This window comes from Salvia hispanica, chromosome 4 (genome assembly GCF_029641045.1).
Source record: "Salvia hispanica isolate PSC_SH4W2 chromosome 4, Shi_PSC_v1, whole genome shotgun sequence".
Lineage (NCBI taxonomy): Eukaryota > Viridiplantae > Streptophyta > Magnoliopsida > Lamiales > Lamiaceae > Salvia > Salvia hispanica.
The window spans coordinates 4,525,336-4,647,231 of NC_142695.1; the positions used below are offsets into that span (position 1 = coordinate 4,525,336).

General features: G+C 36.2%; 19 protein-coding genes across 31 annotated transcripts; 10 read left to right on the forward strand and 9 right to left on the reverse strand.

Moving 5' to 3' along the window:
• Positions 1-1,419: 1,419 nt before the first annotated feature.
• On the reverse strand, positions 1,420-2,296 carry LOC125196380 (uncharacterized). The gene has a single exon (XM_048094871.2). The coding sequence runs from the start codon at positions 2,164-2,166 to the stop codon at positions 1,597-1,599; it is 570 nt and encodes a 189-aa protein (XP_047950828.1). The 5' UTR covers positions 2,167-2,296; the 3' UTR covers positions 1,420-1,596.
• Positions 2,297-6,089: 3,793 nt separating this feature from the next.
• Positions 6,090-9,478, reverse strand: LOC125192443 (ubiquitin carboxyl-terminal hydrolase 20-like). Of its 2 annotated transcripts, none has more exons than XM_048090013.2 (8): positions 9,051-9,478; positions 8,785-8,911; positions 8,591-8,698; positions 8,206-8,345; positions 7,746-8,084; positions 7,375-7,497; positions 6,680-7,262; positions 6,090-6,582 (listed from the first exon to the last, which is right to left on the reverse strand). In XM_048090013.2, exons 1-8 carry the CDS (start codon positions 9,273-9,275, stop codon positions 6,365-6,367), a joined length of 1,863 nt encoding a protein of 620 aa, XP_047945970.1. In that variant the 5' UTR covers positions 9,276-9,478; the 3' UTR covers positions 6,090-6,364. The 2 variants fall into 2 exon arrangements, with proteins under 2 accessions (XP_047945970.1, XP_047945969.1); XM_048090012.2 differs by having other exon boundaries at positions 6,090-6,588; positions 9,051-9,476.
• A 2,789-nt stretch (positions 9,479-12,267) lies between these two features.
• LOC125195638 (putative ADP-ribosylation factor GTPase-activating protein AGD8) lies at positions 12,268-16,541 on the reverse strand. The gene is made up of 7 exons (XM_048093769.2): positions 16,317-16,541; positions 16,063-16,181; positions 14,110-14,572; positions 13,751-14,020; positions 13,164-13,289; positions 12,707-12,805; positions 12,268-12,586 (listed from the first exon to the last, which is right to left on the reverse strand). Exons 1-7 carry the CDS (start codon positions 16,383-16,385, stop codon positions 12,479-12,481), a joined length of 1,254 nt encoding a protein of 417 aa, XP_047949726.2. The 5' UTR covers positions 16,386-16,541; the 3' UTR covers positions 12,268-12,478.
• Positions 16,542-22,041: 5,500 nt separating this feature from the next.
• Positions 22,042-24,193, forward strand: LOC125194312 (transcription factor MYC2-like). The gene has a single exon (XM_048092457.2). The coding sequence runs from the start codon at positions 22,172-22,174 to the stop codon at positions 24,002-24,004; it is 1,833 nt and encodes a 610-aa protein (XP_047948414.2). The 5' UTR covers positions 22,042-22,171; the 3' UTR covers positions 24,005-24,193.
• A 7,387-nt stretch (positions 24,194-31,580) lies between these two features.
• LOC125193100 (beta-casein (DUF760)) lies at positions 31,581-35,129 on the forward strand. Its single transcript, XM_048090836.2, has 3 exons — positions 31,581-31,837; positions 32,648-32,925; positions 34,227-35,129. Exons 1-3 carry the CDS (start codon positions 31,700-31,702, stop codon positions 35,038-35,040), a joined length of 1,230 nt encoding a protein of 409 aa, XP_047946793.1. The 5' UTR covers positions 31,581-31,699; the 3' UTR covers positions 35,041-35,129.
• Positions 35,130-35,169: 40 nt separating this feature from the next.
• Positions 35,170-36,874, reverse strand: LOC125193102 (soluble inorganic pyrophosphatase-like). The gene is made up of 9 exons (XM_048090840.2): positions 36,852-36,874; positions 36,428-36,558; positions 36,313-36,341; positions 36,166-36,231; positions 35,985-36,092; positions 35,851-35,916; positions 35,661-35,781; positions 35,503-35,584; positions 35,170-35,401 (listed from the first exon to the last, which is right to left on the reverse strand). The coding sequence occupies exons 2-9, from the start codon at positions 36,546-36,548 to the stop codon at positions 35,359-35,361; spliced, it is 636 nt and encodes a 211-aa protein (XP_047946797.1). The 5' UTR covers positions 36,549-36,558; positions 36,852-36,874; the 3' UTR covers positions 35,170-35,358.
• Positions 36,875-37,482: 608 nt separating this feature from the next.
• LOC125193099 (protein NLP6-like) lies at positions 37,483-41,217 on the reverse strand. Of its 3 annotated transcripts, none has more exons than XM_048090835.2 (5): positions 40,467-41,217; positions 39,963-40,037; positions 38,955-39,864; positions 37,879-38,865; positions 37,483-37,646 (listed from the first exon to the last, which is right to left on the reverse strand). In XM_048090835.2, exons 1-4 carry the CDS (start codon positions 41,091-41,093, stop codon positions 37,895-37,897), a joined length of 2,583 nt encoding a protein of 860 aa, XP_047946792.2. In that variant the 5' UTR covers positions 41,094-41,217; the 3' UTR covers positions 37,483-37,646; positions 37,879-37,894. The 3 variants fall into 3 exon arrangements, with proteins under 3 accessions (XP_047946792.2, XP_047946791.2, XP_047946790.2); XM_048090834.2 differs by having other exon boundaries at positions 37,483-37,640; positions 38,955-39,867; XM_048090833.2 differs by having other exon boundaries at positions 38,955-39,867.
• A 20-nt stretch (positions 41,218-41,237) lies between these two features.
• Positions 41,238-44,305, forward strand: LOC125193101 (beta-1,6-galactosyltransferase GALT31A-like). Of its 3 annotated transcripts, XM_048090839.2 has the most exons (12): positions 41,393-41,520; positions 41,642-41,810; positions 41,998-42,082; positions 42,179-42,240; positions 42,335-42,540; positions 42,607-42,670; positions 42,771-42,846; positions 43,049-43,169; positions 43,254-43,341; positions 43,461-43,586; positions 43,668-43,777; positions 43,862-44,305. In XM_048090839.2, the coding sequence occupies exons 2-12, from the start codon at positions 41,785-41,787 to the stop codon at positions 43,999-44,001; spliced, it is 1,104 nt and encodes a 367-aa protein (XP_047946796.2). In that variant the 5' UTR covers positions 41,393-41,520; positions 41,642-41,784; the 3' UTR covers positions 44,002-44,305. The 3 variants fall into 3 exon arrangements, with proteins under 3 accessions (XP_047946794.2, XP_047946795.2, XP_047946796.2); XM_048090837.2 differs by lacking the exon at positions 41,642-41,810 and having other exon boundaries at positions 41,238-41,520; XM_048090838.2 differs by lacking the exon at positions 41,642-41,810 and having other exon boundaries at positions 41,238-41,520; positions 43,865-44,305.
• Positions 44,306-47,450: 3,145 nt separating this feature from the next.
• Positions 47,451-50,299, reverse strand: LOC125196840 (putative lysophospholipase BODYGUARD 1). The gene is made up of 4 exons (XM_089069897.1): positions 49,376-50,299; positions 48,970-49,298; positions 48,594-48,793; positions 47,451-48,058 (listed from the first exon to the last, which is right to left on the reverse strand). Exons 1-4 carry the CDS (start codon positions 49,902-49,904, stop codon positions 47,728-47,730), a joined length of 1,389 nt encoding a protein of 462 aa, XP_088926023.1. The 5' UTR covers positions 49,905-50,299; the 3' UTR covers positions 47,451-47,727.
• A 5,480-nt stretch (positions 50,300-55,779) lies between these two features.
• LOC125197248 (uncharacterized protein At5g39865-like) lies at positions 55,780-56,687 on the forward strand. The gene has a single exon (XM_048095971.2). The coding sequence runs from the start codon at positions 55,856-55,858 to the stop codon at positions 56,597-56,599; it is 744 nt and encodes a 247-aa protein (XP_047951928.1). The 5' UTR covers positions 55,780-55,855; the 3' UTR covers positions 56,600-56,687.
• A 1,771-nt stretch (positions 56,688-58,458) lies between these two features.
• Positions 58,459-63,746, forward strand: LOC125196534 (Plastid-lipid associated protein PAP / fibrillin family protein). Of its 5 annotated transcripts, none has more exons than XM_089057561.1 (8): positions 58,459-58,625; positions 58,703-58,835; positions 58,941-59,075; positions 59,144-59,239; positions 60,567-60,647; positions 60,982-61,068; positions 61,424-61,482; positions 63,443-63,746. In XM_089057561.1, exons 1-8 carry the CDS (start codon positions 58,495-58,497, stop codon positions 63,516-63,518), a joined length of 798 nt encoding a protein of 265 aa, XP_088913687.1. In that variant the 5' UTR covers positions 58,459-58,494; the 3' UTR covers positions 63,519-63,746. The 5 variants fall into 5 exon arrangements, with proteins under 5 accessions (XP_088913687.1, XP_088913688.1, XP_047951050.2 ...); XM_089057562.1 differs by having other exon boundaries at positions 58,460-58,625; positions 63,438-63,746; XM_048095093.2 differs by lacking the exon at positions 63,443-63,746 and adding an exon at positions 61,555-61,796 and having other exon boundaries at positions 58,461-58,625.
• Positions 61,890-62,997, reverse strand: LOC125196535 (uncharacterized). The gene has a single exon (XM_048095097.2). It carries the CDS (start codon positions 62,617-62,619, stop codon positions 62,014-62,016), a length of 606 nt encoding a protein of 201 aa, XP_047951054.2. The 5' UTR covers positions 62,620-62,997; the 3' UTR covers positions 61,890-62,013.
• Positions 63,747-68,611: 4,865 nt separating the features above from the next.
• On the reverse strand, positions 68,612-69,573 carry LOC125197027 (transcription factor MYB1-like). Its single transcript, XM_048095719.2, has 2 exons — positions 69,381-69,573; positions 68,612-69,303 (listed from the first exon to the last, which is right to left on the reverse strand). The coding sequence occupies exons 1-2, from the start codon at positions 69,511-69,513 to the stop codon at positions 68,768-68,770; spliced, it is 669 nt and encodes a 222-aa protein (XP_047951676.2). The 5' UTR covers positions 69,514-69,573; the 3' UTR covers positions 68,612-68,767.
• Positions 69,574-77,630: 8,057 nt separating this feature from the next.
• On the forward strand, positions 77,631-83,388 carry MTA (mRNAadenosine methylase). The gene is made up of 7 exons (XM_048094315.2): positions 77,631-78,788; positions 79,502-79,600; positions 79,893-79,976; positions 80,064-80,419; positions 80,778-80,994; positions 81,998-82,077; positions 83,021-83,388. The coding sequence occupies exons 1-7, from the start codon at positions 77,742-77,744 to the stop codon at positions 83,250-83,252; spliced, it is 2,115 nt and encodes a 704-aa protein (XP_047950272.1). The 5' UTR covers positions 77,631-77,741; the 3' UTR covers positions 83,253-83,388.
• Positions 83,389-85,661: 2,273 nt separating this feature from the next.
• Positions 85,662-89,091, forward strand: LOC125196261 (metal-nicotianamine transporter YSL3-like). Of its 4 annotated transcripts, none has more exons than XM_048094709.2 (8): positions 85,662-85,824; positions 86,269-86,356; positions 86,432-86,796; positions 86,878-87,053; positions 87,299-87,393; positions 87,486-87,620; positions 87,698-87,887; positions 87,979-89,091. In XM_048094709.2, exons 3-8 carry the CDS (start codon positions 86,442-86,444, stop codon positions 89,008-89,010), a joined length of 1,983 nt encoding a protein of 660 aa, XP_047950666.1. In that variant the 5' UTR covers positions 85,662-85,824; positions 86,269-86,356; positions 86,432-86,441; the 3' UTR covers positions 89,011-89,091. The 4 variants fall into 4 exon arrangements, with proteins under 4 accessions (XP_047950666.1, XP_047950665.1, XP_047950662.1 ...); XM_048094708.2 differs by having other exon boundaries at positions 85,663-85,824; positions 86,440-86,796; XM_048094705.2 differs by lacking the exon at positions 85,662-85,824 and adding an exon at positions 86,056-86,130.
• Positions 89,092-90,449: 1,358 nt separating this feature from the next.
• Positions 90,450-93,951, forward strand: GBSS1 (UDP-Glycosyltransferase superfamily protein). Its single transcript, XM_048090566.2, has 12 exons — positions 90,450-90,609; positions 91,199-91,602; positions 91,670-91,768; positions 91,846-91,935; positions 92,018-92,081; positions 92,149-92,249; positions 92,333-92,692; positions 92,774-92,950; positions 93,029-93,220; positions 93,305-93,391; positions 93,456-93,584; positions 93,665-93,951. Exons 2-12 carry the CDS (start codon positions 91,213-91,215, stop codon positions 93,779-93,781), a joined length of 1,806 nt encoding a protein of 601 aa, XP_047946523.1. The 5' UTR covers positions 90,450-90,609; positions 91,199-91,212; the 3' UTR covers positions 93,782-93,951.
• A 302-nt stretch (positions 93,952-94,253) lies between these two features.
• LOC125192892 (glucan endo-1,3-beta-glucosidase 11-like) lies at positions 94,254-96,716 on the forward strand. Its single transcript, XM_048090567.2, has 3 exons — positions 94,254-94,551; positions 94,626-95,767; positions 96,377-96,716. Exons 1-3 carry the CDS (start codon positions 94,512-94,514, stop codon positions 96,437-96,439), a joined length of 1,245 nt encoding a protein of 414 aa, XP_047946524.2. The 5' UTR covers positions 94,254-94,511; the 3' UTR covers positions 96,440-96,716.
• A 487-nt stretch (positions 96,717-97,203) lies between these two features.
• Positions 97,204-105,233, reverse strand: LOC125194322 (ubiquitin carboxyl-terminal hydrolase 10-like). The gene is made up of 14 exons (XM_048092485.2): positions 105,066-105,233; positions 104,737-104,955; positions 103,456-103,713; positions 102,995-103,139; positions 102,306-102,365; positions 102,126-102,221; positions 100,941-101,321; positions 100,712-100,852; positions 100,162-100,332; positions 99,361-99,618; positions 99,120-99,268; positions 98,092-98,625; positions 97,720-97,996; positions 97,204-97,642 (listed from the first exon to the last, which is right to left on the reverse strand). Exons 2-14 carry the CDS (start codon positions 104,889-104,891, stop codon positions 97,523-97,525), a joined length of 2,745 nt encoding a protein of 914 aa, XP_047948442.1. The 5' UTR covers positions 104,892-104,955; positions 105,066-105,233; the 3' UTR covers positions 97,204-97,522.
• Positions 105,234-109,028: 3,795 nt separating this feature from the next.
• Positions 109,029-110,892, forward strand: LOC125196849 (coatomer subunit zeta-1-like). Its single transcript, XM_048095509.2, has 6 exons — positions 109,029-109,149; positions 109,694-109,853; positions 109,933-110,080; positions 110,169-110,246; positions 110,434-110,518; positions 110,634-110,892. Exons 1-6 carry the CDS (start codon positions 109,129-109,131, stop codon positions 110,691-110,693), a joined length of 552 nt encoding a protein of 183 aa, XP_047951466.1. The 5' UTR covers positions 109,029-109,128; the 3' UTR covers positions 110,694-110,892.
• Positions 110,893-121,896: the final 11,004 nt, after the last annotated feature.

Genomic DNA, 121,896 nt, shown 5'->3' on the forward strand with positions numbered 1-121,896 from the left:
AAGTAAAATGGAGACAAAATGGAGTGATTTGCATTGCTTCTAAATGTGCATATTGTATCTTTTTATTTCCAAATCTAAATGAGATCTAAATTGATCTCATCTCGTGATCTAAAATCCCATAATTATACAGGTTGAATTCCAACTTAAGATTATTAATCATATCATCCTCCCTGGGCCTTCCTAACTCATTTCTGATTTATATTATTTTTAAAGCCCAGTAATATTTTGTGTAGCTCAAAGAAGATTGATTTCGATTTACTCGATCCATATTATGCACGACAAATAGTAACATAGGCCCAATCACAAAATCATGCCCTTATAGGCTTATACTTGAATATTGGGGAGTATTTTTTATGAGCTAATTTATAATGAATTTCGAAAAGACATTGTTGTATTTGTTTAAATAACAAAGTAAACCAATAAATTAATTGCACTGAATCTAGATAATAAATTTTGATGGTATATATTATAGTTAATTGCTAACTCATCATTTAATTGTTAACTATAACTAATTTAAGTCCATATGATTTTAGAAAACGTGTGGTCTACAATTTGCCACGTGTAATTTTCGTTTTTATTAATTAAATCGAAAAAGATAAAAACAAACTCAAAATTAGGTTTTGGATGAAAATATCAATATAGTGTTCCGAAAATATCAAATCAATGCTTTGAGAATGTCAACACAATGTTTTAAGAATGTTAACTCATTCCTTATATTGACATATTTTATATAGTATGTTGACATTTCTGCTTGTACGAAAAAATTTAAAAAAAATAATTTTTTTTTTCAAATTTTGACGTTGGAACGTATGCATGTATGATATCGTTGGAATCCTTATGAAATTATCTTTAATTTGATACATGTTTTATGAATTTCAAGTTTTGGGATATCTTTTAAAAGTTAGTTATAACTAAATACGTAGTTAATTGACATTAATATCCCTATTGATATTTTTTGGAATTAATCATATGACCTTATTGACGTTTTTTGTTGATCGTATTAACATTTAGGGATTAATGATCTAAGCCCTTAATTTAGATATCTAATGGCTATTATTTAATTATAGCTATCAAGTAAATTATGAGTTAGCAATATAACACTCCACAAATAGACTATATCAATATAGACTATATCTTGATTCTTGGAGGTAAGTATTAGTTCAAATTAATCTCTCTCCATCCGATTATAAATTATCTGTATTTTTTATTAGATGTCCATTATAGGTAACCTAATCTAATCTAGACAATAAATTTTTGTGGGAGTTTAAATTTAAGTGGTACATAGACTATATCTTGATTTTAGGCTATAAGTACAAATTAAGTACACTATTTCCCTCCGGTTATAAATTATCTGTATATTTTACTTTATACCATTATAACTATTCGTGCGCTAAAAAATAAAATTTAATAGAAGTAAAATACACCTTAACTAATTAAATAGTGCCAGCAAACAAATTAACATCGACTCATATTTACATTCACATAAAATAAAACAAAACAAAAACAAAAACAAAAAATTCAGCATAGTAAATTCGTATGCCACACAAATAAAAAATGAAGTTAGGAAAAATAAAAATAATAAAAAAAAGATAATAATCACCCTTTGTTTAACGCGGAAATATCAGCGGCCTTGTGATTCTTCGAAGAGCTCCGAAACGCCTTCACATTCCAGAATTTCCCCTTTCCCGACGAGGGGCTGCCGTCGCCAATTGCCGCCGACGAGCCCACCCCGACCGACCTCGACCGCGAAATCATCCTCGCGAAATCCTCAATTTTATCGTGGCTCTCCGAATCGGCGTCTCCGGCGCTGCTTTTGGCGTCGCCGGGCTTCTTCCCCTTTCGCCTGAAAACGGAGAGGAAGGAGGCGGAATGGAGGCGGCTAGGGTTGGAGCGGAGGAAGAAGGGGATGGCGAGGGAGCGGGAGCGGGTGAAGGAGGGCTCGGCGGCGAAGGAGGAGGAGGAGGAGGAGGAGGAGGAGGCGGAGAAGGAGGAGGAGGGGGCGGCGGAGCAGGGGCAGGGGCGGACGTTGCCGCAATTGGGGCAGAGGGTGATGAGGCGGTCGCGGAGGCAGGTGGGGCAGACGCCGTGGCGCCGCCGCTTGGTGGGGTGCTTGGGGCATTTCCAGACCTGCTCCTCCTCCACGCGATACGCAGCCGCCGCCGCCATTGATTGTATCTGTCAAGGAAATGATGAATCAATCAATGGATTTCTTTTTTTTGTTGTTGTTAATTTTTTTTTGAAAAAAAAAAAGAGGTTGTATGTATATGTTTGTTTCCCTTTGTTTAACTGTTGTGAAAGTATTTGTGTGGTATATATATATAGGAGGATTTTTTGTCCACTCTAAATTCTGGTAGTGCATTAAACGACGCGTTACCGTTTTATTCTTTTTTAATTTTATAATTCCATACAGAAAAATTGTTTCCACGTCATTAAGTTTACAACAATATAAAAATAATGCAGAATCATGTAGTAGTATTATTCATGGTTACTCGAGATTGTATCCAAGAATAAACATGTAGTGTGTTTAGTTCACGAGATAATTTAGGGTATCTCCACCGGCGCCCCTTCCGGTCGCTCGTCGGCGACGTCCGACCAGACGTCCGCCGTAGGGAGCGGGAAGGGCGCCCACGCCCATCCCGAGTGCTCATCGGATGGCCTCGCCCCTCAACCCAACATCCTATCTGACGTCCACCACTGTGGCGTGGGTAGGATGTCCCACTCGGACGTCCCACCGAAAAATAATTTTTTTTTGAAAAAAAAAATCTATAAATACGGCTCATGTCGAAATTTTAATTCCGTAAATTTTAATTTTAATTGTGAATTTATTAATTTTATTGCAGGAAGTCCTAGTGGGAAGTCCTAGTGAAATGGGAAAGGCTAATGCTGACATGGCAGACAGTTTTTGTGGGAATGGCTAGTGGAGGTCCTAGTGGGAGGGGCACCACCGGAGACACCCTTAATTGTAGATAAATAATTATGTGTAGTCATAGCTAACCTTTTATGATTAAAATAATCTCATAATTTAATCCTAGATTATATCTTGATATTATTTTTATCTAGGAAATTAAACACCACCTTAATAGACAAAATGGATAAATAAATCATTTTTTATGTACTAATAAAATCAATTTTTATGAATAAAATGAATTCATTTTTGAGATATATTTACGTTGAACTAGATTTGAATTATGGCACTTACCACATGTAACTTGCTTGATTAACAACGGGGATTCTACGAAGAACGTGACCAAAGAGGATGAATGAATGACTCTGCAAATGATATGAATGAACCGTCTAATAAGTCATGGATGGAATGATTGACGTCACAAACAAAGTGTGAAAATTCGTTTGATAAGTCGGACAACTCACGAGATAAATTTCATAAATATAATTCAATAAAGGTGTGAATTTCATCCATAAGCCTCTATATAGGTATTAATTCTAAGACATAATGAATAAACTAAAGAATAGGAGTACTATGGAAGAAAAAAAATATCAAAGTCAATTTATATTGGTAAATAACTCTTTATCTGATTATTTTAATTAATTAATTAGAGAATAAATATATGCTAAAATAACTCATGTGATACAGGAAATCTTAATTTGTAGATGGAAAAAAAATTAAAGTTCAATCATGTATCACCACTCATTGTTATTTTGCCTTTTGTGTGAGAGCTATTATTATCATATTTGGTCCCACGTTTTCAAAATGATTTGCTCAATTAAACATGTCGTTATTCATCCAATGCCGTTAGAGATAAGCGGAAAGTCTTTATTTGTTTCTACGAAAGAAAATAAAATTAAGATATCAATAAAATGGATTATCATGGCACAAATGGGTAGAGGTAAAGAGATTAAATACAAGCTCCTCATTTTATTTGAATGTAGAGATCAATTTTCAATTTGAGCTTATCAATATTAAATTCCAAGATTCGTTTTGAAAGGGATATAACAAATTATATTGGGGCATAATTGAATTTACGAGACTTCAATTAATTAAGTCGGTTCCAAGGAGAGAATCAAGATTCGGGAATCATTAAACTCAGATTCAGTAATTTATATATCAACATCTGGGAATTAAAAAAAAAGCTAGAAAAATAAAATAAATGAAAATTCATTTTAGTAAGATATTATTAGGTTGGTCACCATAGCTCCGCACTACCAACTGCGCTGCGAACCGGTTGCTGTTTGTAATGAGTTTTTAGTGTAACTATATCACCTATAATATAGCAAAGTAATAGTAGATGTGATGATATAATTAGTCGAATCCGTCCAATTTTTTCTATGTCACTAGATTTAATTTGTATCCTTTTTGTGGTAACCCCCTTAAACAAAGGGTGTGAGTTTTCTTCACAAAAAAGGGATTTTGATTTTATTTAGTAATATTAAAGTTTAAAGCAATATATATATAATTTTCAATACATTCACTTTTTCCATAAATTTTTTATCTTATGCGGGATATAAAGGGTAATCACATAAATATTATTGTCGGCAACTCTAGATTCTTCAATTGGGAAATTAATTCATCTAGCACATGCCATTCAAAAACGAAATTTATGCAATCCATAAGAAAGTGTAATGCGCCGTTAGACTTAGGGCCATGAAAAATTAGAGTATTTGGGTGGGCTGTATGATTCGAGAATCGAATAATTAGATAATTAAATAGTGTGAGAATCATCAAGTAAGAAGTGGGGCAACTTCAGATAGATATGTGGTACTAATATTTAGATTAAAAACCATATGCAATAATTGAAGTTGGTTACCTATCCATGTTCTTATATTAATGTCAATGAATTCAAATTAAAGATCTCACACCTCATCTAATCTAAGTGTGCTACTATTTGACTGTATTGGAATGTATTTAATTATTTTTATTTTATATTTTATGATACAATAGTTCGATTACAATTTTCAAATTTTCAATGAAATTTGTTTGTATATAGCAGTGGTTTGCTTAAGCTCTGCTGTCATAAAATTGTGCTTCTTTTATTTGTGTAAGAAATTTATTGAGTACTAGTTGTCATTACATTATTTATTCAACGACGTTTTTATTGAAAATGTTGATGGAAAATAATTTATATACATGCATACAATTTTATTCTTTTTTAGGCTGCAGATTATGTCGTCCATTAGTTTGGCACATGCATGGTTTCCCATTCTTTAAATTCAAAACAATGAATGAAACAAAAAATTGGTAGCAAATCTTGTCTACCAGTCTAATTATATTTATTCCAATTTGCTTTTCAATTTTATCGAACTTTTTTAATGTATGAATAAGTAGTGCAATATATAACCGTAATACCCCTTTCTTTTTTCTCAATGACAGTAATAATTATAGGTTTAGAATATGAGTATTAGTTTGTAGGAAATATTTAAAATGATAAATGAAAAAATTTAAGAAATGCATAATTAGTTTAGAGAAAATATTTAACAATTCCAAATAATGGACTATATGAAAAATATTTAGGAGTCTTGTCCATATAACCGTGATTTTTTGCAATTGATTTTAATATATTTTTGGAGGTATGTGAAAAGATAAAATAATAAAGTGTGTGAAAAAAGATTATGAAGATTTGTCTACTGAACTGTGATAACTGTATATTTTTTGTTAGAATACGAGTACTAGTTTGTAGGAATTATTTAAAAAGATAGTTTAACAACATTTTGCAAATTTGATTAAAATTATAGCGGGAATTTCATAATTTATTTAGGAGTTGATTTGGTGATATTTGTTTCATATAAATATTTATTTAATCTTAATCAAATCTCTTAAGTTGAATTTAATGAAATACAAATTCACAAGTTTGATTTAACGTTTTACAAAACAACCCATCTAGCAAAAATCACAAATATGTTCACAAAAATAGCCTCTCGATTAGGTGTCATACCAATTTTGGTATGATCAGTTTTTATTGAGATCCATGTTTATATTAAATCTGCCAAATTTTCATACAAATTGTTATTCAACCACCCGACAACATCAAATGTGATAAGATTTTTGTTTACTTTGGTCTCTTTCTTTTCTTTAGTTTTTGTTTTGCGTTAATGGGTCAAATTCTTCAGTAGGAGTGCAATTTAAAGAAAAATAATTCATGAAGCATAATACATTCTCGATTTTAATATCATCAGCCTTTATGTAACCTCATAGGAGTAGATAACACAGCAAACAAAACGATGAAAAAAATAACCTAATACTGATTTACCACAAAAAATGGATAACTGGACATACACCAAACATCCTTACTCCATCGATAGCAACGATTCACACACATCATCTGAGGAATCGAATGCTGAAAACCAAAGTTGCGCTTTACATGTTAGCCTGAGCCAGCGAAACTAAAGATCTGGACGTTGATGAATGGATTCACTGGACAGGCAGTCGCCTCGCCTTCTTCCTATTGACAGAAGGTTCGCTCTTGGAACCCCTCAGCGCATTCATTAGTTGCTGACTTCTTGAGTTTGGCATGTGCTTCATTACAAACATGCGCGCGTGCTTCCTCTCATCGTCCATATCCTCCTCCAGTCGTCTCTTGCAAGAGATACGGTCTGCACTTCTCAGATGGCTGCGGCAAATGGTGAAACCTGCATCTAAGACCCAAAATCAGCATCAATAATCAATTGTTACACTTGTAAAGCAGTACTAAAATTCTTATTAGGCATCAAGAATTGATGAATATACCAGGTGGTGAGTCTTTTCTGTATATCTCAGGACTTGGAGATCTGAAAACTGCTTCAGTATCAATTGGACTCTTTTGGGGCACACTAACCTCCTGATTATGGTTAACCTTTTCGAATAAAATTGGAGAAACTTTTTTGTCTTTGGGGATAGACATATTTGAAGGTTTCACAGACAATGGTTCCACTGAATCCTCTAGATCATTTATGCTTACTTTCCTCTTAATTTCATTCCTCCTAGACAATGGGGTCACTGAATCTTCCAGATAATGATCATTTACTTTCCTCGTACCTTCATTCGTCACTGCTCCACTATCCTTGATCTCATTATCATCACCTCCCGTGTGCACTATTCCAGTATCACAACTTACTGTATTGGTATCACAGCCAAATTTGTTCACCAAATAGGGAGATACTGAGGTGTCTATGTTGTCCAACACAGATTTTGGAGATGTGTTCCGCATAGTTGAATACAATAATTCTTTCTGTGATTCAATGAAACTTGAAAACCATGGAGTACCATGTTTTGCATAGAACAGAACATAGGCCTCTTGCGATAGCACATAAGCTTCATTGACCAGCTCAACCTACAGAATGGGAAAATGTCAATCAGAGAGTAGATAGATAAGCAGGTCTTTCTCTCTGAGGGCATTCTGCAAGCAAAGTTCGGATAAGGTGTGTCATAGGTTAACGCATTACCTTCGAATCATCAAAACAGCACCATATGTCAGCTGATAAGCGTATGAAACAGTAGTAGTGGCCAGATGTAGGCGTTAACCCAAAGTGCACCACAACGGCATAGAGCACATATTGAAGATCTTCCTGCAGAACACCCATAAGATCAAAAAAAGGAAAGCTTCAGAAAGACATAAACTAAGAGAATAAGCAACGCAAAGAATATATAGGTAGCCATGTTTAAAATCCAGACATCAAGAACAAGACTAAGTGTAGAAAAAGACAACTCCTTCAAGAACCATCAGAGAACATTTTTTCCCAACTACATGTATTATGGATGCATTTAAGGGATCTTATACATAATACATAGAAGGTAAGCAGCAAGGAACACTCACATGATTATGATTGCCATTGCCAGTGAAAGGGTGCATGTCCAAATCTAATGGAAATGCCACATGTTTATCAATCTTTTCAACAAAGCTGCCATAATTTTTGAACCGCTTCAAATGAAGTACTGCTACGTCAGGAGCCTGATCAAAGGAAAGTTTCTTCTCAACATACACTCGCTCTTTACACTTTTCACATGTAAACTTAGTCTCCGGGTCTTCAATCTTTTCAACCTTTGTGAAAGATTGGAGAGCAGTAAACAGATTGTCCGCATCATCAATCTCCAAACTAAGGTCAATTGATGGTTCATAAGTGTCAGAGCAGTGACCACAGTTGCAGCACATCAACTGCAATTACAAAACTCACAAAATTATGGTGATTTATAGCACAATGAAAATAAAAGGTAACTCAATTATGGATGATAACGGAAAAAAGGTAATATTCAGAATCTAATAGTAAATCACATACATTGCTGACAAGACGACCACCAAATACTTGCTGCACTATGTTTTTCTTCGGTTCATAACATCCCTCAAGTCTATCCAAAAAACACTGGAGGAATTCGTGAGCATCTTCCTGCTGGAATCTCTGAAAGTTTGATGATATATCTAGTAGTTGTACAGAGTCAAAGGATCACAACAACAAAAAACTAAACATTATATAAAAACAACAAATTCAGGCCAGATTGTCTTTTCTTACCCATCATAAGAGAGGTCATATACTAATTATGCATCAGCTATCAATAGACTAATATTGTTATGAAATGCTATAGATAATAAGAACTGCTAAAGACTATTAACAAATTTTACATAGAAGGAATGCTATAGATGGTAAGAAATGCTAGAGAGGATACGAGTCAAGTTGTTGACAAGATCAAAAGGTGAGACGGCGGTGTTTGAAACAAGCGATTGGAAAATCAGATCCCGCATTGCATTCAGCACAGAAAATTGCTCCTTGTTATCTGAGGCCATTATTGAAAATTACACAATCAAATACAGTTATCCATGAAAAGACAAAACAAAGTAAATTTAGCATCAATTCACTTACAATTATTGGTCGACTGCATTAAATACCCATTCGAAAGAATTGGCTGAAGAAGCGGAACAGTGTGAATAAAGCACTGCAACACTGAGTTCAGAAAGCAGGTGTTGCCCAAATTTTCCAACCCGGCTCCCTGCGAAATTTCAACACCGAAAATGCCAAATCAGTTAAATTAACACAGAAAACATACAAAACACCTTCTAAAACAGAAGAAACAAGCATAATTTGCTTTTTTATTTAGAATAAAAGAGGGAGTGAGATGAAATTCTTACTATAATAGCACGATTGGGCAGCGAACTCGAAGGCGGAAACTCGACTGCTACTTGTGCCGATTTCTGAGGTGGCTCGTCGAATTCAGCGGGTCTGGACCACGAGCTCGACCAGTGAGAAAGAGAAGCGGAGGGAGCAGGCGACGAATTGAGGCGTTGGGCATCACTAACAAGTGCATCTTCAGCGGCTTTCTCGGCATCCAGCAACACAGATTCGTGGTCGGCCATCGGCGCTAGGGTTTTCTCCGACCAGATTTAGGGTTCCTCAATTAGCATGTGATTTCGGAAAAATTGAAGGATTGGTTTCGATTTAGAAGATTTTTTCAGTGATATTGGATGGAATTCGAAAAAAGAGGAGGGAAAATTTTGGGGTTTTCGTTTTGGGGGTTTCGTAAAAAATTTAGAGCCATTTTCCCTCTTTATGTTTGGAGGGAAACTGAAAATCATTTTGACTTTGATATTACTGTTCATTGTTTTGAGTCGAGTTTCACATTAGCAGATTTATGCATTACTAAAATATTTAAGTTTACTCAATTAGCTCATTTCTTTGTCTTAGAGCATCCGCAATGGTACTTAGGCCAGCCATAGGTCAGCCATAGGCCAGCCATTCTCTCCCCTGCCACGTCAGCAACACTAAAAAATCCACCTGCCACATCAGATTTAGGTCAGCCATAGGCCAGCCGCAATAAAAATAATTCAAAATATACTACATTTACGGAATTAAAATACGGAATTAAATTTACGACACATATACGGGAAAATTCATTAATTGCATTTAAAAAAGTTACATAGATAAAAAAAAATTACATGCATAATAAAGGAAAAAACTATCGTCGTGCAATCCTCCGTGCCCACAACTCTTCAATTATATCCTTTTGGAGTTGAATATGAGCATCCACTTGGCGCATGTTGGCAAATTCCTGAAGGCGGCCGGCTTCATCGAGAGGTACCCCACGTCGTACACTAGGGGTGGCCGTTCCGTGGCTTGGACCGGCTTCATCGTCACTGACCCAACTAGTCAGTTGTACGCCTTCGTCTTCGACGATCATGTTGTGAAGGATAATGCAGGCGTACATTATCTGGGAAACGCATCCGACATCCCACAAACGCGTTGGACCCTTAATTGCCGCCCATCGAGACTGGAGCACACCAAATGCGCGCTCCACGTCCTTGCGCGCCGACTCCTGTCGTTGCGCAAAGTAGGCCTTCTTTTCATCACTTGTTTGTCGGATCGTCTTCACAAAGACCGGCCACCGAGGGTATATCCCATCCGCCAAGTAGTAGCCCATATCATGCCGGTTGCCGTTGGCTACAAATGAGACGGCTAGACCGACGCCCTAGCACTTCTCGTTGAAGAGGGGAGACGAATTCAGGACGTTGAGGTCGTTGTTCGACCCGGCTACCCCAAAATACGCATGCCAGATCCACAGCCGGTAATCAGCTACGGCCTCGAGGATTATCGTGGGGTTCTTTGACTTGTAGCCGGTCGTGTAGGCCCCCTTCCAGGCAGTCGGACAGTTCTTCCACTCCCAATGCATACAATCTATGCTGCCTAACATCCCGGGGAACCCATGCTTCTCCCCGTGCATCTGTATCAAATTCTGACAATCTTCGGGAGTAGGTCTTCGAAGGTACTGCTCACCGAAAATGCTGATCACGCCCCCACAGAAATCCTTCAGATATCTCAGGGCTGACGACTCCCCGATGTGGAGGTATGAGTCCCACATGTCTGCCGTGCCTCCGTAGGCCAACTGCCTGATTGCCGCCGTGCACTTTTGAATAGGGGTGTGGCCGGGTCTGCCAGCCGCATCGTGCCTGAAGCGGAAACACAGATATCGACGCTCTAATGCGCCAACGATGCGCATAAACAACTCCCTGCGCATTCTAAAACGCCGCCGGAACATGTTGGCGGGAAACCGCGGGTTCTCTGAAAAGTAGTCGTCGTACAGCCACTGATGTGCAGCTACGTGATCCCGATCAATCACTGCTCGGTGGTGGACAACTCGTGGAGGGCGAGGTATCGCCTGCTGTTCCACCATACGCATGTACCGCTTCATCCCGCGGTTCATGTAGGCATCCATAGCCTTGTTCATCCTCTGATCGTACTCCTCAGCATCCCCACCACTACCACCACTACCACCACCGCTACCACCCGCGTTACTCATCGCTCGATGATGCTCTTGTACAGAAAGTTAGAGAGAGAGAAAACTCGTTAAAACAAGTGGTGCAAATGAAAATGAAACGAAAATCGCGTTTATATAGGGTTTTTTTAAAAAAAAAAAATAAATCAAAAATCGGCGCTGGCCGATCGGGCCGCCACAATGGGCGCTAGCCGATCGGCCAGCGCTTCGGCCAGCGACGAGCGATCGGCCAGCCCACGCCGAAGCGCTAGCCGATTTCGCTCTGGCCGATTGCAATGGTTCGGCTAGCCGATCGGCTAGCGCGACGAATCGGCTAGCCGATCGCTAGCCGACCATTGCGGATGCTCTAAATCAGATAAAATGATAATTGTTGACTTATTAGTACAATTTAAAGTACTATTGTTTTTCATTATTCGTTCATTAAATATTCTTTTAAAATAGTAGTATGAAATATTTATCCTCAAACGTTAACTATCGACTGCATCATTTGGCTAGCAACACACATTCTCAAATCAATTTTTGTTATGCATTAATGCTATTGTTAATTTGTTATGATTTCTGATTTATGTTCTAAATTGCAAATTTAACTTTTATGCCCATGCTCTTGAATTTAAAATACTGTTATCATTATTTCCGATAATAAACATCTTATTTGAATGTCTTCTCTTTTTAGAAAACTAAAACAATCATACTTGCCTCAAATTACTAAAACCATCAATATAAACAATGCTTTTGGATATTCAATAACCAACTATTTAAACATTCACCACTAAATTTGTAGCCTTAAAATCCCCCATAGAAAGTGATGTTTATAGATCTCAAATTTCTTGTGTTTAAACTATAGCCTTTCGTATGAAACCATTGTCACCTGTAGGCATCTGGCCACAGTTAAAATTTCTAACAAATTTTATGTTTAATGTCGTTCAGACTACTTGAAGAAATTTTAACATTCATACAAGAAAAATCGACGTAGTAAACTAAAGCAAATGAAATTTTCTTGTGATAGTCTGAAGCAACCAACTCATTTTTAACACCAAGTGAGCAAATAAAAGGTCAAAAATAAAAATGATCCAATCACATAAACCCAAAAATAGCATTTAGCATTTAGCATTGTCGAAGCATTTTCTGTAACTAAACAGCACACATATCTCAAGCCCATGAGGGCTGCTACAGCTCATGACCCAGCTTTTCAAAGTAATGCTCTTTTTTACATTTATAACTACATAAAATATGGGGCAGGTAATGGAACAAACTCGTTTTTCATGTAAAATACATTGCAAGGAGTACTCTTCAGAGGATTCTGTCCTGCAGATCTGTTAGCAACGAAGACGCAAGGGAGCTTATCTTTTTCCCAGTTTCTCCAGCCATATTCTTTAGAGAGGAGATATCTTGTTGTGCCTGGTGAAAACAAAAACAAACAATCGTATCGTTCAAGGTTACAAGACGTGATAAGACAGACCTGCGCTCCCAACAGATTTAGATCAGTATAGTAAGAAAATGCATGTTGCTAGCTCTTACCTGGAAGGACAGCTTATTAATGAGCTCACCGGCGGAAATGTCAACAGGAGAACCAGACTCATGACCAAACAGATCGGCACTAGATATTGATGATGACCCCTGGTATACAATTGAATCATTCAGAGCATGTTTAGACCAATTGCATGTGTATAATGAGGTGAATTGAAGATAGGAATTATTGATTATGCATCGAAGTACTAATGTCATCATTAACTAGAGCAATCAATGCTTCCTCCGAAAAATTAAGTTTTCCGGAGAAAACATATAGAGGCTTTATCACCTTACTTGACTTACCTCCTTGCAACTGCTACACCAATGGTCAGAAATATTATCTACAGTTGACTACGAGGAAAGTAGAATGAAGCAAAATTTGGAACGAGAGTCCCATCCCTCTGTTTTACACATCGGACAAAATAAATAAAGCAGAATAATACGAGACATAGGGTATATGACATACTGAGAATTTCGACAATGTAGCTGATGCCTCCATATCTTTAGCATTGGTTTGATTACCAAAGAACTGGGCAGATGATATTGATTTTGCATTAGTAAATTTCTTCCTTGCTTCGTCAGTCTCCTCAACCTGAAGATGCCAGATACCAGATGGATTATGCTCATAGCCACAGGCCCACAACATCTCTTAGTAGCAAAACTAACCTTAATATGATACAATGGCACCAAAAACAAAACAAGAAAGAGCAAGACAAAACAAAGTAAAGGAATAAGCCAACAGATAATGAGATGCAAAGTTAAATGAAAGGCAAAAAGTTTTCCAATCAAAACCATTTCGAAAAAAGAAATGTTGTAAAAGTTGAAGATCAGACCAAGAACATTGAAAAGATACAAAAGATGGTAATCGTATTCAGTTCGAAACCACCAGTGAGAAGTCAAATATGCACTAGACCACAAAGGAATTTGCCAACAAACGAAAGAGAAACAATCATGTGTAGGAATCAGGAAACAACTAACAAGTTTCCCCAGCATCCTCTCAAAGTTAACAAATTTACATCCTACTTTTAAGTTGATGAATAAGATTGATCTTACTTGGACTTTTAACGAATTTGAACCACTTTTCTTAGGGAAGCCACTGTCCATGCCATATTCAGCAAAGAAATTGGACGACTTTGGAGCTGATACATGGTTAATAACACGAGTGCCTCCGGAACTCATCTCAGTAGGTTCGCCATTTTCAGTATACTCAAATCGAGATGTAAATGATGCACCAACTGCAGGAGTGCTGCTGGTTGAAGATTTGGCAGAAGAAACTTGTACAGGTGGTTCTTCAGGCTTCTGTTCATAAAGGCTTTCACTAGGCTGCATTGTGAAAACATTTGAATTACCTATTATAAGAAGCGCTTCAATGGTACACTGCAAGAAGTTCAGTAAAGAAGACAATTACATACCTTGCTTGTGAGTTTCTTAGCACCCAGTCCACCAGACTTTCCAGTTTTCTTTGCACCAAGAGTCTTCTTGACAAAAATTGTTGAAGCTGCTTGGGAGGCCCTAGGTGAGGAAGAAGAAGACTCAGCTGTTCCGTTTTTCAGAGATTGGCTTTCTTTCAGTGTGTCATTTGAAGAACCTCCTTTGGGCTCTTCAGCAACTTTTACATCAGAAAATCCATTGGAAGGTTGGGATGACTGGGAAGCAACGGGCGAGGAAGGTAAGCCTGCCTCTTCTGCATTACTCTTCGCAACTTCTTTAGCAAGTAATTGTCTGTACAACTCAGCAGCTCTTGAGGTATATTTGGCCTCAATCTTTCCTCCATCACTCCATCCATGCTGTTTGAAAAACACTTGAGCACGGTTATTTCCGCCAAAATACATCAACTTTAACTGCTCGGGTGTCCAAGAATCCATATTTGTTGACCTGTGATCAAGGATCAAAATGAAACTACAATATGTAAAGAAAATCAAGATCAAGCAGAAATCAGTTGCCTTAGCTACTTGACATGACCCTAGACAATAAATGGGGCTATTCTTTTCGATTTTGCTGGACCAGTTTCACTCAGAAACAAATGTGATAAAATAGATGTACCCTCAATACAGAAAACTCTTCATGCTGCGAACCAACCGAATTTCCAAGTTCTGTATTGCCTTATATATTTTGCATTGGTTATTTACTCAAGCCAAGTGTATCAAGATCAGTGTTTTGGAAGGAGTTCAAGAAGCTGTTTTGGCTGGGCGCTTAAACTTGCCGCACAGAAGGGTAACAGTGCAGCAGCTTGTATGACATGGGCTGAAGAGCTCATTGAACTGCTGTTGTTTCTAAGAATTTACAGTTATAATCCAACCATTTACTGATTAACCAAATCCTATGCACAATATAATGACCATGCAACGAATCAGTCTGCTACACTAAATCTTTTTCTTTAACCAACTACCAGAGTAGAGAGAGCTGACCCATGAACTTTAAAATTTCTCATTAAGTCATTATAATATTAATCATCAGAAATCACAGTTCAAATTAGTCAGTCCATTAACTTCCATAGTTGTTAAGAACTGAGACTAAAACACATAAACAATTAGGTAACAGGCTATAGATAGTGGAGGCATCAAACTAATTTAACTTTACCAAGAAGGTGCAGGTAATACTGCTTTCTTTAGCATTTAAAAATATCAATGAGAATGATCTCATGCTCAAATCTTATTTGTTAGTGTTTGCAGACATGATTCACAATGACTATTGAATATGGAATTTAGTTGGCAGCCAACTTAGATTCTCTGTCAGAGTTGGTGTTTCATTTCCATTTTCCGGTGCCCGCTGAGTATTCTATTGGTCATATTCTAAAAATTGAACACATTTACATGATATTGAACTGCATATTGCTGTAATGCGTGCAAAAAAGGCAATTAGTAAATAAAGTATACAAAGTTACAAACTCAATTTCTCCATTCCTTTCCCAATAAATCAACTTAAACAGTTTTAAGATTGTTACGATATAATCCAATTTATTGCATCTCCAAATAACTTTCCCATCCCGAGCGAGTACAGAGAAGTTAGTCTGGAATCTAAACAAGTGGAGTATGTTACTGAGAAAAGAAATCAAGTTCAATCAGGAAGTTCTACACGGAAAAGCAAACTGATGAATTAGAAATTGATAATTTTGATGTGACTACAAATAAAAACTTATCAAAATGCTAGCAATGAATTTCCGGTCTGATGTTTATTCTGTAGAGCTCGTAGCAAAACCGTACATCTACGAAAAAAAAAAATCCTCAGATACAGACGGTCATTTGCAAAATTACTTTTAAGATGATTTAGAATCCAAATACTCCTACCATTCAATCAAACATCTAAAAGCTGATCTCAGGGAGAGAAACAAAAATAAGATAAGTTAAGCCGGAGACAGGAATTACCTCACGAAGCTGATATGCACGCCAAGGCTCCGATGAACCCCCGAACAATCAATGCACAGGAAGATCCCATACGGAACGGACGCCCAAGTCGGATTCTTTGCGTTGCAATCGAAACACATCTGAAATTGAAATGCAGATATCCAAATCAGCCAGGGTTCAATAACAAAAAAAATGTAAAAAAAACAAATAAAAAGAGCTGGATCAGATCTGCATCAGATCTCAACCTATTCCATCAAAATTAAACGAAAATAAACCTTATTATCGGACTTGGCCCTGAGCTTGCGGAAAATGGCGTTTCTGTCGGTGAAGGAGTCGGAAGCCATGGCTCTATAGCTTTCACGGATCCTGTATCAACAAAGGTACAGAGGCGATGGTGTTTGTACTTTATTTTATTTTTGAGAGAGAAAGGCGATTCACTATCTCTCTCTGGTTTCCTTTCTCTCCCACCTCTCGCCCTTTTTGAAAACGAAAATGCAATTCAAGAGCAGAGAGAAATGCAATCTGAGCCCCAGATATGGAACCTGATATGACGAAACTGCCCTTAATCGATAGGGGTATAACAGGTATTTCCTCTTACGTAAATTAGTTGTTGCTGCATTCATATGGTTAGGTGTTGGGAAATCAGATGTTCTAACCGCTCAATGCTAGGTTTCAGTTTCACTCAATAGTGGGCCCTATTTTAGATTTTCCAATGCACAAATTTTTATTCTTGTTTATTTTCTAAATTAAAAATGATCTCACGAATTTTAAATGATCAAAATAGCACTTTGATTTTAAAAGATAATAGTAACAAATTAATCATAAAATTATTTCCAAATCAGATTTCCATCGCCTTTATTCTATCCTTCCTTTTCCAGATGGTGAGGGAATTTAAACAATGAAATGCCCATGATTAATTATCCAATGTATATGGAAGGTGAACTCAAAATTGGGCTTTCCAAATAAATAATATTAGGCCTATGCTCATGGCCCAGAGAATCGTTGAATTTAAGTTTATAGAGAGGCCCATTTATCTTATATGGCCCAACTCAAAATTAATTTGGTATAGTATCTTGTAAGATATGGAATGTAATATCTAATGAATGCAATGACTAACGAAGGTAGGAACGGAATGAAGTTACGAATTTTCTTTGAAATGATAATTTAATGGTATTTTTTTTGTATTTTTATTTTATTTTCTTCTTTATTCCATCGTACCAAACAAATGAATATAATAGATATATAAATTCTATGCTATCATTGCATTCCATAATACCAAGAAAGGCCTAGAGCTCATTCCTTTAAATCTCGTCTAAAATAGAACTTAAGTGTAGAATTTTTATTTCCTTTGAATGCCTACAATTCTATCACAACCCATATGATGAGCACTTACGACCACGAGTTATTCTCAATCAGTCATTTAACAATAAATTCATCAGACCTTCTGATGGTCCGTCCAACACCACCAACTCATGCTACATATCTACACCCAAATTTACAACAAAGTTAGCAACATGATTATTTTCCCTACACATATGAGCAATCTTAACATTCACTCTCTCTACAAGATAATTTGAATACTTCTACCAAGTGATAAATCATTAAAAATAGTTTTTTTTGTCATTATACACGTGAATAACTTTAGTATTATCACTTTCCGCGAGGATATTGCTAAGTCTTTGTTGTCACGTCAATTTTAATCCGTCATATATGCCTACAATTCGGTCAACATCACCGAGTAACTTTCTAGGTGTGTGTTGCGTAACGCAACATCCACTCACCAGTTAAGTCACGCATTATTGACGTTTAGAAATAAAACTAGGTATATGCGCATAATCTAATATTGTATGCAGTATAAAAATCTTGTAAACCAAATTTTAAAAAATTTGTTGGAATTTAACAATAAAATCCTATTGTTGAATATAATGAGGTTTTATCTTAATGATAATTTAATAGGAAAAATAAATAATAAAAATATACATCTAAGATAGATGAGTCATCTACCTACTAAATTTTCCCACAATCAATTCTTTTAGGAAATTGTAAATTCTAGTGATTTTGTAGGTTTGAATGTTTGACTATTGGAAATGTTGAGTTTTGCTTAGTTATATAGGTAGATGTGAATTCGATTTGAGGTTAATTTAGTGACTATGAATAGGTTAAAATTGAGATGAATGTATGAAAATTATTGGTGAAATACTTGACCACTACTAATTCAGATCCAAAACTAAATACAGTAATCAACTCATTCTACCCATAAAAAACATAATCATTTAAAAAAATTAATTAGTGATTTAATTAATAATCAAGATTAATGGAAAATCGAAGCTTCCATGTGTCTACCTGAGAGAAGTAGAGTAAAACTAATTTGGAGTGTGCTAAGTTTAGTGCTCAACTTCTTTGTTCTTTCCTTCATTTTAAGTATGAGAAAATAGTTATTTTCATTCTTCGAGGATTATTAATATGTCTAAAATGCCAGTCGTTCTCAATGAGTAAAACGTGGCTAAATAGTTGTAGCATGCTACGTGGAAATATCCTTTTTCTCTGCCTTTTTCTTTATTGTTTGGATTGCATTGCAGATCCAAAATTCTAATCATCACAAACGTGATCAATGGTCACTATTGGTCGATCGAGACACCAGTCACTACGCGTTACCGATATTGTAATTATATAATAATTACAGATTCCTTATCTTTGCCTCCACCTCATTTATTTTAATCGTATGAGTATTTAATTTAGTCTTCAAATCTACTGTTTAACTTCCTTTACGTAAACAGCTTACAGACGTAAAATTATGTAATAATTTTCCAATATAAAATATTCAAACACAAATTAATTATATAATTAGTCTAAATCAAAATGTTGCCTTTGCTCCATAATTAAGCTTACAATGAAATAAAATAATCTAATGCTAACTAAATTTAAGTTTAGTGTTTATTGAAATTTTTGCATCTTATGCAAGTTAAGTTAGTTACCTTAACTCATTTGTCAGTTAAATATTTGTAAATTTAACTCTTAAGCAAGACGGCGATTAAAGGCTTACTTTTCAATTATATATGAACAAAAATATGAATTCAAAGGTCGGAATTTTTTTTACCTTTGGGATTGGAATCCATGGCCACAATTCCACAAATTTAACAAGCGTGAATTCTTATCATAAATATTTATAATCTAGGATCGAAATGGTTCTCAATTTATATTCATCATTAGTCTTGAAATATAACTTTGTTTTGGATATCTCAAATGGACTAGAAGATAACAAAGAATATAGAATAAACTTATAAGCCAACATTTATTTATCAATTCTTCTAAAAGAAATACCAAGCCAAGACATGAGGCAAGCCTTCAGTTGTGTGGGTAGTAGACATATGATACTACAAATTTTCGAGTTGGAGATTATGTTTGCTGCTATGGGAGATTCACATCTAACTGCCCATTCCAAGGGAAGAGAGTCAACTATTTAACTGAAAAAGTCCATCTCAAACTCCTTCAATGTCTGCCGCTTTTACACTAAATCATTTATATGAGTGGACAGTATAAAATATAATAGCTTCAATAATAATTATTAAGGCTCTCCTTACTTGTTTTGTGGTCTATCAAAAATCTTCACCACTATTTATACAACAATGAATATTCTTACAAGATATCTCTGACCCTAATCCCTCTTGATCTGCAACTAATAACGTCTAAGTGCATCTCCAACTATTTATATTAAATTCAAATCCATTTTAATATAAATGTCACATTAAATATAATTTTACTTCAACTATTTATACTAAATTCAAATTTAATATAATATTCTCAAGATAAGTATTTTTTACTCAAAAACTAAAAATGAAATTAGTTTTGGAGTACTATTAGAATTTAGAACTAATTAACATCTCATTTTAGATTTTAGTTTGCATTGGAGATTATCTAAAACACTAATTCAACAGTTGAAGGCAATAAAACCTTTTACTAACATTTTACTAAACTACTCTAAGAGGTGTTTTCTTTTAGTGACATGATAAATTAATAAAATATATACTAATTAAGGAGTATTTATATTTTAAATGTTAAGATAGTTGAAAATGGGTAAACTTAATCAATTAATAAAAATAAATAGTGAATTAATCTTAATTATATTATCGATTTAACGTATCATGACATAAAATAAATACCTTAAATATGGATTTTTTAATTCAACGCCACTCAATGGAGTGAAATATAAGAATATTGAAAAAATGAGATGAAAATAAACTAGGTAAGAGATTTAATGAAATTCATATTGAATGAATCTTGTGTTGATCACGGTTATAAAGTTTCATTCCTAAGAGATTAATAGAAATCCACATTAAAGGAAACTTGTGTTGATTACAGTTAGAAAGTTTAATTAATAAGAGATTAATAGAAATCCACATTAAAGGAAAATTGTGTTGATAACAGTTAGAAAGTGTACTTAATAAGAGATTAATAGAAATCCATATTAAAGGAAACTTGTGTTCATCAGAGTCAGAATAAGTTATATAACTATGGAATTAGTGTTTACTAACTTTTATGATATTATTGGGTTATCATATCTTTTTTAGGGCAGTTCAATAAAATTACTCACCTTTTACCTTTGGTAAATTTATGGAGTATTAATCATAATTTTTTCTTCATTAATAATACTTTAATTAATTTCTTTTATCTTCCTTTTATTAAACTAATTATGTAGTATACTATTTAATTTTGTCATTTCAAAGCACTTGTTATTACATATGCCATTTTTAAATTTTAAATTTGATAAATGAGATTAATGTTCCAACAACTCATCCATTCATATTTATTCCTATTATTATAAATTTGAAAAATAAAATTAAGACTCATATTCCATTAATTTTTTTCACTATCAATTTCTTCAAATATGTGAAGATCTTATTTGGATGAATTAATGATAGACAAGGTGTATTAAAACAACATGAAAACGTTTCATTGCTATATTTACTTATGAGTTATGACTAAAGACTATGTTTAATAGTAGTATTCTTGATCTTTTATTTTATTGTCTTTTTCTCAATAACCCACTCTTTGACTCGTCTACACAAAGATTATATTATACTTCCTCCGTTTGCAAATAGGAATTCAATTTGAATACCATACGAGTTTTAAGAAATACAAAGAAAATTGAATAAAAGAAAAAGTGAAATGTATGCCCAAATTTTATAGTAGTAGTACTAGTTCTGTAATAAAAGGTGAGTGAAAATTATTAGTGAAATGTGATACCACTTAACATTTTTACAGTAAAAGTGAACTAAGACTCTTATCGGTGAAAAACCAAAATGGAAAAATGACTCCTAATCGGAGACGGAAAGAGTATGACTATTTTAACTTATCTTGTCCTGTCGGTGGCCGATCTAGGGGGCAGGAGGGGCGACCGTCCCTTCCGTGCGACTAATTTCCCTTAACCGGACGTGTAATTCTCATTTCCGCCACCTCGGTTTACCTCCGACGTCGCCCTGAAGATCGAAAAAATAGGCATGTCCAACCTAAACCAAGCCAGTAATATATTTCGCCTCCTCCATTTCCGAATCCTAGATCCTGGATCCGCCACTTTGAATCAAATAAAAAAATGATTCACTTAGAGTCAAACAAGGAAAGAGTATTTGTACTGTACTCCTCTGTCTCAAAGTAGTCGAGTCGTATTTGAATTATCTCAAATTAATTGAATCATTTTCTTTTTTTCCTTTATTCTATCTTCATTCCTTTTATTTTATTCCGTATCTTAATTTACTTTTTTTATTTAAATATTTAACAAATCAATTTCTTAAATCAGACAGTAAAAAGATGCCAGAATTTACCTCGGGAGTTAGGACGGAGAAGGGAGTATCTTGTTATTATAGACACCGTATGATTGGTAACCGTATGATTTAAAAAAAAATCGGCAGCATATTTCGTGGAAGGTGACCTTTCCGTGAGAGCTGACCCACATCTTCAACATTTTACTCTGCTCAATTCACCCCAAATAAAACCCCCAAACACCACTCAAATTCCTCACCTAATCTCTCTCTCTCTCGCCGGCTCAGCCGCCCAACATTCCTCCATATCCATTATCCCCTCTCTCTCTCTAACTCCTCCATCTCGATTATCCAATCTCCCAATAGTCTATGGAATGATCAATTACCGCACACCCTCCTCCGACCCAATCCACATGAATCTATGGTCCTCTTCTAGCGCCGCCTCCACCGTGGCCGACGCCGACGCCTCCATGGTGGACACCTTCATGTCCTCCTCCTCCGACCTCACCTCCTTCTGGCCCTCCTCCTCCTCCTACGCCCCCCCTCCCCCCGCCGAACCCCACTTCCTCAACCAGGAGACCCTCCAGCAGCGCCTCCTCGCCCTCATCGAAGGCGCCCGCGAGTCCTGGACCTACGCCATTTTCTGGCAGTCCTCCGCCCCCGACTTCGCCTCCCCCTCCCTCCTCGGCTGGGGCGACGGCTACTACAAGGGCGACGACAACAAACTCCCCCGCCAAACCGCCTCCTCCCCCGCCGAGCAGGACCACCGCAAGAAAGTCCTCCGCGAGCTCAATTCCCTCATCTCCGGCCCCCCCGCCGCCCCCGTCGACGACGCCGTCGATGAAGAGGTCACCGACACCGAGTGGTTTTTTCTCATCTCCATGACGCAGTCCTTCGTCAGCGGCTCCGGCCTCCCGGGCCAGGCCCTGTACAGCTCCGCCCCGGTCTGGGTCACCGGCAACGACAGGCTTTTAGCCTCCCACTGCGAGCGGGCCCGCCAGGCCCAGGGCTTCGGCCTTCAGACCCTCGTCTGCATCCCCTCCGCAAACGGCGTCGTGGAGCTCGGCTCCACTGAGCTCATCTTCCAAAGCTCGGATCTGATGAATAAGGTCAGAGTTCTCTTCAATTTCAACGGAACGGAAATCGCCTCCTCCGCCGCCGCCTCTGCCTCCGCCTCGTGGGCCTTAAACGACAACGATCCCTCCGCCATCTGGCTCACCGACCCCTCCTCCTCCGCCGTCGATGTCACCACCACCACCACAATCGCTCCCTCCAATCTCAATCTCCCCACCAAACAAAACCCTAGCTCCAGCGGCCTAACAGAAACCCCCTTTGTGCAGCATCAAACGCAGGGTTTCTTCAATAGAGAGCTCAATTTCTCCGAATTCGGATTGAATTCTACCTGTAAGCGTGAGTCTGGAGAGATGCTGAATTTTGGGGAGAGTGTGAAGAGAGGGGTTGGGGTTAAGGACGACAAGACGAAGCGGAGATCTCCGATGGCCGAGGACGGGATGATGTCCTGCACCTCCGGCGTGCTTTTGAAATCCGATAACCATTTCGAATCCGATCAATCCGATCTCGAAGCCTCCGTGCTGAAGGACGTCGACAGCAGCAGAGTCGTGAACCCGGAGAAACGGCCTAGGAAGCGCGGGAGGAAGCCGGCCAACGGAAGGGAGGAGCCGCTCAATCACGTAGAAGCGGAGAGGCAGAGGAGGGAGAAGCTAAATCAGCGATTCTACGCTCTCCGAGCTGTCGTCCCCAACGTGTCGAAAATGGACAAGGCCTCGCTTCTAGGCGACGCCATTTCCTACATCAACGAGCTCAAGTCCAAGGTGCAGAGCGTGGAATCCGATAAAGAGGAATTGAAACTGGAGCTGGAGTCGACCAAGAGGTCGACTCCAGCCCCCGCTCCCGCCCCAGCCCCTACGAGGCCGGGGCAGAGCAGCAATGCCAAGATCGATATGGAGGTAGACGTGAAGATCATCGGGTGGGACGCGATGATACGAGTGCAGTGCAACAAGAAGAATCATCCCGCGGCAAAGCTGATGGTGGCGCTGAGGGAGCTAGAGCTCGATGTTCATCACGCTAGTGTCTCTGTTGTGAATGATTTGATGATACAGCAAGCCACGGTGAAGATGGAAACACGACTTTACACACAAGAACAGCTTAGGGTAGCTTTGATATCCAAAGTCGCTGAGATTAGATAAATTAAATTTTATTAGTCTTATAAGTATTATGTCTGTTGTCACACCTCTACTTCTTTGTTAGTACATAGCTACAAATTTCAGTATATGTGCTTAGTTTCTACATATCCATAATCCATTCTTGTGGCTCTGTTCATGTATTCCCAGAATTATTGGGATTTAATTTATACACATGTGGTTAGTCATTATTCATGTCTATAATTTCAATTTTATTTTCAGTTTTCAGACATAAATGTTGAGGCTCCATGTTGGATGGTGAAGAGATGTTGTCCTGTTTATGCAATAACCATGTATTGTGGGAGCACGTGCTTATAAAAATGTCTGAGAAAATGAATAATTGTGGGGCAAATCTAGGTAATTTTATAAGCCACATTATCATCGTGGCTGATATGACTTTCCATAAAAAAATCTACAAGTTTCTCAATTATTGTGAATGTATGGGGACCATTGATATGATAGATTAATAAATTATACCCACTCATTCAAAACATTAGAGTATAATTGTATATTTTTTCCAGCTAAAATGAGCACACATATGTACATATATTAATAAGGTAGGTTTCAAATGAAAATACGTTTCATGTGTAAGCATTCAATAGAACGATTTGGACGACTAGATAATAAATAGGATGGGTTGTATTTTCATTGTAAATATCTACAACTTAAGGAAACATTATACTAAGCATTACTACAATTTTTAAATTTCTCAAAGAATATCTAATGCTTCCAAAAAAGAAAAAGGCAGATTGTCTGTGTTCGATAACTTCATAATCAATGTTGTGATAAAATAATACTATCATCATAATCTAAACTAAAATACCATAGTAAAATCTGAATATTAGTACAATTTATACAGTGTGACATATTATCAGTAATATCTGAACTAAACGATAATATTCTTGATTTTTTTTTTCTTCGGCTAACACAGTGGTGACCGAATATTCATCTCCCTTTTAGTCGCAACTTTAATTTTCAATTATCACAATTAATCATATGATTATTTCAACTGTAACCCAAGTTTACTATTTCATCATTTTTCCAATTCTCCAATTTCATCGAATTGATCTGACGCTTCAGCATACGCTAGTTGCCGAGTTACCACCATGCACGTCTGCAGTTTCGAGCGAGCGTAGATCCAACACAGCCGGGGCACTGCTGCAAAACACCATTCCTTCAATGTGTTAGCATTATGTAGGAACAATGAATTGTGCATACAAAACTATCGATGAAACACGTTTGGACCCAATCGTTGCTCATTAGTGAAGTAACCAGTGATAAACCATTCAACATAAACTGCATGCTCTCAGTACATGAACGACCTATGTAATTTAGTAAAGTACCACATTTGGATATGCACCGGTAACTCAACAACTCTTCTTCATGATCTCTTATCGATTTTTGTAATGTTTCCGTACTGCCTCAACGATGGTAATCTCTCACTCGGACGAATCGAAACTAGAACAACTGTTCAGATCCAGAAACAATACAAATAATTGAGGGATTTGGAGTGCATGGGTAATATAAATAAAAGTGTGTATATATAGATTAAATTTAGTGTAACAAATAAAATAAAATTGAAAATTACTTGTTAACACTTAACCTATCAACAAAAATTACAATCATTAAAATGTAAAACTCAAATTAAAATGAGGCAACCACTACAACACCATGTAGTGGTGCCACATCTGCACCACATTTCAATCGCTTGCCCAATCTGACTTGCATAAAATAGGTAATGTCTTTTGGCATGTGCTTAAATTATTTCAAAATACTAATAATCTTATCTATACAACATATATGATGCTAGAATCAAATGAAACAAACTGGGAGTGCTATTTTGGTATAGAAGTTCAGTAGAAAGTAGGGAATTCATTTAAAGAGGAATTAGCTGCGGATTCATTTCACTTGCAAAAAGAAGAGAATCTAAAGGGAAAGTTCAGGGGGGACTCATCATAATTCTATCACTTTCACTCTCAATTTTCATGAAAAACCATAGTCTTTGAATCACTACTTTTGTCAATACATTGAATCTACACGTCCTAATCGCCCTCGCCTTTAACCGTCTTTCCTTCTTTAATTTTGTTTTAAGATACACAGATTTACACCAATTTATGACCTCACTAGAACTTGAAAATATTACTAAAAAGGTTTGTATTTATCTTCGTTGTTTACTCAATAGACTAAGTCAAAATTTTCAGCCACCTTAAATTGACGTGCCATTGAAAAATAAGCATCAAAATTAACAATAAGCCAACTTGTAATTCTTTTTAAATGCTGTAAAATGAAAGAAAAGTCTCTTAAGTTGTACTTCAAGTTCAATCGTGACTCGGGCTATTGAGTATACAATAGTGATAACTATGTTTATATGATACTACTATATTGTAGCATTTTTAGTTTGAACTAAATTGACATAATAATAATATGGTAAAAGTTGAAACTATAACTTAAGAATAAACCTTTAAGCATGAGTTGGATATTGCATTTTGTATACTAGTACTCCCTCCGTCCCTGATTAAGAGTCACACTTTTCCATTTTTGTCCGTCCCCAATTAAGAGTCACACTTCATTTTTACCATAAATAGTAAGTAGGTCTCACATTCCACTAACTCAATTCACTCGCATTTTATTATAAAACCAATATAAAAAAATGTGTCTCGCATTCCACTAACTTTTTCAACCAACTTTTTTTTTCATTTCTTAAAACTCGTGCCCGGTCAAAGTGTGACTCTTAGTCGGGGACGGAGGGAGTAGTATATTTGAACATGATTGGGCCTTAAACTGTTTTTTTTCTAAAAATATTGTAATTTAATTTTCTTTAATCTTGCTGAGCTTGAGATCAGATCTAGCTAGAGCTGTAATTTTTTTCTAAATTGATCATGTGAATTAATAATAACAGAAGATTAAAAAAGATAACTTGGGTATGATTGGAAGTACTTATCAAGCTATTATTAATGTAGGGAAAAAACAGATTAGGTGGGGGAAGAGCAGGTGAAGATGCCTTTAATTTTATAAAACAAAGTAATATATATCATGTGTTACATGTGATAATTTATTAGTTTAATGATGCATCTAGTCATATATCACATGACCCACACTTTTTTGGAAGCTTTTAATTATATTATTATAATATCCTAATAGTTTCTTGGCTTTGTTTTTCTTCAAAGCAATCTTTTTGTTCGTAAATTGCTAATGATGCGACAGAAATTTGAAAACAAGTCAAGAGTTCGTTGTATATATATCATGTATGGGTTACTTAGTCTCTCATAAATGCAATATAATTATTCTGCTGTCGTAAAAGATATTGATATCCTTTTGGATTTGTTGGTGCGTCAATATTTAATAAAATAAATTAATAAATTTTTATATACGGAGAAAATATCTTTCACGAGACTCACAACCAAAATAATGAAGAGGAGTGAGCCTGTTGACTTTTGAGGCTCTTCATTCATGCATGATTCATTAGAATTAAAAGTAGTTTGGTTGGCCATTCTCATTTGCATTGTTATACATTCAAAAATACGTCAGATTACAGGGGAGTAATCAATTGTTAACTCATCATTTAATTGCTAACTACAACTAATTTAAGGCCACATGATTTTTAAAAATGTGTGGTCTACAATTTGCCACGTGTAATTTTCGTTTTTATTAATTAAATCGAATTTCTTTTAAAAAAAAACGCCAAATTAGGGTTTTGGATGAAAATGTCAATATAGTGTTTCGAAAATATCAACATAATGCTTTGAGAATGTCAACACAAATTTAGGATTGACATTATATATGCTTTATATTGACATATTATCTTAGCTGTATTGACATTAGTCTGTGTACGAAAAATATGAAAATTCTAGATTTTTTTTTCAAATTTTGACGTCGGAACATATGCATGTAGTATATCGTTGGAATCCTTATAAAATTATCTTTAATTTGATATATGTTATATGAATTTAAAGTTTTGAGATTTCTTTTAAAAGTTAGTTATAACTAACTTAACATTAATACCCCTATTATTTTTATTGGAATTAATCCTATAGCCTTATTGACGTTTTTTGTTGATCGTATTGATATTTTGTGGTTAATGATCTAGGCCTTTAATTTGAATATCTAATGGCTATTATTGAGTTGTAGTTAGTAATTAAGCATTGAGTTGACAATATAACACTCCCCGTAGATTATATATATTGAATTATTTCATTATACTGTATTTGTTATACAGAAGTTATTATTTGCAAATCAGTTATTTTCATGACAAATGTCATTTGTACTATTACAAATTCAAAAACACACTTCGTTAAAGAATCATATGAACTTCATCCGTCCTAAAAAAATAGAAAAATTTATAAATGATACAAATTTTAATGTGTAATTAGTAAAGTAGGAAGAAGAGATGGAAAATTAAAAGAGAGAGGGAAACTATCAAAATATAGTAAAAGTAATATTAGTAGAATGTGAAGTCTATATTGTTAGTTGTATGTAATTGATTTTGAATTTTTCATATTTAGATTTAGTCTAATTTTAGGGGAAGAAAAAAATGATAAAACTAGTCAATTTTTTTTATAAGATGGATGAAGTATAATGCAAGTTAACAAAGATAGTTATTACATTTTTCGTGCAAATTTATGTATGTGAACAAATATAATTATATTAGGACTGTGATAGTTTTTTTATATAAAACTATTGTTAATTTGATATATAGTCCGTGAAAAATAATTTGGACCAAAACATATTCCACTAACTCATTCCTACTTATATTTTATTATAAAGCTAATACATTAAAAGTAGGACTCACGTCTTACCAACTTTTTCAACTCACTTTCCATTACATTTCTTAAACTCCGTGTCGGGTCAAAGTGTGTTAATATTTGAGGGACGAAGGTAGTATTTCTTTCGTGATACTTTTGGATTGTCAACCGTCAATATAAAATAACATGTGTAATTACAGATAAAAAATTCACATTATTAAATAACATGTGTAATTACAGATAAAAAATTCACATTATTATAACTTTGAATCGACTTCATTACAAATTTTGGATCGACGTTACATCATTATAATTTATAAGTCAAACTGCAGATTTACCATGACAACTCATGAGCAAAAGATGATAAGTACTAATCTTAAGGCCATGTTTAGTAGGGGTGATAATTCATCTAGGGATGGAAATTCATAAACAAAAATCACATAATGGCATGTTTGGTAGGGGTGATAACTTATTTAAGGATGGAAATTCATGAACAAAAATGACTATGTAATACTAATATGTTAATTTTGTATTACAATTATATAAAGAGATATTACATAAACTACATAAACCTATATTACAAAATAGTATAATTGTTGGATTTAGGCTTTATCAACTTTGTTATTTTTGTAAGAGTTTCGCATCTTGGCTATTAAACACCATGTTCATAGGATTATTAGAATTTTTACAAATAAATATCTTAATTCGCCTCTTTCTTTCACTATTTATGAACCCATATCATTTTAAATTTTTAATCATATCCTCATTTAAGAAATAACATTCACGACCCACCAACAAATTTCATAACTATCTAAGCTTTCATTTTTTCATTTCTTATTTTATGTTATTTATTATATATATATATATTAATTAAATTTAATTGCTAATAAAAATCTAAATATAGGAGTAATAATTAAAAACCAAAAAATTGAAAAATACTAACAAGATAATAGACAAAAAAATCCTATAGCAAAATTTTTGTTAAAAATGTTTTGTTGGGCCCTCACCAAAGGTTACACTGGATACACAAAAAGTATGCATTACATTAACCTATACGAAAATTTTAATTTTTCACAATCCAATACAGTCCACCTCAGCCCATTCACTAAATGGGTATAGGATGTGTTGGATCTAGAAAGAAACCTTCTTGTTTCGTTGGTGGACATGGGCCAGGCCCCAAAAATATTGCAAATATATAAATTTAAATACAATATGCCTTTTAGAGTGAGAAATTAGATTGTGTATGCATAATGTATTCATTTTCTTTGTAAGGTTTGAATCATAGAATGATAATCTACAAATTAAGGCCCGTTTGGTTGTAAGGATTATATCTGGAAAAGTAATATGATTTCTTAAATTTTAAATTCCTATGCTTGTTTCAGTTTTTAATCAAATTGGGAAAGTAATTAGAATCCGGGAACAAGGAAAGTTAATATAACTTTCCAGGATTCTGAATCCTAACTTTTCTTAGGTATTCTTTTTCTCAGTTTTAGGATTCTTACGTATTTAAGCAATATAGTATAGTTTTAATAATAATAAAAATAATAATAACAATTACTACAATGTTTAAAATATAATTTAAAATTATAAATCATACTTAATTTCACTATAATAAATACTATAATTAAAATTATCATAATTATATTTATATTTTATAATAATTCATAATAGTAATAATAATTTATTAAATAATTAAAATATAATTATATAATATAAATCTTATAATAAATAATACTACCTCCGTCCCCAAAAATTTGCTACACTTTGACCCGACACGGGTTTTAAGAAATGTAATGGAAAGTGAGTTGAAAAAGTTGGTGGGATGTGAGTCCTACTTTTAAAGTATTAGTTTTATAATAAAATGTGAGTAGGAATGAGTTAGTGAAATATGGGGTCCACTACCAAAAATGGTAAAAGTGAAGTGTATCAAATTTTCAGGGACGGACCGAAATGGTAATATGTATCAATTTTTCAGGGACAGAGGTAGTAACTATTAGTATATTTTATAAATTAATAATTAATCAATAAAGTCATAGTGCAATTTTAATTTATAAAATTTATTTAATTATAATATTCATAAATATTATAATTATAATATAATAATAATTATATTTATTATTATAATAAATGAGTATTATAATACTCCACGTAACTATAATTATAATTATATTATTATATATTACGATGGATAATCCATATTTAAACTATCCATCGTAATAATAAATATAATTATATAATTATTATTATATGTAATTAATAATTTATTTAAAATTTTACCATATTATTCTTTTTTATAAATAAAAAAATAATAAGTAATTTTTTAGTTTGGTGTTTAAATTAAGTATAAATTTAAAATTTTAATATTTTCCAAACAAAGAAAAGTAAAGTTAATAGGAATCATATTCTTGGGATTCATTTTCTCAGGAATTATTATCTTTGCCAACTTTACTTTCCGCAGAGCAAATATGGCCGAAGGGTCAAATTCTGCCATTAAGTAGGATTCATAATTTCATACAGATGATAAAGTCTTCAATGATTCAATAATGACTAATCACGCTTTAATAGGAGTATAGGACTATAAATTTGTAATTTATTAAAATTTTTAATTATTTATGACAAATTTATCAATATAATATTACTAATATATATGTTTATCAAAGTAATTGCTCGTTCGTGATACTTATCAAGTTTTAATAATAATTCAAAGTAAGAACATTCTTGTACATGATGATCAATTTCAACTTTGTTGGCCAACAGTAATAAAATATTAATTTCAAGGTTTTTTATAAAGAAAAATGACTCTATTGTATGCTTCAGTTTCAGCCTTAAAAATTGATTTACTTAGAAATACGAAAAATAAAAAGGATAGTAGTAGTACAAGTCAAGCAAAGAGTTCAAATCCATTGGAAATTGAATTCTCATCTCCCTCACTTTTACTTGGAAGGAGGAGAATTTGCAGATGAGATTGATGATGCAGATTTGTGCCGATGTCCCGTTGGTTCTTCACTCGGCTGGAGGAGGTTGCCGGCAGCCGGAGGTGAAGCACTGCGGCCATTTTTTCGACACCAAATGTTTTCTATCTCCTGGATTCACCAGAGTAAGCTCTCTAAGCATTTTGTTCCATTTGAGTGGCTGCGTATGTTTTCTGATTGTTTAGATGATTATGAAGTTTTTATTTTTCGTTTTTGGTTTGTGAATAGCTGCCTGAAGCTTGGCTTTATTAATTCCCCCAATAAGCTTAGGGCTAATTGTTACATTACTGCGCGGTTTGGGGAGGAACTTGTTGGATTGAGATTACGGCAATTTGATTTCAATTGGTTTGATGCTGACTTTTTTCGTGACTTTTCTAGTTCTAAGCTCTATCAATCTGGTTGTTTTGTTTCTATTATAGCAAGATTTGCTTTAATTTCTCTTTCAGTTAGATTTGAGGGGATAGGGAGAAAACAAATTGACATTGCGTATCAAACTTTTTTCAAACATTCACCATTGCAGTTAAAAGGTTTGAGAAATGTAAGGTGGACAATGATACATAGCAGGACAACTGCAATAGTAGATGTGGAAGAGATTCTGCAATTACACAATCATAGCCTATGTTCATTTAAGACCAACTTCTCAAAGTCTTCTATGCAGTACTGATGATTCTAATCTTATGTATCTTTAACAAATGAAAGACTATGATATCAAACCTGTACTTCAGTTGGTCGCATTAAAAATTGTCTTACACTGTCAAGACTAACATAATACTACTAGATTAGATTTTTGTTGATTATTATGGCACTTCTGATTAGATGTTTAAATATGCAGTTGTATAGCTTCAGGTCTGCAAGAGTATTGTTATATGTATGCATGCTGTTCATCTGTGAAATTTTGAAGGATTTATTTTTTCTGACTGATATTCATGGTTTAGAAAAGCACGTTTTCAAATCAAAAGCTAGAGGTTGGGCCATCGAAGTTGAGAACTAGAAGCTTTATGACGAGAGCCTCTGGTAACTCCAGTGGTGATTTGACTCCAATGGCACCTCTTCAGCTTGAGTCTCCAATTGGCCAGCTTTTGGCTCAAATCCTGCAAACCCATCCTCATCTTCTTGTAGCTACTGCTGAACAGCAGCTTGAAAGTCTTCAGAAAGAGAGAGATGACCAGAAGGAGGAAGCTGCACCATCATCTACAGATCTCTTCCTCTATAAGTAAGTCATCATTTTATATATTCCATTATGTGTATTCAGTTTTTCAGTAAAGCACTTATCACTATCAGTATGGAATTCTACCCAGGCATTAAATTATGTCTGAGGTTTCATATAAGGTTCTGGCTACACTCTACAGGGCATACAGCTTCTCTTTTCCAAAACTAAGCTTTGCTATTTCTTTAGAGAAATTTATAAAATAGCTGTTCTGCTCTAGTTTAATTGTCACTAAGCTGTTCCTCTATAAGTAAGTCATCTTTTTAATATATTCCATTATGTGAATTCAGTTTTTCAGTTAATCACAATCAGTATGGAATTCTACCCAGGCATTAAATTATGTCTGAGGTTTCATATAATGTTTTGGCTGGGTATAAGGCCTCTCTTTTCCGAAACTAGGCTTTGCTATCACTTTCGAGAAACTTATAAAATAGCTGTTCTGCTCTAGTTTTATCTTTCACAGATGTGTTACATGCAGTGTTCTATATTAACGAAGGGTTGCTGTCTTACTACTGCTAATGGGAAGAATTAGCAACTGAAATAATTCTCTTACTTAAAACATTGAAAACATATACTCCTACCATTTAGTTCCACCAGAATTTAGAAGATGGGAATTTCTGATTATAGAAATTCTCTATTTTTTGACACAGATTCTCTATTCCTGAATTACTTCTTTAGTGCTTGTATGGTGAATCTGGTGGCTGCACTATAAAGTGAAGTTATTGCACTACCAAGTGGCCATGATAAGTAATGTTGTCTTTCATGGAAGATACTTTTTAGGTTTTAAGTAAAAATGTTAAAATTCCACACCATAGGTACAATCTTGATGTATTCCTGCCATAGTGGAAAACCTAAATGCTAATGTCATGAAAGTTACTTAGAATTTGAATATTGGTACATATATGTACCGGTTCAACTTGTTTTCCTAGACCCATTGGTGAATTAGATGTTTTATAAATATGACCGTAGCTGGATGAACAATTTATAAAATGTCAAGAGTTGCGCTCCCCGAAAATGCAATTAGCTCAAGTAGATTTTAAAGCCCATATGTCATACATTAAAGTTAGCCTCTAATACAATGGAAATGCAGGAACAAGTGCACTTATGGGTGCTTGTTCTTAAGGATATTGCATACTCATGTGATATATCAGCTGTTTGCTAACACTATCATCCTAATTTGATCTCCTTTCAAGAGTCTTATTCATTTATTAGTTGTTTCAAAGTTACTCTCCAGATTCCACTGCATGGAACTGATTAGTTGATCGATGCTTGTTTGTTGGTTCTGACCAATATTTGTCATAATTCAGAAGAATTGCTGAAGTGAAAGAGAAAGAGAGGAGAAAGACAGTGGAGGAGATTATATATTGCTTGATTGTGCAAAGATTTGTGGAAAATAATATAACAATGATTCCTAAAATATCGACAACATCTGATCCTGCTGAAAGGGTTGACTTTTGGCCAAACCAAGAGCTGAAGCTGGAATCTGTGCACTCTCCCGAGGCTTATGAGATGATTTTAGGCCATCTCTCTCTGGTCCTCGGGGAGCGATCTGTTGGGCCCTTGGATACCATCGTGCAGATTAGTAAAATAAAGCTTGGTAAGCTTTATGCTGCTTCAATCATGTATGGGTATTTCCTTAGAAGAGTTGATGAAAGGTATCAACTCGAAAGATCTATGAACACGCTTCCTGAAGGTTTTGGTGATGAAGAGATAATAACATATCCAGAGCCGATATCAGAAAAGCAACTATGGGATTCTGATTCTTTGATACGGATATATCCTGACGAAGATGGGGGAGGTATAGTGGACTCTAGAAACGAAGAGAAACCGTATAAATTAAGATCATATGTTATGTATTTGGATGCAGAGACGCTTCAGCGATATGCAACCATAAGATCTAAAGAAGCAGTATCTTTGATCGAGAAGCAGACGCAGGCCTTGTTTGGTAGGCCTGAAATTAGAGTCGCGGAAGATGGCGCCTTAGATGCATCTAATGATGAAGTCGTTTCTCTAACATTTTCTGGACTTACAATGCTGGTGTTGGAGGCAGTTGCATTTGGATCATTTTTATGGGACGCAGAAAATTATGTTGAGTCCAAGTATCCATTTATCAATAGCTAGAATGTATTACTTCAGATTCACTCTTTCAGCTTTTGTAAATTCTTTAAACTATACCGTAGCTCGATTTATTGAACTTTTTGCCCACACAACTTGACTTTATTGTAGTGTTGATAACAGAGCTTTCTATCATTAAAGAACATTTATTCTGTATTGATAATGAGCATATTACATAGTATTGCTTAAACTTGGAATGAATTTCCAAACAAAAAATTTATTGAAACAACAGGGAAATTTCAAGAAAGGAAAAAAAGGTACTTATAATTTAGTGAAGGTTTCTTCTTCCACCATCACTAATATTGAGGAACTGTAAATGATTTCTCATTTCCTCAATGACTCCAGGATGTACTCAGCATAAAGGTCCCTGCAATCAACAAACAAGAATTATATATCTTCAAATGTCACCACACTAGATATGTACTATAATGTAAATATTTCTTAAAATTAACAAAATATGGAAGTTACATGGAGTATTTGATGGCATCCTTAGCAGTTGCAGAGGGCAAAAAGGCATCAACTGCAACCTCTTTGTTTTCATTCTTCTTGTCTGTGTTAATACTTGTTAAGGAGGGGACAAATTAGGTGATTAATAAAAGGGTATGCATGAATCATCAAAAGGATACAATCTTCAAAGAAGCGTCGGATTTCCATGAGACGATGAGGCGGGAGTTGGCTGATATCAGTCAAGTGGCGATACTCGGGATCATCAGCACACACAGCAATGATCTTATCATCTTTCTCTCCCTAATTGATCAAACTATTAGCATATTACTCAACCTCAAGTAATCAGCTAATTAATTTGTTTAGACTAACCTGATCAATCATAGGCATCAACCCAATGGCCCTAGCTCGAAGAAAACAGCCGGGCACCACAGTTTCCTGTCAAGATCATAAATATAGTAATTACAGCATGATTTTTTTCAAACTCTTAACCCTAACTACCTTACCTGCATGATCACTAGAACGTCCATTGGGTCGTTGTCCTCGCATAGCGTGCGAGGAATGAAGCCGTAGTTGTGAGGATACACAACAGACGAGTATAGTATACGATCAACCTGATGAATAATATTCACTTGATCATACTGTTTCATTAACACATGACAAAAATTGATACTACTAATGATATACCTTGATCAAACCAGTTTTCTTGTCAAGTTCATATTTCACTTTGCTCCCTTTAGGGATCTCAATCACCTACAACACCCTTTCATCAAATAATCTCCAAAGACAGCATAATAAATCATTGAAACTCTGTAAAAGTGTAAAACAACGTACGACGTTAACAAGTTCAGGTGCTCCAGATCCTGCAAGAATTATTATGCATGAGATATCAGATATTTTCTAAAAATAAAAACAATTGTAGAATTTGATTTGGAATTTAATGAGTTACCAATCTCAAGATCATGCCATGGATGAGCAGCAACAGATCTCCTTGACAAAGACGAGAGGATTCGTTCGTTCAATTTAGGAGTACTGGCCAGTGATGGTTTTGCTGCACTCTTTTCAGCCATTTTTCTTTTTCTGGATATACAAAATCCATTTTGTTTCATTCATTTCCAAATACATGAATGTACATATATAAATAATATTGATATATCTAAAATTATTAGGCTACCATAATTGTGGAAGCTTGTTTATTCTCAAACTTGTTCAAACAGTTAAAAAGCCATCAAATGTTATAGTACTAATATAGTACTCCATTATAAAAATACATTTGTAAATCTAATTAACCTTGGATTGAATGAACAATAACTGAGGAGATAGAACACAATATTAATCCAAAACGAAAATTGAAAAAGAAAGGTTGTAGGTACCTTGATGAAGATAGAAGATGGTGATGAGATTGATAGCATGAGAATGGGAAGGCAGATTTGAAATGTTTACATAGGCAAATGGGAGACGTACGTGGAGAGAGGGGAGCACTAGTAGTTATTATAACCACTCCCCTTTTTCGATCCAACAATGTTATTTTTAGGTTTTGACTCGGTCTTCATCAGGACAACTAGGATATATACACGTGTGCAAACATCTACATTTCTTTATTTTTAAGAATAAAATTAGAAATCCAAATCAAAAACTATTTTTGCAATATAGTAGGCATTATGCTGCCATGTAACGTGCTTAATCTATGGCCGGGTTATTGATTAATTAAAATATTTTCATGTAATTAATAAATAATTAAGAAATCGGTAATGAGGAATTAATTTTCCTCATGAAACTTTGTATTATTTGGGTCTGAATGTGTTTGCATTGTACTATTATTCATTTGTTTGTATTTATTAATTACAGAAACAAAAATATTTAATTTATTTGACAGATTTTTGTGAAATAAATTAAATCAGGAAATATTCGACTTCCTGGTAATTTGGTGAAAAAAATATCCAAAGCAGGAAAAAATGAAAGTCTAATTTGTACCTTCATAAAAAATTAAAATCATGTGAAAGATTGAAATGAAAAGGGAAATTTTTTTAACCAGTATCATTTTTATTATTCATTTACACAACATACATGAAGAGAGATTATTGTAACATAACTACGTAATAAATATGCCTCTTCAAAAAATGAAATATGTGGCGTACTCCATCAAGTGTAAGTAGGGGTTTCTGCACCTGTCCATAAACGTTAACAACTTCAATTAATAATATTAATCAGTGTAAAGCGAACCACCTGCATTTCATAGCTACTTTTAAGAATCAAATCAGAATTGTGAACAAAATTTATAGTTGTGTAAATTACTGAGTAAAACATCTGAAATTTGTCCAATAAAATTACTGACTAAAAAAACTTGTAAGATGTGACTATGTATTAGATGCAGGTATAGAGTATGAACTAGTTACTAACCGCAGCTTCTTTGAGGTTAAGCCGGTTGGTCTATCCGTTGAAGAGAGATTCTGACAGTGCCGAAAGATGCCATCCTAGTCATGTAGTTGGTCAGAGCTGCATCTCCATCCACTGCAACTTCGTTGCCACATTCATCGGGATACTTGACAACAAAACTTGCAGTTTCTATTGTTAACATCTTACTCATTTCATCCTTCAACTTCATTATTCCTGATGAAGCAGTGAACTTAAACTTTATAATATCACCTCCATAAGTAGCTTTCACAATCGCTATGCATTCGTTGCTGGTTGATGTTTGAGGTACAATGGGCTGAATGGAGAGCCTTATTGTAGTTTTCTTTAGTGCCTTTGCTGTATTGATACAATTCTGCAAGGCTTTATCACTATCCAGAGAAATAGGACTGTTGTTCTCATCAGTGTACTTGATATCGAAACTGCCATCATTCAATTTTAACATATTTATCATTTCATTCTTCAGTTCTAATATTCCGGCTGAAAGAGGGAGCTCAAACTTTATCAGATCATCTTTATACGATGCCTTCACTGTCATTTTGATAGACATGATGGAAAGCCTGATCTTATTTAGACCCGATGATGTGAAACCACTCACACACTCCAACAATTTTGCATCGGTATCAAGTACGACCCAAATTTTGTCTTCACGTTGATACTTGAGTTCAAAAGTTGCAGCATCTAATTTTAACATTTCCACAACTTCATCTTTCAGTTTCGTTATTCCAGAGTCTGCGGGAACTTTGAACATTATAGTATCACCTTCAAAGTCTGCCTTCACTGTCATGATGCATCCTAGGTTTTCCATATATGGTGAAAGAGAAGAATGAGAAGAGTGACCCTCATCGGGAGGACTCACACGACACTGCTGGATAGTTTCTACAATATGTTTCTCTGCAGAACAGCCAACTCTACTTCTCTTCCTGCCATTTATGCCAGATGCAGCTTTCATGTTATTTGAGATGGATCTCTTAGCTACAGATATGACACTGTTACGTTAGAATCAGACAGCAGGCAGTCCACAGAATAATTATGGAAAACATTCAAAATAAAAGTGAACTTACAATTAAGGTTATCTTGAAACTTTATTACTCTATTCTCAGATAGGTTTTGAGGAGCCTTTGTGCTTACTACCTCTCCCAAGCTTAATTTCCTCATAGAACCAATGCGGGCCCGAAAAATCAGTTGTGGATTTAGTTCATCCCTAGTGTTATTTGGGGTAGTATCATGTGATGGTACCGCCTTTTCGTTATGGCAGCATTTGGAAACAAGAGATGAACTAGCAGTGTTTTCCCCTATTCTAACAGTTTCTGGTCTACAACTGTTAGCTCTATTATCAATAGGCAATGGCACGGCTGGGGTTCGTTGAGCTTTATTTGCTTGGTTCTCTAAGCTTTCACTTGCATGCATAGTTTTACTCATTACAAACGAATCGAGGGGATCATCCTCAGAAGTCTGAAGAACTTCAACATGTACATCCTGTCCTGTTCTAAGCTTGAAGGTTTTAAATTCCTGCTTCATTGTGTCTAAAAGTGAAGTCAGAAAAATCCGGGGTTGCTGATAAATTGTCTGGTTTGGAGGCAGGAACAACTCTATTATATATTGAAGATTTCTAGGGTAGGTGCTTTGCAAGCAAATAGCGAACCCACCCGTAAAACCAACCTTTCGTGCACTGAGTGCTAAAGCATAATCAACTAGGCTTAACTTGGTTACATCTCTGCAGAAGCAAGCACCAGATGACAATGCCTTCCACACAATGCCCTGACCCTTTCTCAAATGGAACCAGTTGCAGTCTCTTTGAAACGAAGAAAACCTAGTGACCGATTCCATTTTGGCCGTGGAAATGAAGCTTTCTTCATTGGCTCCACCCCTGATGGCAACCCAAGTCTGAGCAAAAGGTAATTTGTATGCTTTACATAGCACGTCCAAGACATTCTGTATCTCATCGACAGCAAGTTTATATTGTCCGGGACCCTGCTATTAAAAGTTTTCGGAGCTAAGATTTGGCACGAGAATTAAAATTAGAGCATGAAGATGAAAATGCAGCAAAGCAAACAGAGAATGGTCTTAACATTTTCAAGTTGATTGTATGTTAGTTGATTTGTGTCAAATGGCCAGAATGCATCAGAGCACCTCAATCCAACCTCCTGCAAAAAAGAAATGGAAACAAAATCAACATACAGAAAGCAATGAATCACCATCTCTTCTCGACGCTCAACAAATATGCAATAAATTTACTCTTTCCACCGAATTCATCTAATAAACTTGACAAGAGATTCACATATAAAGGGAAGCAATTCAAGCAAAAGTGAACTCATTCTTCAAAGAAGCCTACACAAACATTATATCAGAAGAAAATAAATGCAGCTTTCCTTGCAAATTTGGAGATCAAAATTGAACCTCATCACTTTCCAATTCAAGCTTGATCTCAATCCTTATGCAATTTAAGCTAAACCCCTATATTTCACAGGAGTTTCCATAATTGCAGAAGGAGAAAAAACACTTGAATTTGTTAAATTGAACAGCCAAAACACAGAAACGAATCAAATAACCAAAACAGAGCAGCAAAATAAGACCTTGAGTGAAGCTGAGACTTTATCGATCACATTGGCGAAGTAAAAGCTTCCATCCATTATCGTCAAAATCTCAACAACTCCGATACAGAAATTCCAATCAGGCTCAAACACCGGCAAACACAAATACCCACGGATTCCGGCAGCCATGGCCAAATCCTTCAGCTCGAACTCCTCCTCAGAGTAACATCTCAAATCGGGGCAAAATTCCGGAAACCTCCGGCGGAAAACCCTACCCGGAGGGCCGCAGCGATCTCCACGGACATTGTATCTGTGATCGGAGCAACGCTTACGGAATAAACAAATCCCCTTCCGCAGACCTCTAAGGGCGAAAGGCAAGTCGGATGAATGGAGAAGCTCTTGCTGGTCTTGGGAAATGGTGGGCGACCAGAACTGAACGAGGGAGGGGAAGCAGATGAAGTCGAAGAGCTCCAGCGCCGCTTTGATTTTGATTTTGGTGATTGAGTTGGAGAAATTGGAGGTGGGCTTCGTGAATTCGGATTCTTGACGATCATCGGAGAAAACATGCCAATCGGTGATGGAGCTGTGGGAAGAAGAGGAGAGTGGGTTTGGTGCCATCAAATTCGTGAAGTCGGGTAGGGAGAGAGACTGAGTTTGGAGGTCCTCCATCTCCAAAGAGTGATGAGGAATTTTGAAATTTGGTTGGTGAAAAGGCAAAGAGAAGAACTTTTAGCTAAAGCAATATATATTTTTTGTTTAGTACTCATTTCCTCAAATGTAACCAATTGATGGATGGTTGGTGATGCCATTTCTTTACCAACAAGTGTCCTTTTCTTCTATACTCTTTTTGTTCTCTTTTTGCTCGAGAGGAGTTTCTATAATTGCACATATATCGTCATTTCAAAGTCGATTTCGAGCTTCTCTTGAGGGTTTTAGGTCTCCCATTTTTTTCCCCTTTACTGACCTTTTTTGGGGTAATGGGGTTGATGGTGGTGGGAAGCAGGGCGCCGCCTCCGCACAAGGCTGGCATTGGTGGAAGATGGGCTTGTTTGTTGTGCCTCGCCAGCTTTTGCTTGGGAGTTGCAGTCGTCAACAGGTGCTTCTCTTTTTGCCAAATTTTTCCATTTTTAACTTGAAATTTTAATCTCCATTTTTGTGCTTTACTTGGTTCGTGGAACTAACCTTGATCCCATCCTCTTTGTAAAATTGTGGCCAAGTTCTTGATTTGAAAATTTTAGCTCAAATTCCAATGTAAAGAATGTATGCTAGCTAGTTTCTGATGGAGTTTGGAGGAATCATCAATTAAGATAGCAAATTGAGGAAGAAATATTTTTTTGAGGCATTGCAATAAGCTGGAAGGATGAGACCTAATTGGTGGATTTTGAGGTTATTGCATGATTCCCCAATTGATAATGTCTGTTTTCTTTTCATTTATTCTGGTGGGGTACATTGAATAACTCTGCTTCTCAGATGAAAGGGTCCTACTGTAAAGTCCATTGGCTTTGCATTGTGGAGTAGTATGTTTATTTTTATAAGTTGAACAAGCTAAACAAGGCCTTTTCATTTGTTTTAGGTTGTGGATTGTACCTGATTTAGTTGATCTGGACAAAAGTGCTGGGAAATTTGGTACTCATCTTGCTACTATGGATTGGAAAAAGGCAAGTTATAATGATACCTACAGCTTGCTAACTAGTTTTATGTTTGTTCTGTTAAATTGACAATTGAGCAAGTTAAAACTCTCTCATTGTCTGTAGTTGGATGCATCTATGGCTGGGGATATGCTTTCTCATGTTTCAAAAACTCACGATATGCTCGTGTAAGTCTTAAAGATAAACTAAAAGAGCAGTGTTTCATAATATTTGGCACTTGAGTTATCGTCTTATGCTGTCTTTGTCGCTCTATGCCTTCAGGACATTAAACAAAACCATATCTTCACTAGAAATTAAACTTGCCACAGCAAGAGCTGCAAAGGCGGCTAAGGCTGACAAAAGAGGTGCAGCACCAGAAGCCAAATCATCAAATGACAGCTCGAAGAAAATCTTTGTTATGGGAATTATTACTGCATTCAGCAGCAGAAAGCGAAGGGATTCAATAAGGCAAACATGGATGCCTCAAGGTTCTACGCTCTCTAAACTGTAAATGCAGACACTCTTTTGATTCAATTACTAATGTGTTTTTCCAGGTGATGGTCTGAAGAAACTTGATAAAGAGAAAGGCATAGTCATAAGATTTGTGATAGGGCACAGGTAAAATGTCCTTGAACTAGGATTTCTACACTATCTTTTTTCTAGCTCACTATACATAGTTTTTGTTGCGTCGCTAATGTGTAAATTTCATGTTGGTCAGTGCAATGCCCGGTGGTAGTGTTTTGGATAGGGCTATTGATGCCGAAGAAGCACAGCACAAGGACTTCTTGAGACTGGTATTCTAAGCCTTCTGCGAATGTTATAGTAATGTCAAGAATTCCCTTTCATATGTTTGGTCCAATAAATTCCATCAACTCTTTAATGAGACGAAGGGAACACTAAATTGGGAAAAGAAGCCAAGAAAATTTTCGAACTACTGGCTCCTTGTGCTACCTGCTTTACACGGTTACAGTTTGATCTGTGTTCATCTTGTCGCAGAATCATGAAGAAGGGTACCACGAACTGTCCTCAAAAACACAAAATTACTTTTCGACAGCTGTGGCCATGTGGAATGCTGACTTCTACGTTAAAGTCGATGATGATGTCCATGTGAATCTTGGTCAGTGTATCATGCTCCTGTCTGAGATATTAGAACAAATATGGACATTTGATGTTTATTACCTTCGTTTATTTATATTTTCAGGCGTTTTAAGTTCATTGTTGTCTCGCCATCAATCAAAAGCTCGTACATACATTGGTTGCATGAAGTCTGGTCCTGTTCTTGCACAGAAGTAAGTGTGCTGAAGATTTTGACTAAATTTTTGTTATTCCAATACTGGTAGAAACTTAATTCAATCCAATAGATTCTATATCTTGAAGCATTTTTACTAATCCCACCGAATATTTACAGAGGAGTAAAATACCACGAACCAGAACACTGGAAATTTGGCGAAGAAGGAAACAAATATTTTAGACACGCAACAGGGCAAATTTATGCGATCTCCAAAGATCTGGCTACCTACATATCTATTAACCGGTACAACTGATTATCTTATAGTAGAACTGAATAAGCACATTGAAGAACCTCATTTTGGTGAAGAACATGTATGTCTTGCAGATGCTTACTTCACAGATATGCAAATGAAGATGTGTCTCTTGGGTCTTGGCTTATTGGTTTGGATGTCGAGCACATTGATGATCGGAGCCTGTGCTGTGGGACACCCCCTGGTATGAGTATGACTGTTGCTATGCTCACATTATTGACTGACCTCTGATTTTCAACAACATCCACATATGTATATGTTTATGAAGCAGATTGTGAGATGAAGACTCAGGATGGAAACCCTTGTGCTGCATCATTTGATTGGAGCTGCAGTGGAATATGCAACTCATCTGAAAGAATGGAACAAGTTCATCGGTGTTGCGGTGAGGCAGCAGTTTTGAGGTTTTGACGAGGTTGCCTCACCTTTGTCGTTACAAACAGCGGGCCGGTGCTTTTGTTTCTGCATTCTGGGTTTTTTTGTTCATTCACTAATCACTAACCATGTGCATGTGTTGTTTATGCTTTGGTGGTTAGTCTGTTTTAGTTGTAGAGTTAACTTATGTATTTATTTAATTAATCAAGTGATGCCACGGCCACCCTCTCTTGTAGTTGGGAGTAAATTTTCCAATTCCGGTGTATTTGTATTTTGTCCTGTAAGGCTGTAAGTGTAACTATAAAATATTACTAGTACTATAATTTAACTTTTTAACCAATCTTACCACTTGTTTATATAGAAGTCGCAATGTTAATAACGGACAGATATGGATTGGGTCTGAGTAGATCCAAACGGGCTTAACCCAACCCATACGGAATTATATACTCCATTCGGCTCAGCCAAAAACCATATAAATATGCCTTTTACATTTAATCATCAGTGTACTCCTTCTATTGGTCTGATTGTAGTTTCAAAATTTTCTGAAGTTACCCGGCAATTTTGGCCCAAATCAAGAAAAACCAGATAAAAATATGCGAAAATCACCCAACAAATTGGCAATTTTGAAGTAGAGCCGTCAATACCTTTGTTGGATCGGTTACTGTATTTGAACCCAAAGTGTCTACTCCCATTGAGATATCCATCTCCTTAATAAGGTTCCAAAGATCAGAGATAATAAGCTTGGAGAGAGATCCGATAATGCCAATACGCCCTATGTCCTCTAAAACACTAAAATTAATAAAATAGGAGAAGGAAAAATTTAATCACATAGAAATGTTAGTGAAACCCACGACTAGGTGACAAAATCGTGCGTGTTGTGTCGTTATCGTGTCGACACGATAACAACAAACACGAACATGACCCGTTAAAAAAACTCTAAGCACGAACGCGAACACGACCCACTACCCTCAGACACGAACACGATACAAACCCATTAACGACATGAAACACTTCGGGTCAACACAACACGATAACAACACATATATGACACGACACAATAACGACATTATAATAATAATATTATAATATATAAATATTATTTATAATATTAAATTTTAAATTTAAATTTTAAAATTTTAAATATTTAAAATAAATAAAATAATAATAATATTTTAATATATTAATATTATTTCTTAACATGTAACACGAACACGACACGGAGTTTTCGTGTCGTTATCGTGTCGACATGATAAGGACACGAACCCAGTAAGCTTTGACACTTACCCATTAATTTTGTGCGGGTTTGTATCGTGTTATCGTGTCGTGCCAAAAATTGACAGCCCTACCTACAACAATAGTAGTGTAATGTACGTGGGTGAAATTTTTTCTAAAATAGGAAGTACATTAATTTTGATGGATGGACACATCAAAATGAGATTTTTTTTGGAGATAAATAAAGTACTCACTCAATCTCAAGCTACTTGCCACATATTTCATTTTGGATTATCTCAAATTTAGTTGCTATAATTTTTCTTTTGTGGAAAACCTTTTATCTCTATCTTTCTCTTTTATTTTATTCTCTTTTTTATTAAATTTAAACATCAATTTTTGAAATGTCGTACCAATAAAAAATGTGTCAAATAGTTTGGAATGGAGGGATTACTTGTCCTGCCAAAGGCATTGACATCTCGATCATATATGTGTTAGCTATTGAGTATAAGTAGAATTGCCAACAAACACCATTAGAGTCATATCCATACGATGACAAAATTAGGCCAATGACCGTTTGTTATGTGTGATAAAATTGATTGATGATGCTACTTGATTATCTTATTTATTTTCAGATATTTAATCTTATATTTTATCAATCTATACTATAAACCAAAGTACACATCATTTACTGTTTGTTACAAAATCAATATACATGCACTAACATTTGCATGTATGTTGATCAATTCAGCAATTTCAGGTCTGGATTTGTGGGTTTAAACCCCAACCCACCCATTTAATTAGAGTACAAATATTGATTATTTAAAAAAGAAGGAGAAGAAAAGATTGATAATATGGTGAGGAGTAATGATGGGGGATATAGTAATAGTGTAGGTGGGGACAGGACAGCTGAAAACGGATGAGCGGCTGTTTGATAAATTCATAATTCGTGTATTAATTGGTAGAGCTCATGTGAGGGAGAGGCTCACATGTAATGTGAGATTATTGCCCTGCATTTAACTTCCCATAAATATTTATTGCTTCTAATATGGCCACAGTGTGGTGGCAGCTACATCTTTTATCACTAAACAATACACTACCTGACTAAGTCAAACCCTCCCATTAATCACTACACACAATTAATCACCTATGGGCTATGAGTATGTACGTACACAGTAAATTTTATAGTAAAAAAAAAAATACTGAAATCGCCTTAGTAATGCATAAAGTCATTGCATTGATTAAAATATATGTGCAATCAAAAAAGAAATGAAATTTTGATCGACGTCATTATTCTACAAATTACTTAAAAATCAAAGCTCGATTGGTTCATTTTGTTACACATTCATATAAATAAATAAAATAACAAACCGAAATTTGATTTTAATGTAATTTATAAATTTAACAATGTCAATGACAATTTTTGACGTATTAAAATCATACTAAATGTTAAAGCAGAATAAATAACATAAAATATGGACTAAATGAGAGTGATAGTTACATAATTTATGTACCAAACATTTAGAATAAAATGTAAGAAGTCTTGAATCATGAAGATCTATGATTGATTCATCACCTTGTTGTATAATTCATGGTCATGGAGCATATGAATTCATTGCGGATCATTTATATATTTGCATGTATCATGGAGCATGCATTAATTCATTGTGGATCGTTTATGAATTTGCTTTGGAGCATGCATGAATTCTCTAGAATTTGTATCAATTCAAAGAATCAAAAATCGTGTCATCCTTGGGATTTGAACTCAGAATCATGAATTCATTCAATAAGGGGATGATACACCATAGATCTTCATAAACTAAGGACTGGTGACACTATTCATATATATGATTTATAGTTTAATTATGATTTATAGAATAACTTATTCTTATATATATATGTGTGAATGTACTCTAACTATCAGTCTCATATAAATATGATCAATCCTTTTCAACACAAGTTATAATAAATGTTTTTGATAAGTGTGTATGGAAAAAAACACATTTGTTCTAGGAGAATTGTATTTAAATAAGTCGGTAATAGTACTAGTTTTTATATACTAGTATAAGTTGATATAATGCGGATAAAATGAAAAGAATGCATATTTATATAACAGAGTAAAATGACAAAATAAAGCTTGTTACTTCACTTATGTCATGGTTGTGCCACTTTAACCATAAAAAGTGATCCTGATTTAATTTGTATGAAAAAGAAAATGGAAGCCACATGAATTCATGGTTTAATATACAAAAAAATGTGGAAACGAAGGCGCCACAGAAATCAAATAAATAGCTTAGAATAGTAGTGGAACTCTCTGTGTGTGTTTTGGTCATCCACACAATAAATCCTCAAATACTAATCGGTGATACAAAGCTAATAAAACATCACCATACAGAAGAAACAAAGGATCAGAAAACTTAACAATGACCCTAATTCTCAATCTAAAAATACACATGTTTCTTTCCCTTGGTCGTTTCCAGCTACTCAATTCACATGGTCCAAAGATGTGCTTTTTTTCTTCATCTTTTTCCAAATAATAAAATTTGAAGTGGCCTAACTGAGGCCACTTGCGTTCTTCCAAATCTCCTCAAGCTCTCGAGCAAACGCCTTCTGCCTTCCGACAACTATGGTAAGATGATCTTTGTTTTCGACGACTTTAAGTTGCGCTTGAGGGATCCTCGATTGCATGTCGTAGCTACACTCTATCGGGATCAACTCATCATCCTTGCCATGAAAAATGGTGATGTTGCACTTGACTCTATTCTTCACCTCTTCCAAGTATCCCTCCAATTTCCCAGCACTTCCACAGATGATGTTGTGTAGTGTATGCCATGCTGCGTTGTGTGTGTGTGTGAAAAATCCCTCTATCAAGTATGTCCTCATCCTGTCAATTTTCACCATCAATACATTTGTTTTAAATTTAGGTATAAATAAAATTCTATTCAATTTCCCCCCATATGAGTAAATAGACTAGGAATAATATAACAACCATGGTGAGGTGTTCCAATAGTAGATATAGTAGGTAAACAATTTATTACAAACCTAAAGAGAGAGAGGGAGAGAGGTTTGTTGCTTGAATATAAATGGCGAAAGAATGAATGCATTATTAGATTCTTAGCCAAGTCCCCCAACTATACATGAGAAATTAAATTCAAACCCACAAGATAAAGAAGTTGGTTGTTTCTTTACCAATATTTATTTTTGAACAGTTGCAATCGTCCGTGTCTTGATGTACTACTACTAAAAGTCACAAGTAGCTAGGGGGTTTACTTGTGAAGGACAAAATAGGACCCCCATGGTATTCTAAATCAAACTAGGTAAACCCCATAATTCCTAAATTATTGGTGTTAAATAGCTGGTCCTATATTCATAGATTTGGGAATAATATGAATGTGATGTAAATAAAAAAATAGGCAAACCTGTTTCTAGTGAGAAGTTTGGTAAGAAACTCCAATAAACGATGGTTCTTGCTAAGGACAAGGCACGCCGTGCGGCTAATATGCTCGTACCAACACCCTATCGACGCCCCAAACGCAATCACCGGCCACACTCTCCTCGGCGCGATCCTCCTCATCGTGTATTGCGCCGGCGCCTCCCCCTTTGGCGCAGGGAAATACGGCTGCCACCATTTTTCAAATTTTCAATTTTTTCATTGGCAAAAATAACGAACTTTAAAGACCGCAACACCTTTATCCCCAAGCATTAACCACTATACTACTCAGTCAACTCACGCACACAAATTTTTTATTTCTACATATAGATCAATTGTATGTTACTATATGTAAAAAAATTTACCGGCGCGAGCAATGTCAAGGACTTGAGCAGAGACGGGTGCTTGACCGCGAGGGCGAGAGCGAGGATGCAACCTAGGGAATGTGCCACAATGTGGAATGACTTGACCTTGTACGGCTCAAGAACAGATCTCTCAATCATCTCCAAATGCTCCCTCAATGTGTAGAGAGAGTCGTTCGGTTTAGGGCTTCTCCCAAACCCTAGCAGATCCACCGCAAGAAATCTATACTTTGTCTTTGCAGATTTTGAGAAATTGGGATACAATGTCTCACTCCAAAACGCAGAAGATGAGATGAAGCCATGGATGAACAACACATCCTCGTACACATCATCTGATCAACACAACATTTTAGTCACAATTGTACAACATAATTCGTAAACTAATTAAATTAAAATTTAAAAAATTCACCTTTAGCTCCGTCTGCTTTGACATAGAGTGTTTCTTTAGAGGAAGATGTCCACGCGGTGCAGCTTTCGCAGTCGCAATCGGACCACCTCGGTGCAGGGAGGATCCGGTGCTTCCCGATCCTCCCTTGCAGCATTTCTACAATGGTCGGATTCACGGTGAATGTGGGGCGGCGGGGGGCGGAGGAGTGTCTGATTTTGGATTTGCAGACCTCGGAGACGAAATAGGGGCGCGTGTAGAGAGTGTCGGAGATTTCGTCGAGCTGCAATCTGCTGCAGCTCACCCTCACGATCTTCTTCGACTCCCCTTCTTCCGAAACCAAGATCTTGCCGCTGCTGGTGATGGCCTCCTTCGCCGAAGAGCAGTAGCAAGGCTTCCACTCTGCCTCAATCAGAAAATCCGCAATTTTAAATGCGTAACATAAGAGGAAGTCCACCATGTCGAGAACGATGAACACGAGCATACTAACGACGTCGTTTAGTAATCTCCCTCCCATTCTTGAAATTGAGACAATGTGATCCTTAACCGCCATTATTTTTATCTCTCTCTCTCTCTCAAAACACTAGAAAATGGAAGGAAATGGGAGAGATTAAGAGTGGTAAAGTGAAAAAGTAGGTGGCTAGATTGAGAAATGTATGGAAGGCTGGGGGGTTCTTGAGAGGGGCCCCATGTAATTAAGCACTATGATATTTTGAGAGCCTCATAGTTCCATATATGGGAAAGAGCAAATCTGGGAAATGGAGTTGAGGAAGGTTTCAGTGAGTTTGCAAGGCTTCTTCTAAGGGAGAAAAAGAAGCCTTGTAATAGAATGGTAGATGTGGTAGAGAGTGGTCTTGTTTTCAGAGAAATGGTTGTGTATTTGAGAGAGAGGGAGAGGGAAAGATGAGGGAGAAAAAGAGGGGGAAATAATGAGAAATTATGAAACGCGTACACAGGTAACAGATGAGTGAATTCATTGTTTCATTAAAATCAATCCGCTGTCTGGCAAGGAGCAATATAGGGTTGGTGGTGGTTGAACCTCCTGCACTTACATATACTAATATTATATTTAAAATCAATCTGTGATCGTGTTGACTCGAATCCCGACTTATCGATTGGAAAGAAAGCTCGATTCGAACCCTAACTTATTAGTAAGAAAGAAGAAAACGTCTTACCAACTAAACTGCATAGTCAACAAAATTTTTTCCTCGACTCACATCTTTACAAATGTACTTCCCCCCGTTCTGCGATATCCTGTCCCATTTTGACTCGGTGCTTAGCGAAAATGAGGGTCTCACTTTTGTAAATTGGTGTATAATGGAATGTGAGTGTAATGATTTTGTAGTAAAATATAAATTGCAATTGTCTAAAATTAAGAAAACGTAAGTATGACTTTTAATTGCGAATGTAGTACTAGTAAGTATTACTATATTGGAGACGAATAAAGTAATTAATATGGTGGTACGGTCGTCTATAAATGGACACATGTTAAAATTAAGACATGATCAACAACATCCAATTAAGTTTTCTTGAATATTTGGAAACAATTTTTTAACACATGCATGCTTATCATTACGATAAGTTAAATTAAGACAAACACCACGATGCTAATCAATTAGATATTTCTTAGATTTCTACGTCTTTTCTTTTCGATTTTATGATTTAATTGGATGGTGGTGTAGGCCTAACCATAATTAATGAGGTGTAGAAAAAATTTCATAAAGAGGGAAGATGCCATGTAAACCACTTTCATTTATTGCATGACTGAATTTCTGAGCCACATGACTCTCCCATTACCACTTGAAATGCCAACCTCAAATACTACTGTCGAGATATTATAATATAAATATTGACACATACATGTATATGAGATTTCAGTTTCACCCATTCAAATTTAAAGGTAATTTATTAAGCTGTATAACGCCCAATTATTTTCTATGTAAATTGCAGAAAGTCAACAAGTGAAGTTACTGATAACGAGTGAGATTGACTTTTTTTTAAAATGCATTTATAAGGGTGTGCATTTTTAGTTCCGCAATTAAATGCAGGCAATTGAATTATTCAGCACCTCACAGAATTGCATAGTTCACTCTCCTTGTTTTGTTTCTCTATCAGTTCCAGTTCTAACGATTTTCGATCACAATTTTCATAATTATCAATTAATTTTAACAATTAATGTCGCATGAAAAAGTGATGGGAGAGGCTAAGTGTCTCTAGAATTTTCCAGTAGTTTATACAAAAATATTACCGCTAATTAGCGTCGGTTGGTACACGAGTTGTGACAGATTTAATTGTACGGAGTAATGTATTTTTTTTATTAAATTATACGATATCAGCATCATCTTTGGGAATAAACTAAACATTTGTAACATGTAATCTATTGTTTGGTAGAATTAATGAATTAAAATGAAATGTAAGATTACAAATAGGATTTGTATTAGTTATTCCAACTGAGAGGTGGTATGCATATATAAATATGATGTCAATTTACTACTTTCTCTGTTCCATAGTAATATAATCATTTTGCTATTTTAATATGTTTCATAGTAATAAAGTCATTTTTCTTTTTAGTAAAAGTTAACACATTTTTCCACACCTACTTTACTCTCTTACTTTATTCTCTCTTCATCTATCTACCTTTTTCATTTTCCACTTTACCCTCTCTTTACTTAACTCATATAACACAAATTTTCTTAATCTCCGTGCCGAAAAGAAACGCCTCCATTACTATCGAACGGAGGGAGTATAAAATAGACAATATGATCTGTACGAATTGAGCATGTTAATAAACAATTGGTATTTTGTGTAAAGTGATAGAAGTCCATTAAAGTTAACTAATTTTTTATATATTCAAAATAAGCTACTTAATTATAAGTAATAATGGGAAACCCAATAAATAGACTATAGTCTATAGACTACTTGTGGGATGAAGAGAATATTAATTTATGCAATTATTTCACAAATATATATAGGTAGACATAGTCCATGTGTAGTGATGCTAACTTGATAAGTGGCATCAATCGGTCCATCAATAGTGACCGCATGCAAACTATATTAATAGCACCAAACTTGACAACGAAATGGCCGATTCAGGTTATTGCTATGGCGAATGGACCAACTAGTACTAGTACAAAAAATCTTGTCACCAATCATAGCTGCTTTACAAATTTAATTACAATCAATTGCTCATCTTTGTGTATCAAATTTTATGCATTATAGTGAAAGTTATTCTTTGAACATATCACCACAAAGTAATCTGAGGTGAATCTATTGTTCGATTTGGTTTCGAATTAATTGCAAATTAAGGGACAGAGGTCAAATAATCCATAATGCAAATAAATCCTCAATCTTGTAATTTAGTTACACACATGCATGCCTCCTTATTATTACCACACCTAAATACTTAATTAGTTTTGTGCATTTTATTTTATCATTATTATTTTTAATTTCTATGCATATATCTTCCGCTAATTTCTCTCTATTTTTATTTTAAAAAAATATTAAAATCGTTTTCAATTATATAACTATTGTTATTATTAAGAAAATCCTGTATATTATGTATCTGGTAAGCATTTTTAATCATCCTAACGAATTATAGCTAGGAACAATTATCACAAGTGCCTAGCTAGCTAGTGTAAGGACGAATGATCACAAAATCTGGCACTGAGCTCCGATGGGGCTCAAGAGGTTGTTTTAGAAATTAGATCGGGTTCGTCGTCCGATTTGAATCAGTTGAAATGGAGTTCAAACGAAGGAGTTAGAGCATCCATAATGGATGCCCTAGTGAAAGCCCTAGTGGTTGCCACATCAGCATGCCCTATCTTTCTGCAATGGTGGAGCCCTAGTGGATGTCCTATTTCTTATCCACTTTTCATTTCAATTTTAAATCATTATTTTTTAATTTTATTTTTAATTAAACTAAAATACCAAAATATATTATATTAAACACCACAAATGCAAAAAAAAAAATTACATTACTTATTTAAATGTGAAACTACATCATACTTAGCTAAAAAAAAACTACATTAAACCTAAAGTGAAAAGTGAAGAAAAATGGAGTATTTGTAGTGGTTTAATTAGGGTTTAAATAATATAAAAATTAAAAAAAATGGAAAATGATCGGGCTCGGGCATCTCCCTGCAATGGGCGCCCGATCTCACGCCCAATGGATCGGGCGAGAGATGGGGCGCGACCGAACTCTCGGTCGTCCTCGGGCAATGCCCGAGACTTGCAATGGATGCCTGATCATGCCCGAGCCCGATCTCGGCCGATCGGGCGTGAGATCGGGCATCCATTGTGGATGCTCTTATGGCTCTTCGAAGACGGGTTGTTGGACAACTAAAATTTAGAGAGGATTTTTCCAGATTTTTGGCTTATCAAGGGGTTGTTTTCAAGGAAGCATATCTTCTTACTCAGAGCTCCAATGGAGGCTCGTAGGATCAATATTTAAAGTAGAAAGTGAGAATTTTATTCCCCAATTGGATTCAATCAAATCCGAGTCCAAACGAGGAAGATATGCCACCAAAAAGATGGACACTTTAACTGAAAATTCTGAAAAATATGAGATTTCTAGAATTACTAGCCCACTGGATCGTGTTCAAAAATTCACCGAGTCTGACTCGGTGGTCCTTTTTGAGTTCAAGAGTTTGACATAGAAACTAGATGTTACAAGGTTTATTTTCCAATTGTAATAAACTGAATCGGTGCTTAAGCGAAGGAGATGTGATCATCTAAAGTTCGGTTGTTGAAAATAATTTCTTGGACTTGGAATGTGGAAATTATCCCTTTGATTCAAATGATTCTACAAGTTATTCCTAGAGCACTTGGACTGAAACTAGACTACATAAATTTATGTAGATACATACTTATATGTGGGGCCACTGACTCCATGTGTCGTCGTGTGCATGCGCCATTCGTAGCCAATCGGAGTCGCATTGTTTAATTTTTTTGTATTTTATTTATTTTTAATTAATAAATACGAAAAAAATTTGTTTTCGAGATGATTCTTGGGTTGAATGTTGAATTACTTTTACCATTGATGAAGTGGAACTGTGGAAGGGTTCTCTTATTGTTGAATATAAATCAACTTTAGGTGCGTTTGGAGATGAGAATGTTGTGTTTGCTATGCTCAAAGCATGGAAAGATAATTGGGGTTTTATTGGAGGGGAAACTATTTGTGATTGATCTCTAATTAATGGAGATAGAAGTGGACGGAGTTCCATATCCTTTATTTTCAATCAATTTAATGTAATGAATTAGTGTGTCCATTTGTCCAAAGTGAAAATTAGTAAATGAGATCTTTTATTGCAAATATACCATATATCGTTTAGAAGCGTCACTCTAAGTTATGTTCAATCACCCACTCCTCAAGATGCATATGTCCCCTACATCCATACCCAAGCGGTGAATAAATCCAACATTACGATTCGATTCTCTAACATATCTAAGATGCACATGTCTCCAACGTACGAGGGTAGTACACCCTTGAGAAAACGAAATAGGTATATGATTCAAGATCTGATTGTTGGAAATCAACAAAGAAAAAAACCTCATTGGAGAGAGTTGTTGAATCATACTCCCTCCGTCCCACTTAAAATGAAACATTTGAAAATTAGCACGAGATTTTATGTAGTGTTGTTTTGTGAGTTGATGAGGAGAGAGTAAAGTAAGAGAGATGAAAAAGTAGAGATAAAGTTGTTTCCATTTTAGGAAACGTTTCATTTTTAATGGGACAAACAAAAAAAGAAAACGTTTCATTTTTAATGGGACAGGGGGAGTACAAGTTAATATGCCAAAAGTCACTCTATTGTGCACATTTAAAAAATTCAGTCTCTAATTTTGTGACCGAGTGAATCCGGAAATCCAAAGTTTTGCATAATCCACATCAATGATAAGAAACAGTAATAAGTAAAGTTAGCATATATCTTAAATTCACTATGTACATCTATGAAAAAGATAACTAAAAGCCATTCAAGTTTGTTAAAATTTGGCAAAGGATTTGTGACTTTGAAACACACAAAACACACCTCAGACATCCAATACTAAAAAGCCGACCAACTCTACATTGAAACAAAGATGACGAGGAAAAAGGTAACCTCGAGCAAATTGCAAATTATGCACATGGAATAGAGAAATAAGTACCATCCCTATATTAATTTTGCAAATTATGCACATGGAATAGAGAAATAAGTTCCATCCCTATATTAATTTTGCAAATTATGCACATGGAATAGAGAAATAAGTTCCATCCCTATATTAATTTATAGATTAGGTTGTATTATTATTGATAATTAAAGCCATTGGCAAGCACGAGAAAGAAATTAAACAGAAAAAGGCTCTTCACAGTAGTACTGTAGTAGGCTAGTATTCATGTTACTGTTTATATTCAAAATAAAGTAAAGAGTTTGGGCGCTAAAAATCTCCACCGCATTTATCACACTCAAATCATCCCTTTTCAAATAAATCCTCTCAACAATCTCTATTCACAATCACACCAACGAGACAATGGGCTGCGTTTCCTCGAATCTCCTCACCCACGACGACGAATTCCCCAAAATCGGCGGCTTCAGCCACCACTTCGTCTCCCTCACCTCCACCACCTACGGCCTCCTCAACACCCTCGATCCTCCCCCCGCCGACCCCCTCCCGCCGGAGACCATCGACGCCTGGGACCTCATGTCCGACCTCGACGAAAACGCCAACCCAAATGTCCCAAATCCGCCCCTAAATCTCAACAATTTCCTCGAAAAATTCGAGAAAATCTGCCCGCCGAGGGGGGAGAAGCGCGTGGTGCTCTACACCACCAGCCTGCGCGGCGTGAGGAAGACGTTCGAGGACTGCGAGGCGGTGAGGTCCGCGATCAGGGGGCTGGGGATCCCGGTGTGCGAGAGGGACATCTCGATGCACAGGGGTTTCAGGGATGAGCTGAGGGAGCTGGTGAAGGGGAAGGCCGCGGATCACTGCATTCCTCCGCGGCTGTTTGTGGAGGGGAGGTACGTCGGTGGCGCGGAGGAGGTGATTGGGATTGTGGATGAGGGGTCCATTGCTGCTCTGGTGCAGGGGCTTCCGAAATTGGGAGGCGCGTGCGTGTGTGAGGGGTGCGGCGGCGCTGGATTCTTCCCGTGCTCGGCTTGCCATGGGAGCTGTAAGATGGTGAAGGAAGGGTGTGGGATTGGGGTGAGGAGTGTGGTGGTTAAATGTGGTGATTGTAATGAGAATGGATTGGTGCTCTGCCCTGTTTGTTCTTGAATCTTCATCATCTTCTCTCTTGTTTTGATTAATGTATACTACTATTATTACTAGTTCAATATATACAGCTGCTTCTGCAAATTAAGCATCGGATTTCTTGGTTCGTGGTAGACATGTTTATGAAATTTTGAATTTCTCGTTTAAGATTAAAGTTTTTTGCATTTCTCGATGAAAGTTAGTCTACTCCATTTGAAATTCAAATGGGATGCATTAAATGATTAAATTTTAAAAATTGTTGTACGTATATGATTAAAATTTAAAATTAATTAAATTTCTAAAAACGTACTAGTGTAATAGAATCATCAATTCTACCGATTGCCTTGGTCGTGACATTCTCTTTTTGCCGCCTTTTGACTTATCGAGCAGTTATTACCCGGTTGACTCAAAGTAAAAGTGTCTTCGGTATCACTGATGCATGAGTATCGGGTCAACTGAATATTATGAACATTGTCGTAAATTTTGGTGGCTATTTACAATTCTCCCACATGTACTAAGCCTTATAAATGGCTTTGTGCGCCTATTTTAGGAGATCCTTTGTACTTTCATCACTCGATAATAATTTTTTTAAATTTGTTGATCCAGGCAATACTTAGTTGAAATAGATCCTAATCAGAATTAACTGGGTGGTGGCATGCAAGAAGTTGTGGATTGTATTTGTATTGCCATTGTGTAGGCAATATACAAGTAGGACTAGTATTAATAGTAGAAGATAAAAGAGCAAAATTGGAAAATCAATAATGAGGATTTGGGAGGAAATTAAATGGGAAGGAAAACGAGTAATTATAGAATTATAGAATGGGAAAAAAAGGGAAGAATGTCACTAGAACATTAGAGCATCCATCGCGCATCGTGCTGCTGTCTCCATCTCGTCTCGGAGAGACGAGCCGGATAAGAGACGGCGATGCGGAGTGCATCTCATCGCGTGTCTCGCCCGGAGGAGCCGTCTCTGAGACAGCTCGCCAAGCGCCTTGGCGACGTGGCGTGCTGTGGTTCGTGCGTGACGCCCACTCGCCGGTCCGCGAATGGGCATCGTATATATCCGTTTAAAATGTTTTTTTTTTGTTTTTTTTAAAATTCAAGAAAATTCGAAAATTTAAAAAAAAAATTCACAAAAATATACTAGCCGTTTATAGCCGTTATTTTTTATTTTTAAAAAAAAAAATTCTATTTTTTTTAATCCCCCAATCACTTCTGTAAATATCAAACCATTCCCACACATGAAATGTGTTTTTTTCTATTTTATTTAGGATTTTAAATTATAATTTTATTTTATTTAATGAAGTGTGTTTTTATTAATTGGATTTGTTGAAAATAAAAAATAAAAAATAAAATTGAATGAATAGTTAAGAGATGAGATTGTTAAGAGATAGATGGATGCATGTGTTTACAATGATACCCAGGAATAGTGAAGAGATAAGAAGGTTAAGAGATAATAAGATATAGCTTTGTGGATGACCTTAGAAGGAGAGAGCAATGGGTCTTTTTTAAAAAAGATAGATATAAAATCGGCTATTTTAGATATTATTGCACAATCGATTTTCATATATTTATAAGATTCTTTTATATGCAATGCTACAAATTTATTACAATCAATTTTATAAAAGCAATCACAATTATTATTAATAATAAAATTATGCACTTCACTTACCTAAAAAATTTCGACAAGATTAAGTTTTCTTCTTAATTTATCAAATGTATGTTAATTATAAAACTAAATCAACATACAATACATAATTTCATAAGTATATATTCAATTGAAAAAAATACTACTACTCCTCATCTAATAATCATATGTCATGTTTTTCATCTTCTTCAAGATACAAATATTTATTTAAGTATTAGGAGTAGCATTTAAAAGCTAGTTATCATAGTTATTCAACTGTCATCTCAAATGGATGCCGCAACTTCAACTGTCCAATTCTCCCGGCCTCTCATTTCCTTCAACCCAAAATTCTCACCGGCGGCTTCACAAAGGCTCAGAATTCCTTCTCGATTGCGTTTCTCCGCCGCCGCCGCCGTTACCACGGTATCTCCTTAATTCTCCTTCAGCATCGCCTGTTCTGTTACGGTTACACTATTTCTTCGCTTAGTCACTCGTCTTAGTCGGAGTAGTTGTGGCCAGGAATCTGAAATTGAAGTCGAGAATCGAAAGATCGAACTGCTGCGAGCTGTTACCGACACCAATCGCGGCCTAACTGCTACGCCCCTTCAACGCTCCGCCATCGAGGAAGCTCTGGTTTGTTGTTTGCACTTACAATTTAGGGGTTATATACCTTCTCGCTCATGGATGCTACATATGCATAATTATGCCTAATTGATCGAATGTGGTGTATTCTGGCAGGTGAATGTTGAAAGTTTTGATGCAGGGGAGCCGATTCAGTTGAGTTTGTTGGATGGCACATGGCGATTGCAGTACACGTCCGCCTCTGATGTTGTCATTCTCTTTCAGTCTGCTGAAACTCTCCCTTTCTTTGAGGTAGTACCTAGTTATGCTCATTTGTATGTCTCCTCTGTATGATGAATATCAGCTGCTTTCGTCGACAGGTTGATCAAATATATCAAAAGTTTGAGTGCGATGATCAATCCAGGGAAGGTGTAGTTCGGAATATTGTAAGATGGAGCATACCTAATCTGTTGGAGGTGCTTCTACTTATTGTTATTGTTCTCTTTTTTTTCTTGGGAATGATCCTATAATGCAATAAATACAGTAGCATATATGTCATACATTTAGCTATCCCCAATTGCAAAAGTTTTGTAGGTAATTGGTACATGAAAGAGTATTAGGTATAAATTGCATGTGCAACATACACCCATGCGCAATTAGTAGGATTATATCTGCATGTGTGCGTAGCTGTGGACTGAGCTCGTGGTTTCACCAGCTTGCCAGGAAGTTAGTCGACTCGAGCTAACAACCACGGTTATTCTCTATTAGTTATAAATAAGTACATGCTACATTGTATGATTCCATTTATGAAGTAATGCAATTGCTATCTTTTCCTTCTTCTTCGTCTCTCTCTCCACCTGCAAATAGTTCATTTTGCATAGGTACACTCTCGGTCAACGTTCCAATCATCAGAGACCCTGACTTCGTACCATTAACCGTATCTTTCTATGGTTTGCCTTTAAGCTTAAATAAGTATCTATCCAGTTAGTAAATCGCATTAACTCAATCATAAGCTCTTTCAGGACCTCAAAACAATAGTTAAAATTGTCATCTGTGCCTAAAGTCTGCCACTTTTTTAGCATCATTCTGTTGATACCTAGTTACTCTGTCGTGTAGTTGGCTCCTAAATATTCTTCCATATCCATAAATAAAATCCTCTTCGTGAATATTATAAAAAAATAATCGTTAAATCTTGGTTGAAGTCTCTCAGTCTCTCTGTTAAATGTTGGTTAAGATTGTTAATATATTCCATAATATTTGTAGTCTCTCTTGTGGACCTTACTGTGTAAATTATTAGAGTCCTGTGCTGTTATTGTGACCTGTGGTACAGTTAAGACGGTCCGGTTTTATCACTGATGCCAGTTGAAGCCTGATGTTTAAGCTGCTGATGACTTTGTTCGCAAGATTGCTTACTACTGTTTGCTACTTATTACTATTAGTTATTACTGCCATTTTACTTAACTTACCAAGTTGATTAGACATTTATATGTTTTGTTATCCTTGTGAGGGTAGGATTCCTCCGACAAATCTGCTACAAGCAGCATGCGCTTGGGATGTTCAATCTCTAATGCTTCACTATAGAATATTTATCTCTATCAGGAAAGCCCCATTACTTTTTGAGCAGGAATTAAATCTTAAAGACACTATCTTTACTGGGTAAACCAAGAAATTTTTTTACCTCCTTGACTCCTTTTTATGTTATTTAATAAATCTTAAACACACTATCTCTGCTGGATATTATGTAGTGTCATACTCTTAAAAACTGTAGTTTAAGAATGCCTATGCATATATTTCTTGGTGCAGGAGCATGAAGGTGCAACTCTGATCGTGTCTGCAAAATTTTCCACGGTCTCTGTTCGAAATATCTATCTTGAGTTTGAAGAGGTATGTATCTGATCATGTGGTGTACGTAGCTCCATACTTTCAATTGCAAATCTGACCATTCCTTTTGCAACACTTTAAGCATTTAACCGAGTCACCATTTCTGTAATTAAATACTACTCCGTATACTTTTGTTTTCAGACCTATAAGTTAATCCATCTCAGCTGTTGGATTAGTATGATTTTCTAAGTGACTGGCAGTATGAGATAACTAGCAAATCTCTATCTTGATGCGAACACATTTAACAGGATTTTGTGTCATAAGACAGACGATATGCAACTTTTATGCATATATCAAAGCGTGAGGTATGTTTGGCTCATTCCTTTATGTTTAACAGATAGCTGTTCAAAACATAAAAATTGGTGAAGAGTTACAAGCTCTACTAGCTCCAGCAATACTACCCCGGTCATTTTTGAGTTTGCAGGTAAAAACTAAACACATGGCTTGATACTACCCCGGTCAATTTTTACTTTTGCACAAAGTTGATTATGATGGTTAGTTTCCAGAATCAATACCAGTGATTAGTTTGATGTTATTAAGCATCTTTTCTTCTTAAATCATTTTGTCAAAAAAGAATCCTCCACAACATTACGTTTGTTTCTTCAGTAACTTTTGTCATGAAATAATGTACGGTCCTGTTCTGACACGGCCATCAGGGTGGGTGAGAAATTAGTTTATAGTTTATACACTTGAAGTCAATAAACAATGTGAGCATCAAGTATTTGTCGTAGAACAAGTTTAAGGCAATAGTTGAATAACATATCATATCTTGTTTCTAGATCCTGCAGTTTATTAGATCTTTCAAAGCTCAATTTCCTGTCAGGCCGAGTTCTCAGAGGTATGCTGTCCTACTCTGAGTATAATAATCACAGATAGTTGATAGTTTAGCTAATACAAAGATGATATGCAGTCGATCTGTTGGTGGACTGTACTACCTGTCATATTTAGATAGAAATATGCTTTTGGGCCGTGCCGTTGGAGGTGGTGGAGTTTTCGTATTCACTAGAGCTCAACCTTTCATCTGCTAAGATATTAGCAGCCATTTATGTACAACTTATCTCACCAACCTTTAATTATGTAACCTTACAACAATTATGGTCCTTTGTATATGAGTGAGTCAAAACTCAAAAGTAGTAAGCACAGTTCGGTTAAGCTATAGTTTATTATATGGCTTTTAAATTTTAATAGGTTTAGTTACCTTCTGAATAATAAAAAATGAAAAGTAACATGACAGAACTACTCAACTAAGGTAATGGATAGTGGAAACATAGAATCGGAAACGTAGAAGATATACAGAACGAGAAAAAAAAATTTACTATATGTAACGAAATTAAGAAAAAAAACTTATGAAAAGAAAAAGAAGATAATGTCAAAACTCTAACAAGCTGCTATCGTTATTGGAAGAAGCTGCATTCCTGCTCCTTTTGCTACTGGAAAGGCTCCAATGGTCGGAAAATCCTCCCAACCCACTCCCACACTTTGCGACTGTCCTAACGCTTTCGATCAGCTCCTCCGTCTTCCCTTCCTCCGCCAGTATCTCCAGCAGCTGCTCCGTGCTGATCACCAGCTTCACCTTCCAAAAGCCCCGCGTTGCTGCCCCCGCCTCCTCCGCCGTCCTTTTCCCCAACCCCCTGCTGTCCACCGACATCCTGTACTGCGCCGACCCCAACTGCTGCGGCGGCGCGCTGTTGGACCTCACGTGCCCCACCCGTGCCTTCCCCCCGCCACTGCCGCTGCTCTCAAGCAGCGGCAGGAGGTGGTATGACTCCCCCACGGCGAGGACGTCGCTGTGGGGGAGCGGCTTCCAGAAGAGGTCCTGGCTCCGGAATATGGCGTGGCCTGGAAACTCGTCGGTGATGGATTCCACCGTCACGGGGGAGTGGAACTCCATCACGCCCCCGTTTGCGTTGGTCACTTTGATGACTTCACCGCCACCGACGCCGTCTCCCATACCGCCGAACAGGCAGTTACCCATTTCTTGATTTTGGTATTGCAATAGGGGCTGATATTTATTTGGAGGGTAGTTTGAATAAAGTGGGGAAAAGGAGGGAAATCTTGGGTATGGGGTTAGGGTTTTTAAGAGATGGCAGGGTAAAGCATGGAAAGGGAGGAATTAATATATGAATACTCACTGTCACGGTGTGAAAGCAAAAAGGTTAATTGTGATTAATGATTGCTAATCAAGTTGCATCTGCATACATATATATATACTCCTATGACATATGCAATTTTTGTACAAGTGTGGAGCAGTCAAAGAAGAATGGCTTGCTTTTGCTTTTCCTTTGAGTGAGCTTTCATTATCGAGCCACTTTAATGTTGTTTCTATGCATTGTTATGTAGAATTCGTTTGCAAAAGTAACCGACATTAAAGCTCATACACCCTCAAATAATGCCTACTTTTCTTCTTTGTTTCGTTTTCTACTTTGTTCCCATGTCATTTTTTATTTTAAATTAGTTATATAGTTTGGTTATTAGTACTAAACTATTCTTACTTTGATGTTTAGTATAGTATGTAATCAGCTAGCTTTGTATACAATAGCTTGCAAAAGAGAAGCCTACGGAACGTATATGATCCAACAAATTGAAAACTATATAGATAAATTTAATCTGCCATGTTTTGATTAATGATTTTTATCCCTAGGCCTTTAGCTTTAATCATTAATTCACCTTACTTGCACGGTTTTCAAGGTCATAAATGCAACTAAAAGAATTTGTTGGATGATAAATTCTTCTAGGGAAATATTTTCTTTATCACTTCTTTGATTAAGATCGTAGTTTACCAATGGGTTGCAGCGCAGTTGGCAGTGCAGAACTGTGGTGATCTTTAGGTCACGGGTTCAAACCCCGTCATCCGTTGAAGACTTTTGGCCTTAATCCGCAAGGACAGTCGAGCAGGATTAGTCGAATTCACCAAAAGACGGGTTTGCTACGCCTGTGGTTAAACCAAAAAGAAAAAAGAAAAAAAAACTGCATTTCCACTTCCATATACATTGTACACACATATACGCCAACTAAATCCATAAAACGCACAAATTTATAAATTCTAATCTTAATATATATAGGTTTAGATAAATGACATGCTACATATTTTTTACAAGCATTATTCGTTAGTAGTGAGCACTAATCTCGTTTAATATATGCTTAAGATTATTTATTTTGTGTTTTATATATAGTTTAATTTGGTTATGGGGTAATATATTACAAATTGTTACTGATACTTTTACTTTCATAATTTTATAAAATTCAAAACTTGGAGTGTCATTTTATTCATTTATTTAAGTTTAGTGATTGGTTTGAGCTTGTATTAATTAATTGTAGAGAATTTGAAGATAAAAGATGAGAATGTGATGAAGAGGCGAAAGGAAATTAAAGTAGGCAACGAGAGTATTCAACTATTCATATATGAATATTAAGAATTAAAACTATTTTTTTAAAAAAAAGTGGTTTTTTAATTTAAATTTTTATAATTAGATTATTTTAATCAATATCAAGTTTTTGTATATTAGAACCCCTTATATTTTTGTATCGATATTATATAACCAAGAAATTTACCAGTGTGTTAAACCGTTAACAATAATTATAGAAGTGGCCGGCCTTTGAAATTATCCTTGGGAGACATGAAATTCATTATTGGGTGTTTAGAGTGGTGTTCCCACTAAATCCGAAATCCCGGTTTGTTGTGAAGGCCGTAAAAGTTTATATTTTCATAATTAATTAAAGGAAGGATGCAATATATAGGCCACCTAATCATTGTTTGTATCTCCGTATCTACATTTGCATAGCATATAATCCCATTTAAATTTATATACCATAACACAATAAGTAACCCACAACAATCTTGATCACACGTGGAAATATAAGAATTTTATGATTTTATCTCTCGTATTTCTAGAAGTAATTGTAGTTCCATATACTAATAAATATTAATTAATTTCAAATATAAATATATAGGGAATGGTTTTAATTAAAAATTTGAAAACTTATTAGTTGAAGCTCAAAATACGTAAATTGGTGACACGAAATATGTCGGTTGGAGTAACTTATATGTTTCGTGCAGCCAAATGATATATTTTATATCGCCAACTAATAAGTTCTGAAGTTCTATTTTAAGATAATTCTGATATGAAGCATTTCCTATATACATAGTATATAAGTTACACATATGAAAGCTTTTCATTTGCGATGATCAAATATTAATTGATAATCCGATTTCATTTACATTTTCTGTGCACAAATGAAAAGCTTTTCATTTGTGATTAATATATTAATTGTCATTTACCTTCTCATTCCGAGCGAAACATTTCTAGTTTAACATAGATTAATTATAGTGTTTTTTGTGTGTCAACCAGGAAAATTTTTTGTGAAAATGTCAGAAAGAAAACACTAAACGAAAAAACAAACAAAATAAAATAAAAAGAAAAAAAACATGTTAAATAAGAAATAGGAGAGATGTTCTTTAAAATAGATAGAGGAAAGATAAAAGTTTATGGTGGCACCACAATATTTCAATGGGCGTCCATCTATTTTTACCTTTAATTTTGTAGCCCATTTTCGTAGGCCCATGATTAGTTCCCCAAATAAGTTCTAGTACATTAAATAGAAGGTAGTTACTAAACTTTATTTGTTCAACAAATTTCTGAACTTTAGTATTGCGTTTGCTACAGATTATAAAACACCCATGGCCACAGTGAAATTGAACTACAAATAGAGTAGACAAAGACATACTATACAAACTTAAACTATTGAAGATCAACCTAAAAATAGGTCGACAGGTTCAAATTACCACAACTAGAGTAAAAGCCTGGACATTCCGCAAGTGGCCAATAGAAATCTAGCATTAGTCTTCTGAGAGCATATAAATATATGCGAGTAAATTTGCTAATCAAGCAGTTAACCAAATATCAAAGAGATTCTATAGCACTATTTCATTAACATATATTAAAAGTTATTAAGTTATTGAGAAGTAGGTGAGCTTTGTTAAGAACTAGTACTCTCTGATTATTGCAGTGCAATAGTAATTCTTTGAAGTTTCAAAGAATAGTTAATAGAAAAATAGCAAGATACTCCACAATCATCAGAGACCCCTTTTTTACTATTACAACAATATAAGAGCTAACGTTGGCCATATATTTGCAAATGAACGAATATGAATAAGATCAATTTACAAGTTTTAGGGGCCCTTGGTAGGGAAGATAGATAACTCTATGATAAATGAGTTGTATACTCTGTCATTAAGACTTAAGAGTTTGGTGTAAATTATATTTCTGGTAACGCACTAGTACGTTCTAGTTTAATGGACTTCTTTTATTGAGAAAACTATTACTCCCCCACGTATTCTATCAATGCATTCATTCCCCATGTAAATCTAATGAATACTCCCTCCGTCCCAAAGAAGATGACCCTTTCCTTCAATTCCTTGGGCGGTATGAAATTTTATACAGTTTTATTTTATGTGTTAGATGGAGAGAATAAAGTAAGAGAGTGTGAATAAAGTAGAGATAAATGAGATTCTATTTTTAGTAATAAGTCATCTTGGGTGAGACAAATTAAAAAGGAAAGTGAGTCATTTTCGGTGCGACTGAAGGAGTAAGTATTATTGATATTTTATCAACTTGCAACCGGAAAATTTATCTCATTTTGACTTAGTTTTTATGGATACGAAAAATTTATTTTAAAGATTATAACCGTTTAAATTGTGAAATTTGATCAAATTCAGGCCAATCCTATAATATTTTAAATTATAATATTACGTCAAGAAGTTCCCGAGGAAATTGATACATCTATATACAAAACGAAATGTTTTGTTGCTCTTGAGACAACGTAATTTTATTAAAATAAGAATGAAAAGAAGAAAACAATAGAGAAAGAAAATTCTTATTTGAATGAATAACTTTGTTTTGAGCACTGTAAGACTAAAAAATTGAACTGATTTACTAATATTCTATTTTCAAATATTACGAGACTAATCAGAATTTGACTAAATTTTATGATTTAAATTAATATTATCCTTTTATTTTATTCTGTAATATGGAGTATGTAATTATATCATTTATATTATTTACACATCCTAATTTTATGGGATTAATTCGTATTGATTATAGAAAATGCATAAGATGATGCATTATTAAACCTTAGAAACATGGTTGACATAATCGTACACCAATAATGCACAAAACCTTTTAAGTAGGACATCAATCGCATTCACACAATAATACTCCCTTCGTCCCACAAAGTTTGTCCCATTTCACTTTTATCATTTTTGGTAGTGGACCTCATATTCCACCAACTCATTCATACTCACATTTTATTATAAAACTAAACTTTAAAAGTAGGACCCATATCCCTCAATTTTTTCAACTCATTTTTCATTACATTTCTTAAAACTCGTGCCGGATCAAAGTGAGACTATCTTTATGGGACGGAGGGAGTAGAACTTTAAATAAAGTGATAGGATAGAAATTTCAAAGTTGAGGATAGAAGTTTCAAAGTTGAAACTAGGATACTAGCTATTATTGCGTATTAATTAAGTTGTAGGCAAAAAGTTTCCAGATTGAAATTAGGTTGGATAATCAAAATTTGAAGCTATGGTAGAAGTTTCTAGCATTGAAAAACACTATTCATCATTTAAGAGTGTGATCATAATGCATTTATTTCATGATAAGATGCAATTGCAAACAATAATGAAATCACATCTTTCGAAAGGTCTAATATTCTTTTAGGTAGAATGGGAACGTATGGTAAAAAAATGTCAAACCTATTTGGGTAAGTGAATATCACACGTTTACTAGCTAATTTTATTTATATTTTATTACATACGTATATAAGTAGAAATGTAACACCCATTATATTTATATAAATTTATGACAAGCTATATGGAACATTTATTTCATAGGCACAAAAGGGAGTACCTATTTTTTTGTTATAGTGGCACCTGGCACACTAATTTTATACTACTAATCAAGCAATTTATCATGCAGTAAAAATAGCTGGAAGGGATTAATTTGGTTAACAATTAATGATGGCTTCCGGAAATATGATGAGTTGAATATCCGATGAATTGAAAAACGTAAACAAAGCCATCAAAAAAGGTGGTGTTGAGATCTCAATGGATTTCTATCCACTTGTTCTATTTAAATACTCACTTTCCTTTTCGAGGGAAATGTATCACGTGATAACTATGCCAACCTTTGACACAGACATAAAGCAATGAAAATTGTAATATAATGTCCTGTCATAACATATGAAATCAAACTATATAATAAGTTGGTATTCAATTTTTAAAATAAAATAATAAGAAGATATAATTTACGATTAAATTATGAGATTATTTTAGTGATAGGGAGTTAGCTATAATTAATTATCTCATGATTATTCACCTATAACTGAATTGTGGGGTTGAATCTCATGAATTAAACACATTACAAATTTAATCTGGATACAATCTTGTAAACTGAACACCCCCTTCTAAGCCTACGCAAATCTCGCTGGAACAACCAGTTTTTAGTCAAATTCTTGTCCGTCCTGCTACTTTTACATTGCAACCAATTTTTTTTAGTGTTGAGAAAATCAAGCACCGACGTCAATAGTGAATAAAAACGACAACAAAAAATCAACAATATATACAATCAAACGAACTGATTTTTTTGTCATGGGATACTTGTGATTGAATTCAATTTTCATAATTTTTTCATTTCATTTTCGAAGTACTTTTTTTTTGTCATGGGATAGTTGTGATCGAATTCTAAGTTTCATGATTTTTCCATTTCATTTCAAAGTTACATGAGTACAGTATAATATAACTAAATTTCATTATTTTTTCGATAATTAGTTGTTAAAAATAAGTACTTATTTCAATTGGCGGGTATGTTCAATGTTTGAAAAGTCTCCTTTTAACGTCCACTTCAATTTGCAAATCTAAGCACTAAATTTATGAAAACAAAGGAAGAAAAGATTTAGAGGAGGAAAAGTAAGCAGAAATAGTAGTAGCAATAATTAGAAATAATAATGATGAGGCGCAGACATAAAAAGACAATAATAAAACAATAAAAGCAGCCACTTCCATCCACTTATTTATTTAATTAATTACTACTACTAATTAACTAATTAATTAATTAATTAATTAATTAAAGAAGCTGCATATACTCAGCATACACCTGCTCCCACATCTCTCCGCCGAACGAATCGGAGAAATGATACAGCTCCATCTCCGGCACGGCGGCCGGCGAAGCCGCCACGACCTCGCTGCTCGACGATCTGCTGCTTCCCAAGCTGTCGTAGCTCTCGTTCCTCGGAAAAGCAGGGGAAATCCTAGTAGGCTTCGGCGAGAACACTTTGGATGTTTCGATCTCCGGCAGCGGCGGCGCGGCGGCGGTCTTCTTAGCTGGCTTCTTTTTCTTAGCTGCGGCGGCGGAGGGTGGTGGCGGTGGTGGTTTGGAGTCGGAATTGAGTTTTTTGAAGAGATGAGTGTTCCAGTAGTTTTTAATCTCATTGTCGGTTCGACCTGGCAATCTGCCGGCGATGAGGGACCATCGATTCCCGAGGAGGCGGTGCAGCCGCACGATCAGATCCTCTTCGTCTTCGGTTATGTTGCCCCGCTTGATCCCTGGCCGTAGATAGTTCATCCATCTCAATCTGCAGCTCTTTCCACATCTCAGCAGCTCTGTTTCAATTAATTAATTAATTAATTATATTTATACAATCTAATAGAGAGAGTATGTCATAGAATAGATGCAATACCGGCTTTTTTGGGGAGAGAGCGCCATTGGCCTTCGCCGTGTTGCTGGATGTAAGAGGAGAGAAGAGAGTCTTCTTTGGCAGACCATGGCCCTCTCCTCAATCCCACTTTTGAGCAGCAAGCTGATCTTCCCATTTCCTCTCTCTATCTCTCTCTCTATCTCCTAGCTCTCTATGTGTTAAGTTTATTATTGGGATTTTATCTATATATACAGAGCTCTCTACCACTATTCACACTCTAATACTCATAGAGAGAGAAAAATCAAAAAGTAGGATTGGTAGCAGCCACACGTTGGTTCGATGGGGCTTCCTTCCTATTAAAAATTTAAAACCCACCACAACTAATCTAAGCAATTGTGGAAATAAATTTACGTATGATGTCGTTATTTTTTGAGTAAATGAATTGACAACTTGGTGTGGTATTTATGTTAATGTATTGAGATGGTGATCAATTTTCAATTTAATTTCCGGAATGCCTGCACCAATCCATACCTACTAATATTGTTACAATTGAATTGTCATTTACTAGTTGCATTCCGGAGTCAATGCGATTTTGTTTATTTTGTTCACACCTTGGATCTCAAATCTAGGCATGACTCAACGTTTCACCTAGTCCAATTTTCAGCTCCAATTTTATACTCCCTCCATTCCATAGTAATGGAGGCAAAACTTTTCGGCACGAAAATTTAGAAAAAATTGTGTTAGGTGAATTAAGTAAAGAGAGAATAAAGTGGAAAATGAAAAAGGTAGAGAGATGAAGATATAAAAAAGTAAGAGAGAGTAAAGTAGATGTGGAAAAATGTGTTGACTTTTACTAAAAAGAGAAATGACTCTATTACTATGGAACGGACGGAAATAGAAAAACGCTCCTATTACTATGGAACGGATGGAGTATTTTGTTTTATTATTCTCTAGACCTAAGTAGTAATGTTTGTATTCATCAAAATAGTACTATATAAAGAAAGAAGAGACATATGTGGGGGAGGAAGCAGCAGTGGCGGAGTACTACCACTTATCTGGAAAGTTAAGTACTCGATCTTCGTCCTCAATACGTGTCGGTCTCACTTTGATCTAGCACATGTATAAAGAATTTTAATAGAAAATGAGTTAGAAAAAATTTGTGTAACGTGGGTCATATTTTTATGCTAGTACTCCCTCAATCCACCAATACAAGGCCAATTTTAAGAAATGTAGTAGAAAATGAGTGGAAAATGTTAATGGAAGGTGAGTCCTACTTTTATATACTCTATTTTTTTTTATGTAAATGTGAGTGAAATAAAATTTGTGGAATACGAGGCCCATCACCAAAAATAGTAAAACATCAAATGAGACATTTATTGGTGGACGCATGGAGTAATAAGAGCACTCCCAATGGCGACGGCGAAAATCCGGCGATTTTTCGCCGGATATCGCCGACTTATCGCCGGCCATTGGGAGGAGTTCGGCGATAATCCGGCGAAATTCCTACCGAAATTACGCTAAACGGCGTTTTAACGCCGGGCTATCGCCGGATCATCGCCGGCCACTGTGGGGAGCTGTTCGGCGATAATCCGGCGATGATCAATTTTTTTTTATTTTTTTTCCTCAACGGTCATATTCTAATTTCCACCCCTATAAATATTTCATCCTCTTCCTGCATTCATCACCCACAAACTTCATTCTTTTTTCTCTCCATCTTTATTAAATGAGTTCTGATTCATCGTCTCGTGCTCCGTTCGACGAGGAAATATCACATTCTTCTTCCGAAGAAGAGGTACCTCCCGCTCGCACCGGATGGGATGTAGCGGGTTTCGCCAACAACCCAATCAACAACTATATCTCCCGCCGCATACAAAGCGAGATCGCTCGAATGCAGCAGCCACCCCCCCAACGGCCAATCCGCCGGCGGCGCCGATACATCCCTCGCAACCACACTGGTGCGCACGATCGGCTGTTCGCCGATTATTTCGCGGAGGAACCACGTTATCCGGCAGATGTATTTCGTCGCCGGTTCAGAATGCGCCGCTCCCTCTTCCTGCGCATTGTTAATGCGTTGTCCGCGCGTTACCCCGAGTTCCGGCTTCAGCGAGACGCAGCAGGGAAGCCCGGACTATCGCCCCTACAGAAATGCACTGTTGCCATCCGGCAGTTGGCATACGGAGGGTCCGCCGACATGTTCGATGAGTATCTGCAATGCGGCGAGACGACTGGCAACGAGTGCCTGAAGAATTTCTGTCAGGGCGTGCGAGAGATATTTGGGGAGCACTACCTTCGCTCGCCGGACGCAGCTGACTGCCAGTTCCTACTGGATTGGCACTGGAGGACCCACGGCTTTCCGGGGATGCTCGGCAGCATCGACTGTATGCACTGGCAGTGGAAGAACTGCCCAACCGCGTGGCGAGGCCAGTTCACCACCGGCTACAAAGGTACGCATCCCACCATCATTCTTGAAGCCGTTGCCGACCAACGGCTTTGGATTTGGCATGCTTATTTTGGTATAGCCGGGTCGAACAACGACCTAAATGTTCTCAATTCCTCGCCCCTTTTCAACGAGCGGATCAACGGGTTAGGCCCCTCCATTGAATTCACGGCCAATGGCAATGTGCATAACATGGGGTACTACCTGGCTGACGGCATCTATCCGCAATGGCCCGTGTTTCTGAAGACGATCAGATGCCCACTCGGAGATAGAAGAAGGTATTTTGCCCATCGGCAAGAGTCTGCGCGCAAGGATGTGGAGAGGGCATTTGGGGTGCTCCAATCGCGATTTGCACTGGTAAAGGGCCCGACGCGCTTTTTCTACCAGGGAGATATTGCCGATATCATGTATGCATGCATCATCATGCATAACATGATCATCGATGATGAACACGAAGGCGTCCTCGACGTCACCAACGACCCAAGTGTTGCATCATCGAGTCACGGTGTCTCAACCGAGTCCGCCCGCCAGGGTGTACCGCACAACGAACATGAACGGTTCCAGGCGTTCATGGACATACACCAGAAGGAGGCCCATCAAGCACTACAACACGATATCATCGAAGAATTGTGGGCAAATAGAAACCGCGCCCACCGCCCTTGAATTTTTTTTTCTTTGAATTTTTTTTTTGATTTTTTTTTTCCATTCGTGTACTTTTTTTTTTTTAATTTTCTTCGTTGTAATGTGTACCCGTGTTTAATACAACGAACTTAATTACTATTATTTGTTTGATCTTATAAATTAAATAAGCTAGCTTTATTATATATAAAAATAAAACAATTAAATTAGTGATGATGTAAAAATGAAATGTTGAGTTAGGGAGAAATAAGGGAGAAATAAGGGAGAAACCATTGCAGAGGTTGGCTAAAAGTTGGCTAAAAACTGGGGATAAATTTTGGTGCTGATGTGACGCTGATGTGGCAGGAGTTAGGGAGAAATAAGGGAGTTTTTAGCTGGACCATTGGGAGTGCTCTAAAATGAGTAAATTTTAAAATGAGTTAGTGAAATATGAGATCTACTATAAAAAATAATAAAATAGGACAATTAATATGGAATGGATCAAATGAAAAACTGGAACACATAATAAGGGAGTGGAGATATTTTTAGAAAGTACGGAAAATGAATAAGTGGCTATCTATTGGACATATGTTGGGAGTATCTAATTACTATATCATTATTAGTTATTTATTTTTAACCAATAAAAGCATGAATTTCTGCTTTAAATTTACTTGAATTATATGCAGACAGATGCACATGTAACACAAATGTTAAAGTTAAATATGTTCCCCACCATCTAACCTCATAGACTCATGAACTTAATAATTAAATTGTGATTAGAATTTGCTACCCGTTTATTATTTTTGTTGTCACAATATAAAATTTCGAATATAAGTACATATAGTTTTTTCCCACAATTCAATTCAATTTAATTTAGAAAATATTAAGAATAGTGAGCTTAAAGAATAGTAGTGACTAGGAAATAAGATACTATCATTTGTTAACATTGTTAAATAATTTGATTTATCAATAAAATTCGATTTATCTCTATATAAAATCCTTCTAAAAACCAGTTTTATTAAATGAGTGAGTTGGCGCATGTATTCTATACTGAAAATATTATAATTATCGTTTCCCTTTATAGTTTGTTTTATTACTAAGACTATTTAAGCATATCTATAACGACTATCCTTCATTAATTTCCACCGGAACGAAACTCATATAGTAAGTGGTACTTTTGCTTTCTATAATGTACTGGTATTTTTATTAAAAAATTATTTTTGCACATAGTATATTTGTATTTGTGATTTTTCGTAGTAGCCCAAAACGATATTTTTATAAATATCCGATAATACTTTTCTTATTTTTCGCAATAAATGAATTTAATACTACTTTTTTCCTTCATCCGTGTTTTCGTTTAAATTTTAAGGGAAACTTTTTTTTAATGAGACTTTTCCAATGGTCAGCGTTTTCTTTTAGCTGTATATCATTTCTTTAATGAAACTTTATTTTATAGTACTAGTATCTATCCATAAGTTATAGTTTTCCTTGATAATTAATATCCATCTCAAGATAATAATGATACTTATTAATATCAAATAATAAATTTTTACGAGAAGTTTGTACTTTTTCATTAGAAAATATTTATTTTCTATGATAGTTTTACGAGAAGTTTTATTATTATTTTTATTTAAAATGATCTTATAGTCCATGGAACTATTGAGTATACAGGATTTTTCTACACTAAAATCAAAAAAATTTCCCATAAAAATTACAAAATATTAATTTAACTAATATAAAATTAATATATAAAATTACAACATCTCTTTTATTCACCAACGAAAAGAGTAACTAATTTTTTTTATGTGTTATATCTCTTGAATTAAAAACATGTTTATTTTATCCAAATAACACAATATATACTACCATCATCGGTCTTGCTGCGGAGTAGTATTGTTACTACTATAAAATAGTCCTACTATTTCTTTTGAAAATGAGCATTTAGGAAGGTTAAAAGTAATGTGGGTGAGTGATAAATATATTTTGAAGTAATATCTTTCTATTGAATAGGATAGAAAGATTGGGTGGGTATACAGATATACAATCCAACTCAAAAGTCCAATATCCACATAGTGTTAACATAGTTGTATGTATTTACCATAAATACATGATTCATTAATGTTAAATTGTGAAATACGCTCTTACATTGAAAAGTCTACAAGTAATGAACTAATCCCACAAGTAATCTATTGATAAATTAGTCAAAGTAAAACTAGTAACAATTTACGATTGCTACGTTTACGTATCGAATTTAGTTTCTTCATAATTCAGAGATTATGACTTTTTCGTGTTTGAGAGATACCAACAATTTTCCCAATTCAGAACATTTCCACATCATATAAAGATTGACACGCGCGTATGCGTATACTTTTTACAGCAATTAAATATTAGTATGACACTACTAAAATAAACTATTTTTACTATAATTGTAGATCTAGATTCCTAATACAAAAGATTGGTTAATTAACCTATTCCATATGTGAGACAAGTACCGCAATATGTGCTAAGTGAAGTTTGAAAATAAAACCTGAATAAATAAATAAAAACAGCTTAACAATGTAAAAAAAATATTAGAATAATTGCAAAAATTAACAATAATTGTAATTTAAAACAAGTATCCCAAAATCTTAGTAGTTTGTTCGATGGTCAAACACTTGCGTCTAAAAGGTTATGGCCAGGTAAGTACACATAACTTAAACGTGAGTTTCACTCATTACTTAATCTCTTTATATATACAAGAAATTAAAACATTTTTACGAGAATAAAACAAAAACTCAATACTATTCACATCACAAACACTCCATTTATATATAGCACAAAAGGTGAAACCGTATATATCAAGAAAATACTAAAGTGATAGCACTATATTCTAAACTTATATGTTTATGAATATGCCGTACAATTTTTTCATTTTAAGAAATAAAACTTAGCTTTTGAGGCGAAATTTATGTGGTGGGAATTGTTTACTGTGTTTGATACTACTATGAGACAATGAATTGTTATATCCCATGCATTATGACAAGACGTCATTTTGATTTATTTGTCTCAAGATATGTAACCACTATTTTCAACGACGGTAAGAATATTAAGTTTAATTAGAATATTCCACTTGTGCCAGATGCAGCGTACTTATTCATTTATTTAATATTATTAATGATGTTTAGTTAATTACTCCATATATGTTTGGTACTTTGGTTTAACTAATTGGCATCAGATTACTAATTTGAAAATTAGATTGGGCATTTATTTTATACTATGAAAGAGCTTTAATTCATAGAATTAGAATAGTGAAGTTTGTGAAAAGATAAATATATCAAACTAATTCTTCTGAATTAGTTGAGAAGTTAGAATCAGGACTTTTAATTCATTCAACTTTTCTGTATTAGATTATGATGGACCTTTGTTCGTATTCTTTAATTATTCATCGTGAGATCAATCATAATTATTGATTTAATTATTATTTGTCAGACCACAAACATATGTCCAATATCATCATTAAATTAAATACTTCTCTGGCAAAAGGTCTCACGAATTCAAAATGCATAAAACGAGAATAAAATATGTATGTATATATGAATAGATGATAGAACAAAATTGGTCTTGTCAATATTTAATGCTCTTATTTTACTCATAGTAGCATTTTATTTAAGCAGCAGTTGAGCAGGCTTAGAATTAGTGATAATAGAAAAAACAGCAAGGCCAAATTCTCTCTATTCGAAGCTCCCCACGTTACTCAATTTTCAGCCCCATAAAATATAGATGTAACTTGAAAAAAAGAAAACACACATTTTTATATGCAACATGCAGCAATGGCATTAAATGTCAAATAGCCAAAACTATTAAAATTTGGAATATGAACTTTCAGTACAGTTGTTTTAATTGCTCATATTTATTTAAATGGAAAAAAAATACTGATTTCAGAATATTGCCTATCACATTCACACACCTTTTTCTCTAAAATAATTCATATCATTAATGATACTTATAAAGGAACACCTAATTAAACATTCAACTCTTTAATCCTAATAATAAATCGATTCTCTCTCAATAATTCCAAAATGGGCAAAGGGTTAAAAATTTAGTAGGATTGTGGCAAGTGACAGATTGTTGAGTTATAGGGTCTTCAGGTGTGTGCCCGACCCGAGGCAAGCTGAGCCGAATACGGAATACTAACAGACTCGAGCTCGGCTCAGAAAAATATTAAGAGCCCAAGCTATAGGCGAGCTAAAATAATTAACTACAGGGATTAGAATATTATTAGGATGATTAAGTGTTAATCAGAATGATTAATTATAAATCCGGTTTAGGGATCATGAGTGGAGAGCATAGGAGAGCAACTCTTTTTCTAAATAGTTCAAAAGGTCTGCATTTTTGCAAATCAGTCTAAAATTTGGGCAATGATGTGAAATCAACATTATGCTTTATCCCAAAAACAAATCGCCTTTTTTTTTCAAGTTTTAACATCGAATTCATGAAAACCTATTCTTTATTGGGCCCAATAGAAGCCCATATTCTCCATAACTTGTCCCGTTCATTTGGCCCATTTTCTTTTTGAACAGTAAATTCCTTATATTTCACTAAATACGTCGATAGCAAAAATTTCTTTTTTGATCGTCAATAGTAAAAATTTTAATAATTATTTAAGTTCGTGATAATACATATCAAGCTGAACGTTCCGATTTATTACAACAGATAATTTGTATTTGAATCATCATCATAATAATAAATATAATAATATAATATATTATTATAACCATAAATAATATAATAACAAGTATAATTATCATCATAGTAATTTACTGATATTATAATAGAATTATAATTTTAAATTTTTAATAAGATTTTGTTGATTAATTATTAATTTATAAAATAATAACAATTATTATTTGTTATTATATGATTCAAGATTTTAATAATTATTATTATTATAATTATAATTGTAACTAAAGTTATTTATTATATTGAAATCAAGTATCATTCATAATTTTAAAATTTTTAATTAATAATAATAACTATATAAAATTATGCTCACTTCATTAAATATCTAAAATGTAAGAATCCTAAAAATAAGAAAAAGAAACTTAAGAAACATTTGGATTTAGATTTTGATTTATTTCCCAATTTTATTAAAAATTAAAATATACACATAAATTTAAAATTAAGAAATTAGATTATTTTTGTAATTAAAATTCTGACAATTAAACGTGCCCTAAATTGCAAATGCCCTAAACCCTTTTTTGAGAGTGATGAAGATTTAGCATTCTCATGAAAATAAAAAGAAAAGAGAACGGTGTCTCTGAAATTTGAAGCCCTCGAGAGAAGAAGAGCAAAGATCCCGTTTTTCAACAATGGAGACTGAGGTTAGCGAAGAATCAATGACAATCATAAAGGAGATGAGGCAGCAGCTTGAATCCCGCGCCGACAGCCTCCACTCCGTCCAGCTCGACCTCATCGCCTCCCTCCAAACCTCCAACCTCGTCCCCGGCCTCGTTTCTTCTCTCGACATCTCTCTCAAAGCCATCTCCTCTTTCCATCCCAACAAACCCTTCACCCCCCTTTCCCAGATTCTCCCCTCCCAGCCCCTCCCGCCCAAACCCCACCCTATTTCCAAAATCCCATCCGAAAACAATCCCAAATTGCCCTCTTCCGCCCCCCTTTCCCGCCCCTCGCCTAGGGCTCTAATCGAGGAGAGCGGCGGCCCTCTCTCCGTCGTCAGGTCCATGGTCGCCGTCTGTTTGCTGGAGAGGGTCCCATTCAATCCCATCGAGTCGTCCACTGTGCTGAGGAAGCTCGAGAATGACTCCTCTGCTACGGTGGCCGAGAGGGCGGCGCTCCGGGAGCTTGGGGGCGATTCTGGGGCCATTCTCGCGGTTGAGATGGCGTTGAGGTCGATGGCGGAGGACAATGGGGGTGTGGAGTTGGATGAGATAGTGGTGAGTGGTAAGTCGGGGGTGATGGTTATGAATATCGATCGGACTAGGCTGTTGAAAGAGTTGCCCGAAACGAAGCAGTTGAATGAGGGGACTTTGAATTCGAATGATGGGAAAATGGTGGGAAAGAGTGGGGAGAGTTTGATTGGTGGAGGTGGTTTTGATGTGGGGAGGGGGATGCCGGAAGTGTGGATGCCAGGGCCTATGATGATGGGGCCGAGGAGTATGGGGATGAATATGATAGGGGTTCCCAAAGGCGTTGGGGTGCCGCCTCCTATGCAAAGACAGTCCTTGATGCTGCCCTCCCTCTCGATGAAGCCGAGGACGGAGGAGGAGGATATGAAGGATCTTGAGGCTTTGATAAATAAGAAGAGCTTCAAGGAAATGCAGAAGTCGAAAACTGGGGAGGAGCTTCTGGACCTTATCCACCGCCCGACTGCTAAAGAAACTGCAGTGGCTGCTAAGGTTTGTCATTTCTTAGGAGGAAGTACAGTACTTATGCTTGCTTGGTTTGGTTGTCCTCTAGGCTTATCATGGATTTGAATTAGTTGACACAGTGAAATCAATGACTTGTGATATTTTGATGAATGTCTTTGCTTTATATGTATTATTATGTGTGTCTGTGTTTCCTTTCCATTGAAGATGTTTATTTGAAATCAGTCCTGATGTACACTTTGTGTTTGTATGGGCAACTTACACCATTTGAATCACCTTGATTTAATCCCTGATGCTCAATTGGCTCGTTTTCCATACTTGTGATGATTATGTATTTGTAAATCGTGATCACTCTAGAATGCAAACAATATCTTCTGATATTACTAACACTCGTTTGATTTGTGTACCGTGATGGGATCGAATTAGTTTAGAATTCACATAATAAGTTGTGATCTTTGGAAATTCATAATTTATATGTTTGTTGATGATTAGCTATTAGTGTTCTCTGCCTAGAAAGGTGAAATCCTTAGACATGCCTCTTGTTATCTCTTCTACATAGGAAAGTATGCAATACACGCCTTGATATGGATCTGTTTGTTTGCCTTTTCATTTCGTTGCCTGTATGGACGCTATGCATCAGTTGATATCTGCAGTTGCTCTAGCTTGTTGCAATGACTTCTCATATGAATCTAATTATTTTTGGTGGTGCTGCTGTTTTTTCATTTTTTATTTTATTTTATTAGTTTAAAAGCAAAGGTGGGTCTCAAGTGAAAGAGTACTGTTCAGCATTGACAAAAGAAGATTGCCGCCGCCAAACTATTTCTTTCATTGCTTGTGAAAAGGTAAGTGCTGTGGTATTTATTTCCCTTACTACAAATGATCTGTAGAAATTTCTCCCCTATTATTTTAGTTGATGTCAGTTTACTTTGGAAATTGTATAAGCATTGGTCTTTGGTAAGTGGAGTGGTATTTATGTCACGTACATATATTTCATTATAAAAACTGTAGAGCTGCATTGAACATTTTCTTATATAAGGGATTTGTCATTTTTTATGTTAGACAATTCGGTTTTTCGACACATAAGACGTGGACTCTCATATTCTAAATCTAACAGATTTCATTAATTGAACACAGGTTCACTTTCGGCGGATAATTGCTGCACATACTGATGTGAATTTGGGGGATTGTTCATTTCTTGACACATGCCGTCACATGAAGGTGGATTTTTCGTGCCTTTTCATTCCCTTTAGAGATTTATTTGCTTACACATGGTGTCAGAATACTGACACCTTTTCTGTTTGACAGACATGTAAGTATGTCCATTATGAGCTCGACTCAACTCCCGATGTTTCACCTATGATGATGGGTCAAGCTACTTTACATCCCCAAAAGTCATTAAAGCCTCAAAGTGCTCATTATTGTTCTGAAGTAGAGCTCGGAGAACCACAGTGGATTAACTGTGACATACGATCATTTAGAATGGATATTCTAGGTCAATTTGGAGTTATAATGGCTGATCCACCTTGGGATATTCATATGGAATTGCCTTACGGAACCATGGCTGATGACGAAATGCGTACTCTTAATGTTCCTGCATTACAGAGTGATGGTATGATATTTCTGTGGGTCACAGGACGTGCAATGGAACTTGGACGCGAATGGTATGCTTCACTTATACTAGGCTTTGTTATCCTAGAGTATAAATTTGATAGTATTTGATTATATCTCTTCCTTTTGATTTCTTTCTTGGTTTACTTTCTTTCCGTGCAAATTTTCGAATGTGTAATTCCAAATGAAGTCTGATCCTTAAGTACCTGTGTTTCTGTCTCTTATGCAAAAAAACTAGTGTAGTACCTTTTATGCAAGAGAGTAATATGTTTAAATTTGTCCATTTGTAATTTTTCTCCGTCTCTGGCAAAATCGCCTAATATTATCAACTCAACAGTTTGAATCGTATGTTGTTTTTTGTGCTAGGGCATGTATGTTCACCTTGGCCTGTTTTAATTTTTGTTTGCGCAGTTTGGAACTTTGGGGTTACAAGCGTGTTGAGGAGATCATCTGGGTGAAGACAAATCAGCTTCAACGGATTATTAGAACGGGACGTACAGGCCATTGGCTAAACCACAGCAAAGAGCATTGCCTTGTTGGGGTGAAGGGTAACCCTGAAGTGAACAGAAATATTGACACTGATGTGATTGTTGCTGAAGTTCGTGAAACAAGTCGCAAACCTGATGAGGTTAGTGGATACCTCTCCTATCTTTCAGTTTCCAAGTCACACTTTTAATTTATTTTACTATATAATACTCACTCGTGACTCGACCCCGTCCATCGATGGTCCTTTCATTTTGATGGAAGCTGGCACCTTTTTGTTCCTTCCTCCATAATATTCACTATTTGTTGAAGCACATGTTAATGTTTACATGAAATTTCTTGGTGAAGCTACATTGTCCACTAAAAAGTCATGGTAGCATGTACTTATGTCATATGATATGCATGATGATTTAATTTCTTCTAATATATTGGATGTGTAATGTATTTAATACGAAGTTTACAATGAACGTTACTAGTTCAAGTTTACAAGCTTTTACCTTATATTTAGTAGTGTGGATAGCCAAAATATGTATTTAATGGAATGTACCTGACATGTATTCTGAATTGGTAATATATGTGTTTCATTGTTTTATCAACATTATAGGTAGACTTGGTATATAAGTCTGCATCATACTACAGTTTATATGGGATTTAACATGAAAAGTAGCTGCTGCAGACTTGTTTTGCATGAAAAACTACAAACAAATATTTTCATTTTGCATTGGTATTTAGTTGCAGTATCTGACAGCCATGGATTTTTTTTCTTCTTTTCTTCATCTTCAAAGCTCAAAATGAAAGCGGAAATAAGATACTGTATTAATTTGCACATTAGATAATTACAGAGAATCAAGTATCAATTTCTGTTTTTGCCTTTGGTTTTATGTTTTTTGTTCATCATTATAAATATCATAGTGTTTTCGAGACAACATTAAATGAAGAGAATGTTCTTAAGCATTCTGACACTTATATTACACTCATTCTAATTAAATTATCTCCAATTAGCACACCACGTTTGGCATCTTAGGGAGGATAGCTTAGCTGCTTGTTTGGTCAGTCTATGGGCCTTGGAATGTTGATTCACTTTGCCGTACATCATTATTGGATTTTCTCATATGTATGATCATAAAAAAATGGATTATATTTTTTAGATGTACGCCATGCTGGAGCGGATAAGTCCAAGAACAAGAAAGTTGGAACTGTTCGCAAGGATGCACAATGTCCAGGCTGGGTATGGTTTATTTGCTTCATTCTATTCAAACTCACTAATACTTACTACTATATGTTAGTGAAGAAAATAAATAGTTTAGTTTTTTAAAACAGTTTGGTGGTTGCATCATATGGAAATAAATGGAGAGCCAGAATGCCAGATATTACTATTTTGTCTGGTCAGAATATTTCTGACATACCTTAGTGGGAATAGTATTTTTGTGTCATAGGGATAGAGACATGAAAAATGGCTTTTGGCAACTCTTGCATTGCATGCCTTGGACAGAATTATATTTCCATTTGATGCTCTACTTTTTTCTATCCTTTAGTCGAATTCGCAAACTACCTACCTTGGTCTTGAGTACGGAACATTTTAGGAACAAAAGGCCGAACAAGCTGGGTTGCCCCCGATTCACTCTATTTAGTACAGCGGAATATGACAGGATTGAACTCTAAAGTACTCCCTCCGTCCCCCATTAAGAGTCACATTTTTCCATTTCGGTCCGTCCCCAATTAAGAGTCACACTTCATTTTTACCATAAATGGTAAGTAGGTCCCACATTCCACTAACTCACTTCACACACATTTTATTATAAAACCAATATAAAAAGGTGGGTCCCATATTCCACTAATTTTTTCAATCAACTTTTCTTTACATTTCTTAAAACCCATGCCCGGTCAAACTGTGACTCCTAATCGGGGACGGAGGGAGTATCATTCGAGCGCTTGATTATTATGAGAAATCTCATCATTCTGGCTTTGCTTTTATACCTGAATGATTCCTAGAAAATATGCTGGTGCTGAGGCAAATCATCTCCAACTTGGTATATTATACAAATAATTGAATGATGTTTGTTAGCCAGTGTATGATAGAATTTTGACATATACAGAAAACACCAAATAATCACTATGCATCTCAGTTTATCCTATAATCTGAGATTTGAAGCCTATGAATGAATCCTCAGGTGGTTATCACTCGGCAATCAGCTGCAAGGAGTACGGTTAGTAGACGAAGGGCTACGAGCAAGATTTAAGGCGGCATATCCTGACGTTGATGTGCAGCCATCATCTCCACCGAGGGCAGCTCCCATGGAAGTGGATAGACCGCCACCTCTGTCTGGATCTGCCAACTTGACCGAGCCGACCGGACCAGGAACAGCCTATACATTGGAACCAAAACCAATGAATGAGGGTTAGAAATTGTTTGACATGAATGAAGTCTTGTCCTAAATTAGGTGGGGTGTCGATTAATGCAGTCAGGGTTTTTCTCTTTGTACTGTACAAGTGACAAAACCTGGTTTTAAAGAAAGAAAACCAATATTTTTTTTTGGTATGACATTATTATCACATTAATTACTGCTATTATTATTATTATTATTATTATTGATATTTAAATGTACATTTTTTTGGTTCGCACCAATTATATGCAGTGATCGGTCAATCTTCAACAATGGAAAAGTGATATACCTTTCATGGATGATTCACAAATTCTCTTCATTCCCAACCATCTTCCATTTTTTTTAAAAAATATTCTAACTATTTTCGACCCCTACTTTAATATCAACCACTGTCTAGTCTATTCTCATTATATGTAACACTTCCTTTTGGAAATGGTATACTATTCATTACTCCCTCCGTCCCACATAATTTGTCCTATTTTTTTTATTTCGGTCCGTCCCACATAATTTGTCTCATACTCACATTTTATTATAAAATTAATATATAAAAGTAGGACTCACATTCTATTAACTTTTTAAACTCATTTTTCATTATATTTCTTAAAATTCGTGTCCAATGGGACGAATTATGTGGGACGGAGGAAATATTTACTAAAAACAACAAAGATGGTCGACCTATCAAATCAATGTTTTGATTAATTTCTTAGTACCTCCAATGATTCATGATCATGATGTAGCAAATGATGATTGAAGAAAATTTAATTGTACATGTCATGGCAATGGTTGGGACTACATTACATATACATTATGGTCAAATTGCACTAGCTATAGTTTGATTACATAGTATAAAAATAGTGAACTTTGTCACCTCCTCAAAAAGGTAATGCATGCATGGGCTTTTAATTTTTATATTTGCGACGAAACAATGAGTTATTTTATGCAAAATATTTGAAATTGATTAGGTAGAAAATTATTACAATAAATCAAGAATTCCATCTACATCAATGGCTAGAATAACCTTTATTTTAAATTGATAAGGTAGAAAACTGTACGACTTAATATAAGTAATTGCTAGTGACGACATGGTTCCTAAATTACAAAAAAGTACCCTACTTAATATTAGTTTTATGGTAGGTTGATACAGTATATCTTATAGAATTGACATTACATATACTTTATCTATAATATTAGTATGAATAAATATCATATCATTATTTTATCAAAATTTTGATGTACACATCGACTTTTGGTATAATCAATTTCAATACCGACATTATACCAATTTTTTAGATGCTGTACATTAGTTCGTATACCATATTTTTACAATATACTAATTTCGGTACGGACATATTGAAATACCATTATACCGAAATATTATTTCATCTCGTTATATTTATTTGGTATGATATGAAAATTTGGTATATACTTACTGTATTTGTGTCGTAGTATGTCGAAAAATTAGTCCTCATTCCGTTCCATAGTATGGAGTCATTTTGTCATTTTTGTACGTTCCATAGTAATAGAATTATTTCCCTTTTTGGTAAAAATCAACATATTTTTTCACACCTATTCTACTCTCTCTTACTTTTTTCTCTCTTCATCTCTCAACCTTTTTCATTTTCCACTTTACTTAACTCACCTAACACAATTTTTCTTAATCTCCGTGCTGAAAAGAAACGCTCCCATTACTATGGAACGGAGAGAGTATATACTTACCATACTTCATTGTATATAATATACCAAACAAATACTACGATATATACTGATTACCGAATTTTTTGTATGCCGCTGGTGCTGTTTTATATAAAAATGCATATGACACTATGGAATACTGAAATTTCAATATTCTCAATATTGTTTTGGCACGATAAGTACGGTATGCCGGTATTTCGGTATAATATTCTACCCATATTTCGATATATTTTTCCACCAATATGCTAAACTATAAATAAGAAAGACAATACTTCCTGTTTTTATAAAATGCACAGCTAATTAGATACTAGTATAAGAAAGATCATTCGAAGCTGAAACTAAATAAAATCAATGTTGTTTTAACCGTAGAACACAAATGGTGACAAAGACTTTTGAGCTACCCAACAGTGAGAATCTCTTTGACCCCTCCAACCAAACATCAATCAATTTCAATTCTCAACCTTTTGCGATACGTCTAAAACTACATTACAAATTATCTTTTTCTAAGGTTAATTCTCCACCATATGTATATGCATCACCACATCCAACTTGAAAGAACTTGAATCCGATTCAATTCTTCCTTTTCACTGATATTTTGCAAATAACTTAGTTTAAATTGCCTTGTTTTAGTATATATAGCAACTCATTGCATGAAGGCTTTTCTAGTGGAGGAACTATTACAACTTCAAAGTTTGAATTCGACATCTACCGAATCTATTTTTTTTTTTTTTTTATTTCATATTCTCTATCTCTAGTCTCCCCTCATGCACATAATTATTTAATTTCAAATTGTATTTTATCATAAGCATATTTAATTTGTCAACTTCTTTTTCTTTAAAGCATAAGGAGTTACAACTTAATATGAGCAATAGCAAATCATAAGTTGTATTACTACAAAGGTGAGATGCCTACCTTCAAGAATTAATTGATCTAAATTAAGTTGTCTACAAACATAAGTGTATAAGAGCGAAACACGTTTACCGTTTAAATGATTGATAAATCTATGGAATATATCAACTGATAGTGCTTTGCTTGTTCCTCCTATTTTAGAAAGTCTAAGATGATAATAGAGGTGAGTTGACGAAATTAAATAAAAAAAAAAAAGATTTATATACATTCATTTAACCTCTGCAATTTTATGTAGTATATATTCAGTTTCAGACCAATTCTAAGTCACAAGTAGTAGAAAAAGATGTTCGTACAAGGTAAACGGCTACACCTATATTTATATATGTAGACAGGTCATTCTAGGCATGTGTTGTGGAATTGTAAGACTTTGGGCTTTGGACTTTAGACAATAATAATTTAGTTTAGAATATTGAGTTTATACATATATATTGCAGCTACAGCATCATTCATTGGCATTCCTAAGCAATATTCTACTTTGATCTACTTGAAGAATCTCAAGATCAGAGTGCATTCATATATAAAGTAAGTACACATTTAGTAAATGAATTGTTTACTTTGACTATTCCTCATCTCATCTCATCTCCCATGTTACTGGAGTTTTGAAGGTATGAGCAACGCGGAAAGCGGATCAGACAGGAGGAGGGAGATAGAGGAAGAGGCGCGAGCGTTTGAGGAAGAGGATCTCAAGAGGGTCCAGCCATGGCAGAAGCAGATAACTCTTCGCGGGGTGATGGCCAGCGTCCTTATCGGCTCCATCTTCAGTGTTATTGCCATGAAACTCAACCTCACAACTGGGATCACTCCAAACCTCAATGTCTCAGCAGCTCTTCTTGCTTTCATCTTCATCAGGGGATGGACTAAACTCATCCACAGATTCGGATTCGTTTCTGCGCCTTTCACTAAGCAGGAGAACACCATGATACAGACATGTATTGTTGCATGCTACAGCATTTCAGTTGGAGGTTTGCAATAGTCCATCTTTCTTCTCAATTACTACTGTTCCATTGATAATTAATTAATTTTTTGAAAATGATTTTTTTCAGGAGGGTTTGGATCTTATCTGTTGGGGATGAACAGGAAGACATTTGAGCTCTCTGGTGGAACCACCACAGTTGGAAACACTCCCAACAGCATCAAGGAGCCCGGGATAGGCTGGATGACCGGTTTCTTGTTTTTAGTCTGTTTCATCGGGCTTTTCGTGCTGATTCCTCTTCGAAAAGTAAGTTAATTATCAAACCAAATAAATCCAGTTTTATACATGATGTTTGTGATCTTTATCTTTATACACTGCTGTGATTTTGCAAGTGTTTATTCTATCTTGACATGTTTGTCCCCTACTCTACCCAACTGTGGGCTAGGACCACATCATAATGTCAATGAAATGGATTATTTTAGTTTGTGACAACTAGTATTTAATTATTTAATTCAACTTTGCACTAAGAGGCTCCAAAAATTGGTCCCCAGATCTTGATTATTGATTACAAGTTGACCTTCCCGAGTGGCATGGCAACTGCAGTGCTCATCAATGGATTCCATAACAGAGGTGACAAAATGGCCAAGTAAATCATAACCCCTTCAACACCCTCATCAATATGACAACAATTAATTAACATTTCCTAAATCCTAATACACATATAAATCTACTCTGTAGGAAGCAAGTGAAGGGATTCCTCAAGTCCTTCTCTTTCAGCTTCTTGTGGGGTTTCTTTCAATGGTTTTACACTGCAACAGTGGAGTGTGGCTTCTCCCAGTTCCCGACCTTCGGACTTCAAGCATGGAAGCAATCGTACGAACTCCCTTTTCGTCTCTTCTTTCCCTTTTCGCTCTTTTTCACATAGTCACTAATGTAGTGTGGTTTGGCAGATTTTACTTTGATTTCAGCTTGACTTATGTTGGGACTGGAATGATATGTCCCCACATTGTAAACATATCATTGCTTCTTGGAGCTGTGCTTTCCTATGGCATGATGTGGCCACTTCTACACAAGCTTAGAGGAGACTGGTTTCCTTCTGAAATACCCGAATCCAGTATGAAGAGCCTAAACGGTTATAAGGTCTGTTCTTCTTCATCATCTTCGTCTCTTCGCCATCAATACAAGAACTTCTCTAGCCATGATCACCTCCAGTTTTCCACTTTCTTGGCAGGTTTTCATCTCCATAGCCCTCCTTTTAGGCGACGGCCTCTACAATTTCGCGAAGATCCTATACATCACAGTAATGAACTTCACCACAAAGCTAAGCAGAAGAAAACTGGATCCGGCCGTGGACAACGCTCTCAGCGATCCACGAAAGGATGAGGTTTTCATGCGAGACACCATTCCCCTATGGGTAGCCGCTCTCGGCTATGTAGTACTAGCTCTAACTTCCGTTGTCGCGATTCCCTTCATAATCCCCGAGCTGAAATGGTACTTTGTCGTGCTGGCGTACGTCTTCGCGCCATCACTAGCCTTCTGCAACGCGTACGGAGCAGGGCTGACAGACATAAACATGTCCTACAACTACGGCAAAGTAGGGCTATTCACCATCGCCGCGCTCTCAGGGAAAGAGCACGGCGTGGTGGCAGCGCTGGCCGCGTGCGGAATATTCAAATCCATCGTGAATGTTTCATGCATACTAATGCAGGACTTCAAAACAGGGCACCTCACCCTGACCTCGCCCCGGGCAATGCTGCTGAGCCAGGCCATTGGGACGGGGCTCGGCTGCATAGTTTCGCCGTTAAGCTTCTTCCTGTTCTACAAGGCCTTCGACATAGGCAACCCGGACGGGGAGTTCAAGGCGCCGTACGCCATCATATATCGAAACCTGGCTATAATAGGAGTGCAGGGCTTCTCGGCCCTGCCGCAGCACTGCCTGCAGCTGTGCTACGGCTTCTTTGCGTTTGCGATCGCGGTGAACTTGGTGACGGATGTGTTGCCGAGGAGGGTGGGGAAGTGGATGCCGCTGCCGACGGCGATGGCGGTGCCGTTTTTGATCGGAGGGTATTTTGCTATTGACATGTGTGTGGGGAGTCTTGTGGTTTATCTGTGGCATAGGTTTAATCCAAGGAAGGCGGACCTGATGGTGCCGGCGGTGGCTTCGGGTTTTATATGTGGGGAAGGGATTTGGTCGCTGCCTGCGTCGGTTTTGGCTCTGGCTAAAGTGACTCCACCGATTTGCATGAAGTTCTTGCCTGCCTAATTATTACACCCACTTCACAAAGCAGATCTTGCTAACTTTTGTTTGTAAAAGTTTATGGAAATAAAAAAAGGAATTGGGATATGACTTATGAGTTGGTACATTTTTAAATTTCAATTGGATGGTAAAATATTGTCTTTGTGAAAATTCAAAAGTCAAAACTTCATTCTCCCATTCGATTTGATCTTTTGTACTGACATAATTAGAATTGTTTATGTGAGATCAATCAAAACATTTAATCAATTATATTTTCAATAGTTAATTAATCTTTCTATTGTTTTCCATCCTCAATATTACAATGATCCTACCATATTCTTTTTTAGCTTAGCTTATATGTGACACTCAACCCACACCAATGATAATATAATTGCTCGTAGTAGAGATAGTTAAAACATTACTTATTATATAAAATTTGTTAAAACAAAAAAAAACGATAAAATACAAAATATAAAACAAACAAATAAAAAAAACTACAATAGTTAAAATATAAAATTGAAACTAAACAATTGGTACTTAAAACATTTTATGTATATATTACGATAATGGAATACACATAGGGGGGGTCGGTTTGCAATATTGAATCTCGATACTAATGTAGTGTGTTTGGTTTATGATATTCAATCCCACAACTTAATCTTATATTATCTCTTGATACTGTTTTAGTTAGTAAATCGAATACTACCATTGTAATACTCCCTCCGCCCCACTTTAGAATTTCCGGTTTACTACTTTTGGGTGTCCCACTTTAGGAGTCTCAGTTGGAATATTCCATAATTGGTAATAGGTCTCATATTCCACTCACTTTTTTCCACTCGTATTCTATTATAAAACTAATATATAAAAGTAGGACCCACATTCCACTATCTTTTTTCACCAACTTTCTTTTGTATTTCTTAAAACTCGTGTTGAACTCAATCAGGACTCTTAAAGTGGAACGGAAGGAGTATATTGTTATCGTATAGAAAAAGAAATTTATGAATACATTTGGCATACCATACGTCCGAATTGGAAATTCGACGGTACTCATTTTCCGATATTATTTGCCACCGTTAATCATGAGACTCACTTGTCATTTTTTTGTATTCATCTAACTTCAAGTGGAGCACAAAGCACTAGTAACCTCTTGTTCAACTTGAAGTAGGCAACCAATTGATTTTCCCCATAAATTTTGGATAGAGAAATCTTGTACACTGAATTGATTGAAAGTTGAAAGAAAAAACATTTCTGTAATTAAAAAGAATATTCCAATATATATTCGTGAACGATTTGTAACCGTGAATATAACGTGTATATTTTTCAATTACTATATTTTGAGGCGGAAAATGTTCAAAAAATGCGTAAATTAAACCAATGAAAACACGTGAGAATTTTAGGCCTCAATTTATCGCATATTCCGATTATGCCCCCTCAGCATGTTGCTATATTGTACAACGACGATTGTTTGGTAATCAGCGGCGACCACTGTGGTAACGCCACGTGTCGTGCAGGTACTATTATTTAACTGGGATTCAACTTTTTAGCAATGATGAATCAATTCACTTGCAATTCCCATACATACTCTGCTGCGCTCAAGCTCAACTCAAAGCTCTGCTCTGAGATTTGGTAACTTCTTTTTCTTCAATTCTGCATCCATTATGTGAACTTTTATCGATTTATTCGTGTTTTTGAAACACATTTTTACCTCTGTCGTGGTTGATTTGCATGCAATTCCTGGCGAAATTTCTCGATTATAAGATTCATCCTCCACCAATAATTTGAGCAATGGCAGGAAATTTGAGTGGAAACATAAGCGTAAAATTGAGTGAAAATTGATTTGGTGCCGCAACGGCGCGGCAGAGTAGAGAGAGAGAGAAGTAGCAGATCTAGTCGGCGACTGGATCAGTCACGGGGTTTTGGGGACGATTGAAATGGAAAAAGGAAATTTAATTTCTAAGTTTAAAAAAGTGGAAAGAAAGTTATAAACAAACGTTTCCCTTTACATATATGGAGTAAAGAGATTTCATTTTTTGATCCAAAAAATGTACTGTAGTAAAAGAATCCGTTAAATGCTTTGCACATATTCCGAATACTATTACTACTAATTTAGTGTATTTCTTATTTTTCATTAAATATAATGAGTGTAATTATATTGTATACAATCCATATTTAATATTTTCATATTCTTTTATAATAGTAGTATTTGTTTGTTCAGAGTGAGGTGTCGTTATGGCGAGCATACAGTTTGCTTCTTATGTCCATGGAGGCGCAACCTCAATGGATTCTAAGCTAAACCTGGCCCAGATTGGGCAGAGGACTCAAGTGATGACGCATACGGGGTTGAGATTAGTGAAGACGGCTGAGGTGCTTCAAATGAGAAACAAGGTGAAAGCCAGTGCTAAACAGTGGAAGAATGTAGACACAAAGATCGTATGTGGAACTGGGATGAACTTGGTTTTCGTGTCGGCCGAGTGTGGCCCGTGGAGCAAGACCGGAGGCCTTGGTGACGTTGTTGGTGGACTGCCTCCAGCCATGGCTGCAAATGGACACAGAGTCATGACTGTGTCCCCACGTTATGATCAGTATAAAGATGCTTGGGACACTAGTGTCACTGTTGAGGTTAGTTACTTCCATTCTTGTTTCTTGTTTTTCATTAATTTGCTTCTAACTTTTGTTCTTGCTCTAGGTACTAGTTGGAGACAAACTTGAAACTGTGAGATTCTTCCATTGCTGGAAGCGTGGAGTTGATCGTGTTTTTGTGGATCATCCCATTTTCCTGGAGAAGGTAGAATAAGTTGCTTAGTTCGTCCACTTCTACTAGCTTTGCCTGATCTTATATTTTTAATCAATGTTGTTTCATAGGTCATTGGTAAAACCACATCCAAAATTTATGGTCCTTCTGCTGGAGAAGATTATGAGGATAACCAGTTGCGCTTCAGCATGTTGTGCCTGGTCAGTTTCTCTCCTCTATCAAACATACTTGGAATTAATTATGAAGGAGATTGTTATAAATTGGCTGTTACTCTGTTTTCAGGCTGCTTTGGAGGCTCCTAGAGTCTTGAACCTAAACAGCAACAAGTTCTTCTCCGGACCATATGGTATGTTCAACATCAACTCTGACATAGAGTGAAAATGTGTGTGATTGATAAGGGACTTTGTAAATAGGTGACGATGTTATCTTCGTTGCTAATGACTGGCACAGTGCTTTGCTTCCATGCTACCTGAAAACCCTTTATCAACCTAAAGGAATCTACACCAACGCTAAGGTGAGAATGAAGCTAGAGAGAATCAAGAATATGTTCCTGAACTTTCAATTCTCACTTTTGCTTGTCTGCTACTATACATATAGGTTGCCTTGTGCATCCACAACATTGCCTATCAGGGAAGATTTGCATTTTCAGACTTCTATCTGCTCAATCTACCTGATCAACTCAAGAGCTCTTTTGAGTTCATTGATGGGTATGAGAAACCAGTGAAGGGAAGGAAAATTAACTGGATGAAGGCTGGGATTATAGAATCCGACAGAGTGGTAACTGTGAGCCCCTATTATGCCAAGGAACTTGTTTCTGGTCCAGATAAAGGTGTTGAGTTGGATAACATTCTACGTAGCGTTCCTTTTTCTGTGTCTGGCATTGTAAACGGCATGGATATTCAAGAGTGGAACCCATTGACTGATAAACACATCGACTATCACTTTGATATCACCACTGTAAGGATAGTTGATATTAAACTCAAGTCTTACTCATTGAAGAGTAGAGTTAATGTGGTTTTTTTCTGTTATTTTTTTCAGGTTATGGATGCTAAGCCATTGCTGAAGGAAGCTCTTCAAGCATTAGTGGGCTTGCCTGTTGATAAGAACATTCCTCTCATAGGATTTATTGGCAGACTTGAAGAACAAAAGGGATCAGATATCCTTGTCGCCGCAGTTGAAAAATTTATTGGGCTGGATGTTCAAGTAGTCATCCTTGTAAGTAGTTTGAGCATGTATGATTGTTTAACTTGTAAAAGCCGAACACTGTCTTGTGACGATCAATTGTTGCATCAGGGAACCGGGAAGAAGAAGTTCGAGAAGGAGATCGAGAAACTTGAGGAGCTGTACCCTGATAAAGCTAGAGGAGTGGCCAAATTCAATGTGCCATTGGCCCATGCCATAACTGCCGGTGCTGATTACATGTTGGTTCCTAGCAGATTCGAACCTTGTGGTCTCATCCAGTTGCATGCCATGCGATATGGAACCGTAGGAATATCCTTGCCTTCCTATATGTTTACATTTCATTTCACTAGATGAAAGTGCTGAATGAATTATCTGTGGTTGGATCAGATACCGATCTGTGCTTCAACCGGTGGTCTGGTGGACACTGTGAAAGAAGGATACACCGGTTTCCATATGGGAGCTTTCAGTGTTGAGGTATGCCACAATATCTTTTTTTTCCAAGATGTATATGTAGTAATTGTTGTGAGCATGGTTGCAGTGTGCCGCGGTTGACCCAGACGACGTGACAAAGATTGTAAACACAGTGGGCAGAGCTCTTAATGTGTACGGCACGCCTGCATTCACTGAAATGATAAACAACTGCATGTCACAGGATCTCTCTTGGAAGGTAAGCGTTTAAAATACACAAATGATGGAGTATATAAGTATATACTAATATAATGGTTGTATTTGCATTTGGATTTGCAGGGGCCTGCAAAGAAATGGGAAGAGTTGCTACTAAGCTTGGGTGTGGATGGGAGTGAAGCTGGTATTGAGGGAGAAGAAATAGCTCCTCTTGCCAAGGAAAACGTTGCCACTCCTTGAATTCACTTCTCATTTCCTCCATTCCACTACTAACATACGGAAAATGGGTGATCATAAGTTTTGGTTTCACCTCCATCTGTAATAAACTTCCTTGCTTCTACCACTTGCACCACTTCTTACTCTGTACTACTAGTACAAGTTTAGTTGTCTTTTTTGTTTATTTGTTTAAAGAGTCCTGTCATAATTAAAAAACAATCTTGGATGACATACAATATTAAGATTCTTATCTTATGTAGTTTTGCTAAAAAATTGAACTTGGTGAGCTATCTACTTAATCAAGCTTCAATTAATATTCTAAATCTTTGTAAATAACGGCAGAATGCATCATGCGCGCCCCACACAAGACTTTGTCATTTCAAATTACCGTTAATCCGAAATAATCAAATTGTAGTGTTAATTTCATAAAATAATTCGATCCATCCACATTAAATAATGTGCAGTGGAAGAAGCATCTACCCTTCCATCAGTGTGGTGTCGGTTCCACCGTTGGCATAGATCAGAAATGGCAGTTCCATCTCCACCTTCACCAACATCAAACTCATGTAGTTTTTCTAAACAAAAAAAGACACAATAGTACTGAATACAACGTGTTTAACAGTGAAATAAATAAAGACAGCACGTGCCAAGTGACACTAGTCCACAACCCAATCTTCATATCTCCTCCAGCTGTTACACATTCCACATTATATCATCACCATCTCTCCTTCCAAGTTCCACCTCCACTTCACTCATGGCGTCGGCGTCTCTCACCCTCTCCCTCCTCTTCTCAGGTAATCAATCAAGCACTTCACTTCTCCACTCTCAAAACAATCAATCAAATTAACTAACTCACTCAAATGTGCAGCACTATTGTTGACAACAACAACAACAACAACATCAGCATTAGGAATCAACTACGGGCAGATCGCCAACAACCTCCCCCACCCGGAATCAGTAGTCCCCGTGGCCAAATCCATGGGCATCACCCGCATCAAGCTCTACGACGCCGACCCCAAAGTCCTCAAGGCCTTCGCCAACACCGGCGTGGAATTCGTGGTCGGCCTCGGCAACGAGTATCTCTCCGACGTGACCGATCCCAAAAAAGCCCTCTCCTGGGTGAAATCCAACGTCCAATGCTACCTCCCCGCCACCAAAATCTCCTACATTGCCGTCGGCAACGAGGTCCTCACCTCCAACGACTCCTCCTCCCTCTCCCCCCACCTCCTCCCCGCCATGGAAAACATCCACTCCGCCCTAATCTCCCTCAACCTCCACCGCCAGGTCACCGTCACCACCCCCCACTCCCTCGCCGTCCTCGACGTCTCCTACCCCCCCTCCGCCGCCCTCTTCCGCCGCGACATCGCCAAGCAGCTCTCCTGCATCCTCGATTTCCACTGCAAAGTCGGATCCCCCTTCTTAATCAACGCCTACCCTTACTTCGCCTACAAGGCCGACCCCAAGCGCGTCCCGCTCGATTTCGTCCTCTTCGAGGGATCCGGAATCGTCGATTCCGGGTCGGGGCTCCATTACGACAACATGTTTTACGCCCAAATCGACGCGGTCAATTCGGCCGTGGAGAAGATGGGGTACGCCGGGAAGGTGAAGCTCCAGATCTCGGAGACCGGGTGGCCGTCCAAGGGGGACGGGGACGAGCCCGGTGCGACGCCGGAGAATGCGTGTAGGTACAATGGGAATTTGCTGAAGCTTCTTAACCAGAACAAAGGGACTCCGATGAGGCCGGAGATGAATTTCAATGTATATGTTTTTGCTTTGTTTAATGAGAATAAGAAGCCCGGCCCGACTTCGGAGAGGAATTTCGGGCTGTTGAAGCCCGACGGGACGCCGGTTTATAATCTCGGGTTCAATCTGACCGGGCTCGGGTCGGGCGGGTCAAACAGCGGAGGAGGAGGCGGTGGTGGAGGTGGTTCAAGCTCCGATGGGACAATGCCTTCGGTGTCGTTGCCAGGGGGAAATCCTCCTAACGGCTACTTATCCATTGATGATGGGGTGAGTGAGTGCAATTATATGTCATTAATTTTGAATTTGTTTTGCTTATGTATGTGTATGAATTATTATTAGTAGTAGTAATGAGTATTATGGTGGGGTAGGGAGGAATAGAAGTTGCACTACCATTTAGCAAACCATAGGATACCATTTAATTTGGGACATTGAGGGGACAGAGGGTGTTGATGGTAGTCAATATAGGTAATTAATATGCAACGGGTCTAGATATTTTATTAGAATGAGTTGAAATAACCATAACAAAATTTTACTACTACTCCTATTTATAAATTTATAGATATGGAGGGTGAATTGCTGTGTCCATTTTGAGTAATGTGACTGGTTTGCCATGTGAGAAATGGTCCAGGATTGTAGCCAGCTGGATTGGTGCTTCTTCTGACTTATATGTGTGGTAGTAAATAATATAGGGACGTTGTTTGTTTATTTTTTATTTTATTTTATTTTATATTGTATTTTGGGGTGGGTGTCTGAAAATCTTTGATGGAATCTGTGGAGTTAGTAGTGATGTGAATAAAATAAGTATTTTGAGGCCTTCGGTCAACACATAGAATTGATTGTTTAGATTTAAATTAATTAAGGTGGTTTTGGATGCAGGAGAGGCTTGGAGTTGGAGTATTATCGATTTTATGCATGATCATAATTGCACTACAAATATGATCTGATGAGAATAGAATTCATCGAAGACAAGTAATAGATGAGTTGAGAAAAATGTGTATGATGTTCATTAGTTATGTGAGTACTTATTATTTATTTGAATTTGGTTCCTCAATTTTAGGCTTTTTTTATTTAATTAGTGGTGTGAATTCGGTGACTCTAAATTCCAAAATCAGTCGTATCATAAACATGGAACCGCACTTTTAGGCTGGCGATGCCAATAATGTCATGCTTCTTGTAATTTATTTTTTGTCTAGAGTATCTTTTCTTTTTCACCAAATTCTAATTTGTCACATTTCATATGTTTCATAGCAGTAGTATTTTGTTTATTGCATAACCAAAACCAAATTTTACAACGAATATATATGCTCAGGCTACTATGGAGATTAATGGGATGTACAAAACGCGAAAATCTAATTATTACTATTGTTAATTAGACAATAAAATAAAGTCATAGCTCGATATATCCAACTGGATTCATCCATTAACAGTTTATTATAGCTTTAACTGGCACACATTTTAAGAAATTGTTGGTGGATTTATTATAGCTTTAACTGGTGAATGAACAAAAGATTTAATCAAAAGGTCATTGTAAAAAAAATGTATTTTTAGATGATAAAAAAAGAAAACGGTATACTTTTTGTGTCAAATAAGGCAATTATGATGTTTTTTTATGTCCGGATAAAGTATGCATTATGAAAATTCTTGTGGTAAATATTTTCTTGAAGTCACATCTATAGTACATACCATACTCGGAGCCATTGATATAATGTTAAAAAAATACTTAAAAAATATAATTATCATTACACCGTCAAAATCATTTTGCTCCATTCTGTGTGATTAAAGTTACCTCATTGCTGTATAGAACCCTCCGCATAAAAAAGTTACAGCAATCAAATAATAGGGCCGTTTTCAATCGGCAATACCAAAATTATATCCTTTCTAACATTATGGCTTCTTTGCCACCATCATATCTAATCTCCATTAAGCTTGGCAGCATGGGTGCAAAAAAGCCCAAGCCACACCGTCATTAGCCATATAAAACGATCAAAACGAACCCTATCGTCAACTGATGGTTTGCCCACTTCACTGATGGCTGTTAACTCGTTGGTAGAACAGCACATATGCAGCAGATGTCTTGATTTCAGATTCATTCACCGGAGACACGTGTGCGTCGTCAAAATGGTACCAATTGCCATCGGTTAACTGCAACAAGATTTCAATTAGTCCAATTGCAACAGAAATTAAGTCATAGGCCAGGAATTTCAGGCCAGGAACTTTACCTTGCAATATGCAGAATAGTGCCCTCCACCAAGACCTCCATAGTGGTTGCTTATGGCATACAATTCGTAAGTATGCGACCCTTCAGATGCATCCTTGCTCTTCACATACTTGCTCAGATCGAGATTATGAATAGGAAAATTTACAAATGTATCGAGTTTGTTTTTCAGCCATCTGCTATATGAGAACCGCTTCAAGTGAAAGACGAGAATATCAGGCAACCTCCACAAATCCAACTTTTTACTCGCTTGTCTATGTTCCTTGCATTGCGGACAATACCTGCATTGTTATTTGAGAATGAGACACATTGTAAGAACAATCAACCAGTTTAAAGAGGTCAAGATAAACAGAAACGTTCAGGGATTATACTATACCACATATCATCAGGGCCTAAGGGCTCCTCTTTCAGAAATGCATCCAGACACGAAAATAGAGAGATAGCCTCTTGCTTAGTCTTCTTTGCAAGAATTCCAGACTTGTGAACCTCGGGAAGATCCTTTAAATAGCTGGAATCATAGAGCTCATGCTCTTTATCAGTCCAGTCCAGCATGACTTTTACCTTACGAGCAGGTTTAACAGATGAATCCTTCAATATTGGCCTGCAGCTATGACCCTTCTCATCAGTTATGCAAAGCCGGAATGACAACTCTTTGCTAGACATTCCTTCTGCATCCATTTCTTCTGTTGATTGGATCACAGGTCCCAACTGGGAGCCAGAACTCTCCATCTGCTCATCCAATGCATTAAAAGCAGAGCCATTTTCTCCACTACAGTGGCCCGTTGTAGATGTAAAAAATGATTTTCTTCTTAAAGGAGAGAGGATCCTCTTAACAGCAAGATCTATCCCCATCCCAGAAAGTGGGTCCTCCAAGATAGTAACTAAAGGCGTTAGGAAGAGCTTCCTCTCACTGGAATAGAAGTGGTATCTTGGTCAACAACCAGAGCAGTTCAAAATCTCAAGACTAAATCATCATCTACATAATATAACAAGTCAATGGAACACCAAATAAATAAAGAAATATGATCTTTTATCTTCCACCAAGGAGAGTAAAAAAGGGCTAGAAATCTTCATACACCAAATATAATATTATTGCCTTAGACCAACATTACAAAAACATATTAATTCAAGAAACATAATCTACACATTCTCCCCAACTCTGAACTCCTTTTCCAAGAAAAAGTTTACAGTCTTAATTATGCAGCATACCAAGGCAAACTTATCAATCTAAACCATCTTCAAGCATATGAAAGCTTGACCAATAGGAAATCTTAAATTTTTAGAAGTTCAGGACAATAATTATTAAAATAAGTATTGGCAGCCAAATGTTACAAACAATGGATATTCTTTCTAGTTTTCCAAACAAAGACATCCAAGAGTCAGCTGAGGTAAAGGAGAACTCACATATCCTGATACCGATGGCATATCTCTAGTTTTGTTAACTCCACCTCCCTTCTGGGGAGCCTGTAAGCAACAATATGTTCATCATCCTTAATTGTAGCCAAAGATTCTGATGGATTTTCCAGGTAACGATATATCCGATGTTCATAAACCTGGAGATCAGAGCCTTAAGGTCGGTATATACTGGAAATATATTATTTAATGCAGAACTCCTAAACATAAACATCAATTGACCAATAAATACCTCAGCAAGGAGCAAGTATTCATCATTACGTAAGCAGCATGCAACACCCAAAGCCTTGTTAAGATCTTTACAGCATCCTTGCTTCAGAACAGTAACTGTGAAGGGCATAGGCAGGCCACTTCCATCACCATAAAACACTGTTACAGTCATTGACCTAGTTGCTGTTGAAGGAAGAGGTAGCGAGAGATACATGAAGGGGTCAAATGTTATTGAAATCTTGTCACAAACAGGGCAAACCAGCGTCGATTTGTATTGGCCCTGTAAAACTTCCCTATCATTAGACAGATGTCACCAAGAACTCACTGATAAAAGTAAACCAATGTCACAATGAATTGAGAACAGAGAGTCACTAACTGAAGGTATCTGGACTCTATTTTCTGAAAACAATTAATATCAACAACATTTATTGCTGATAAATGAAATTCAATATGGAATGATGTCATTTCAATTCAAGTGAAAGAGAAAATCAGAAAATTAAGGATAATCTAGGAATATAGCAAGACTGAATATATGGCTTCAGAGAACAGAAATCAGATATCTATTAGTAATATTTAAAAGTAACTGCAGATATTTAATATTTACTTTAAGTTCCTAATCTCAGCATAAGGCTTTAACCTTGGACCATTATACCTTACTATGTGCTTTTGTCAACCATAAAAGAACAAGTACTCCTGTTACTGAAATAGTGCAGCTCAAGACATCAAATTATTATTTTTCCTTATCTAAGAGACCTTTGAAAACTCATCCTAGCACCACTAATCCAAAGTAGAGAGATGAATGCGTCCAGACAGAGTTATTAACCTGACAGATATCCACAATTACAGAATCATTCCTCGCCTTGTGATACCTCCACAACTCATCCGCAACATCCTCATCGGGCCGACCACCAGAATCCTTAATTTCAAAATATGGTTTCTGCTTAACACGATTTAAATCTTCATGCAGCCCATCAAGCAGAAAGGCAAGCAGCTCCTGAGAAAAAAAGTTACATATCATCCTCTAAAGCTGACCAGAACAGGAAAAATGACGAATAAGGGGTCTTAATATAGTTCTATATATCACTGTACATTACAATTCTGCATAAATCTTATAATACCATTTTTCATAAAAATCAACAGAATGATGTTAGCATAAAAAAAGATGACAGATCACAACATATAATGATGCAATATAAAATTTATCATTTCATGTTCATGGCATATAATCTAAGTCAGTATTCTTTATGCAGAACCTTTTTCATGAAGTTATTTGTAAATTAGAAAAACACTTCACCAAACAACTAAGAAAAGTTTTTTATTCTAGACATGCACATGACAAAGTATTATAAATTCTATTCAGGAACAAAAGTAACCTGTGAATCATGCTGATTATAGCCACTAAACTGTGGAGCGAAACGTGCAAGTTTCCCCTTAAATGCACGAGGGGCAACTGGAGCTCGACCAGGTGACCAGAGTTTCCTCAACAAATCACCAAATGAGAGGGCAAGCTCTCCCTGAAAAATTGTTGTATAGTAATTAACGACATATTACTACAAAAGAACCCATCATGAAATCTAGCACTGCAGGCAGAAAAGAAATTACATTCATTCCCAGGGGGTTCTGTCTATTGATTTCATCACTATAATCTTGCAGGAAGTAATCAGCAAGGGGTGGCGTATGAACTAAACACTGAAGTGAACTGTTCATAAAGCAAGTATTCCCCAAATTCTGCAATCCTGCTAAGCCACCCCTATCTTCTCTTTTCAGAGGCTTCAAACCATCATATGCATCTTCCATATCTCCACTTGTAGAGGTGGATGTACTTCGCTGGTAAATGGGGTTATAACCAGTTGAATTTCCATTAGACATAGTTGGACCGCCAGCAATTGAAAAGATTGACCTTGAAGGTTCCACTGGAACCAATGCTAAGCCATTCCCAGTTGAATCCATGCCAAGACCATCAGTTGGCACCTCAAGAAGAATCTAAAAAAAGGGCGAAAGAGAAAAGAGTGAAGGTTATTTTGATTGCATTATGAAATCTTTTCTTTGCCTATATTAAAACCCATATGAGAAAATATAGACATTCTATATACAAGCCTATTGAAATAGGGATCTTGAGCTTGTAAAGGACATCCTCTGTTCCAAAATAATAGCACCAGTGAAGGGCATGTAGCAATCATTTTCAGAAAGTAAACAAATCAGAAAGAAGAACTCTTTATTTTCCGTGCAAAATGATACACTTCGGCACCCACCAAAATATAGAACGCATCAAATATCAAAATACCCATTTTCAGCGAACCTAACTATTAGCAAGAAGAGAGAGCCATGTCTAATGAAGCACACCTTGTCCCCATATTTTTCTCACTGGTTAAGATAAGTTAAAAGAAATTTCATAAATACTACCCATCCCAGCCCAACAAAAAAATTTAGGAAAAAAAAAACTCCGTTTTCCATCTATTCGTGATAATTAATGCTGATAAGTTTTTAGAAGACTTCAGTTTTATCAGTCAGAAACTCCCCAAATGCAAGGCCTCAACTGAAAAGTAACATTTCGATGATAATTAAGTAATGATATTCCTCTTGGGCTGATTAAATTTTTAAAGATGTGACCATTTGACGAACCCCCAGAACTTAAAAGAGAGGAGCAAAGACATTAAAAAGAAACTGATAGAATTGCCAGCCACATTCCAAACCATGATATGATTGTAACACAAACATACCAATCAGAAAACATACAAATCATTAAAGGAACATTTAGCTATTATTGAAAAGGAACGGTGGGCCTACATCTTGATCCATCTGCAAATTAGACTCCTCGAGGGTTTTGCTTGAAGAAAGTAATATAGTTTGCTTCTGCTTATTGAAAAAATCCCAGATTCGTGCCTGTAAAAGACTCGCAAGAAAACACACATTAATGTATTGCCTCTAGGCATATCATTAAGGATGATATATGTGACAGTGACAGACCTTTTGAGGGTCCAAACCTTTGAGTTGGCATACTTTGCCATATAGGTCATTTAAAGAAGCCTGAAACACATATCCAAAGGTAATTAGCACAATTATCAGAAATAATTGCAAAGAAAGCTTTAACAACAAGAGATTAAATAATTGGTACAAAGTAGCAACAAGGAAATCTTAGAAAAATATTGAGTTTTTGTTGCACAAAATGTCAGCTGGCATGCATACAAGGATACAAAGGACTACGATATCGAAACTCGGTACTTACTCAAAAGCATCATTAGAGTCTATACTTGAGGAAAATATGGTCATTTGCATCTAACACCGAGATATTCAGTAAACTCTAGTAGTTAAGGAAAAATATATTTTTTATTGTATGCAGATAGGCACAGACTATGATCCTGTTACTTAAGCCAAGTGCTCAGCCACACAGTTTGGCAAAAAAAGATTAATAGGAAGGAGGGATGAACAGTTAGCTACCGTGGAAGTACTATATATCTGGGAAGAAAAGGAGAAATGACCAAATATATATGATAAAGATTACAAATGATGTTAATCATGCTACGGATCTCTGGGAGAAATAAATAAATAACATGCCGGAAAAAACTCAGGAAAAATTATCACTAGATAATTCACGAATGAAGTACCAAGCATCTAAAGTAACCTTAGTCCTCAATAAGTTAGTTTGAAAAGTTCACCTTTTTACTTAGCCTTATAGGAACTTCACTCTGGTCTCTAGAATCAATTAGTCTGAGAGAAAGGGGGAACACCTCCACGACAAATTGCTTCTGCTGGGCCCCAACAGAAATCATCTTCCGTGGCAACGCCGGGCCTCCTTTATACCTGGGGACCAAGAAACTTGATACTGAATCAACTTATCTAAAAGGTGGCAAAGTATTACCTAAATCAAGGGTGAGATTCAATAAGAAACTTGCTCTAATCCCCAAAAAATATGTTAAGCTCCTAAAATGCCACTACGAATTATTCTCAAAGTTGATGTCTGTTGTCTTTAAAAAATGAAGAGAGCAATCAACTACAATAGAAATTCTAGTTATAATTCTGAGAACTTGGATAAATCTGTTGGGACACGTAAATGAAAATTTGGATTAGAAATTTAGAACATGGAAAATAAAGAAATTCCAGAGAGTAGAATATGTACCATTCTCTTAACTTCTCCCAAACTTCTTGTTGCACTAAAACGTAATCACGTCCTTCATCCAAAGTTCTGAGAAGCTGAGGGTCATCATCTTTATCATCCCCCCCACTTACAATAATGTCAGTATTGTCAATCACTCCGGGCCTAGGCCTATCTTCTACTGTATTTGACGATGTTACAGATTGAGATTCAAAAGGATTGGCTTCAAAGGGATATAAACCTTCTGCTTGCCCAGTGTACCTCTGCCAGGCTCTGAACCACCTGTAAGAATAATTAAGAAGGATACTGAGAAAAAATGTCCAGGAGTATCACATCTATAAAAGGGGGAGGAGGGTCATTTCCCATGAAAAGTGGAGTTAAGCAGACACCCCACATCTTTGAAGGAGTACGATAAGTGCTGATACTGGCATTCTTAAAGGATACCTTGCAGTATAGTTTGGGCCATCCGCACAACCCCACATAACACAGCTTCAAGTTAGTCAAGTTAGTCAAGTTAGTCAATTATTGGACATGGTTCTTTTATAATTATTATAAGCATATACTAACTACAACTGCATGACAAGAAGAAATCGGTCTCCTATAAACTAAACTAACATGAATGCCTTCAAGCTCAATTCAAGCCAAGGAAATCTTCAATGGGATGCAGAATCCTACTAATTTTATTAACTCTCTTCAAACAGGAGCGTGAGTACCTCAATCATATAATATAAATATGCTTAAGTCATTCCTAATAAATCATGACCGTAGTCATCCACTGAAAGGCTAAACTAAACCATTCAGAAGTAGTAAAGACCAATAAAGCGAATTTTTCCCGCATATCTCCATTCGCTTGGCTTTTATCTTCCATGCAGCAGAATGCAACCCAAAGGTGCCCCCTCAGAAGAAAGAGAAAGAGAAACTACACACCAGCACTCTAGTCAATCACCACTATAAAAATATTTCCAGTCACACAAAATACATTGTATTTGATAGACATGGTCACAAGTGGATCTTATTCAAGAAAAAACATCTGGATAATTCTATTCAACTGGCTAGATACTCGTACGGTGGACAACATAAAATGCACACCATGAAAGAGTTTTCCGAGAAGAATCAAAATTAAGAGTAACCTTCAAAACAAGAAGTGGTCCCTTCAAACAGCCAAAAATCAAAATCTGCGTTCGTCTATTATTAAATCACAATAAAAAAAGAAACCAACAGCAATCAACAAACAACATGAACTAAGGATTAAAATGCAATTACTCAATCTACTATAAGAAACAATCAATCAACAGAACATCTTACCGACTCGAGATGGGGTAGTACAGATTCCCCTCCCGCAAATTTGAATCGGCCTTGGCACTGAGTTCCTGCACAATCCTCCTTTCCTCCTCCGGCTTGCATGGCAATTCTATCGATCCATTCTCCAACATGAAGTGATGAGAATCTGGAATCGTCATGATCTACACCGCAAGCAATCGATAGAACTCACGCAAAGGCTGAACCGCCAAATCAGACCACACTCTAAACAAAAAAAGACTTAAAATCAATATCGACAAGAATCCGGAAACACAAAGTCACGGCGGATCAGAGAGCAGGAAGAGTGCAAATTAGTAAAGGGGGGGGAGAAAAACCAGATATACGTCAACGTGGAGAGCGGAATCAGGAACCCTAGATTATGGGGAAGAAGAATTGGTGTTCGGATTTAATGTCAGATCGAAAACTTAAAGGGGAAAAGACTGAAGGAAGACAAGACAGAGGGATAGATAATTCGAGAGAGTGAAAGTTTTCCGAATTTTTGGTTTTTACTAATTACACCACAATAGTAGATTTATGTAACGCACGCATAATTATATTGTTGGTTGGAATCATTAACTAGGCAATATCAAAATTTATTATTGTAGAAATAGTAAAAAAAGTTTACTTGTAGATTTATTCAATCTTTCTGGAGCTTTCCATTGATACAAGAATTGCCAGAATCAGGTAAGTAACGAAGAAATATAGCCAGAATATGTTTTTGAGTCAAAATTGAATTAAGGAAATACACAATCTAAAATATGATAGAGTCGTCCAAGCCTAACACTTCATAATATTTTAGTCATAGTATTTCATTTCTAACTTTGACCGGTTGGAGGCAGAAATAAATAACAATAAGGACTGAAATTTTTAATTTTTGTTTTAAGTATATTTTCAAGTGTTTTAAATTATTTATTGATTGTTTTACATACTAATTTGTAGTTGGATAAATTTTAAAATTCATAAAAGAAAAAATGGTAAAAAACAATTTTATTAAAGGCTTTAAACCTACCCTTATTATACATAGGTCCGACCCTGTGTAAGATTCTTAATTTTCCTGCTACAACCATGGCCTACATTGATAATATATGGATAATTACTAGTTTGAATTAATTAGTCCATGCTTGGTATGATGGAATAGAATGGTGGAATGGAATGTGATTCCTACTTTCATTCTATTCATTTACTTGGTGTGATGGAATGAATGAGTGAATGGATGAAAATGCAAAGGAAATCCAAGGAAATTGGCATTTCATTCCTATCTTTGTTCCATTTAGGGCTGCTTAACCGGCCGGTTCCGGTTCTATCCGGTCCGTTTTGACCGGGTACCCGGTTATAAATTTTCATGAATCCCAGAATCGGATCCGGTTCGGAACCGACCGGGTAAGAACCGGCCGATTCCGGTTATGAACCGGATCCGATTTATAGTTTTCGTTTTAATTTTTTTAAAATAATTCAACATCTACAAATATAACAATTAATACCTAAAAATTCAAATAAATACACAAAAATACAAATCAACAAGATAATAACAGTTATCATCCAATATTCTAATTCCAAAAAGTAATAGTTCAATAAACACACACACACAACACCATTACGCACACTCACAACAGCATACACACACTCAGCATCTTACACACACACACGACACATACACACACTCACGACCCCATGCACACACTCACAGACCCAACACACACGACATATGCGCACACACAGCCCCTAACACACGCACACTGTCACATAAACACACCCGTGCGACATATAAACACACAAAGTCATATACACACGAAAATATATTCTAGTGGGCAAAAAAACTACTTCAAAAATTAAGAAAAACAACGTCGGCGGCGGCCAGGGAGGTCAGCATCTAGCGTCGAGTAAACGAGGAGAGTTAGCGGCGTGAGAGATTGAGAGTGATCGTGTATGGGATAGCGGCGTGAGTGGTGGGAGGGGGAAATTAGGGTAAATAATAAGTAGGAGTAATTTAGTTAAACTTACCGTAAGATTAAGATCCTATAATATTATTATTTATTAGGGAAAGTTATGTATTATATTTATATTTGATATTCATAATATTATTAGAATCTAAAATTGATTTATTATTCGGTTCCGGGTAAGAATCGGTCAGTTCCGGGTAGAACCGGAACCGAAACTTTTTAGAAACATTAGAACTGGTACCGGAACCGGAACCGGTAAACCGGTTCCCGGTTCCTCAATTACCCGGTCGGTTCCGGTTCCGATTCCGGGTACCCGAGAACCGGAGAACCGATTAAGCAGGCCTAGTTCCATTCCATCCTCATTCCATTCCATCATACCAAGCATGCCTTAGACTTTTTATCCTTGAGGTTTAGGTATTAGGGGAGGCTGGGAGCGGGTGGTGACCAATTACTAACTAATTACTAAGGGCATTCATAATTGGGCGGAGGATGCGATCCCCTAAACCCTGCCTTATGCTCCGCCATATCAGCATTTTATCCTCCACTCCTTACACTTATAATGGGGCGGACTATAGCCCGCCATATAGTCCGTCCTAAGCATTTTATTTATTATTTGAATATTTAAACATTACAAAAATTGAAAAAAACAACTTCATTGATTGAAAGTTCAAATTACAGTATATCAATTAATTAGCAAGAATAAAAATATATTTTTTATGTTTGCAAATTCATTAATCCTATTTTTTATATTTGCAAATATATCAATTAGCAAGAATAAAAATATAAAAACACCACAAATTAAAGGCATATCCTATCGTCAGTATTTATTTTTTATTTTTTATATTTTATGCTTGCAAATATGAAAATCTTCGGAATTCGTTATTGAATTCAGAGTGAAATTGAGATGGGGAAGAGAGTGGAGTGAAAGGTGTAAAATGAAGTAAAAAAATAGTGATATACATATAGAAGAAAATACAAAAAAAATAAATAAAAAATGTGTGCATTGTCCGGCCCATCCTCCGTACCCCCAACAATGGAGCGGAGGATAGGCCGGAGGATGCATCCTCCGTGCCATAGTCCGCGGACGATCTATCCTCCGTGGAGAATAATGTGTGCTTAGTCCGTGGTGCTGCAGTGGTGGACTAAGGGGCGGAGGATGCATCATCCATCGCATCCTCCGCCCCATTGTGGATGCTCTAATTCAAAATTGAGAACAATTCTTAACTGTTAGATAGGAAAATTTAGCGGTTGAAATAATGTAAACTAGATTATAATATAAATTTAAATAATAATTAAATAAAGTCAAAAGGTATCAATGTCAATTTATAAATATAAATATAGTTGTTAAAACTAACTTATTTGTCTCTCTTTAAAATTATCTCAAAACTTTAAATTTACGTAACTCTCTCAATTTAATTTATATTTTTGCAAAAAATATATATCAAATTAAAGATAATTTTATAAGGATTCTAACGAGATCACAATTGCATATGTTCCAACGACGTTCGAATAATAAAATTTGATATTTTTTTTATCAATAAATGCATCAAACAATCTTAATATAATGCATGTACAATATCAATAAAATAATGTTGATATTTTCTGGTACTTGTGTTGAGATTCTCATGTCGCTGTATTGATATTTGTAACACACTATGTTGATATAAAACAACCCCGAAAATTATACTTCCTCTGTCCTACAAAAGATGTCACACTTGTGGGACGGCACAAGATTTTAGGAGGTTTTGTTTGGTGTGTTAAATGGAGAGAGAAAATATAATTTTTATATTCATGTGTGAGAGAAATTTTTCCAAAAAGGGAAATGTGACATCTTTTGTGGGATGGAGAGTAATATGTTAACTAAATGACGATCTTACCCCTTTGTTGATATTTTGTCTACTATTTATTGAAATTTGTAAGTTTTAATCTCATCAATTCATTTAAAAATCTAAGGATATAGAATTTGGTCTTAATTTTAGATTATGACGATGTAACTAATATAAAAGGAGCCTAACACATTAGAATAAAAGTAATAATTTAAATCACATAATTTTGGAAAATTATGGTCACCCATTAGATTTGAAACACATGATAATAAATCAAAGTTTCATTTATTTTTTGGGCAATTTTCGCATCCACATACAAAATGACATTTTTGGTACATCGTTTGGAACATCACCAAGATACATTGTTTTAGTACACGAACAAGACAACTGACAAAAAAATGAAATTTTTTTACTTAATTTGTTTTCAAATCTCAGGACCTTTTGGGTGTGAAATTTCAACCCATTGGGCTTATTAAAAGTCTCCTAATATTGGGCTTTTTATTGGCCCATAAAATAACTATGGCTTACGACACAAAATCATCAAATGTAACTGCAAAGCTTTCGTATTCCTTGATTTTTTTAGCTTTCAATCAAAATTTATCTCCGTAAAAATAATTTGATCGCTAGCAGCAATGGCCACATTTCTCAGTCATGTAAGTATCTTGCGTATTTCGTCAATTATCTGATCATTTTTCCGATCTGCAAGATCTGATCTCAATAAGAAAGAATTATGGTGGATTCATGTGATTTACGCTATTCAAATTAAGATTACTATGAAATTGATCATTTTCACTGCTCGTAGAATCAAACATTTTGATCGCACCTCGTTAATGGCGATTCTAGTTTGTGATAGATGGCTATAATTTCATTGGATGATTATTGTAAACTGTAAGCATGAACTATTTTGGTATTGTTTGATCTACGCAGCTGGAAACTGTATGTTGCGATTGGATGTATAAGTAGGAATTATTTGTGTGCGTGTGAATTGTATGATATCCATCATTTCCGGATTTGTTGGCATTGCTGTTTGTGTGCACAATTGAATGATTTCTAGCACATTCTTTTATTGTACTTATGAAATTTATTGTTCGTTGAAAATGCTGATAATTGATTTAACAATGCAAGTAGAAATTTTGGTGATTGGTTTAGTCGTTTTTGACATTGTTATGTGGTAGTGATGAGATCATTTGAATGTAGGAGACTTGCCCGACTATAAAAAACATACTTTTGCTGGATTCTGAGGGGAAGCGTGTTGCAGTTAAGTATTACTCAGATGAATGGCCTACAAATAGTGCTAAGCTTGCTTTCGAAAAATCTATTTTCTCAAAGACTCAAAAAACCAATGCTCGAACAGAAGGTACATTTCCGTCCCCTTTTAACACGCTGCACGAGCAGTGGCAGTGGTCTCGACTCCCTAACTCTTTTTGTTGGTGCAGCGGAGATAACAATGGTAGAGAACAACATCATCGTTTATAAGTTTGTCCAAGATCTGCACTTCTTTGTGACCGGGGGCGATGAAGAAAATGAGCTGATCCTAGCTACCGTTCTACAGGGATTCTTCGATGCAGTCACCCTACTCCTTAGGTTTATCTCTCAACACGTTTGAAATTGCTTTACATTTCTATCACGACTATCTGCTGAGTGGATTTTCTCATTCTGATCTGTGCTTTAGGAACAATGTCGACCAAAGAGAGGCACTTGAGAACTTGGATATGATTCTTCTGTGCCTAGATGAAATCGTGGATGGAGGGTAAACTATACCTCTCATTCATTTTTGACAAAAAATTCATTATGCTTGATTTTCATTCACTCTGTACATTTATTGCTTCATCAAACACATCCAAAACTTGATATATGTACAATGCCACTTGCTCATGATCAGCTTGTTCGTTTCAAGAGTGAAAATGTCGTTGCTGTTGATATATTTGTTCTTGCAGGATTATTCTCGAAACAGACGGTAGTATTATTGCTGGAAAAGTAGCAACCCATAGTATAGATGATGGTGCACCATTGTCAGAGCAGGTGATATCTCTATGCTCTTGATCTTAATATTTTTTGGTGAATATATGAGGGTGGAGTAATAACATACAATTTCATTTAAATGCATCTCTTGACATGATGATACACCTTGTTGCAGACGATATCTCAAGCTCTGGCCACTGCACGTGAGCATCTAACAAGATCTCTTCTGAAATGATTCAAAAGCAATCTCCCTTCACACTCTTTTAGAGTATGATATTCTGTTATACTGAAGTTTTTGGTGCTTATGATTTGTAGTTAGAGTACCATATAATAAATAATCTTTGGCCTTCAATACATAGTACAACGAAAATATCCAACTGCTTGTCTGAAATATATTGTGTAGAGAATGACATATACTACATCATGTTTGTTCATTTTGAGAAGAACAACCTCTTGTTCATGGGAGAGAAAAAACCTCTTGGTCATGGGAACTTTTAAATTTTGGTTTCGATAGTAAACATTTCTTACTTGATTAAATTCATTATTCACGAATTTTTTTTGTCTTCCTTCGATTCGCAAACATATTTTACAATAAGATATAGTAGTACTACCTCTCATAAACTTGCGTTTTTGGGTCATGATTATCTCACTATACTATACTGATAGTTAAATACCAAATTATTTTGTATGTTTAGTTAACCATTATGCCTAATATAATTTTCTCTCTTAATTTAAAGTGCTTAGTTATACATGTTCTTAAACATGTTTTCTACATGTTCTTATTGTTTAGGCAGCTAAGTGCTTAATAGTACTAAATCCCGCACAACTCCCTTTTTCATTCAAGGTTTTTGTAATTTCTCATTCATACTTAAATCTTATCGTAACATGGAGGGTATATTTATAGCTATTACCATAAACTCAAGAATCGAAAGCCCCAATTATTTGAATTTAGGATCGGTGTTTGGTTAGTGATTGAATTTCATGTATGCCTAAGTGTTAGTGTAAGATAGATGTATTAAGAACCTTACCGACCCGTCATCTAATCTCATCTCAGGGTAGTCATCTAATCTCATCTCAGGGTAAATGCGATGGGAGGAAGATGAAATAAGAACCCTAATCTATTAGGAGGACTGTATGTTTCTGATTTTAAATGAATTTTTATTTAAATAATTAAGGAATTAATTATGGAGAAAAAAAATTAGAAATAACAGTCTAATTTGGTCAAAATCGGGATTAAACTCGTTGACCATTAGTTTTTAACGGAACAGTTAGTCCAGGACCAAATGTGATCCGATTTAAAATGTTTAGGACCAAAAGTTCCAAAAAATAATGTTTAGGACCAAAATCATAAAATGAGCATATGTTCCGGACAAATTTTTGTCTTTACTCTAAGTTTTTTTGTTCATTTTCTTTACATGTTATTTTATTTTTTTTCTTCTTTTCTACTTTTAAGTATCATTTAAATATAATACATATACAATTATTTGTAAAATTTCACTACATATAGTATTTTCAATCTAATAATTCTATTAAATTAAAGACATAAATTAATGTTCCTAATTTACTAAGTTCATTTCAAAATTTTCTACTATCACTAATATTAGTCTATATGTTAAGGATGAACTCCTTAACTTTGATCAATTCCTCCGTGAAGTCACGGGAACGATTGCCCGACGATTAACAACGATAAGAACTAGGGTTTTGAGTTGTTGAAGAAAGTAAATTGCGTAAAAATATTTTATTCCGTAAGGTGTGAAATAAAATACACGCATATTTATATCTACGGACCCTAGAGTTGATTCGACCTACGATCCGAGAAAGAACCAACAAAGAAAACCCGGAAAGGAGCTTATAGTTCACTCGACGCTAAAATAATTGAAATTATAATAATAGTTCCCAAAATACTAATATTGAAAATCTAAATAAACAAAATAAAATAAGCAAATAGGTTCTTCACTTCAGTGAGTGGTGAAATCGGCAAAGTGGTCTGGTTGACGCCTCTGACGACGCGATCGGTCTTTGCCGATGGTTCTCTCTGGCTCCTTGCTGCTTCTACCTCCCTTATCCAAGTCACTCTCTTCCACCAACTGCTTTGGGCCTGTCTCCTTCAAGTGAACTGAGGCTTGTCTTGTAACTAGGGATGTCAATGTAGCCCGCAACCCGTGGGCCGGTCCGAATAGCCCGCCAAATTTACAGGGTTAAGGCTGAAAATTTCTAGCCCGATAAAATTACAGCCCGATTAGCCCGCACCCGATTAATCCGCAACCCGTTAGGGCTGGCCCGAAAACCTGTTAAAATTTCTATCATTCTATTTGTTTGACTCTAATTCGACACTTCATTGGTTATTTTATAATATAGATTACTAAAAACATAACTTTCAATTATATATACTCCCTCCGTTCCACGTTACTTGAGTCACTTCTTTTTCGTACTTGTTTTGAAAAAATAATAATAAATAGTTAAAGTGGAGAAAAAATAAAGTAACAAAGAGAATACTATAGTTAAGACTCTTCTCTACATTATTCTCTCTCTTACTTTTCTTTCTCTCCACTTTAACTATTTGTTATTATTTTTTCAAAACGAGTGCAAAAAAGAAATGACTCATGTAACGTGGGACAGAGGGAGTATTAAATATATAAATCATATATTAAATTTTTATTAACATAATAATAGATATATAAATTCGAAACTTCAAATTCACTAAAAAATATATTTAAATTTCTAAAACATGCTTTAAAATTTCTTGATGTTTATGTTTTATTGTGCATAAATCTCAAATATTAGTATTTAATCATGTTTATGTTTGAGTCTAAACATAATATCTCAAATTTATCATAATTAAATATTTTACATTTTATACATATAACTAATTTTCACCATTATTTATTGGATTGAACGCATGTTAATTTTATCGGTAGCAATCCGATTAGCCCGTTGGGCTAGCCCGAAACCCGAGCTTTTAGGGTTAGGGTTGAACTTTTATAACCCAAAAAAATCACAGCCCGATTAGCCCGTAACCGATTGACCCGCAACCCGAATAGGGTTTGCCCGAAACCCGGTGGGCTGGCCCGATTGACATTCCTACTTGTAACACTATATATATTGTATTTCCTTTTCTACTAGTTGCATATGATCAACGAGTTGCAATTTGAAACTCTAAGAGTATCCGCAATAGGGACGGAGGTCCCGGCGGACACTCCAAAAACACCTCCTGCCACGTCATAAGGACATCCCACAGCACTGCCATGTCATAAGGACATCCCACTGCACAATAGCGTACATCCCCAAGGACATCCCGGAGGACAAGAACAATAATAAAAATTCACAAATTCACAAATATGTAATTTACGGAATTAAAATTTCGACACGAATACGGAGAAAATGCAACCATTTTATTTTTAAAAAAAACATACATAATTAAATAAAACAAAATACATCCCAAAGCTTCAACACACGCGACCCCCATCTCACTCATCGTCGTCCCCGTGGCCAGTCCCGACGTCACTCCTGGGCAGGGGTGGGAGTCCCAAATCGCGCCTCATACTCTCGATGACCCCCTTCAGCATCTCTTGGTATAAGGGGTCAATCGCATCCCGCCACTTTTCTATGATGTCTATCATGCTCTGCTGCTACATGTGGGCGAGTTCGGGATTGGCCGGGCTAAGAGCTGCCAATTGGACCTCGTAGGACCCGCTGGCGCTTCCCCTAGCCATCCGCATTGCCGCCTTTGGCCCAACCGGGCAACGGCGACGGTAAAATGATGGAGGTGCCAGGATCTCTGCGGCGCCGTCGGTGAGGCCGCGGGAACCAGCACTACTGCATTACTCGCCAGAGGAGTTGAGCTTCGTTCGGTTCGGCCAGCCAGCTTCAACACCCGCACGAAACATGACGGACTCCTGCAGCACAACACAGACATCCCAATATTTGAAGATGCCGAACTTCTTCGACTTGTCGGGGTACCGCTGCATGGACAAACTCTTCACATCCTCCATGGATATGCCTCTGGTTGTCATGCGGACGTTGTTTCATAGATGTCGGCAAATCGGTTGATGGCCCTCCTCAGCCGCTCCCACTGTTTCCGGCATTGCTCTCCATTGTGAGGCTTCCGACCTGGCGGATAGAATTTGATGTAGTTCTGGCTAATGCGCCACCACATTCTGTCGATAGTCTAGTTAGCCCCGATATAGGGATCCTCGACTACACTGACCCAGGCCTTTGCCAGCGTGACGCACTCTACCTCGCTCTAGATGGTCCTTTTTCCCTCGTCGGCCTCCTCCTCTTCTCCCTCATTCCCCGTCCCCTCTCTCCTTTCGTCCCCTGCACGCGAGGACGATGTAGTGCCCTTGCCCTTGCCCTTCCGCTTCGACTTCTCTGCCGCCAGTGGTATCTCAGTGGGAGACTCCTTGACCGTAGATATCCCAACTCCTCAAAAGATAAAGTATCAATGCGGGTGAACTGAGTCTCCAGTGGAGTACTCTGGGAATCGCTTGACAATAAATCCATGTAGGGGCGATAGACATTGTCCCCAACTGATTGGGGGACCCCCACTCTGCTATCCCCCACAGCGGCAGGCATGCCCTGCATCATACTGGGCATCATCATCTATCTCATCCCGGGCATCATTCCCCTCATTCCGGCCGCCATTCCGGGCATCATTTCCCCTATCATCCCAGCTGCCATGCCCGTCATCCCTCCACTCACCCCGGGTATTTGGGGCACCATCCCACCTATCCAAGGGTACATATTATAGTATCCGCCCATCATCCCCGCCATTCCGGACATCATCCTGGGCATCCCTACACTTCCGCCGGCGTTTTCCCCACCTCCACAAGAGATCATCGGTGTTTGAAACGTGACATTTAATAAAAGCAAATGAGGAACCATTTCCAACTGTGGCAATTCAATCTAAAAGGTTAGAGCAACTTGTTGGCAATACATCTGATTCATGAACTCCCGCCGATGGGCATAAATAGGCAGTCCGTCGTCAAGCCTCCTGCATTCCCTCATCATAAACATATAAATCCTTCCATATTCAATCTTTCCACGTACAAATGGTAGAAATTGGAAATCGCGATCCTCCTTTTCCCCATCCTCCAAATACTCTTCAATAGACCTAATGCTACTTCTGAATTCCTCAATCCTGTTGGAGATAAAGGCACTCTCACCCACCAAAACCTTCTTCTTCTCACACAGCTCATTGAAAACTTGCAAGCTTGCCTTATACCTCATGACGCTAGAAATCCTTTACTTTCATCTTCCACAATAGCCAATTTCTTCATCCACTTCTCTACCAACACACCCTCATTCAATCCCTTCTGTTCTCAAGAAACAGCACCTTCAGCCGCTCGTTCAATTCCAGCCTATCCGACGGAACCTCGATGTTTGAAACAAGACAGGGCACCCAAACCCCTTATCGTCCAATTTCATCCCCACAACTGCACTATCGTCGCCAGAGTCTCACACCATTGCTCGTAATCGATTGAGGCGGAGATAGAATTCGACATGATGAAATTCAATCTCTTAGGCTGGAATTTCAATTTCTGAACTACGGCCTCGACGTCGGCCCGTTTGATGGCCCGCTGATGCTCGGGGCATAGCTGATCGAGGAAATTGGGCCGAGCTGGGGCGTTCCCAGGTGGGCATCTCCACTGCTGTTGCTGGTGAAGGCGGCAGAAGGGGGGCTCCTGGGCGGTTGACGAAGGGTGATGGGTGTCGTTGGATTTGTACATGATTTTGAGATGAACGGTGTGAAAAGCGCGTTGGGAAGAACATGGCTCACTCGTCTAGAGAGCGACAGAAAAAAAGAGAGAAGATGCAACTGGCGGAAAGTAGTATAGAAATACTCTTTGTTGTAGTAAGTGTTTTTCTTGAACAGTGTGATATCAATTTTCTGTGTTGACTTGAATTTGAAATTAGGCGGATGTATGGAGCCATGGAGGGGTGCAGAGAGAATGAGATGAAGGTTCTGCATTTTTCTGCTCTGCCAATAAGGACGATATGATGGGATTGGAAAGGAGAGGACTAGATGGAGGAGCAACGATGACACTTTTACACTAAATAAGTATGAAGTGTGAATTCTATCATTTGATTTTGCATTCCTCAATCGTCAAAGATGATGGACAGAATATATAGTACTCTTATATCTATGTTAATGGGTTTGGGCTTAGGCTTGGGCTTTTAGAGTTTAATGAAATTGGTGTGGAAATTCAATCTAAAAGGTTAGAGCAATCTGTTGGTAGTATATCTGCTTTATGATCTCCCGCCGATGGGCATGAATAGGCGGTCCATTGTCAAGCCTCCTGCATTCCCTCATCATCAACATACAAATCCTTCCCCATTCAATCTTTCCACGTACAAATGGTAGAAGTTGGAAATCGTGATCCTTCTTTTCCCCATCCTCCAAATACCCTTCAATGGACCTAATGCCACTTCTGAATTCCTCAATCCTGTTGGAGATAAAGGCACTTTCACCCACCAAAACCTCCTTCTTCTCACACAGCTCATTGAAAACCCGCAAGCTTGTCTTATTCCTCAAGACACTAGAAATCCTTTTACTTTCATCTTCTACAGTAGCCAATTTCTTCATCCACTTCTCCACCAACACACCCTCCTTCAATCCCTTCAATTTCTCAAGAAACAACACCTTTAGCCGATCGTTCAATTCCAGCCTATCTGACGGAACCTCGATGTTCGAAACAAGGCAGGCACAAAGCCAAACCCCTTATCGTCCAATTTCATCCCCTACAACTACACTATCGTTGCCAGAGTCTCGCACCATTGCTCGTAATCGAGTGAGGCGGTGATAGAATTCAACATGATAAAATTCGATCTCTACGGCTGGAATTTCAATTCCTGAACTATGGCCTCGGCGTCGGCCCGTTTGATGGCCCGCTGACGCTCGGGGCGTAGCTGAATGATGAAATTGGGCCGGGCTGGGGCGTTCCCAGGTGGGCATCTCCACTGCTGTTGCTGGTGAGGGTGGCAGAAGGGGGGCTCCTAGGCGGTTGACGAAGGGTGATGGCAACCGTTGGATTTGTACATGATTTTGAGATGAACGGTGTGAAAATTGCGTGTTGGGAAGAACAGGGCTCACTCGTCTAGAGAGCGACAGAAAAAGAGAGAGAAGATACAACTGGCGGGAAGTAGTATAGAAATACTCTGTGTTGTAGTAAGTTTTTTTCTTGAACACTGTGATATCAATTTTCTATGTTGACTTGAATTTGAAAGTAGGTGAATGTATGGAGCCATGGAGGGGTGCAGAGAGGACGAGATGAAGGTTCTGCATTTTCTATTGTGCCAATAAGGACAATATGGTGGATTGGAGAGGAGAGGACGACATGAAGGAGCAGCGATGACACAGTTACACTAAATAAGTATGAAGTGTGAATTCTATCATTTGATTTGCATTCATCAATCGTCAAAGATGATGCACAAAATATATAGTACTCTATATCTATTTTAATGGGTTTGGGTTTGGGCTTGGGCTTGGGATTGGGCTTTTAGGGTTTAATGAAATTGGTGATCTAGAATTAACTTGTGTCACACTTGTGCGATGCACATATATTAAATTTATTTTATATACATTCACATTTACAAAAATAACAATAATTATATTAGACTTAATACCAATACTTAGAGAACAGAATGAACTATTAGACTTGACGTCAATACATCAAAACAAAAAATACAATGAATTAATCAATACATTAATATACAACACAAATAAATCAAATAATCAACCATCCATTCTAAACCTAAATAAACTGCGCCTCCTTCAAAATTGCCAAAAAAAATTAAGCGACGACAAATGACAAATAGAAATACAAAACATCGCACCACCGACAGTATTACTCATCTTATCTTCATCATTTTACATTATCAATTTCAACTCAAAAGGATTCTCTACAACCGACTACACCTACAGCCTCCAACGTCACACATCATAACTAAATCAAAATCGACGACATTATGTCACCTATAAAATCTACATCTATGTATTCACAAAAATTTACTCATGACATTTCTATGAAATATTGAAGAAATCCTAACAAAACTAACCCCTATAAGATAATTAAACAAAGAAATAGTAAGATTCATATAACATGGTGCTCATTGACAAAATAATGTATTGTTTACGTCATTTTTATGTGTAGATAATGAAAGAAAAAGTCATACATTCGACTAGGGTGGCAAATCGTGCGTGTCGGGTCGTTATCGTGTCTACACGATAACGACACGAACACGATAACAACAAACACGAACACGGTCCGTTAAGAAAACTCCAAACACGAACACGAACACGACCCGCTACCCTTAGACACGAACACGACACGAACACAACACGAACCCATTAATGACACGAACCACTTCGGGTCAACACGATACGATAACAACACGTATTCGAAAGTGATTAAATACTTAAATAATTTAAATGAGATATGACCGTATGAGACTATGAGAGTCAATTTAATAAGTATTGAAAAATGAAAATAATAAGAATTAATAATAATAAAATATTATTTGTCAACGGATAACACGAACCCAATACGAACACGACACGAACACGTATTATTAACGGATTACACGAACCCGACATGAATACGTCACGAAATTTTCGTGTCCTTAACGGGTCGACCCGATAAGGACACGAACCCAATAAGCTCTGACCCAAACCCACTAATTTCGAGCCGGTTCGTGTCGTATTAACCTGTCGTGTCAAAAATTGTCAGCCCTACATTCGACATTGAAAAAATAATTCTTCCAAATATAACATGGATGCTTCCCCTTTTATAACCTTCATCTACAAAGATGAATATTAAATTTATCATCATTATAATAATGGATTAAAAACTGTAAAGCATTTATTAGTATTTATTTAATTTATTACCGATAATACTGGACTCAAAGAGTCATGAGGAAAATGTTAAGCACTACCTATTCTATTAATATTTTTCTTGAAAACGGATAAAAAACTCTAAAGCATTTATTTCTATTAACTTAATTTGTAACCAATAAGAGTAATTCTATTATGTAATGATAGTATTGATAAATGAGCATATTGTATAGAATAAAAATATTATAACAAGTTTAAAAATTATTTCAATGTACATATTGTACTTATACATATTGTAATATGGATTACCAGATTCAAATTTAATGTACATACATTTAACTCATATTAAGATTAGAATTTAGTTTATTTAAACAAATAACTTCATACATGCATTCAACATTATAAGTAATATAGTTAATGCTTTCTAAAATCACATTGAGTTTCATTCATAAGAGAAATGATCCCAATTTATACTTTCTATAATAATAAATAAAAACTTTTGTGCTAAAAATATGTACAAATTTTAGTCATTTAAAAGTGAAAACTCATTTAATGTTGAGCTTTAAAACAAAATATATAACTCTTGATATTCCAGTCCCTTTAGTTAAACTTTTCCCCAAATAATTGACAACTATCTTAATACCGCGCATCGTTATTTTACTAATTGAATGCGCAGTTGATCTTGATGTCGAATTTATCTGTCTATACCAAAAATACATAAATTGGAGTTTGAAATTTAAATTTACAAAATACGCATATTGACTTTTAATTTTACCAATCCTCCTCCAACAATCAATACAACCCAATGAAATAAATACAATCTTATTATAGGGCTAGAACTTAGAATAATAGAGAGATCAACACCTCTATTTCATCCACACACTTCTCTCTTCCTCAATTCTCCTTCCTTAAGACCTTAACAAAGCTTTTGTAAAACACGAATAAACAAATATTACTTTGTATACTTTGTTTGTCGTTGATATTTACATGTCACCCCAGTCGCAGTCAATTTCCTCTCCGGAACGTTGCAAAATACTAATGATTTTGGCTCCTTACTCGTGTTTTTATCGTTGCCAAAAAGCAGAAAGAGTCGGCTAAAGGAAAATGAGAAGATTACAGTAGATGAGAAAATGAGAAGATTACAGTAGATGAGAGAGATATCCATAGGAGAATGATGAAAGTTTATTCAATATAGTTTTTTTTTTTTTTCGTATCTCGACATTACATGAAAGGAAATACTGTTAGAGTTTGTATACTAGAAATCACGTTTCGAGTGATTGAATACTGTAAAACTCTTATTTTATTTTCCAAAGAATCAAACAGATTATTTTTGTCATAATGTTGTTATGTGTTACATTTAATGGATGTTAATACATGTTTAAATGTATAAGTTAACTTAACAAAGTCTAAGTCTTTGTTTTAGTAGATCGGTTGTGGGCGTCGTCCACTTTAAGGTAACACGGTCAGTTCTAAACAAAGAAAAAGATGAATTTCACAATTTAGATGGAATTTGACTATCCATCGAGAAAGGTTGCAATGTCAGTCCGCATATTTCTAAGCCTTACTGAAATAAGATGACATTGGTGTGGTATAGCACTGAACGGATCTAACAGCAAGACTTGTCCTTGGGCTATCTACTGAAAGGCGAGGTCTTGATAATATTTATTTCTTAATCAATGTAGGTTAGCATTGAGCATACGGTATTGATTATGAATTACTTTGACTTATCAAATGGTGCGGGTTTTTCGTAACCCAATGATCCTGATATATTGGGTAGTGGTGATCAATATCTAGTGGTGCTAGGATTGCTATTATATTGAATCGTGCGCGAGGTGAGTCTCGTTTGATAATGTCCTCAAGAGGAGCGCGAAACAAGGTTTTATTATTCGGAACCTAGCTAGTTAGAGTTTGATTACTCTATGAATAATAAATAAGCGTTTCATGCTAAGTCCACTCTTGGAATTAATAAGAAGTTAATTAATTAAGTCAATAGCAGACATTAATTAATTAATGGACATTTTAAACTTAAGTGCGGGAAATGAAAGTTAAACGGAAACCCGAATTACTTGTAATTTCGGATTTGGATGGGGAGAGTTCAATATTACTTCTGTAGTGGCTGCTCGTAATATTCCAATTATAACTTATATTAAATTGTGGGTTCAATTTAATTAGTAAAAAGTAAATTGGATGAGCCCATATCCAAAACCTTCCATAGATCCCTGTCTGGGCACAAAAGGAACTTAATATAAATAGGAGAATAAAGAGACAGAAATAACACAATTTTATTTCATAAAATTTTCGAAAATTTTCGGCCCCCTAGCTGAAGGAGATTTCGAATTCCTTTCTTATTCCCAAAAGGATTTCTTCTGTCTTCTTTATTTAAGTCCTGGTATTCTAGTAAGATCAGCCCACACTGATATTAGAATATATTTCTAATAGTTCGGGAACCAGAGAGAAGATTTGTGGTCTAGTATTCAAAGCATCACGTGGAGAAGGAGCTAGCCATCTTCAATTCTTTGGAGAATTAATTAGGTATTTTTCTGCTCCGTAGAAAAGCATGTTTTAGGTTTCAATATTCTTAAAGCATGATTAATTCAAGTTATGA

Excerpts from the sequence above, each read along its gene's own strand:
- LOC125196380 (XM_048094871.2), bottom strand. The coding sequence starts at position 2,166 with ATGGCGGCGGCGGCTGCGTATCGCGTGGAGGAGGAGCAGGTCTGGAAA.
- LOC125192443 (XM_048090012.2), bottom strand. The coding sequence starts at position 9,275 with ATGGCCGACCACGAATCTGTGTTGCTGGATGCCGAGAAAGCCGCTGAA. Across the intron at positions 7,498-7,745 it reads GCAATGGCAATCATAATCAT|GAAGATCTTCAATATGTGCT; the intron begins GTGAGTGTTCCT and ends GGTGTTCTGCAG. Across the intron at positions 6,589-6,679 it reads CAGAAAAGACTCACCACCTG|ATGCAGGTTTCACCATTTGC; the intron begins GTATATTCATCA and ends TTTGGGTCTTAG.
- LOC125195638 (XM_048093769.2), bottom strand. The coding sequence starts at position 16,385 with ATGGCTTCCGACTCCTTCACCGACAGAAACGCCATTTTCCGCAAGCTC. Across the intron at positions 16,182-16,316 it reads GGGCCAAGTCCGATAATAAG|ATGTGTTTCGATTGCAACGC; the intron begins GTTTATTTTCGT and ends TTTCAATTTCAG. Across the intron at positions 14,573-16,062 it reads GTGCATATCAGCTTCGTGAG|GTCAACAAATATGGATTCTT; the intron begins GTAATTCCTGTC and ends CCTTGATCACAG.
- LOC125194312 (XM_048092457.2), top strand. The coding sequence starts at position 22,172 with ATGATCAATTACCGCACACCCTCCTCCGACCCAATCCACATGAATCTA.
- LOC125193100 (XM_048090836.2), top strand. The coding sequence starts at position 31,700 with ATGAGATTGATGATGCAGATTTGTGCCGATGTCCCGTTGGTTCTTCAC. Across the intron at positions 31,838-32,647 it reads TATCTCCTGGATTCACCAGA|AAAAGCACGTTTTCAAATCA; the intron begins GTAAGCTCTCTA and ends TTCATGGTTTAG. Across the intron at positions 32,926-34,226 it reads ACAGATCTCTTCCTCTATAA|AAGAATTGCTGAAGTGAAAG; the intron begins GTAAGTCATCAT and ends GTCATAATTCAG.
- LOC125193102 (XM_048090840.2), bottom strand. The coding sequence starts at position 36,548 with ATGGCTGAAAAGAGTGCAGCAAAACCATCACTGGCCAGTACTCCTAAA. Across the intron at positions 36,232-36,312 it reads CACCTGAACTTGTTAACGTC|GTGATTGAGATCCCTAAAGG; the intron begins GTACGTTGTTTT and ends AGGGTGTTGTAG. Across the intron at positions 35,917-35,984 it reads ACGTTCTAGTGATCATGCAG|GAAACTGTGGTGCCCGGCTG; the intron begins GTAAGGTAGTTA and ends TGATCTTGACAG.
- LOC125193099 (XM_048090834.2), bottom strand. The coding sequence starts at position 41,093 with ATGGAGGACCTCCAAACTCAGTCTCTCTCCCTACCCGACTTCACGAAT. Across the intron at positions 40,038-40,466 it reads AAGTCTCAGCTTCACTCAAG|GAGGTTGGATTGAGGTGCTC; the intron begins GTCTTATTTTGC and ends TCTTTTTTGCAG. Across the intron at positions 39,868-39,962 it reads CATACAATCAACTTGAAAAT|CAGGGTCCCGGACAATATAA; the intron begins GTTAAGACCATT and ends AACTTTTAATAG.
- LOC125193101 (XM_048090837.2), top strand. The coding sequence starts at position 41,402 with ATGGGGTTGATGGTGGTGGGAAGCAGGGCGCCGCCTCCGCACAAGGCT. Across the intron at positions 42,241-42,334 it reads AAAACTCACGATATGCTCGT|GACATTAAACAAAACCATAT; the intron begins GTAAGTCTTAAA and ends CTATGCCTTCAG. Across the intron at positions 43,587-43,667 it reads ACCTACATATCTATTAACCG|ATGCTTACTTCACAGATATG; the intron begins GTACAACTGATT and ends TATGTCTTGCAG.
- LOC125196840 (XM_089069897.1), bottom strand. The coding sequence starts at position 49,904 with ATGGCGGTTAAGGATCACATTGTCTCAATTTCAAGAATGGGAGGGAGA. Across the intron at positions 49,299-49,375 it reads CAAAGCAGACGGAGCTAAAG|ATGATGTGTACGAGGATGTG; the intron begins GTGAATTTTTTA and ends TGTGTTGATCAG. Across the intron at positions 48,059-48,593 it reads AAACTTCTCACTAGAAACAG|GATGAGGACATACTTGATAG; the intron begins GTTTGCCTATTT and ends GAAAATTGACAG.
- LOC125197248 (XM_048095971.2), top strand. The coding sequence starts at position 55,856 with ATGGGCTGCGTTTCCTCGAATCTCCTCACCCACGACGACGAATTCCCC.
- LOC125196534 (XM_048095093.2), top strand. The coding sequence starts at position 58,495 with ATGCCGCAACTTCAACTGTCCAATTCTCCCGGCCTCTCATTTCCTTCA. Across the intron at positions 59,240-60,566 it reads GCATACCTAATCTGTTGGAG|GAGCATGAAGGTGCAACTCT; the intron begins GTGCTTCTACTT and ends TTCTTGGTGCAG. Across the intron at positions 60,648-60,981 it reads TCTATCTTGAGTTTGAAGAG|ATAGCTGTTCAAAACATAAA; the intron begins GTATGTATCTGA and ends TATGTTTAACAG.
- LOC125196535 (XM_048095097.2), bottom strand. The coding sequence starts at position 62,619 with ATGGGTAACTGCCTGTTCGGCGGTATGGGAGACGGCGTCGGTGGCGGT.
- LOC125197027 (XM_048095719.2), bottom strand. The coding sequence starts at position 69,513 with ATGGGAAGATCAGCTTGCTGCTCAAAAGTGGGATTGAGGAGAGGGCCA. Across the intron at positions 69,304-69,380 it reads CTCTCTCCCCAAAAAAGCCG|AGCTGCTGAGATGTGGAAAG; the intron begins GTATTGCATCTA and ends TAATTGAAACAG.
- MTA (XM_048094315.2), top strand. The coding sequence starts at position 77,742 with ATGGAGACTGAGGTTAGCGAAGAATCAATGACAATCATAAAGGAGATG. Across the intron at positions 78,789-79,501 it reads AAACTGCAGTGGCTGCTAAG|TTTAAAAGCAAAGGTGGGTC; the intron begins GTTTGTCATTTC and ends TTATTTTATTAG. Across the intron at positions 80,420-80,777 it reads ATGGAACTTGGACGCGAATG|TTTGGAACTTTGGGGTTACA; the intron begins GTATGCTTCACT and ends TTGTTTGCGCAG.
- LOC125196261 (XM_048094705.2), top strand. Across the intron at positions 86,357-86,431 it reads AGAGTGCATTCATATATAAA|TTTTGAAGGTATGAGCAACG; the intron begins GTAAGTACACAT and ends ATGTTACTGGAG. Across the intron at positions 87,888-87,978 it reads AGAGCCTAAACGGTTATAAG|GTTTTCATCTCCATAGCCCT; the intron begins GTCTGTTCTTCT and ends CTTTCTTGGCAG.
- GBSS1 (XM_048090566.2), top strand. The coding sequence starts at position 91,213 with ATGGCGAGCATACAGTTTGCTTCTTATGTCCATGGAGGCGCAACCTCA. Across the intron at positions 91,936-92,017 it reads GCTTCAGCATGTTGTGCCTG|GCTGCTTTGGAGGCTCCTAG; the intron begins GTCAGTTTCTCT and ends CTCTGTTTTCAG. Across the intron at positions 92,951-93,028 it reads ATGTTCAAGTAGTCATCCTT|GGAACCGGGAAGAAGAAGTT; the intron begins GTAAGTAGTTTG and ends TTGTTGCATCAG.
- LOC125192892 (XM_048090567.2), top strand. The coding sequence starts at position 94,512 with ATGGCGTCGGCGTCTCTCACCCTCTCCCTCCTCTTCTCAG. Across the intron at positions 94,552-94,625 it reads CCTCTCCCTCCTCTTCTCAG|CACTATTGTTGACAACAACA; the intron begins GTAATCAATCAA and ends TCAAATGTGCAG. Across the intron at positions 95,768-96,376 it reads ACTTATCCATTGATGATGGG|GAGAGGCTTGGAGTTGGAGT; the intron begins GTGAGTGAGTGC and ends TTTTGGATGCAG.
- LOC125194322 (XM_048092485.2), bottom strand. The coding sequence starts at position 104,891 with ATGACGATTCCAGATTCTCATCACTTCATGTTGGAGAATGGATCGATA. Across the intron at positions 99,269-99,360 it reads AATACTTGCTCCTTGCTGAG|GTTTATGAACATCGGATATA; the intron begins GTATTTATTGGT and ends TCTGATCTCCAG. Across the intron at positions 97,997-98,091 it reads TTAGGCCCTGATGATATGTG|GTATTGTCCGCAATGCAAGG; the intron begins GTATAGTATAAT and ends ATAACAATGCAG.
- LOC125196849 (XM_048095509.2), top strand. The coding sequence starts at position 109,129 with ATGGCCACATTTCTCAGTCAT. Across the intron at positions 109,854-109,932 it reads AACCAATGCTCGAACAGAAG|CGGAGATAACAATGGTAGAG; the intron begins GTACATTTCCGT and ends TTGTTGGTGCAG. Across the intron at positions 110,247-110,433 it reads GATGAAATCGTGGATGGAGG|GATTATTCTCGAAACAGACG; the intron begins GTAAACTATACC and ends TTGTTCTTGCAG.